The 125,973-nt window shown below is 58.7% G+C and overlaps 3 protein-coding genes across 3 annotated transcripts; 2 read left to right on the forward strand and 1 right to left on the reverse strand.

Moving 5' to 3' along the window:
- Positions 1 to 8,630: 8,630 nt before the first annotated feature.
- Positions 8,631 to 29,911, forward strand: IP6K3 (inositol hexakisphosphate kinase 3). Its single transcript, XM_080666347.1, has 6 exons — positions 8,631 to 8,741; positions 18,100 to 18,418; positions 23,807 to 24,014; positions 25,210 to 25,385; positions 26,287 to 26,462; positions 28,483 to 29,911. The coding sequence occupies exons 2-6, from the start codon at positions 18,223 to 18,225 to the stop codon at positions 28,948 to 28,950; spliced, it is 1,224 nt and encodes a 407-aa protein (XP_080522473.1). The 5' UTR covers positions 8,631 to 8,741; positions 18,100 to 18,222; the 3' UTR covers positions 28,951 to 29,911.
- A 7,265-nt stretch (positions 29,912 to 37,176) lies between these two features.
- UQCC2 (ubiquinol-cytochrome c reductase complex assembly factor 2) lies at positions 37,177 to 53,174 on the forward strand. Its single transcript, XM_080666749.1, has 4 exons — positions 37,177 to 37,346; positions 48,777 to 48,851; positions 49,800 to 49,869; positions 52,387 to 53,174. The coding sequence occupies exons 1-4, from the start codon at positions 37,209 to 37,211 to the stop codon at positions 52,512 to 52,514; spliced, it is 411 nt and encodes a 136-aa protein (XP_080522875.1). The 5' UTR covers positions 37,177 to 37,208; the 3' UTR covers positions 52,515 to 53,174.
- Positions 53,175 to 53,331: 157 nt separating this feature from the next.
- ITPR3 (inositol 1,4,5-trisphosphate receptor type 3) lies at positions 53,332 to 120,398 on the reverse strand. The gene is made up of 58 exons (XM_080666748.1): positions 120,045 to 120,398; positions 103,220 to 103,290; positions 92,933 to 93,054; positions 90,548 to 90,634; positions 89,657 to 89,815; positions 89,352 to 89,450; positions 89,052 to 89,135; positions 86,836 to 86,982; positions 86,496 to 86,591; positions 85,919 to 85,969; positions 85,589 to 85,722; positions 84,696 to 84,795; positions 84,462 to 84,622; positions 83,775 to 83,916; positions 82,418 to 82,579; positions 81,555 to 81,727; positions 78,788 to 78,907; positions 78,162 to 78,344; positions 77,059 to 77,310; positions 76,830 to 76,974; positions 76,173 to 76,314; positions 75,313 to 75,512; positions 74,096 to 74,225; positions 73,599 to 73,656; positions 72,557 to 72,722; positions 71,525 to 71,689; positions 71,377 to 71,451; positions 70,871 to 70,996; positions 69,860 to 69,982; positions 69,572 to 69,772; positions 68,483 to 68,734; positions 68,106 to 68,231; positions 67,889 to 68,014; positions 66,630 to 66,750; positions 66,028 to 66,218; positions 65,423 to 65,571; positions 65,151 to 65,259; positions 64,960 to 65,050; positions 64,676 to 64,845; positions 63,170 to 63,344; positions 62,807 to 62,991; positions 62,500 to 62,700; positions 62,250 to 62,360; positions 61,772 to 61,867; positions 61,566 to 61,667; positions 61,383 to 61,469; positions 60,814 to 60,924; positions 60,544 to 60,736; positions 60,202 to 60,327; positions 59,659 to 59,831; positions 58,888 to 59,052; positions 58,114 to 58,306; positions 57,574 to 57,678; positions 57,363 to 57,490; positions 56,452 to 56,617; positions 55,702 to 55,862; positions 54,702 to 54,863; positions 53,332 to 54,205 (listed from the first exon to the last, which is right to left on the reverse strand). The coding sequence occupies exons 1-58, from the start codon at positions 120,131 to 120,133 to the stop codon at positions 54,137 to 54,139; spliced, it is 8,007 nt and encodes a 2,668-aa protein (XP_080522874.1). The 5' UTR covers positions 120,134 to 120,398; the 3' UTR covers positions 53,332 to 54,136.
- Between the last annotated feature and the right edge of the window lie 5,575 nt (positions 120,399 to 125,973).

Below are 125,973 nucleotides of genomic sequence, written 5' to 3' on the forward strand. Positions count from 1 at the left end.
AAAGGGTCCCACACTCAGAAGGGCCTGCACCTGGTTTAACACTCTGCTGTCTCCATCCTGAAGTTCTTCATCATTTTATTTATTTATTTTAATACTAGAGACTCAGTGCATGAAAATTCATGCACTGGAAGGGGGGTCCCTCAGCCTGATCTGCCCCCTCTCACAGTCCAGGAGCCCTCAGGGGCGGGAGGCAACCTGGTGATCAGGGGAAGGCGACACCCCCATCACACCTCTGCTGCTGCCACTGCTGGGCGGCCCTGGGTGGCTGGGCAGCTGCCATGCAAGGCTTGCCTGCGCCTCAGGCTGGCCCTGAGCAGCTGGGGGGCTGAGGGGACTGGGCACCGCCATCTTTGAGGGCGTGGCACTCAATTAGCATATTCCCTCCTTATTGGCTGTGGGCACTACCATCTTTGCAATAGTGTGAGGGTCAATTAGCATATTCCCTCTTTATAGATAGGATGTATTTATTGATTTCAGAGAGGAAGGGAGAGGGAGAGAGAGAAATATCAATGCTGAGAGGGAATCATTGATTGGCTACCTCCTGCACGCCCCCTACTGGGAATTGAGCCCACAATCCAGGCATGTGCCCTTGACTGGAATCAAACCCAGGACCCTTCAGTCCCCAGGCTGATGCTCTATCCACTGAACCAAACCAGCTAGGGCATATTCATCATTTTAGAACAGGGTCCCACCATTTCATTTTGCACTGGGCTCTGCAAATTATGTAACCAGTCCTGTCCCCAACAGTCAGTTCCCCACTTAGTAACAAAAGTGATCCTGTTAAAATTGAAGTCAGACCACATTCCTCCTGGGATTAGAATTGGCATCTATCCACCCAAAGTAGAAGCCAAAGTCTCTCTCTCTCTCTCTCTCTCTCTCTCTCTCTCTCTCTCTCACACACACACACACACACACACACACACACACACACACTTCTGACCACTAACCACATTTCCTACCACTCTCCCCTCCTCCCTCTGCTTGGCCTCCTCCTTCCTGCCCCAGGGCCTTTGCACTGCCCTGCCTCTCCAGGGCATCCTCTGCCCCACTGTTTCCACTGCTACAATCTTACCTCAAGTCTCTGCTCAAAAGACACCTTCTCAGGGAGGCCTTTCCGAACCTCCTTGTTTAAAATGGGACTCGCCATACCCCCGGCCTTCCCCACCCTGCTTTCGCTCGAGCACTCACCATCTACCTTCTACTTGGTTTAGAAGGTTCTAACTCCGTCCCCCAGGTAACGTGCGGATTCTTGTCGATTGTGTTCCCTGCTGGGGCCCCACCGCCCAGATCTGTGCCTGGCACAAAGGAGCTCAGTAAACTTGTGTGGCATGCACAGCTGATTGAACAAGAACCCCAGGGGCTCCCCGCGAGCCTCTGATGGTGACAGGCACTGAGCACTTAGTGAAGCGCACAGTAGGTGCTCAGAAAAGAGGCATTCCTCGCTGGGGCAGGTGGGGGGCCGGTGGGGGCTCCCAGTGAGTGCGGCAGGGAGCATTCACATCCTGTGTGACACAAAAGTGAGGCCCCGGGCCGAAACCGGTTTGGCTCAGTGGATAGAGCATCGGCCTGCGGACTGAAGGGTCCCGGGTTCGATTCCGGTCAAGGGCATGTACCTGGGTTGCGGGCACATCCCCAGTGGGAGGTGTGCAGGAGGCAGCTGATCGATGTTTCTCTCTCATCGATGTTTCTAACGCTCTATCCCTCTCCCTTCCTCTCTGTGAAATATCAATAAAATATATTAAAAAAAAAAAAAAAAGTGAGGCCCCGGGCGGCAGGCAGGGCGGCAGATGACCTGCAACTCAGTTTAGACCAGCCCCACCCGGCGCGGGCCCCTCCCGTCAGGTCAGCGGGGCTGCCCTTCCCGCATGGTCCTGGGCTGCCCAGTGGGGAGAGTGGCCTGGCTGCTCAGTCCCGGGCCTACTTTTCTCTGCTGCCACAGAAGGGCTGGGAAGGGCACAGAGGAGCCAAGGCTGGAGCCCGGGACTGCGGGGGCCCAGCCTGAACGTGGTCCAGGCCCTGCCCTCTCTGCCTGGAGGGGCAGGCAGTGGTGGCCAGCGAGGCTGAAACAGGGCAAGAGGGGACGGAAAAGCTTGCAGGGCCCTGTGGGGTCCTCGTGGCCAGGTCCTAACTATGTCCTGCTGCTGCAGCCCCCTCCCCCCGGGGGGGCGGGCAGAATCTCAGTGTCCCCAGGGCTTCTCGAAGCCCAGCCTCCGCTTCTTCATCGGTGGAGCCGGGATAACACAGCACTGCTCACAGGTGGCTGGGCCTGCAGCTGGGGGTTCATGGTGGGGCCGCGCCCGGCACACCAGGGCTCCCCACCCCCGGCCCTCTGGCTCCTCCTAGTGCCCTCACTGTTGCAACCCCCGGGGCCCTCAGGGAACAACTCCCTGACCACCGACCTCCCAGGCCCTGCCCATGCTGAAGGCTGTCAGGGACAGGCCGGCAGGCCGAGGATGGACGGCCACTCCAGCCCCGTGGACCCAGCTCAGCAGAACCAGGGCAGCGGTAATGGGCTGGCGGCCCCCAGCTGCAACTAACTTCATTTTCTGCCAAATGAAATGAGCACCTGCATTGGCTCACACACACTTATTCAATTACCTTCTTGGCCCTGAAGGACTCGCAGAGAAACAGGCATAACTAAGAGGCATCAGCAGCCCCGGGCGGTCATCCCTGCCCATCACCCAGGCCCAGCCCTGACCTTCCTGCCGCACAGGCCCGCAGCCCGAGTGTCCCAGTCCCCCGAGTAGATCCTCCCTGGCTCCCACCGCCCACCTCTGACAGTCAGTCTCCAGCAGATCTGGGCCCCACTGGCTCCACCTGTCCGGCTGGGGCTCTCTGGGGAGCTGGCTCTCTGCAGGCCTCTGGTTCCTCATCTGTGAAATGATGGAAACATCGGTGTGAGCTGGCAAGTGTTGCTCTTGCAAGAGGCTGCAGTCCTAGCTCCAGGGTCAAAATGTGAGCATTCCTGAAAGGGAGGAGAGAGGGTCCCCTCCCACCTGCCCCACCACCCTCTGCAGCGCCTGAAGATTTCCAGGAACGCCACGTCGCCTATGCCACGTTTCCTATGCCACGTTTCCTATGCCACGTCGCCTATGCCACGCCTCCTATGCCACATCTACTGTGCTACGTCTCCTGTGCCATGTCTCCTATGCCTCGGTGCCATGAGATGCTATTCCCCTCACTGTTCCCTCCATTCTCTTCTCTGCCTGGGGCTCCGATGCACCTTCAAGGCCCACCCTGGGAGCCCCGCCCCGCCCCTGGGGAGCCTGAAGCCCAGCCCCCTCCCCCCAGGCAGGAGGGTTAACCTCTCCCTCCTCCGCTCCCACAGCACCTCTATGTGCCTCTGTGGTTCCTGAGGGTCCTGCATGGGGGGGGGGGGGAGGGGGGAGAGACAGTCCCAGGCTCAAATACTGTGGGCCACTGTCCCCGTAACCACATGAGGGCCTGGGTCTGAATTCGGGGTTGGAAAGTGTCCCTCCCTGACTAAGGCCATCCCATCACCGAGACCTTGCTACATTTGTAATGATAACAACAGCCAGTACTGGGAGGCCTGTGTCAGGTCGGACGCTGTGCTAAATGCGTTTTACTAGCATTATGTCATTGAAATGCCACAATAACCCTAAGAACATGACCCCCACTTTACAGATGAGGAATAGGATCAGTGAGACTAACATGCTTGTCCAAGGTCACATCACCAGGAAGTGGCAGCATGCAGCTCTGAGTAGGTCCTTTCCCCTCTGCAGCCTCGCCCGGTCTCTCCTCTCCTATCAGATGGAAAGATGGCAGCAGGCGGCCTCTGGGCCTGTCCGCTCAGACGTGCTGGGAGTTCATTTCTTTCTGGTCGCTGTCTAGCCCCCAATCCCACCAGCACCTGGCTAGCGTGCCGGAGGCTCCCGAAGATGCTTCCAGGACTGGTGGGTGACATCGCAGCCTCCTAGTCGAGGGAGCCCCGCTGACGTACAGAGGGCTCACCATCTGCCCCCCGCATAGTCTCCTCAGATTCTGGGGTTCCCTGGGGCAGGTGGAGGCCAAGGAGTAGGAAGTGGCTTCTTGGGGGAAACTGATCATTGTCTCACTAATTAGAAAGGTGTGGACAAGGAACCCGGAAGGCTGGTCAACCTTGAAGTCTGAAAGGTCAGAGCCAACCACTCCCTATCTAATTGAGACAATGGTAACTGAGGCAACTTCCCCACCAAATAATCATGTAAATCCTTACTGATAAAATAATCTGCCTGTTACTGGAATTGCATGCCTAAGGGCAATGGGTGTATCCCAAACCTGAATAAAAGGGCCAAAGCAAGGCGTAGTCCTCCCACTAGAGTTGGGCTTCTGCCTGGCCCCCATTTCCCAAATTAATATTTTTCTAGTCTTTTTTCATTTGTGTGCGGCCTCCTCCAGAACCCGAACCCTGAACCTGAACCCTGAACCACACGGGACGTGAAAGGGGTTCCCCCAGCCTCTGTGCGTGGCCTGGGGACCCTTCTCCCCCAAGGGGAGCCCAGTCAGACCCCGGCCAGGATCCAGGCTAGAAGTTCCCAGGTGGGGTCAGGAACTGGGGACTCTGCTGGGGAGCCGCCAGCCTCCTCTGCCTGTGAGGGGCTGGGCAGCGACACCCCGCAGCTCGCGCTCCATCCTGGCTTTCTAGGGAGGGAGGTGGCTTTCTAGGGAGGGAGGAGTTGGCCGAGCCCCAGATGGCTGAGGGCACTGCCATCCAGGGAGGCTCTGGGCCACTCAGAGGAAACTGGGGGTGCAGGTGAGTGAGTTCAATGCATCAACCATCTCTGGGAACTTGCTGTGGGCACCCAAGGCTTGTGTGAGGTCCGTCAGTTCCCAAGGCTCTGGGCAAAACCCTATATCCTGCCCTCCCCAGAGCCCCCATTCCCAAAGACCCACTAATTAGGACACACCTGTCCAGCCCCAAATGCTCCCCAGTGTTGAGGTGCTCACACCCACACTTGAATGAATACTTGTACAAGTACACACTCACGCTTGTGCAAGCATGTGCACTCACACTCATGCACGCATGCACACTCACACTCATGCACCCATCCACACTCGACGCTGGTGCACGCACTCACGCTCACACTGGTGCACACATGCGCACTCACACTACTCACACATGGCTGGACACAGCAGAATGAGAACAGGGAGTATCAGCAAAAAAAAACAGAAACAGTAACAAGAGAATGTGAGAGAGAAAAGAAAAACCAGAAACAGAAAAGGACAGCAGAAGAAATAAGGACCAGGCAGGAAAGCAGGGAGACAGAGAAGTGTGGGTGCCGCAAGACAGAGTGCGCTCTCCCTCCACCTCGCACCTTCACTCTGCTCTTGGAGGCCCTCGCGGGGCAAGGCCAAGGAAGGCGGTGTGCCCCGCTGGGCCCTGCACAGGGTAGGAGGGCGGCCACGCTGTGTACCAAGGGAAGGGAGTGATGACATAGTGGAAAACTGGGTGTGAGGGCCGCCGGGGAGGGAGCGGCTAAGAAGGGTTTCACGGAGCAATCAGGCCAAGGCTTCCTGTCGGCCTGGAAGAGGGAAGGAACCCGGCCCCCTGCTGGGGGCGGCTCCTGACTCCAGCGCCCTGGTTGCCAAAGCCACAGCAGGGCGAGGGTGGGAGGGGGAGCCGGGAACCCAGGCTGAGTTCACACACTGATTCATCCCCCAACAGTACGGGGAGCCTGGCTGCTGTGCTACGTGCTGGGGATCAGTGAGCAGACTAAGCGGAGCCCGCCCTTGAGGAAGGGAAGCCTGCAAGGAGCAGGCAGTGGCCGTGGGAGTGCCGCTGCGTCTGGGACAGCTGCTGTTGCGCAAGGTGCTGGGCACACATCAGAGACCAGGGATGGCTTCTTGGAGGAGGTGATGTGTGAGCTGGCATCTGAAGGGCGAAGAGGAGTTAGCCAGCTGGAGCGGTGAGGCCAGGCATCTTGGGCAGAAGGGCCCGCACAAGGTGTGGCTGGACCGCGGGGCGGTGGCGGGCTCGCCTGGGAGGGCTTTGGGTTGTATTCTGAGGACAAGGAGGCACTGAAGCGCATTAAGCAGAGAAGTGATGTGACCCTAATTGTTTCAAAGGATCCTCTGGGAGAATGGATTGCAGGAGGGGGGGTGGTGAAGTCCTCGCTGTGGGAGATGGAGGTGGTGGGTGGGGCAGTGGCTGTGCAGATGGATGTGGTGACGAATAAACTGCCCAGAAGGCAGCAGTGAAGGGGAAGGTCCCAGAAGGTCAGTCAGGCTGGGGTGGGAGAGGCGAAGGGGAGCCCCAGGGGGGCTAGCCCACCCCTTCCCCCCAGTGGCTGGCGTGTGCTCATGAGCCACAGCCGTTTCCTGCCTCCAAGTGGTGGCATCTCTGAGCTGGTCTGGAATGTTCTGTCCACAGAAGAGCCAAGCTGGTCAGGGCGATTTCCTGGTGGAGGGACGGGCCAGGCCCAGGTGGGCGGGGAGCTGTCCCGGGGCAGAGGTGGGCCCAAGACAAGGCTGTGGAAAGAGGCTTGACAGCAGGAATCTTGCAGATGATTCTGAGCTTCGGAAAGTGACCATGGAGGGAACTTGGCCATGGTCGGGACAGAAATAAAGTGGCCTTTTTGATTGTGTAACAGGAAATGCCAGGTCACCCCTGGCCCGTGGCAGCAGGGCTGTGTGTTACTTATGTCTCGGATCACATATTAGGGGCCCAAAACTATTGTTAGTGAATGGATAAGAAGTCAGTGTGGTGTCTGGCTCTTTACAACAACAAAACAAAAACAGAAACCAGGTACTGGCACATGGCCTGACCCTCCAGGCCCTGGCTCGGGCTCAGCCCCTCACTGCCACCCAGCTCAGGTAGAGGCCTGTCCCCTCTGCACCCCGAGGGCCGCCGGCTCAGCCAGTGGTGGTTCTAGGGCTCCCAGGACTTTCCCAGCCAGGTGGGGAGGGGAGGTGGGTGAGGGCAGGGGAAGGAGGCCACGCCTTCTTTTCCAGGGCCAGATTGGGCAGTGCCAGGGACCAAGCAGGCAGGAGGCTCCCAGGCACCCTGGTGAAATGCGACCTTCCGCCCTGGCTGGGGAGGGGGGGCATGCATGGGCTCCTCCACACACTTTAAACCAGGCCTCAGGACACCAGGACCCCCTCTCATACCTGCAGGCGCGGCCCTGTTTGGATGTGGGGAGGACTTGAGGTGGGGCGGGATGTCCGCCACAGGAAGGACAGCTGGGCGGTGGGCAGGCAGGTCCCTTGCTGTGGCCGTCCCAGGACACCTTGTACTTTGCTGCTAAGACATCTGTTGAGCAGCTTGTGCTGTTCCAGGCCCGGAGTGGGTGCAGGCACACTGGGCAGACAGGGGCCAGGAGACCTGGGTACTCGCCCTGCGCTCACCACTGGCTCCTCTGCTCCGTGAAGGGCATGGGGCAGAGGCTGCCTGTGGAGCGAGCTCTCCTCGGACACGGACACGGGAGATGCCGAGAGGGGGAGGGGAATGGCAGTGTGGCTCAGAGCTGGAGCGACAGTCCGGGGCCCTGTGAGAGCCAGCAGGCGGAGAAAGGGAGGGCACGGTGTGGCTCAGAGTCAGAGGCTGGACTAGACCAGGGGGCAAAAGGCAGCTGCGCCCCACGGCTGCTGCTGAGCTCTGGGGGCTGAGCGCCACACAGAGAAGCAGGAGGGGACAGCGGGGCCCGGGCCAGGGGCACTGGTGCCAGGGGCCCTGCAGCCACAGGGCAGGGTAGTAGAGTTTCCTGAAGGGCAGACTTCAGACCCTCCAGCATGTGGTCCAGGCTCACCCAGGCCTGAGCTGTCCCTTGACAAACCCCTGTCCTTCGCCTCTGCTCCAGCTGTCCCTGCCCGGGGCACAGACCTCAACTAACCAAGGCTGACTCCTCAGCAGGCCCTTCCACACACTGCCCTTCCCCTCAGACCACAGGCACCTGGAGTCACACCACTGATGCCGCCTCCACCTGCTTCCTCAAAGCAGAGAGAGCTCCCAGCACTCACTGGGCCCCTCTGTCACCCCGCCCCTCGCTGCCTGCACGCTCTAGCTCTAGCCCCAGTCCCCCCACTCTGGGCCTCTGCAGGCTCTCCCTTACCCAGACCACTCTTTCACCCTCCCCCAAAACCCAACGTGCTCCCTCCAGAAAGCCTTGCTGCTCCCGATAAGTAGGTGAGGGGTCCCCCTCAGGCCACCACCCCTCCCGCACCGCCACCCAAGACTGCAGCCCCCTGGCAGCAGGCACTGCCGCTGGCTCCTGGGCCAGCCTGTCTTCAAGCTGATTGGCTGCCTGTCCTGCTGCACCACTTTCCTTCTCCCTGGCCCAGCCGCCTGGGGAAAGCCCCTAGGGAAAACGGCAGTGAGGTAGGGGACGAGGGTGGGGCAGGGAGACTGGGGAAGGGAATGTGACCCCCAGCTAGCCTTGCCTCATCAACTAGGGATCAAAAAATAACCAGGGGCCTTGGCAACTGGCCCTTGGCTGCCAGGACCTGACATCAGCCAGGCAGCGGAGCAGCACTCCCCCCGCGGCCTACTCCCCCTCCGCCTCCGCCTCCGCCCCCTCCCTGCCCAGGGCAGCTAGTACCAGCTGGCAGCGGGGCGTGCCAGGCCTGCCAGCCCAGGGTCAGGTGACCTCCCCGCCCTGGCCACCACAGCCTGGCCCTCTGCGCAGACCTCTCCACGGTGCCACCGTGGGCAGTGACTCCTCCACCCCAGGACCCGGGAAGGCCTTTGACCGCCGCCCTCAGTAGGCGCTGGACCCTCCCTCCACGCTCTCCTGGAAGGAGCCCTGGTGAGTGCGGCCCTGGGGGAGGCATGGGCATGGGCTTGCTGCCCCCTGATGTGCCACCGGTCTGAGGGGTGGGCCTCGCCTCCATCCAGGCTGATTAAGCATCTGCCCCGGGGAGGTGGCTGTGTGTCTGTGTGTCTGTCTGTGTACGTGTGGGGGCAAGTTCCAGCAGTTCAACAACATAGAAATTCTGTCATTTGCTTTTCTCCCATCTTGGTCCCCTCCCCTAGACTAATTCCAACCCTCTGCTTCCTGCGGCCCCTGCAAGAAGGCAGGGTGTGGGGGTACTGGGCTGAGCAGGGGATGCTGGGCTGAGTGGGGGATGCTGGGTTGAGCAGGGGCGGGGGGTGCTGGGCTGAGCGGGGTGGGGGGGGATGCTGGGTTGAGGGGGGTGGTGCTGGGCTGAGAGGGGGGAGGATGCTGGGCTGAGTGGGGGTGCTGGCTGAGCGGGGGCGGCAGAGGAAGCTGTAGGGACAGGTGCAGGGTTGGAGCCAATGATTCACACTCCACACTGGGTTTAACCCTTAGCAGAGGCAGCTGTCCCAGGAGAAGTGGCACTGTCCCCTGGGCCCAGGAATGTCCTGTCCCAGCATGTCCTGTCCCCGCAGCCTCACCCTTCCACTGGGGGGACCACAGGGCTGGGATGACATCAGTGCCGTGGGCCGTGGCCTGGGGACTGAGCAGGCGCGCCCATGGAGCGGGGGCAGGTCGGCCATGGGCATCAGAGACGTGTCGCCACCGGGGCCCCGCCTGGGCAGTGGCAGCGTGGGCTCGTTGGGCTCTCCAGGGAACCTGGCCTGAGCATGAGTCTCCTTGGTCCTCAGGATCTGGGCACCTGGAAACATCCATGCCAGGCCCCTTCCCCAGGGACCGGACCCCAAGGGCCAGGAGCGGTGGCTCCGGCGTTTAGAGCCCCAGGTTATTGTTAACCGTTTTACTGTGAGAGACTTTAAGCCTGCAGGGGAGCTATAAGGAGCACTTGCACATCCCACACCTGGAGGTAAAGCGTAGTTTGAGTTTTGCCGTATTTGCTTCACCAGCCAAGCTCAGGCTGAGTGTTTGAAATAATTTATAGACGTCCCAGCGCCCCACCCCAGCAAGTCATTCCACCACAGGTTAGCGACTCCCCGTGCTCCTCCGGAGCCTCCGGGACCTAGAAACGCCTGCGATGGCCTTTGGCCCCCCGGGCCCTCCCAGGAGCAGCTTCCCCGGCTCTCTCCAGCTCCGAGCAGGCGCGTGAATAACTCCTTCCCAGGCAGAAACCCTTGTTGACCAGCAGCACAGGGACCGCAATCGCATAGGGCTCCTCAGAGCAGTGGCTGGAGGCTCTCCCTGGGGGGGAGGGGGGGGGGCGGGAGGGTAGGGAGGGGCCACACCAGCTCCATAGCGGCAGCCCTCATGCTGGTTACTCTTCCTCCTTCCCCTGTGGGGCCCGCCTGCCCCGGGGGCCTTTTGAGTGGAGGTGCTGATGACCATGGTCCACTCTGCTCAGATGTGTCTCCAGCACCCTCACCCCATTTCTTCCCTCCCCAGCAAGCCCTTCCATGGTTTTGGGGTCCCTCCCCCATGAATTGAGCCAGGCACCCCAATGTGTCTCATCCAGGGCGGGAAGCTTCCAAAGCCAGACAGCCTTTAGAAAAAGCGGGGGAGGGGGCAGTGCCCCGGCAGGCAGCTCAAGGGAGCATCCTGTGCCCAAAAAGTTGGCAGGTTTGACTCCCTGTCAGGGCACATGCCCAGGTCGCAGTTCAATCCTCGGCCGGGGCACGTACAGGAGGAATTGATAGATGTTTTTCTCTCACGTCAATGTTTCTCTCCTCTCCCTTCCTCTCTCTAAAATCAATGAAAACATACCCTTGGGTGAGGATCGAAAACAAACAAAAATAAACACCTTTTAAGAAGGAAGAAAAAGCAGGGGTGGCAAGCAGGGAACCTGAGGTGATCAACCTTGACAACTTCTGAGCTAAAACGGGCGTCCGGGCTGCCTGAGGGCGGCCGCAGAGCCAGGCGGGTCAGGAATGTGCCGGGCGCCAAGCGGGGCCGGCGGTGGTTTTGGCTGAGGTTTTGGCGGCTCCCTCTGGGAGGCCGTGGCGGCGGCTGCCCTCTGCTGGCGAAAGGCTTGCTTGCTCACCCCGTTCTCCCCAGTAGGCTCCCTCTTCCGTTGGCCAGTTCAGCTCTGTGGCCTGAGGACCGCGACCACACACTCACACACTCTCACACACGCACACAGCACCCTTGCTCCCCCCTGTTGTGTCTTGACCTTAAACAGCAGTTTCTCTTGCGGCCATAGTGGCCATGCTCCCCATGGGCCAGACCTTCCACCGTGGCTCCAAGTCTCCTCCACGAGGTGGCAGCTGGTCAGACCCTTAGATCCTAAGAGAAGGGCGAGGTGGGGCGGGTGTCCGGGGTCAGGGAGTGTGAGGTCTGGGTTTGGCAGTGTCCAGGATCTGGGGGTGGCTTCCAGGGGGTGTGCTGGGTCACTGGTCTGGCCCAGGGTGCCTGAGGGCCCTGGGGCTGTCTGAGGTGGAGATATGTTAGGGGGGCAGAGAAGCCCCCCCCCCCCCCGCCGTGGCCCCCCAGAGCGGCCCTCCTGCGCTCTGCGTCTGAGCCAGCTGGGCCCCGTGCTCCGTGACAGTGGGCTCAGAACACTGCCGTGCTGCAGGGGACATTTGCCAGTGCTGAAGGCTCCTAAACCAGCAATAGCCGTATTAAAGGCACATTCGGTCCTCAAGCTGGAGGAACGTAGGGAGGTTTTAAATGTGAAGAGAAAAGGAGAGAAAGAATCTTCTCTCAAAGGATAGAACCAACCTGGACATGAGTAGCTGCCGCTGAGGAACATGAAGACTGGCTCTGCGGTATTGCTGCGTCTCGGCCACGCTGGGAGGCGACGGGGGAGGTCCCCCAGCGTCCGGTACTGACCCCACCGGCCGGGGGCCCCGGGCGAGGACATGGCCCACAGCCCCCAAGTCATTTTCAGAATGGATTAACATGTGACTTTTCCTCCGGAAAATCACCTTGTGCTTTCCCACCGAGACGGCCCCTTCCACCGCAGGAGAAGCGCACAGCCCAGCCCGTCACCACCTGAGCGGCTCTCCATGGCTTCCGGGTCCCCTCCTCCCTCACAGATGGAAGGTGCTCCCAGCATCTCTGGGCGCTGAATGGTGCCTGCGCCAGCCTCTGAATGGTGCCTGAGCAGGCCAGCGGTTGGCTCCGCTGCTGTGAACCCACAGGCCGCACCTGACACATTTCAGATCTTGGTCTATCATCGCTGTGTGCTGTCTCTTCACTGTCTCCTCCCAGAATGCCCCTCCCGGGCTTATTGGGGGCTGGTCCCCAAGGCTCCACCCCGCGATCGCAGCACCCCTCCTCCCTGCAGTGAGCGCACAGACATGCCCCTCTGATCACACAGCAGGTGCCCTCTGTCCCCTCATGATGCCCAGCACAGTGTGGGGCCATGAACCCGGCCAGGCCACGCAGCATCCTGCCTCTTTTCCCCTATCAGCCTCCCTCCTCCCTACGGCTCCCTGCACACATACTCCCCAAAACAGCCCCTCCTCAAGCCCCCTCCCCAGGCCAGGCCAACACCCTTCCCCCTGACCCCCTCCCACCACCACCACCTCAGCCACAGCAGTACCTCTCCTCACTTTTCCAACTAGGGCCCATTTTCAGCATAATGTTTCCCTACGAGTCCCCCTGCGATACTCATTACACTTTTAGTATCTGTTGATTGAGAAAATAGATGATGATAAAAAACACCTAGGAATGCAATAATGCCTTTAAATGAATTTGTATCTTGGTAATCACCAAAGTGCTGGCATACACTTGAGAAATGATGGTGCTCCGTGGCTGTGTGGAGTCTGCAGAGGATGCGGGTGCTGCTGCTGCGGCGCTGGGCAAGGCCTCCACAGGCCTGCGGGCATCCTCACCCGGGCACTGATAGCCCACCTGCCCGCACCTAGGGGAGCATCCACGCGGCACGCTGCCCCGGCTATGGCCCCCGCATGCCCAGCCGGCCAGGCTCCTGGAAGGCTCCCGGGTCTGATGTTGGCCGCCGAGGCACACCGCGTGGAGGGGCCTCGGACAGGACACTGGCCTGAGCGCCTGCTTGGGTCCCAGGACCCAGAGGAAGATGCATGAGGGGCAGGCCAGGCAGGAACCTGAGGAAGATGCACGAGGGGTAGGCCAGGCAGGAGCCTGAGGAAGTCCGGCGCCGTGCTCAGGAGCTCAGGACGCGGGGAAAGCCTCACTTCTCAGCGGGAAGGGTCCACTTGAGAAACCGGCTGCGATTGGAAAGCCAGGTGCAGGCGGACTACAGCCTCCTGAGCTCAGCAGGAGCGGCGACTGTGGAGCTGTCTTTGTGCCGTGAAACATCTGCGTGTCTGACCAAGTGAGGCCTGTCCTGGGCACCAGGCGGTGAGCTGGTGACAGGTGAGCAGTGCTGCCTGCAGCCACCCCAAGCCTCCGTGGCTGATGGGACAGCGTCTGCTTCTCCGTCGTGCTGCGTATGCAACACCTGCTTCCCCACAACTCGGCCAGGGAACTGCTCCCAGTGGGAGTGACCGGTCACTGCTCCTCTACGAGGTCAGCAAGAGCAAGTCATGTGGCCACACTAACCTTCAGAGAGAGAGGAAATGCCATCGCACCGTGTTCCCCACAGAGCACCGGGACATTGGTGAGCAGCCCAACAGTGACGGAGGTCAGCGACTTCTCTTCGGAGCTGACAGGCCGATGAGAACAGCCCATGACCATGTCAGTGCAGGTCTAAACCCTGACCAGTGTGACCTGTGGTCCCGCCTGCCATCTTCCCTACAATGCGAGTGGTGAGTTTGAAGCAGATACCAACACCTTCTGTAGCCCTGGCCAGCGTGGCTCAGTGGTTGGAGCGTTGGCTTGCACACCTAAGGCTCTTGGGTTCGATTCCAGGTCAAGGGCATGTACTTGGGTTGCAGGTTCAATCCCCAGCCCCAGTCAGGATGCATGTGGGAGGCAACCGATCGATGTGTCTCTCACATCAATGTTTCTCTCTCTCCCCACCCCTTCCCACTCTCTGAAAATCAGTGGGAAAAAATATCCTCAGGTGAGGATTTAAACAAAAACCTGTACTGTTTAATGACCTCGAGTTTAGCACGTGGGTCAGGGTTAAGTGCACGGGGGCACTCAGGAAAGGAAGTGCCAGCCGACACTCACACCTCCGCGTGATGGTGGCATCCCTGCTGGTGTCACTTGTCCCCACTCTGGCAGCCAAGCACAGCCGCGGGGCCCTGCAGCCTGCGACCTCCTTTCTGACCAGGCGGACCTTGCCACCCAGGCGGACTGGCTGCCACTCCGTCCCAGGCTCTGCTGGCCCGGCAGCCAGGCCCTTCCACACAGCTCGGTGGCAGCCAGAGAAATTGGCCTGTCTCTCCTGGAGTGAGGCCTGGGATGTCCTTCAGGACGACCCAGTGACAGGGCAGCAGACACTGACCGGGGGCCACCTGTCCACTCCCCCTGGGAGCGGGGCTTTAAGCTGCACTCTCCAGCTGCGGGCATCTCGCCTCCTCCCTCTCTTCCTCCTTTATCCTAACGCCCTCTGGCCCCTCCCAAGCTCTAGGAAGGACGCTGGATGCTGGACACTGGCATGGGAGGGAGAGGGGGACATTTGTCTCCCTCCAAGCACTAAAGGGAGCCCAGGATGTTCGGTCTGTCTCAGAGGGCGTGAGGGCCGCGTCAGAGGGCGTGAGGGCCGCGTCAGAGGGCCGTCTCAGGCGAGCACCTCGCCTGCCCTCCCAGCACCAGGCTGAGACAGCTGAGAGTCACCTACGCAGTGACAAGCGCGTGGTGGGGACGCGGGGAAGAGGCCTCCCAGGAGCATCATGACCAGGCCGAGGCGGTGGGAGGGAACCCAGTGCATCCAGGGACCTCGGCCAGCTGGTGGGACCCTGGACAGACCTGGGCTCCTGCTCCTTACCCAGTGCTGTCAGGACACAGACCCAGGGCCCAGAGGTGCTGAGCCCAGGCCAAGGCCTGTGCCAATGACAAGTGCCTGCACGGCAAAAGGAAGGCCTGGGCCGAGAGGTCTGCGGGGTTGAATTAGTTACTGGGACTCTGAGGAGGAATGGGGAATGGAGGTCTTCCCTGGCTTCGTCCCAGAGCAGGAGGCTGCACACCAAACAGATGGGAAACCTCAGGCTTCTTGGGAACCCTGGCTTCCTGCCACAGGGAGGCCACGGAGCGCCTCCCTGGGCAGCAGAGCCCACCTGCCAGCCCAGCAGGTGCTCCGTGCTGATGCCACGCCCTCTGCCCTCCCACCACCCCTGCTTACCAACCTGTTAGCCGCAGCACACAGCTCGGAGTCTGAGGAGACGTCACCTAGATACACACTAAGAGGACCCTTGAGAGAAAGAGCCTCAGCTTCCCCAGCTGTCCAGCCCAGCTTTTTGAAAAGTACAGGGTGACTGCCCAGCAGACATCCATTGCTACCACCTTGCCCTGCCCAGGACGGGAGAGCCCGGGTCGCAGAGCTGCCTGCGGCTCCTGGCGGCCCGGGGTCGTCCCGGCTCGAAGCAGGCTCAGCCAGGACCCCTGAGGGCGGCTGGGAATGGCAGTGCCTCTCGGGTCTGTTGCAGCCCCAGCTCTAGGTGCACTGACCCTCCTGAAGGTTGAGGCGAGGAGCCCACATGCCACTAGGTCATCAGGGTCGGAGAGACCAGGCCTGGGGACAAGAAAACCTGTCCTATCCCAGCACAGCCAGTGACTTGGGGTGACTGGTCAGGTCCCAGCCTTCTTGGGGCTCCGTTCCTGACTCAGAGGAGATCACAGTAGCCTCAGGCGCCCCACGGCATGGCGGGGAAGCAGGCTCTGGGCTAATGTTCAAATCCCTGCTCTCCCCACAGTAGCTGGGTGCACATGGGCAAGTTACTTAACCTCTCTGTGCCTCATTTTCCTCATCTGTGAAGTGGGCTGATGACACTGCATCCTAGTGGTTGAGATGCTTTAATGGCTCATCTACGTAAAGCACCTGCAACACTGCCCGGCCCACGCAGGGGCTGTGTTACCGCCAGCATCACTTCCTTCCCACGCTGCACTGGGCTTAGAGCCCCTTAGGGAAGCCGGGGTGGGGAAGTCGGCAGTGGCCTGCCCAGCGCGGGAGGGGAGTTTGGGGGGCAGCTGGGGCGCTGCCGGGGAGTGTCAGCGAGCTGGGCTGCTCAGCTGGGCCAGCCTGGTTAGTGCTGGGCCCGGACCAGGAGACAGTGTGAGGGACAGGGCCCAGGTTCCTTCCAGGAGTGGCTATAAATGAATCTTACAACCTGCTGTCCCTCTGGTGACAGAAGAGTCTCTGCCTCCTCTCCCCAGGGACAGGAGAGCTGGCAAAGGATGCCCCCAGGCCAACCTGGCCAGAGGAGGGGTATTGGGCCACCTCAGTTTTTCTCTTCTTCCTCCTGCAAAGTCACAAGCAGGACTGGGTTTGCCAAGCAATTGTGACATCAACTCAGATTTGGGCTGATTTCTTTTTTTTTTTTTTTAATATGTTTTTATTGATTTTAAAGAGAAAGGATGAGAGAAGGAGAGAGAGAAACATCCATGAGAGAGAGAGAGAGAGAGAAACATGGATTGGCTGCCTCCTGCAGGCCCCCTACTGGGGATCGAGCCTACAACCCGGGCATGTGCCCCGACTGGGGATCAAACCAGTGACCCCTCAGGGCATGGGAAGACACTCAGCCAACTGAGCCACACCGGCCAGGGCCTGGGCCGATTTCCGATTTCCCTCTGTATCTCGATGCCTCTCGCCAATTTATTTTCTCAGGTCCCAGAACAGGCTCCCAGGAGGGCTCACCTCTGCGGTCTGAGAGCAGAGCTGGGGAAGGCTTGGGCTGTGGTCTCAGGCACAGCCCCCTCGCCATCAGGCCTGGCCTCCTCACCCCAAGGCCTCCCCAGCAGCCTCACCCTGCACGCGGGAAGCAAATGCACAAACCAGGCAGAACAGAACATGCCTGCTGCTTCCTAAGGGGTGGGCACTCTGCTCAGAGCAGTAGCCAATGGGGGGAGTCCCCTGGGGAAGGAGAGCGGGCTGGGGTTTTCAGGGCCTCCTGGCAGGTGGTGAGGGAGGCCCTCTGGGCCAGGGTCCTGCACACAGCGACAGGCACTGATGTGCTAGGAGCCAGCCGGTCACGCCCCGTCTGGACTGAAGGTCGTTTGGAGGGTCCATCATGCCCAGCGCCGCCCAGCCTGGTCACCTCCTCGGCCGGGAGCCCAGCAGAGGGGAGTATTAATAACTCGCTAGTGACAGGCTCCGCTGTGAGAGCGTCCTCGCAGACACGAGGAGTGTGAGCCTCAGGAAGTGTCTCCTTGGCACACTCCTGAGACAAGGGCAGGACGCTGTAGGAGCTGCATTTGCAGCCAAGTCCCAGCATCTGCCTGAGGCCCAGCAAGCCCACCCTTCGGGAGGAAAGGGGAGCAGCAGGTGGTGGAGGACCAGGCCCAGAGACAAGGAGTCTGCTTTACTTCTGCCTCTGCTCCTGGACCCCAGGCCAGGCGGCTTGGGCCTCGCTTTAGCCTGCCTTCCTCAAGGCAATAATGCCAGAAATACTCATGATTAATCACATTTATTGAGCACTTAGCTCTGGGCCCTGGGCTCACCTGTTATCTCAATTCTGTCCCTAATTCCATGAGGCAGGCACCATTATGATCCCATTCCACAAATGGGAACACTGAGACCAAGAGAGGTTTAAGAGGCCCAAGGTCACAGCAATTTTGTTGTGGAGCCATGATGGAAATCCATGGTGCACGCTATACCTGCCTTGCTGCGCCCCAGGCCCCGTGGATGCTGCGTCCCCGACAGCAGGGACCTGCTCTCTTCCTGGGCCTGGGGTCGTGTCCCCCCAGGGAGGCAGGCAGGATGACGGAGAAGTTAAAACAGTCTCTGAACTCTGGAAGCCTACAGTCATGTGTACTGTTTGATTTTTTTAAAATGTTTGAATATTTAAATGCAAAAAGTACGAAAGTGTATTTACTAGTAGAGAAGTCTCCCTCTCAGCCTGCTCCCCAGGGGCAACCACTGTTCCTAGTTTCTTGTAACAAATTATTCCAGAAGTAATGGATGCCCGTTTACGGTCTTGTTCACTCCCCGGGGACTGGGGGTGGGGCCTCTGTGTCCCTCCCGGTGGGTGGGGGCTGGGGGGTTCTGTGTCCCTCCTGGTGGCTGGTGGGTGGAGGCTGGTGGGCTCTGTGTCCCTCCTGGTGGCTGGTGGGTGGAGGCTGGTGGGCTCTGTGTCCCTCCCGGTGGGTGGGGGCTAGGGGGCTCTGTGTCCCTCCCAGTGGCTGGGGGGTGAGCACTGGAGGGGGTTCTGTGTCGCTCACATCACTTCCACCCTCCTCTGCTTTCCAGGGGCCCGCCGAGTCCACAGCTGGGAAGAAAGCTGTGCTATGACAGCGGCTAAGGCCCAGGAGAAAGGTGAGGACCTCTGACGCCCGGCCTTCTGTCCTGGAGCTTCGACTGCTACCTCAGGACATGGTTGTGCAGGACAGTGGGGACCCCGGGGACGCCGGGCTGGTGCTCCTGGAGCCCTTCCTGCACCAGGTGGGAGGGCACCTGAGTGTGATGAAGTATGACGAGAACACCGTGTGCAAGCCCCTCGTCTCCCGGGAGCAGAGGTTCTATGAGTCTCTGCCACTGGCCATGAAGCGGTTCACCCCACAGTACAGAGGTGAGTGTCCGCGCAGACGCGCTGGGGCCACCACACTGGGCCAGGCCGGTCAGGTGTGTGTGGCGGTTGCCATGGAGACATGCCCCTCTCCCGCAGCCGGTTCACTGTCCTAGTTTCTCTGAACTCTTCAAGTCCCGGCTCTGGAGTATAATAGCACTTGAGTCCTTCCAAATTAGCTCAAGCACCGGCTTCGAGGAATTAGGAACCGAGTGAAGTGGGGCGCGTGGCTGGGCTTGGGAGCACGTGGCTGGGAAACACAGGGCAGGCGGGGACCTCCTGCCCTGGGCCTAGGACAGGGGACCGGACATGGAGGAGCTGGGACACCGCAGGTTTAGGAAGCCTCATCCAGGGCAAAGCAGGGGTGTGGGCTGCCCTCCAGCAGGACCTGGGGAGGCGAGCACGGAGCAGTGTGTATTCTGCTCTGAGCACCAGGGGGGCTCTGGCGGAGAAGGCTGGGGGGGCTGCCCACTCGGGCCCAGGCAGGACCTCTCGGCAGAGCCTCGGCTGTGGTCCACGCCCAGCCTTCTGTACCTGTGGTTCCCGGGCCCAGGCATGCCTGCCAGCCCCAAGCCCAATGGCATGCGTGCTCAGCGAAAAGGCCTCCTTTAGAGGGTCCAGATGTGACAGCGAGCGCTGCCCTCCTTGTCCAGGTGTCCATAGTGCATCGCAGTGATTGAGAACCTGGGGGCGGCCTGTCTACATCGGCGCCCCAGTGCGGCTGATCTCAGACTGCACCCGAGTCGCTGGGGTTTGGGGGGGGGGGGGGGAGAGAGAGAGAGAGAGAGAGAGAGAGAGAGAGAGGGGACATGCAGGTTCCCGGGGCCCACCCCAGACCTGGGAATCAGAATCCTGGGATTAGATTAGGGCCCAGGGATCTGTACTCAGCATACTCCCATTTGAGACCCACTGGTTGGGGGCCGAGGCCTGAGCCCTGGGCACTGCTTTAGTCCGGCCTGCCGGGCCCTCCTGAGAGTCTGAGACCGGACAATGGCATCAGACACTAGACGGGTGCACAGCTGGGGTGCAGCCTGGGCGGGCCTCCCCTGGGGCCTTCTGGGGCTCCGTGGTCACTGCCCATCTTGTCAGACCACCCACTGGAATGAATGTCTGTCCTTTCGAGACTGAACTCAACCCAGAAAGGGGTGGCAGGTCCTTGCTTTGGTGGCCTCCTGCCAGCAGCATCTCACGCTTCCACACAGCTCTGGAGCGCAGGCCCGGGCGAAGCAGGTGAGCGAGCGAGGCTGCCGCCCCCGTCCCGTCTCCATGTGCCCATCCTCCAGGGTGGGACTGCACCACCCTCGGGCACCAGTCTACTGTCCACCCCCGCCCCTGCCCTGATTGCCCCCTTGGATGGGGCCCATCCCAGATCCAGCCGGCTTGGGGCTCTGCTAAGGTGATAATCTGACTGAGGCTCAGAGCTACACCCATCACCAGCCACGGGGACGCTTCTGTCCCCGCCCTGGGCTTCCCTCAGGAGATGGTGTTTCATCTGCTTCAGGGAACCACAGATACCGCCCAGGTGACACCACGCAGCCCTGTGGAGGGGGAGGGGGAGTGGGGGCAGAGCCCCGGGCTGGGGCGACACCCAGTCTGAGGTTCCAATGACGCAGACACGCTGACCCACTCACAAGCACAACTCGGTGCCCACCTAAGGAAACGCACATCTACAGACACTGGAGTAGGCCCCGTGGGGAACCTCCCACTCAGGGCAGGGAGCTGAGGTCGGGGAGAGGGAAAGGGACCTCAGGGCTCTCGGCTGGGCAGGCATCATCTCACACTAAAGTTAGAGTCCCATCAGCTCACCCTTGGTGGTCCCTCAGTGCCCAACACGACTCCCTGTGCGCAGTTTGCGGGTACAGACCCAATCCTCACAGCAGCCCTCTGCGGTGGGGACTAGCAGCCCCATTTCACAGATGAGGGCACTGAGGCAGAGAGGTCACCTGACTTGCCTCAGGGCACAGCAAGTGGGAGGCAGAGCCAGGATCCAAAGCCTCAAGGTCTGACTCCCAAGTGTGGCTCTGGCTCCTTCAGCTACTCTTACTGAAGAAATGGAGTCCCCAGATGCCAGTGCCAGGCCGCCCAGCCCAGGAAGGAAGGGACGGGACGTGCCCGGGGCCACTGAGCTAGCGACCTCCAGTGCCACTCCAGTGCCTACAGACTGCTACGGGGCCTCCCTTTTTCTCCCCAATCGGAAGAGCCCCGGAGTGAGGGGCTGTTTCTGAAGCGGCCACTGCGCACCACGGGGCACGCCTCTCCCTGTCACCGCCGCCCGCACTGTGATGGCCTCGGGGCTGCTGGGACCTCACTCCCAGGCACAGCCTTCCCGTCCAGGTGCTCACCCTGGGCTTTTGCTGGCTCCCAGGTGTGACGGCGTCTTGGGGCTGCGTGCTTCCTCCCAGCCTGCCTGCCGGCTTCGGGTGAGTGAGGACATGCTCCCAGGTCTAGCTGGCTAATGGATGAGCCTGGTTCATATTACAGACAGCGAGCGGCCGACAAAGGCTCTCATGAGCTTAAAAATAAATACGTGACAGAATATTCAAGGCGGAGGAAGCTGCTCAGCTAAACCAAAACTGCTGAGACAGTGGCATGGCGATCGTGGCAGGGGGCACCCGTCTGCCCAGCTGGCACGGCGGCAGGTCGCACTGCTTGGGGAGACTGGTGAGCAGGCAGCCGAGGTTCCCCAGGCAGGGGCAGCATTCTGGGAACCCACAGGCCTCTGAGGCCTCGTCCCGATGGACACACAGGGCAAGAGGGAGGCCAGGCCAGGGCCAGCATAGCTGTTGAGGAAAAGAACGATCCAAGTCTCTAGCAGCCTGGATTCCACCGACACCCTGCTCCCGTCAAGGAGGCCGTCAAGGATGCAGCTCAAGACTGTTCCAGGGCCCGATCTGCGCCGGGCCCCAGGCCTCAGAAGGAAGGGCCGGGCTGAGCCAGGGAGGGGGAGAGGAAGGAGAGCAGGGAGGCAGATGGAGACAGAGCCAGGGGTGCGCAGGAAGACGAGCGAGGAGGCAGGGACACGGAGCCTGGGGTGTAGCTCCGGTAATACGAGAAACAGAAATGCCTTTGGATTTTGTTGGCTTGCATCTCAGACCTGGCTCTCCCATCTATTCAGACACTCAGGACGGATAAGATCAGACAGAGCTGGAGCTGGAGAAGCAGGTGAAGGTCACACTCTTGTCCCTCAGGCCCAGGCTCCAGGGCCAGGTTTCTGGCAGGGCCCTCACCACAGCCTCCTCAGTGGGAAAGGCCAGGGGTCGCCCAATGGTAACTTGACCTTCACGAGACCCGGAAGGGCCTTGCCCTTGGCCGCACACCTCCTGGGCTCCCAGGCAGCCAGCAGGCTCTGAGTACCCCAAGGCCGGTCACGGAGCCAGTGAGCTCACCCCTTCTCACGCGTGGGGAGAGGGTGGGCTCGGGCCCGAGGTGGTGTCCAGGCCAGTGCCCCACCCTAGAACAAGCATGACCCCCACCCAAGGACCCAGGGCTGGCCACATCCCCCAGCCCCGGGCTTCCTGCGGTTCCCAGCGCAGCAGTGCCCTCACAGCACAGCGGGGTCGCAGCCTGTTGGATGACCAGGACGAACGTGACCGGGAGGGCAGCGTGTCCTCGGCCACACATGGGTAGGCAGTATGACTGCACGGCGCCTCCCAGGAAAGCCTCAGCCCCCTGGGACAGCTGTCCTCCTTCCACAGCCAGGTGGGGGCGGCTCCTCAGGGCACCAGGCCTCTGACCTTGGGCAAGATATTCAGTCTCTCGAGCCCCCTGGCCACCGTCAGCCTGCGTAGCACTGGTAACAGATGAAGGCCCACGATGCCGCGCAGGGTGTGGCAGTCACTGCGGGGACAATGGGGTCGCAGTCCTTGCCTGCCGCCGCCCTGCTCTGTGGGCTTGGCCTAGGGTGCACGCCAGTCTCTAGGTAAGCTGAACTGTGGGGTTCAGTACAGTATTACCATTAGGGTCACTGTGGCTTTACAGGACACGGGGCCCGGGGCGAGCTGAGGAGAGCAGAGTATTTTTAGGAGCTGGAGGAAACGAATGTCACTCTTGGGCTACAGAACTAGGGCACCGGGAACCTGAGGTGACAGGACCCCCGGGACGGTGCTGGCTGGGCAGATGGCTCCGAAGAGCGGCTGCTGAGTTAGGGAACAGGGCGAGTGTCCGCTCAACCAGCCTCGGAAGGCCGGGCAGGATGCAAGCAGGAGCTCAGCCGCCTTCACAGCGGCTTCCACAGACGTTACCGCGAATGCTGACAAGGTGACCCTGTGGCCAGGCAGGAAAGAAATATCCAGAAGCCCAGGCAGCCCAGCCTCAGTCAGGGACCAGCAGAGAATGAGAGGCCCCTGCAAAGTGGCTGACGTGAGGAGCACGCTTTAAAGGAACCATTAGCACAAGGTCCCAGGAACCACAGGGACACCGGATAGCTGTCACCCCCAGGCCCGAGGGCCGAGTGTAGGCCGCAGCACTGAGACCTGGCTCTCCCAAAACCACGCGTGGCGGTCTCCTGCGCCACAACCAGGAGGGCTGCTCCCTCTTCGCCAGCACCCGCTGGCCACAAGCCCCAGGCACGGAGGCCGGGACTCCGCCACGGGAGTGAGAAACCCAAAGGGGCGGCGAGCCGTGACCGTCCGGCTGTGCTGATCACCCGCGTGGCCGCCAGCGGAGGAGCCCAGTCAGCACGCACTCGCTGGGTTTGCTCGCCCACCACTCCCAGGGAGGAGGGGATGTCCAGCCTTGGCTACACCGCCAGTGGCTGGGAGGCCCTGTAAGCTGGGGCATCTCTCAGGCCCAAAGCACCACACTCCTCCCACAATCTTCATGGGCCGAGTGTCTACTAGTAACCAGAGGAACCGTGAGCCCCGCTGTCCAGGCCAGAGAAGGGGAGGGTGGATGAGCGTGAGCCCCGCAGGCTTATCTGATACCAATGAGGGAGAGAGAGGACGATGGAGGAGGCAAAGACCAGGGGCAGGAAGGAATGGGCCCACTCCCCTCCCTGCCACTCTGGCAGGGGCCGCTCTTGGCAGACCAGCTCTGACGCCCCAAGGTTAGGTCCAGCTGGGCAGCTGTGGTGTGACTGGGAAGGGGTGGCTGTCACAGAGGGCCTGGGATGCGAGGACAGAACGTACAGGCTGCTTTGTTCAACGCACGAAGGCGCAGACAAGTGCCCAGAGCAGAGGCTGTGCCAAGGTCAGGCCGCGGCCATTTCCGAGGGCTCCGGCTCTGGGCTCCTTCTGGTGCATGTCGGGTTCAGGCCCATGCTCATCGCTCTTCCGTGAGAAAGGAGCTGGGGAAAAGGGAAGGTTGACCACCGCCATTAAACTACTCAGCAAGATGCCGCCTGACACGTGTCATTCCCTCTGGTTCCTCCGCCCCCTCCTGTGTGCTCTGCAGGCACCATCACGGTTCACCTACAGAAAGACAGCCTCGGCCACCTCAGCCTGGTCGCCAACCCCCTGCAGGAGAGCCGGGAGTCCTTCAAGGTCTCCGCGGGGCCGGCGGCGGTGGCGATATGGCAGAAGCTCCAGCAGACCAGCGGAGGTGGCGCGGGGACCCTCTCCCAGTGGCAGCACGCCCAGCTGGCACACGCGCTCCAGGAGAGGTGAGGCCACTTGGCGGATGACAAAGCTGGGAGCTTGTCCCCAGCGGGGACCAGCACTGCTCCCCCCTGTGCCAGGGCCCAGGGCACCCGGGAGGCCGGGCAGAGTGCGAGAGCCCCAGTAAGGCTCTGTCTAGAACAGCCGTGGGCAAACTACGGCCCGCGGGCCAGATCTGGCTGTTCTATCCAGTTCTCTTGCTCTCCCCTCCGCTCCTTTACTTTGAATTTATATTAGTTCACACAAACACTCCATCCATGCTTTTGTTCCGGCCCTCCAGTCCAGTTTAAGAACCCATGTGGCCCTCGAGTCAAAAAGTTTGCCCACCCCTGGTCTAGAAGAACTGTGACAGGAAGGGGCGCCTCTTCTCCATGCCTCTCTAGAGGGAGGGCTGGGGCACTACCGGCGAGCTGGTGAGCATGCAGTGCCCCAGGCAGAGCAGTTTGTTTAATTAAATTCCTGTTTCACGGAGACCGTGAAGCGTCTCTGGGCAGCTGTGCAGAGCAGAAACCCCGGAAGAGCTGATGTGAAGGAAGGGTGGCCAGTCTCGGACACCACCTTTCCTCAGCAGACGAGGCGGAGAGGAGGCCTTGACATGCAGGCGCCTCAGCACCAAGGGCTCTGGAGAGTCTCCAAACCCTGGAAACTCGGGGATCTTTTCCAGATGAGAAGGATCCCTGGGGGTTAACGTTCGTGGGAAAACAAAAGAGCTCATACAAGGAAAGCTCCCTTCCCCAAGGAGCACCGCAGAGCTAAGTCAGGCTCAGTCAGGAAGCCAGGCCCGTTATCTCAGTTCACAGTGAGCCAGGCGCAGCGGGCAGGAGAGGGGCTCAGGACCCACATCCCCCCACCCCCCCCCCCCCCCACAAACACACAACTGCATTTCAAGGGCTCAAGGGTAAGGCCTAAGCCCCGCCTCCTGGCTCATGCGGCTGCTGTCCCAAGGTGCCTGCCTCCAGTGAGACCATCAGAGGGCGGACAAGTGCCTTTACACCCCCTCCGAGGGGAGGCTGCAGCTGGCCAGCCCAGGTGCCCAGGTGGTTGGGCAGGAAGGGCATCTGAGGCCCCGCTGTGTCCTGGAGAGGAGCCAGGGTCCGTTGGGGTCGGAGTCCAGCCCAGGAGGGCCCCGCAGTCACAGGGGAGGGCCCCTCTCCAGACCTCAGGCCCGGCCCTGACTGTCCTGTACTCCCTCTGCGGCAGCCCGGCCACTGCGCTCCTGAGGTCCGAGTTCCACCTCAGCACCCATGTCGCCTTCCTGGTGGAAGATGCTAACGGGAACCAGGCCGAGAGGGGGAGCTTGAACCCGTGGGGTCTGCACTGCCACCAGGCCCACCTGACCCGCCTCTGCACCGAGTACCCAGAGAACAAGCAGCACCATATCCTTCCAGCCTCCCTGCCACACGGTGCCCAGGGCAGGAAGGTGCACCTATGAAGTGGGGGAGGGCGGGAATGAAGGGAGAGTGAGGGAGGCAGGAGCCCTCAAACCTGGGATCTAGGAAAAAATTAGTTCTTTCACAAAAACAAATCAGAGATGATGTGAGAGCCAGACTGGGAATTGAGTGGAGCCTAGTGCCCTGGCGGCCACCGCTGTGTCTGCCCCAGCACTGGGGGCTCTGTGGGCAGATGGGAATGGTGACTGCCATGCTGGGTGGGGATGGTGGGGCCTCAGAGGGTTGGGTGGGTCCCCTGCACCACACCCTCCTTCTACCCCAAATTCTCCCCACAAGCTGATGGGGAGGGAGGGAGGCTCCCCCCTGAGGGAAGGCCATGGTGGACTTTAGGGGAGGCATCCCGCCACCTCAGGCTGCCCTGTCCTCTGTGAGCAAACTTGGGCTCGAAGTGCCCTCTGTACCCCGGCTCCTCCTTGCACTCGGGTGCTGTGTCCCAGGATTCGCTAAGACCCATCTGCAGCCCTAATCCCCAAGAAGCTTAGGCAGGATAATGCCTCCACTAAATTAATATTCCTGCAACTCATCTCCCCACAGGGACTGGCCCATTTGGTGACTAGGGGTTTTAGCCTATGATTTCCTGCCATAAACTAAAGTGGGCAAGGCCTGGCAGGACTGCAGGCCTGCGTTTAAACTCCAACCTCAGCGCAAAGGGAGAAGCGCACCTGCTCACAGCTCCCCGAGAGTGGGCTTGTGAACGCAGCCCGCAAAGCGACCTGCGTCTCTCCCTGGTGCGCATGGCCGCTGGAGAGAAAGCCCCTTCGCAGGAGCTGCCTGCTTCCCGCGGGCCGCCTCCGGCCTCAGGACCTTCCTTAACCAGCGTGACCAGGGTTCCTGCTGCTGGAAAACGTAGTGTCACGGTACAAGCACCCCTGCGTGCTGGACCTGAAGATGGGGACCCGGCAGCACGGGGACGACGCGTCCGAAGAGAAGAAGGCCCGCCACATGACGAAGTGCGCGCAGAGCACCTCGGCCTGCCTGGGCGTGCGCATCTGCGGCATGCAGGTGGGTGGCAGGGGCCCAGCAGGCTGGGCACCCAGCATGTCCAGGTGGGCACCGTGCCGCCACCCAGACACCAGGCTTTGGGGGAGCATCAGGGGAGGCAGCCGGGCGCCCCTCTTCCCCAAGGAAACACATCCTGTCTGATACGCTGGGTCTTTAAAGAGCGCCTCTCAGGACAGTGGTGCCAACAGTCTTGGGCAGCTGAGACCACAGTGGCCACGCGATCCTGCCCGCATGGAGAGCAGAGCTCTGAGGGCAGTGTGTGCGCAGGGGCTGGGAAGACGGGAGGAAGAGTTCTCTGTTGATTCCGCGTTCTCTGCCGATAAAGCTGAACTCCTCCTTCCCAGATACTTACCGTAAGGCAGTCTGTCTCCAAGTTGTGTTTTTGTTTTTTCAATATATTTTTATTGATTTCAGAGAGGAAGGGAGAGGGAGAGAGAGAAACATCAATGATGAGAGAGAATCATTGATCAGCTGCCTCCTGCACGCTCCCCACTGAGGACTGATCCCACAACCTGGGCATGTGCCCTGATAAACTTGACCTTCTGGTTCATAGGTCGATGCTCAACCACTGAGCCACCCTGGTGGGCATGTCTCTGAGTTTTTATTAGACGTTCTCTCTTCTTACGCCACTTTTTCTGCTTCTTGCTACTTGTTCTGGTTAACAAAATGGGAAGGTCACAACCTAAGTCCAGGCAAAGGAACAGTTACTTTTTGCTGCCCCAGACTCCGCACTTTCTTTGTGCTGCTCTGGTGTGGCTCATGCGGAGGCCGCAGACAGGAGGAAATAAAGGTTCTCCATCGGTTTGCTCTTACAATCTATCCACTCAAAGCCAGGCACCGGGTGAGGGGAACGTCACGTGCTCCTTAATTTAAACTGCCGCCTTGAAGCAGAAGCTGAGTCTGTAAATTGGCTGCACAGATGCCCCTTGAAAGGCTTGCAACAGTCTCAGGAGCACGCGTGTGATGAGCTGGGGTGTAAATGGAATCTCTCGGGACCCTCTGAAATGGATCTGACTTATTTAGAAGGTGGTGCCTGGTATGTATTGCTGATGGCTAATTTAGCAGCCGGTCCCCAACCCTCCAAAGGCAACACCATGTCTATCATATCCTTCTGACATCTTTCAACACTGGTTTTCTGTAAACACACCATGTCATCTGAAGGCGGGGAAGGCCTGAGAACTGTGTTGGCCAGGTACGCGCAGCCCTTCCCAGGTGTGCCAAGCAGCCACGTCACTCTCTGGCCCGGCCAGCTACTGGCCTCAGGTCAGCCTCTGCTGCCGCCTGTACCGTCTGCATGAAGTGGGGGCCACTGCCACTGTCCCCCATCAGTGCCTCTCTTCCCTGCTCCCATCTGGTGGCCCAGACATGACAGGGGAGGGGAGAGAAGCTGGTGCCAAGGCGAGAAGCCACAACCCCATAGAGCTGCTGGGCCCCTTCCTCCGCTACCCAGGCTTCCCTCAGCTGCATGGACGCCCCCAAACTCCATCTACACCTGATCTAGCCTGTCTTTTATCTTCAAAATATTCACCCCACTCTACCCCGAGAGCCATTCTTGTTTCCTTAGAATCCCCAGAGAAAGGACTTCATAAACTTCGTTGGGGAAATTTAATCTAGTTGGCTTCCCGAGGCCATTGGCTGTGACTTCAGATTCCTACTAAAGCTTCCTAACTTGGGTTTGCTGATGTTTGAGGAGGGCCGAAGCCAGGGTTTAAGTCATGGTTTGGGGTTGACATTGGAAATTTGCACGAAAGGAGATCCAGCCTTTTCCTCGGGGGTGGGGGTCGCCTTTTAGGGTGAAGGGTCTCTAGCCCTGGATCCCCTGCACAAGTTGGAGCTTGTGCAGGAAGCAGCGCAGATGAAAAGCTGAAGGGCGCGCAGAGGAAGCTCCACGTTCTGTGCGTATCAGCATCCTTGCCCTGCCCCCCGGGACTGTTTATGCCATGTCAGCTTGTGACGCTGAGCTGGGCAGGTGCAATTTTTTGTTTGTAATTTCCACATTTTCTCTTTTTCTTAACATAAGGTTTATCAAACTGATAAGAAGCACTTTCTCTGCAAAGACAAGTACTATGGAAGGAAACTTTCCGTCGACGGGTTCAGACAAGCTCTCTATCAGTTCTTGCACGACGGGACCCGCCTCCGGACAGAGCTGCTGGGGCCCATCCAGCGCCAGCTGCGGGCCCTCCTCTCGGTCATCAGGAGCCAGAGTTCATACCGCTTCTACTCTAGCTCCCTCCTGGTTATCTACGATGGGCAGGAGCCGCCGGAAAGAGCCCCGGGCAGCCCGCACCCTCAGGAGGCTCCACAGCCGGCACCCGGCAGCTGCCCCGGAGGCCTCCCCAAAGTTGACATCCGGATGATCGACTTTGCTCACACAACATACAAGGGCTCCTGGAATGAGCACAGCACCTATGATGGACCAGACCCGGGCTACATTTTCGGCCTGGAAAACCTCATCCAGATCCTGCGGGACATCCAGGAGGGACAGTGAGACGTGGCGGCCACCCAGTTCTGCAGCATAGTATCCAAAGAGGCCTCTTGTAGCCAGGATAGTCTAGACACCCCTTAGACGTCTTCGTAATAATCATAGCTGCATTCAGGAGCCATCACTCCCACGGCAGGCTGAGTGAGGAGCTGCTAAAGAAGGCAGCTCCGGAGATAACTCACATGCCTGGCATCTCGTGCTAATGCTGGTCACCCAGACTGGATGGTCCGGGTGAGATGGCGCATGAGTTAGAGGCAGCATTACAGCGAGACTCTGCAGTGTTTGCATTTAACATGCTTTCTTGTCACGCTGCCATCCTGGCCAGCTGTGAGGCAAATCCTCACTTGAAGAGGGGCTCCCGGAAATGGGTCTGCCTCATGGGCGGCCTGTGCCAACAGCAGGCGGAGGTGAGGAACACCTTTCACCTTCCTAAGAGGCACTGCAGGAGGGGCAGGGTGAGGGGGACAGAGCTGCCCATCTCATCAGCTGCATGCCAGGTTCTGCACGGACAGGACAACCCCCACAGCACTAGCAAACCAGCACCCGGAGTTCCACTTGTGCCTGTGGAGGAAAGGTCTCTTTCCGGACCTTCCAAGTACCTGCTGGAAGCAGCCATTCTGCCAGAACCTGGCGGTGAAATGCAGCTTCCAGGGGAGGTGAGATGTGCATGAGGAGGAGCCACTGGTGTTAAGCTACACGCTCAGCTTTCTGTTTGTTTATGGGAGGGGGCGGGGGGGGGTCAGAAGTGAGGAGCCTGGAGGACTGAGGAAACCAGGCACAATGTTTACAAGACCGGTGGGTGGACGAGTATGAATGCGGAACAAAGAGCAACCGGTTCTAATTAATTCCTTCTTCGGCAGTGTGCAAGCTATTACAATGCCCTTGAGTCGAGCACTGAGATGCGTCACCCAATTAGGGAAATAAATTTGTTAATAAAATTGCTGAGGTCATCAGTGATTATTTGGTGTGCCTTATTACCCTTTCTGTTTATTTATTCTGATCATCACACTGAATGCTGGCTCCAATTTATGGGTGACTAGAGTATTCAGCAAGAACAATTCACCAATTTCCTGCAATCCCTCAGGGACCCGGTGGGAAATGGTAATAAAAGATTTGCATGCATCTACAAGGCAGGCTCCAGGCTTTCCTATGAACCTTATACAATGCAAAACTAAATAATTTCTGGATTCTCCTAGCTAATTACCATCAACTTTCCAAAACCCCATACTATTAGAAAGAGTAGCCTGGCTAACAAAAAAACTTTTGTTTAATTTTGTGATACATTATATGAATTTCAAAGTAAATTAACTTCCCTACTTATGTTTGGCTGAGGTAATGACAATTAATGTGCATGCTCTGTGCTCAAGGCAGCAGAGCTAAGTCAAAGCCTGTTGGGTGGCAAAAGGGAGTCAGCCGGAAACTAAATATTTGCTAATTTCAAAATGGAGCCCTAAATACTGCTTTTTCTGAGCCACTTCGCTACTTGAGAACCTGGTCCCATATCAACCAGCTCCAAAGCTTCCTGGCATAGCTCCCGATTCCTCCGCCATCAGCAGCCTGGGTGTTGTGGGACTTGCCCGAGGACGAGGATGCGGTGGGAAGGGTCAGCTGGAATCTAAGTCTTTCCGGGATGGCGACCCCGTCACTAACTGAGCTCCAACCACTCTCGGAGCTGCCTCCTTATTCCTGCCCACATGATGCCCCCTCTCTTGGCTACTCCTTTAGCCCACAGTGCCCTTCACGTCTGGCCTTCCTCCTCCTCTAGCACTCATTCGAGGCCCAACCCGAATTTCCACCTCCTCCTGAAAAGACCCCCAACAAAAGTATAGTTTGTTGCAAGGGACAAAGCTGGCTCCGGCTTTAGACCATTCTTACTGGACTACACGACTCAGAGGGGTCACCATGGTCCAGAAATCTGGATAAGCTTTGCAGATTCAACAACACAGCTGAATGAGCCCACCCAATTATTGCACATCTGGCCTAAGGGAGAAGAACAGGAAGTTATGGAAAAAAGAGATGGGGGTGTGTATGTATTTGACCTGCAATCTGAGTTTACTTAAAGATGACAGAACCCAGATGCAGCCATCAGCCAGGGTCCTTGTACTGAACATCAGCTCTTCCCTGCTGCCTCTGGTCAGCACTGTGGAGGATCCAGCTCTGGGGAGCTTGTATTCTCGTTGAGGGAACAAGAATCACACACATGAACTGACAACATACCACACAGACATTTCCCATTGGACAGGGTGGATCTGTGCGGTGCAGAGGAGCGATCCTGAAATTTAAAGCTGAAGACATTTGCTGAGAGCAGAGTTGTCCCAGAAACTGCTGGAGGAGGCGAGACTTCATCTAGAGACCCTGAAGGCTGACGGGTGGGGAGGGGCTGGGGGACTGGTGGGGTTGGGGAGTGGAGTGAAGGAAAAGTCCGGCATGTTCATGAGTCTGTGGACAGAGCAACCCATTCAGAATGGGGTTTTGTGACTGGGAGTAGTAGAAATGAACAGTAGAAAAATAGAGTGAGCCTGATGATGGAGGCACTTAAAAATCTGGCCAAGTAGCTCATTCATTTGTGAGTTCTGTAATCTGTCCTTCCTTCCTTTCTTCCATCTATCCATCCAAGAAATATTTTCTGAGTGCCTGGTACATACAGCCTAGTGCTAGGGCCTGAGTAGGAAACAAGGAAGTGTGAGGATCAAGATATCATCCTTACACACCTTAAGACTTAGCGAGAGTAAAGACCCTCATAGGAAAACATCACAGGTGCTCCATAGGGTGTGGGCACCTGCTCAGCTGTGCAAGTGCTACCAGGAGAGCAGAGGCAGAGAGAGCTCGCTGCCACATGGGGTGGTCATGGAGGTGGTGTTTGAGCTGTGCTTTGAAAGGGAGGCAAGTCTGAAAGGTGAAAAAGGGCAGGTGTTCCAGGAATGGATTTAGCACGGGAATGGGGACTCCAGCATGCCGTTCAGGGATGTGGTCTGTGTTGGCCATGGAGGTTGATGTACAGGGGCACCAAGAGAGAGTAAGATAGAAATGGAGAAACCCCAGAACATGAGGACAGAAAAGACCTCAGAACCTTCCCCCTCTACAGCTCCCCCTTGCCTGGAGCACCTAAGAGCCTCCCATACCAGGAGGCTCCCAGACTGGGGAGCTCTCTTCTTTTTTGAACTGAAAAACACACAGGTATTAGGGTAGACTAGCTTTATGACAAACAATCTCCAGATATCAGTAGTTTAACATTACAATCCAATGTAGTTGTCAGAGAGCCTCTGAACACACACAATCATCCAGGGACCCAGGCCCCTTCCATCCTGTGACCCCACCATCTTCACCCACAAGGCCTAAACGTTAGACAGCATGGAGAAGAACATGCCATGGGCAAGAACCAGTCGTGTGGCCTTTCCCAGATGCCAAGGGGCTGAGATGTAGTTTAACTGTGTGCCTATGAAGAGGAAGTGGGTTTGATGAGAATCCAGCCTCTACCATGACCTCTTCCTCCATAATCCTCATGTTAAAGTGATATCTGACTTAAGAAGGGAGAAACACGCCCTAACCGGTTTGGCTCAGTGGATAGAGCGTCGGCCTGTGGACTGAAGGGTCCCAGGTTCTATTCCGGTCAAGGACATGTACCTTGGTTGCGGGCACATCCCCAGTAGGGGGTGTACAGGAGGCAGCTGATCGATGTTTCTCTCTCATTGATGTTTCTAACTCTCTATCCCTCTCCCTTCCCCCCTGTAAAAAAATCAATAAAATATATTTTTTAATAATAAAAAAAAAGGGGGGGAGAAACAGGAACATGAAGAGCCAGAGGGAGCATGGGGGACAGCAGGGCCTGGCAGTACCAGAGAAGCAGTTCTGATCCTCGCCGTGTCCTCATGCGGCGAGTGTGCCCTGAGTCTGGTAGATTTACTAGCATCTCCCCGACCTGCTTCCTTATCTATCCCACAGGAACTCTGATCCTCAAGACAGGTGATATGGAAGAGCAACCTGCTCCTGACCTCCTCACCGGCAGTACAAGACAGCCTGGAGAGTCACCCAGCCCCACCTCTGTGCCCTGGTGTCCCCTGTGCACTGAAGAGGGAGCTAAAGAACAGAATGTTAATTCAGCTTCTCCATAATGCAATGTCGTCGGGAAGCCCTGGGCCTCTGGGCAGCACCCTGGCAGCCCCATCGCTCTTGCCAGCTGCATGGAGCCTTTGAGCCCATGCTGGAAAGGGCAGGAAGCAGTCTCATAAGACACTCATCAACAGCTCTTCAAAATGATCTAAACTCTGACTTGATTTAAATCTGCATCATCTGTGGCCAAACACATAAAACATAAGATGAGGGAAAGATCTAAAATGAAGGTGTGGGTGCCAAGAATTAGAGGGGAGGGAGGGAGGGAGGGAGGGAGGAATGGGGGGAGTGAGGGATGAGGGGAGGGAGGGATGGGGGGAGGGAGGGGGGAGGGAGGGAATGAGAAGCAGCTCTGGGCAATGCCAAGCTGAGCGCACCAGGCAGGCTGTCTGCAGCACCGGCTGGGCCTTCTCATTACCATTGCTCAGAACGGCTCCCTTCCCACTCAGCTGCCCTGAAAAGGGACAGGAAGTTTGACAGCTTATCCAAGAACAAAACTCAGAAGCCTGCTCCTGTTTGCCCTTCGCCTTGCTCCCGCAGCCTCTGAAAATGAGAAGCTTATGGGAGCAGGGGTGAGGGTGGGAACAAGTGGGTGAGGAGACCTGGCTTTCTATTCTCATGTTCTCTCCCAATTCTCTTAGTGAGGGACCACCCTGAGCCAGGGCCCGGGGTTAGAGTGACTGGTGCTGTGAGGCGAAGGGGCCCAAAGGGGTGGGGCTGCGACTTTAGCTGCAGCACAGGGCCCCGGAGGCCTCTCTGGCGTACATGGACCAGAGAGCAGAGTGAAGGGAGGGCAGCAGAGCCAGGGGCAGATGACAAGATACATCAACAGGGCCCGGGGCTCTGGAGATGACAGGGTTTACTTCATGAGCCCCCGAGGCCATCCCAGCACCCCTCAAACCCCTGTGCCTCCTGAAAAGAGCTCTCCTCCACAAAAGGCAGCAGCCACCTTTAAGGGGACGGCTCGGATGCAGGTCCCAGCCCACTTCTTATGGTAACATATCTGGGTGTAGCAGCCAATCATCTCTAGGTGAGTAAGTTGAAAGAAGAAAATCAGGCAATCAGGCCTTACAATACAGCTAAGTATTTAATTCCTTTTAAATGTTTGCATTACTAACAACAGCATCACAAAACATTTTTATTTTCAAGCGATTTACATGTGCAATTTGGCATCTCAATTACTGGGGCCATCATAACTGGAAAACTGAAGCCGGCTCACTCCCTCCCCTCTCCTCCCCTGATGCTGACGGTGCCTTGTTTCTATAACAGGGGTCACAGCTCCAGAAAGCCCAAGTACCCCTCCCAGGGGCTCCACAGGTGAGCCCCGGTGGGATTTTCAAGGAGCCAGGAGGGGGCTGCATTCTGTGTGGAATGAGTGACAGCTGGCACATGCGTGTTAAAAGGGTGATCAACTCCCTGGGGGCTGGCATTGGCCAAGCCACATCCTGGGCAGTGCCTATTAATGTTCCCAGAATGGCACTGGGTCCCACAAGCCAGTGAGCCCAGACTTGGCTCCAACCACCCATGGAGACATGGGGGTATGGGGGTTGGGGACCACATAAAGCAAACCAGAGAGGACCCTCCAGCCGTTCAGGACATCTGACTCACAAAGAAACGCATCATGCATGCAGTTCACAACCAGAACGCTTCAAGGAGGCCGAAGAGGGCAACAGCATGGACTCTGAAGCCCAGGATCTGCCATTTACCAGCTGGCAGCCTTGGCAAGTCCGTGGGCTCTCTGTGCCTCAATGTCCATCTCTGTAAAACGGAGACCGTCATGGTACCTATCTCAGAGCCACCATGCGGACTAAATGAGTCAGTATGTGTAAGGCATCGGGAACAACGCCTGGCTTGTAGCAAACACACAGTGTTAACTGATCACTGTGAGTCCCATTTTAAGATGAAGAACTGAAGCTCAGAGCAGTTAAATAACCCACCCCAAACTGGCTGCCCCTATGCCTGGAAGCCGCTCTTGCCCCTCCGGGGAGTCAGGTCTCTCACACACAAGCCCCTCCACTACCCAGACCCCTCTCCCGACATTCTGACTTGATCTCTCCCTGACACTTATCACATCTGGAATTATCTTGTTCAGTTAGTGAAAGACTTCATACATATAAAGCGCTATTACCATGGTGAGTGTATGCTTGCTGGCTGTCTCCCCCCACTTAAAGGTAAAGCTCCCAGAATAGGGCCGTTGTCAGTCTCACCCACCACACACAGCGCAGGACGGTCTCATGGGTGTGTGACCTGTGAAGGGCCCCAAATTTGGTTTAATGCTCTCTATTACTATCCCGAAATTCTCAATAATTTTTTAACAAGGAGCTTCACGTTTTCATTTTGCATGGAGCCCCCATAAAATACACAGATCAGTCCTAGATGAATGAATGAATGAATGAATGAACAAGCCCACATTCCAACCCAGGTCCAAAGCCTCACTACTAAACCACCAAGACAAAAACACGCCTCTGGCAGGGGGAAGAGAGTTGCACGGGTAAGTCTAAACCAGGGACAACCCTACCCTGACCACAAGACGCTTGCTGGGCTGGGGCGGGGGGGGGGGGGGCCTTCAAAGGAGGCACTGGTTTGGGTTTCCCCTGGCGTCCAGCTCTTCTCCTCAGCCTCTCATTGCACCTGGGCTCAAGGGGGTGAAAAGCATTCACTGCCACCTAATGTTGCTCTTCCTCTTGCTGAAGACAGAGGGACCCCATCCCTGCCTCCCAGGAGCTGTCCTCGGCTAGTCAGGTGCTCTTCAAAGCCACAGCTCTGGTCGGACCTCAGGCAGAACACGGCTCAGGGCACAGCACAGCCCTAGGTGCCGGGAGCTTGACAGTAAATAGATGCAACCCTGGCCCCTTGAGCCATGGGGCAGCCAAGGATGGAGCAGGGGGTACAGTCAGGCTGAACATGGTGGGGGAGCCCTTGCGTGCATTTCCACTCCCCCTGAACTCTCTTTACCTCAGGTGGGCACCCCCTCCCTGAACTCACTTCAAGTGGGTGTTGCACACCCTGGGTCCCCAGAGGTTCTCATTCAATAGATCTTCATTCTTACCACCTCCAGAACAGCGCAAAGCTGTTCCTTGTTAAAACCTCCCATTGATCTCTCTTCAAATCAGCCTCCTCCCTCTTCCTCTCTCTCTGGATCCTGCACCTGTCCTGGCTCTGAGGCTCAGTGTCCTTCCATTCCCACTTCCCAAATCCTAACCATCCTTCAAGGCCCAGCCAAAGGCCATCTCCTTCAGGTGCGCCCCTATCTCTCTCCCCTGCTCCCTGAGCAGCTAGAAGTCTTTCTCCCAGCTTCCCAGCACTCTCTAACGCTTCAGTGTAAGGCCTCGGGCTCTGAACTTAGGGTTTTGACTGTATATTCACCCCCCCCTGCTCAAGGCGGGAGTCTCCTGGACAACCCTGGACAAAGTAGGGGGTGAGAGGAAAGGCTTGGGGGAGCCAGGTGTTGCAGCTTGGGAAGTCCGGCTGAAGCAGGACGGCGGGCGCAGAGGGGCTGAGGCTTTCTCAAGGAAAATATGGAAGGTGCAGGTATCTTTTGAAAAGAAAAATTGGGACATTCCACATGGAGATGTACAGTGAAGGCTTGGTTTTAAAAAACCGTTTTTCCAAGTTTTTTTGCTCCAGCTGGGAGGAAGGGGGCGCTGGGAGGAACAGGCCCAGGAGCACTGAAGGAGGAGTTGTGAGAGAGTACCGAGTGGCAGCTACAGGCACAGGGGCTGCGAGGAGAGAATGCGGCAAGAGGTGGGGTGCGAGCCGCGTGTGCACAATGCGTGATTAAGTTCAAACACATCTTCATCCCGTAACAACCTGTATTTGCATGCAAATATATTCATTTATGCAAATTAGCACGGTTCTCCCAGGAGGGTTTTTAGTCTTGAGCTTGTGCAGTCATTGGAAAAGAGAAGCCAAGCTGTCCCTGGGGTTCTCCACGTCGGACTTGCCCCTGGTTGCTGGGCCGGTTCCAGGAGAACGCGGGCGGGTTAGGTCTGCTCGCAGAGACAGGCCAGTAGCGCCCCTGCCGGAGAGCCGGGGCGCCCCTACGGTGCGCATGCTCACTCCTCCCCCCGCCCCGCCTTCAGGGAGCCTGCGGGCCTCAGTGCGCAAGCGCCGGCTGACTCCTCCCTCAAGGGCGGGAACAAGCGGGGCCCAAAATGGCGGCCAGCCGCTACCGGCGTTTTCTTAAGCTCTGTGAGGAATGGCCAGTGGACGAGACCAAACGGGGCCGGGACTTGGGCGCTTACCTGCGGCAGCGGGTAGCACAGGCGTTTCGGGAGGGAGAGAACACCCAGGTGACCAGACTGTGGGGTCCGCCTTCGGCGGGGAGGCGGTTGGGCGAGGGGAGGAAAGAACGAGGTAGGGGTGGGATCTACCAGTTGGCCGGCGGCGATGGCCGCGCATGCGCACACCTTTCCTCCCTGGCTGCACGTGCGCGCAGACCCTACTATCCCGGGGGAACCTCAGAGAGCGACGACCTACTTCTACTCAGTGCTCTCCTCTGGCTGCACCTGGGAATTACTGGAGAAGCTTTTTAAAAACCCACCAATGTCCGCAGCATTCAGCAATATTAAATCAGCATCTCTGGGATAAAACGCTCTCCAGATGGTTCAAAGTGCAGCCAGGTTGAGACCCACACCACCATTGGTGACAATCGTAGGCTATTTCTCCCCTGACTCGATCCCCTTACCTCGCAGTGTTGTGCACTTACTGAGCGCATCCCCACGGACCTCTGCAGGCCCCCGCTAAGCTTATACATGCTCCCCAGGTCCCTGTAAGTCCGTGCAGCAGGTGTGCACCCTCAGCCATACTCCCGTGTGAGCCCTAGACTTACGGTCTTGCTCTCCTCCGGGTTGCTGCAGCGCGGGGATTCAGTCATTTGTAGATTAGGTATTTATTGAGCACCCACCATGTGTCAGGAACTGTGCTAGGTGCTGGAGAGATAGCAATGAATCAGATGAGGTCTTACCACATGAAAATTAAGTTTACATTTTAGTTCTGGACAAAATAAGCAAGGATACATACATAAGGCAGTCTAGGTAAGTATGACTGACCCTTGAACAACTTGGGGTTAGGGACACCAACACCCACCCCCAATAGTTGAAAATCCACATATAACTTATGACACTCCCACCTGGAAAAAAATAACCTACTATTGACTGGAAGCCTTACTGATAATAGTCAACATATATTCTGTATATTATATGTAATATACACTATATTCTTATAATAAAGTAAGCTAGAGAAAAAATGTTAATGAGAAAATTATAAGGAAGAGAAAATACATTTACAGTACTGTACATATTTATTGAATACTAGAGGACGGGTGCACATGCACCCATGGGGTTCCTCAGCCTGGCCTGCGGGGATCGGGCCGAAGCCGGCTCTCCGACATCCCCTGAGGGGTTCCAGATTTCGAGAGGGCGGTTCTCAGGTGACGCACCCCGGAAACGGGCTCCCTCCTCTCTGGTTCCAGGTGCGTCACCCAAGAACCACAGCTGCCAAGTCACGGCAGCTTCTGTGTTGAGCGTCTGCCCCCTCGTGGTCATTGCGCATCATACCTACTGGCCGGTTGCTTAGGCTTTTATATATATATAGATATGGTCCTGTGTATAAGTGGATCTGTGTAGTTCAGACCTGTGTTGTTCAAGGGTCAACTGTTATGATATAAAATAGAGTAGCAGTCCTGGCCAGTTTGGCTCAGTGGATAGAGCGTCAGCTCACAGACTGAAGGGTCTTGGGTTCAATTCCTAGTCAAGGGCATGTACCTCAGTTACAGGCTCTATCAGCCCTGGTCGGGGTGCATGCAGGAGGCAACCAATCGATGTGTCCCTCTCACATCGACATTTCCTTCTCTCTCCCACTCCACTCTAAAAATCAATGGAAAAGTATCCTCAGGTGAGGATTAAAAAAAATTGAGTAGCATGATGAAGGGATAATATTAGTTATTATAGTCAAATAAGGCCATACTAAGGAGGTGCCACACAGATTAGACCTAAGGGAAGAAAAGCCAACTATAGGGCATTTCAGGCTGTGCAAGGTCCTGATGCAGGAAGCAGATTGACATGTTAGAGGACAGCAATAGTGGCTGGAGGGTAGTGAATGAAATGGAGTTTGCTAAGAACTGAGGTTGGAGAAGCCAGGCATGGTAGGATCTTATAGGCTGTGGTTAAGAGTTGGATTTTATTATAAGGCCAGTGAAAAGCTGTTGTGGGTGGGTGTTTAGTCAGGGGACTGGTGTGACCTAATTTATGTTTTTTAAAAAGACTACTCTGGTTGTATGTGGTGAATGAGTTACGGGGACATGAATAAAACAAGCCTAGAGCAAAGGCCACCGTGGTAGCCCAGGCAAGAAAAGGTGGTGGCTTGGATGAGGGTGGCAGCACAGGGGATGAAGGGGCTTGATTCCAGTTGCAATGTAAAGGCTGCATCAACAGGGCTTGCTGATATAGTGGATGTGGGGGGAAGAGAAAGAAGAACCAAGGATAACACCTAAATATTTTTGGCCTGAGCAACTGGGTGAAAGGTGGTACCATCTACTGAGATGGAAAGGACCAGGTGAGGAATAGGTGGGGTGTGGAAAAAAACATCTCAAGTTTGGTGTAGACATGTTAAACTTGAGATACCAAGTGGACTTACTTCCAAGTGGAAATGTCAAGTAGGCAGTGGGATATCTGAGCCTGGGGCTAAGGCAGAGGTCAGCTATATGAAACGTGATACACACACACGCAGCCTGAAGAGATGACTTTTGCAAAGTTTAGCCATGATCTATCAAAGCAGGAACTTGTTTTTTGTTTGTTTGTTTGTTTGTTTGTTTGTTTGTTTGTTTTGCAACTTAGCCTAATACAGAGCCAAGCCAGTCCACCTACTGGAGCAAGAACATGCCCAGTGGCATCACTGAAACCCATCGCTGTTTGGGTGGTGGGCATGGATGGAGTGGCTCAGAGCTGGGGGAAGGGGGTGCAGGGGTCACACTACACTGAGGGCCCTCATACCTCTTGGTCTTCGCTGTCTCAAAGCATAAAGATCTTGAAGGCAAGGATCATATCAAGTCCCAACTCTGCAAACCCCATAGACTTTCTAGGACTCTGCTCCCTACATAGTTTTAGTGTGAACTTCCTGAGAGTAGAGATATTGCCATTTTTATCTCTGCATTCCCCGTAAAAGACATTGGATAAATGTCTGAATACATAAATGAATGGTTATGGCTGATGAGACCATAACCATTCATTGGAATCTAGTTGCAGATGTAGCATAACTAGATGGAGAGGAAGTGAGGAGTGAGAAGGGAATATTTGTGTGTCCTGTGAAGTTGAGTGGTGAGAATTGAGAGCTTACTGTGTGGGGCACTACAGGAACCACAGATGAGGGACAGAATCTGGCCCTTACCTGTACCCACAGCACCCTCATTCCGCCATCACCAGGATCCTCCTGACCTCTCTGTCTCCTTGTCGTTGTGGGCAAGAGGCCTGTGTCCAAGAAGCTGTCAGTTGGGCAGACATGACTTTCCCTCTAATGAAATTCAAGTGGTAAACACGCCAGCAGAGAGGCCAGTGTAGGCTACATCCTTGGAGAGGTGAGAGAGTGTCACATTCACCTACTTGACTGAGTCTTAAGACAAGCCAGAAAAGGAGGATAGAGCGTTCTCTTCTGGGATTGTCATCTCTGTCTCACCTAGGGAGATAGCTCTGATGAGTGGAAGGCCCACAGATAGGAGTCATGGCCGCAGATGCCAGTCCTGGCTCAGGCCATGGCTCCAGAGCAGCTGACGCATGGCATCCCAGTGCATCATGGTGGCAGCAGGCACTTTCCTCGTGACCACTGACCTGGTACCTTATCCTGATGTCACCTGAGAACTTACTAAGCTTGGGCTTAGTAAGTCTTTGACCACGTTTGAAGGGAGCAGCCCCTTCTGGAATTGCAAACAGCACCTGGAGGCACTCGCGGTGACCCCTTGGGTCAGTTATAAAGACCTTGAGGAGAAAGTGGTCAGGCATTAGACCCGGTTGGCTGATTAGAGTGGAGCTCCCCCTGGTTGGGCCAGAAAGACAGGCCTGAAGGGAGGCAGCTGTGCTCCACAGCCTTTCTGTTCCTTGAGAGGAGAGGGGCGGGCAGCCTCATGGCCTCCTACGCCTTGACCATAACACTAAACACTTTTGCTCGCATGATCTCATTTAACTTAATCCTGTGTGCAGCTGAGTGAAGTAGCCATTGCTATTTCCATTTTACAGGCCAGGAAACAAAACAGAAAATAAAACAACTTACTCAGGGTCCTCTGGGAGCTAAGTGGCAGGACCAGCTGTCCTGGCCTGCTCTGGCGTGGCCTCCGTGGTGCCAAGTGGCTCCTCAGCTGCTGGCCACCTGAGTTATTTCTTCTTATCAGGCCCCTTCTCCCATAAACTTCAGGCCACTCTCCTCCCCTCATTCCCTGCTCACACCTTTTCAGACCATGCAGTTTGGGCAAAGGATGAAACATCTCCCTGTGTTGACCCACCTGCTTTCTTTGGCCCAGCCACTCCTCCCTGGTGAGGGTGGGAAGAAAGCTGGGCCTCGGGTGCGACACAGCATAGAAAAGCCAGATTCACTGGAAAACAAGTTCATTCAGACTCAAAACCAGAGTCTAAAAACCACTGCCGCCATTTATTCCACCTCAGATTGCCCTCTGGGAGTCTTGCGGCCCACCAAACCCCCCCGGAGGGAGGGGTGGTGGAAAGCAGGGACACACCAACACCTCTTACACCATCTACCCTCTTGTGCAGCCCTGTTTGCGGGGTTTGCCCCTTGAATACATTTTCCTGAAGAGAACACGTGTTCCCTGCAGCACCGAGAGCTTAATAAAAGAATCCCAACATGGGGGAGGTGGTAAACACTGTCATTGTTGACTTAAGTGCAGGGAAAGGAGCAAATCCTTCTAATGAGCTCAGTAGGTGACAAGAAGCTTCCTAAAGAGCCCTGCCTGCATCCCAGCACCCACTCCCTGACGTGGGCACAGCTCTGAGGAACTGCCTGGGAAGGGGAACCAGTAAGGGGCTCACCTGCCAGTGGGTTCTGGGTGCTACTCAGGTTCCAGGACTGTCAGCCTGTTGAACGAAGTTGAACTTGATCTTGGGCTTGGAGTAACGTAAATGATATTCCCACTCTCAGAGCGGAATTCAGAGGTTTCACATAGTCTTGTTTTCTCAGTCGCCCAGTTGAGGCCTGGTCTGCAGCATTCTGTAGTGTGGCAGGGACCTGGCAATGGTGGCGCCTTCTCAGCGTTGCTCACCACTGTGTGTGGGCCCCCTGAAGCCAAGTGTTTGAGGAATGGCCCAAGGACAGGTTATGCTCTTTTCAGCTATAATATTGAACCTGCTGCAGGATAGGAGTTGTGAGAGAATGAGTGGAGCTGGAGTGGGGAAGGCAGGTGGGACCAGGCTGGCACTCCTGGGCATGTGCTCCTAGAGCAGGGGCGGGGAACTGCCTTGCCAAGGCATCAGGGGTGAGATAATGAAATGTTTCACGAAATATAGCAGGCTAGTTTTTTATTTTATTTTAAGTTGATTATTTTGTACTAGAGGCCTGATGCATGAAGATTCGTGCAAGAATGGGCCTTCCTTCCCCTGGCTGCTGGCACCGCCTTCATTCCAGCCCAGAGCCGCCTTTCCGCTCTGGCCTGGAGCCACCTTTCCACCTGTCCACGCTGCCCAGAGGCCCAGAGCGGCTGGGGTAGTGCGGAACACCTGCGTCGTCACCATGGCGACAACGCAAGCGTCCTGCCCCACCCCAGGCTACTCGGTGCCTGCATATGCAAATTAACCCGTCGCCTTTGTTGGGTTAATTTGCATACTCACTACTGATTGGCTGGTGGGCATCACGAAGGTGCAGTCAATTAGCATGTTACTCTTTTATTAGGTAGATGGCTGGTGAATGATGTTATATCCAAATGGCCCTTGGCCTAGAGGGTAAACTCACTTTCAGCGAGTCTCCACCTTACTCAGAAATCTTGGGCTCTGCCCACTGCCTCCTGGATCAGTGGCAGGCAGCTCTGTGAGGCCTTCATTGCCCTCTGGTCCCCGTTTCCAGCCTGTGTTTCACCTCTCACCATACCCAGCACGTGCCCTGCCTCAGCAAGGGTGTCTTCTCATTGCCTCCCGAATCGGCCATAAAATAAGTGGTCCTTAGCCTGTGAGAATCTAGTGTACTGTGAGTACCACCGTCCTCCCCGCAGACTCACGGCTTGCCAAGATTGCGATGGCTTCCCAGGTCCTTGAAGCACTGCTTGGCTCAAGACCCTGCCTGCCAGAAATAGCCTTGTGCCTTTTCATACCTCCTCCTCCCAGTCACTCCTCTGACCCCGTTCCACCCATGCCCAGGTCTAGCTCTGAAGTCTACTCCCCTCAAAGTGACAGACTCGCTGCCCCTCACTCTGCACTGTCACTGCAGTGGAACGTAAGGCCTCCCAGCCATGGCTGCCCATTGGTCAGGCCTGGCAACCCGCTCCACACTCTGATCTGTACCCGGCACTCAGTTACAGGCCGCCAGGCCATGTTTGATTTCTTAATTGGAGCCGATCTTGTCTCCTCAGTGATTGCAGTTTCTCCAGAGCTGAGGCTGGGTCTCATGTCCTCCCACAGCCTCCTAGCGGAGCACTGCATAATAGGTGCTCAAAGGGAGTCGGCTCCCATAACAGAATGAGCTCATTTCAGAAGTTCATTACCAAGTCATGAAAACCATTATTTGTAGATTCTTCTGGACTGGATCCAGCTCTGTCTTAACTAACAAAGCAGTTTGTATCACCCTTTCTCAAAAGTGCTTATGAGTCCCTTTGTGTGACTAGAATAGAGGCCGATGTACCAATTGCTGTCACCACCCAAAATTCAATTTTGAAAATCAGAGTCCATGCCTGCGGTGCCGACGTATTTGTTAAGTATAAAAGTTTAATATGGTAAAGAGAAATCTACTGATGGCTGAGCAGGCGAAATGCAAAGGAGCAAAAATAGAGCCGTGGAGGGCACGTCGTCAGTTGGACATGTATTTTATTCACATTTCGGGAGCTGAACTGACTTTTTCTTAATGTGCCACTTGCCTTTCTCAGCAGCTATGCTCTTCGTCCCAAGATGCCCGCAATCTCATTAGGTGTGAATGCAAAATTGGGTCATTTAAAGCTTGTACACAAGGACGTTTCCAAAAGTGCACGTACATGTCATCCGGCAAATGTATATCCAAACTCAGAAGTGCTTGTGCTGGAGTCTGTGGGTAAGTGTAGGGTGTAGGTGTGTGGTGAGCCTTCTGGCATTAGACAAGTGTTTCCACGGATGGCCTTTTAAGTAGTAAACAAGACTGTTCTTTAATTGCTGAGCTTGGCTTGGGTGTGACGGAACTGGAGTGGCTGTGGGCCGTCTCCTTAGGCCGGGGCCGTAATAACTTGGCTAGACGTTGGCTAGTGCAAACTCATCACCTCCACGAAGCACTTCCACAGCCTCGTAGACACACCTCTGACCCCACCTGGGTGACAAGTTCATTTTTGGTGATTGATTATGGTGTTTGAAGTGTTTGGCTCCTACTGTGATTGTTAGTGAGCTCCAGGCATTATGTGACATATCTAACAAACTCTGTATTGCTGAAGGGATGTTAAGAGGTCAGGGGAGCCCAGAGGGTCACTGTTTTTTCACTCAGACCCTCTGCTCTTTGCCCTCATGGGAGCAGTGCTCTGGAAGAGTCTGTCTTCTCTGGCCCTGCTGCCCTGCTCGCCCTCTGAGGGTACAGAGGAGGTGGCTGAGCCCACCCTTAGGAAGTTAGAGAAGCAGGAGAGGAACTTGTGTTGGCAAGATTTCTGAGGGCAAGGATCTGGTGGGAACATGGGTTTGACGAGGATGCCCTGTCTCGGTGGACCCACAAGCAGTGGCAGGATCCCCAAGAGAGGCGCTGGGAGGAAGGCAAGTCAGCAGTGCCGCCTTTCCTAAGAGCATGTTTGGGGTGGCGGGGGGTGGGGCCTGGAAGGCGCAGGAGGGCGATCCAAAGAGCAGGCGCGGCAGAGAACTGGCCAGTGTCGGAGCCCCGCTGAGCCGACCACCAGGTACGATGCCACTGAGTCTCAGGGTCAGGGCCCCGGGTGTGGGCAGGTACACAGTGACATCTGATTTCTGGTCCCTTCGTCACTTCCATTTCTAGCCACACCCCAGCAGTCACACAGGCAGCATGATCCTCTGATCATGTCCTAACTGCCACTCCCTGGGCGCCCTGGACGCGTGCTCCCTGGTCCTGTGCCTGGAGAGCCCGCGTCCTTCAGGTAACTCCGCTCACTCCCCACTGGCATCCTCTGCCAGGTCTCCCTGGCCCCCTGGGCAGCGTCCGCACCTCCCTGTACCCACAGCACCCTCATTCCACCGTCACCAGGATCCTCCTGGCCTCCTCTCTGTCTCCTTGTCGTTGTGGGCAAGAGGCCTGTGTTCACACAGCTGTTGGCTACTAATAATAACAAGACTAACCCCTCACTCCATGAGTGTGCAGGTCCGAGTCAGTGGTGGCATTGCCTCCGCCACCCTCACGCCGCTCTCAGAAGCAGGCTATTATTATCCTTCCTGTTAGAAAGGATAAAGTTAAGTTGGCCAGTCACTTCAAAAATGTCAGTACTTAAAAGACAAAGACAGGCCGAGGAGCTGACCCCGCTGAGAGGAGACATGCGTGTGACAGGTAAAGGCAGTAGGCGAGCCTGGGCCAAAAGGGCTTTTCCTATAAAGATTATTACTGAGCCCTGGACAGTCTGGCGCAGTGGTTGGAGTGTCAGCCCACAGACCGATGGGTCTCGGGTTCAATTCCGGGTCAAGGGCACGTACCTCGGTTACAGGTTCCCCAGCCCCAGTTGGGGCACATGTGGGAGGCAACCAAATGATGAGTCTCTCTTACCTCAATGTTTCTCTCTTCCCACCCTCCCTCCCTTCCACTCTCTCTAGAAATCAATGGGAAAAAATATCCTCGGGTGAGGATTAAAAAATTATTACTGAGACAAAATTTTACCTATATATGTACTAGATAAAATGCTGTATCGATGTGAAGTATCCTGGATTTGATCACTGAACTGTGGTTATATAAGAGAAGGCCTTTGTTCTTTGGAAACATACTGAAATCTTACAGTGTGAAGGGGCATTATGTTTCACTTTATTCTCAAATGGATCAGAAGAAAAATACATGTATGCAGGCACACAGAATGATAAAGCAAATGTGGGGAAATTTTGAAGAGTCGGGGACAGGAAGAAATGAGGGATTTGCCCAACATCCCAGAGCTGGTTGGCGATGATGCCAAGATTCAGGCCAGGCGGTTTGGGTCCACTGTTGTCAGTAGCCACGCAGACCCGCTCATACTCAGCCCAGCGCACTGTAGGTTCCAAGGCATGTCTTTGAAACTTAAAAGCAAACACATCTCTACAGGTATGAAGAGAGCAAGCAAAAGGTGAAATGCTCAATTATCTTTAGTAATCTCTATAATATTTTTTATTTTTAATAAGAGAACGAACATTTATTTAGAAAGTCACAGATGTAGAAGTGAGCCGTAGATAAAAGAAGGGCCCTTGGAGAATCGGAGAAAGAGACCGGGGAGGGGTGCGGAAAGGCACGGCGTGCCCCATGGAGAGCTGCTACCTCATGTGCTTTATTGTGGTCTCCCGTGCCTCTGTTTCTGCATTAACTCTTGGCTGTGCACACCCTGCCAGAGACCCAGGCTCCCACTCCCCTCCCGGTGGGTGCTGCAGAGTTCCGGGCTTTCCCTGGAAATGCCGCCCCCCACCCCCACACCCCTTCCCACCCCCACTCCCATCCTCCCACCCCCCACCCACATCCAGCTGGGACTCAGCTGTCACAGTCTCCCATCAGTTCCTTCTTTCCAGCCCTGAGCCCCAATCCACTCAGATAATGCCTTTGATTATCACCCAACAAACACTACCTCCTCAGCCCATAATCCTTTCTCTTCTGATGTGCTTCCTGGCCGTTCTCGAGATGAGGGGCTGAACCCCAGCGCGGATCAGGTGGAACTAAATGGATGACCATCTTGTTGGCCCTAAAGTGGGGACCTCATTGGACACGCACAGAGGCAGAAGCGAGTGGCCTTATTAAAACACTTAACTACTGATTTATTTGTGCTCTGCCTTCTTCGAGAAAGGATTTAAGTTGGAAAAATCCATCATTTGAATTCTGGCAAAAAACAAAAGAGAAAGTTTTGTTTTGGGTAGTTCTCAGAAGTCTTGGCTGAATAACGTAAGGAACAATAGATAATAGCAAGGGCAGGGGGAAGGGGACGTTAAAAATAGGTGTCGATGGTGAATAACCACCTCTCATCTGTGTCTTTCCTGGTTTCCAGCAAGGGCAGCGCTGTCTTGGGCATCCAGAATATTTCTTTGTTTTTAATATATTTTTATTGATTTCAGAGAGGGAGAGGGAGAGAAACATCAATGATGGGAGAGAATCGTTGATTGGCTGCCTCCTGCACACCCCCAGCCATCTCCTGCACAGAGCCTTAGGCATGTGCCCTTGACTGGAAATGAACCCAGGACCCTTACATCCTTAGGGGGATGTTCTATCCACTGAGCCAAACCAGCCAGGGCCAGAATATTTCTCTACTTTCCCCTTTCTACCCTCAGGGCCTCCGTGTCCAGGCCTTGCCCTTCCTAGCAGGACCTAACTGCACTCTTCCTCTTAGTTGCCCTCCGTGCAGCCATCTCCACTCAACACACTTGTTTCTCATGTTCTTCCCATGCAGATTTCAACAGCTCCCCACTCTCCACAGTTGAAGGCTCAGATGAGTTTTTTTGCATTTCATAAAAGAATCTTTATGTGATACATTTCACGTTGAAGGTTTAACTCCAAGAGCTCTTTCTTTTCCTCCACCCAGGTTCTTTACCTGCATACTCAGACCCTCCGCCAGAGGGCTGGGCTAATGCAGACAGCATTCCTGCCTCCTCTGCCTGGCTCACCTACCCCTCCACCAGCAAGGCTACCGCTTGTGTATCCTTCAGAGCCAGCTTAGTCACACTCTGCCATACACTGACCACTGACACCTGGGACACATCCTCCTCCAGCTTCCCAGAGCCCACACTGCCCCTAGCACCCCCTTATGAGGTGCGTCCTTCCTGTGTTATATGTTTACTAAAGGCCCGATGTACGAAATTCCCTCTGCTGCCAGCACCTGCTTCCCTCCGGCACCTGCAACCTGGGCTTCCCTCTGGCTGCTGGCACCCAGGACCTGGGCTTCCCTCAAAGAGGGTGGCCCCGCCACCTGCCACAGCCCGCTGGTTGGTGGCCTGGGCCTCCCTCTGCAGGGCGATCATGGGGCGATAGCCAGGCCCCTGACCAATCGCATTGCACCTGCCTTGGCTGGCCTGGTGCCAGTGGGTGTCATAGCGTGGTCCTGGATGGTCGTTCCACTGTTCGGCCGTTCAGTCGGTCAATTTGCATATTACGCTTTTATTATAGAGGATGTGGCATCTCCCACTGCAGCTGGGGTGGTGGTTCACAAGGCACAGATGCTTAAATGTTTCTTTGCCAGCTGGTGGAAGTTTTTCTGCCGGTTGGGGAGTGGATGAGGTGGAGCCATTACTCCATGAAGGTGATTTCTAATAGCGGGGAGTGAGGGGAGTTGGGCCAGATGAGCTGCTGGCCTGCCTCAGGGGAGTGCCTCCTGGAGGGTCCTGCGGAGGGATGGGCTGGCAGTCAGGGCTTGTTGGCTCACTGCCTTGGGGTTCTTTGTGTTTCAGGTGGCAGAGCCTGAGGCCTGCGACGAGATGTACGAGAGCTTAGCACGGCTCCATTCAAACTATTACAAGCACAAGGTAAGTGGGCAGTCTTTCCTGTCCCCAGCCCCTGACCCAGAAGATCAAGTGAAAATCTGATTATGCAGTGTTTTGTAAAGAATGTCAGTTTTGCTTTCAAATGTAACCAGTAATTTCAAGCAAGCCAACCAAGGCACCTCATAGAGGCTTTTAGGTCACTTAACTAAAAGCTATTTATAATCTTGAATAAAAGCCGTGTGATTTACATGCCAGTGTGGGCTTCGGGGTAGTCTGGTAACTTAGATCTTAGCTTCTCCTTGTCCGCTGGTGGAAGTGCGTCCCCTGCACTTGCTGACAGAGATGGGGTGATGGGGCACGTCCTGGCAGACAAACTGACATCCTCGGCCTTTCATGATTTCTGCCAAATCCCACAGAGTGTGGTTTTCACAGGCTTGAAAACTGTGCCAGTAATTCCCCAGATACGCAGGGTGGGGCCAAGTAGGTTTAGAGTTGTGAGTACACGAAACACAGAGATTACTCTTGTGTTATTACTTATTAATTATTGTGTTATCTTCCATATGAGCAACTAACCCTACCCGTCCCCACCCTGTGCATGGCCAGTGCCTCACCTGCGTGGAAGAGGTTTCTTCTAAATCCTCACAGCTGTGTGTGTGGCTCAAGAGCAGCACCACCCCCTGGGAGCTGATTAGAAAGGAGACAAGTGGGCCCAGCCAGGCTGAGTGACAGCCTGCACTTGCCCAGAGGATTCCCCTGCATGTTCAAGTGGGAGCCGCCCGCCTGCCTGCCGCAGATGATGCCCGTACTTTCGAGGCCACATCTCGGGCTCCAGGTGGCGCTGCTCTTCCGCCTGCCGGGCCTCTGGTCTCTAGACACTCCCTCGGCCCAGTGCGTGCAGTTAGAGCCAGGCTTCTCCCAGGATCGCAGGTCCCAGGTGGTGCTGCGCAACTAACCCTCCCTCCCTTCTCTCCCCCTCTACCCTGCGACCAGTACCCTCGCCCCCAGGACACGAGCTTCAGCGGCCTGACCTTGGAAGAGTACAAGCTGATCCTCTCCACAGGTACTGGCACAGCTGCCCTCTGGTTTGTTTGCAGATGATTCTAGTTAGACCGCCTTGCCTGTGGAAAGTGTGCGGGATACCCAGAGGAGATTCTGAAGCGACAACCCTTATACTTTGGCCATAGAATATGGAGAAAATCAGCAGCATTGTTTTAAAGAGAAACTCCATCCTTAGAGCATTTAAAGTCAAGGCTGAGCAGCAGGGACAGGGGAATGCGTATTCGCCAAACGGAAGTAGTTGACATCAGGAAAATAATGGATGGAAGGAAAATAATCTTATTTGTATGGTCCTAAGAGGGCTTTCTAAACAATGAGGGTTCTAATTAAAACAAAAAGCCATTCAACACACATGGATGGAGATATCCACTACGCCTTATCTGGCCCAGGGGACATGGGCTGTGGGTTAGAAGTGGGTTTAACTGGGCATGTTTTGGAGTCGTTGATTGGCTGTGATTAGCAAGAAAGGAAATACCCAGGCCAGCCCAGCCCTCAGCACTTCCGCATCTCCATTGTCACTGATGGGGAACCCTGGGTTGAAGTAGGCAGGTTCTGGAAAATTACTATTTTTATTTGCAAGGATATCATATACAAAAATAGGCTACCCTTTTCTGAGAGGGCCTGGCCCTGAAACATTCACCTTCTGTGGTACTCAAGAAATTTCTTTCCTGTTCTTCTGGCAGTCTTCAACTACTACGTTTTAGGGATTTGGCATTCCAGAAAACTTACCTTCCGAGTCACCTGCTATTGTATCAACTCTGATCCTGTTTTCATTACAGTGCCCTGGGAAACTGGGTGAAGATTTTTTTGCCAGGCAGAATCATGAAATTACCGCATTGATGCCCAAGGTCATTGTGAGGACTTGGAGAGTTTGAACTTGAAACTAAAAAGGAAATAAGTTCTCAGCCTCTGCCCTTTGTTGACCTCAGGCCGCAGTGCAGAGGTGCAGGCTCCCCTCCCTCGGCCTGCGCGCCTGCTCTGCACGGGCGGCCAGCCTCAGGAAGCCTGCTGACCGTTTCCCTTCACAGCAGTCCTCAGGGCTTTGTTGTGACTGTAGATCAGCGTTCCTGATGTCTCCTGAGGGGCTGAGAAGACACCTTGCCGTGTCTGTAGTGAGAGGGTTTGAGGCCTGGCCACTGGCCTTGGCCTGGATCCCAAGTGTGTCTCTCTTGGGCTTGGGATCCTGAGAGACTATGAGGCCTGTAAGTGGGCAGGGATTCAGCCCTCAGCATCCCGCTTTGTGCCCCACAAAGGGGCCTGGACTTCTGGGCTGAGGGGCAGTGTGTCCTAATTGTCAAGAGACCACTGACAGTCAATGTTAATAAGTAATGTGTTACCTTTTGTTCCAAAAAGCTATTGTATTAACAGTTAAAAACCCAGGCTGTGAAATTTAGACATTATGGGGAAATCTAAATTTAACATACAGATAAGATTAGGTATAGAATCTTAGCCCTGGAGAAACTTTAAACCAGTGGTTCTTGACCGGGCAGTTTTTGTCCCTGGGGGACAGGTGGCAATGTCTGGAGACATTTTAGTGGTCAGAGCTGGGAGTGGGGGTGGAGCCAGGGGTTGCTACTGGCATCTAGTGGGTAGAAGCTGAGATGCTGCTAAACATCCTGCAGTGCACAGGTCAGCCCCCCAACAAAGAATTATTGTGCTCCAACCCAAACGTCGATAGTACCAAGACTGAGAAACCCAGCTTTGGTTCCTTGGGGGCTGTGTGCACCTGTGTGTGTGTGTGTGCGTGTGTGTGCGTGTGTGTGTGTGTGTGTGTGCGCGCGCGTGCGCGCACTCACGCTTAAACAAGGGCCCATGGCCTCCCACCAGCCCCCTGCTGCCATGCAGATGGCCCCTCTTCTTGGGTGCAGGTCGGGTGCCAGGCAAGTTACCTCCATGATTGCCTTTCATCCTCACAACTTTTGAGGCAGGTATTTTCTCTACTTTGCAGATGAGGAACCTGAGGCTAAAGGGTGAAGGAGTTTGTTGGAGGGGACCCAGTGGGGAAATGATGGGCAGGGATCCTGTGCAGGTCCATCTCCCTCCCTGGTGCCTGCTCAGCTCCACAGCACGTGGCCGCACCGCGCCCAGGTTCAGATCCCCACTCTACCTCTTCCTGGCTGTGCGACCTGAGCAACTTGCTTAACCTCCCTCTACCTGTTTCTACATCTGAAAAATGGAGATAGTCAAGTGTGTGGCATAGACCAAGCTTTGCCCATGCCACACACACCTTACTCTCTCCATCTGCCCACCCACATGTAGCCCAGGCATCGAGGGCGTGGCTTAGGTGCTGAGTGGGAGGACGCAGTGTGCTTAGCCTGGCCCTGGTACACGAGTGCTCAGTCCACACTGGCGGTTATTTTCCTGTGCCCTAGCTGATTTGCTTTTGAGAAGTTGGGTTTACACGTCCCTTTTTCGGGGACAGACTGTGTGAAAAGAAGGCCTGCTCATGCAAGGGCCTGTGGGGCCAACATCCATCCTCAGATGTTAGGCGTCAGCCTCCTTTCTGTCTTGCCCTTTGCAGACACCCAGGGGGAGTTGAAGGACATGAATAAAGGCTTATGGAAGAAACTGCAGAAGAAGTTCGCCGCCAGGAGTCCCGAGGAGAAGCAGAAGGTCTGGGCTCAGTCCTTATCTCGCCCGCGGACCTAGTGGAGTCTGTGTGTTGCCGTCATAAATAAAGCTCCCTGACCCCCGCACCCGCTGCTTGGGACCTCAGCCAGCCTCCACAGAGGATGCCGCACTGTTCCAGGGAAAGCTGTGTGCCCAGCAGCCGCCCGTGGTCAGGGTGGGACATCTCCAGAGGAGAGGAGGCTGGGGCTCCAGCCCGGCATGGGAAGCTGGGAAGGGAAGGGTCGGGCCTCCAGGCCAGGGCTTCCTGTGCGGCCATAGGAGCCCCTGTCGGCAGGGGTCTGGCTGGGAGCTCCTGGGAAATGGCCAAAACTAGTCAGCCTGGAAGAAGGCAGGTGGTCGGCAGAGAGAAAAGCCTGCTTGGCCCCATGCCCAGGCCTCAGGACGGAGCTGGTCCTCTGCCCTGACCTTGCAGAAAACCTGTGTTCTAGTTGGTTTAAGGGGCAGAGTGGAGCTACAGACAGCCTTGGCCCGGGGCCTTGGGCTATGGTGGCTTCTGTGGGAGGCCAGGACACACACGGGCCACCTTTTTGCTCCATGGAACCGTAGCTCTTACTGGGGCCTTCACATTTCGGACCTGAGCTGAGAAGGGTGGACAGGGATCCACAGCACTCATGGGGAAGAAGCGAAGTGGGCTCCAGTGCGTGCTGGAGTGCACACAACACGCATAGGGCTATGACCAAAACCGGTGACACCAGTACCACTCTAGTCTGTCTAGGGACCCTGTATGCAGTCACCAACAGCGTCTTAGCATCTTCCAGAGCCAAGGTAAGGCCGGGCCAGTGGGCCATGTTAGCCCCCACAGCCCCAAGGGCCAGAGGAAACAGCAGCCCTTTCTAATGGACTATATTTCTATTAATTTATTTAAGGTAATTAACATATTAGTTCTCAGGCCAAAGGATTTGTAAAACATTACACCAAAAGGAGAAAAAACAAGCGGTCAAAAACCAGCCACTGTCACACACCCAGCCCTGCCCCTTCAGCCTGTGACCACCACCACCACCCCCACCGCAGAGGCCCAGGAAGAGGCAGGGCCCAGGAGCAGGGCCTCCTCCCTCGGCTGGCAGTCTCCCTGGGGCTGGGGCTGGGGTTGTGCCAAGGTGCACCCTGGACACAGGTCCACACTGTCTACGGCAGGTCTGAGGCACAGGAGGCGTGCGGGGCTGAGCACCCGGGAATAAGTTAAGTAACAAAGTCCCAGCGTCCCTAGCAACAGCATCACTGCACCTCCCCGGAGGTGGGCAGCAACCAAAATGTAGTGCTTGTAATAAAGAGGTGACCCCACTCCTAACCACCCACCAGGAGGAAAGAGGAATGTCAGTTACTGCTTCAAGGGACAAAGCAGTCCTCTAAGGGGAAATCTTTCTTTAAGGCAATAAGGTAAACAGTCCCAGTGAGTTTCTGAGTCCTCCGGGCTCCAGGCAGGGCTGGCAGCTCTGAGGCGACCCCAACCCCCTCTGACCCCGTGCTGGCCAGCGCCCGGGTTGGCTTGGGGGAGTCTGGCAGAGCAGGAGCTGGAGGCTGGGTGGGCACCTGGCCTCGAGCTGGTGGGCTGGCTGGGCCACCCGACCCGAGGGAAGGGGAGTTCCCGGTCACAGCTCAGTACCAGTGCCCGGCCCAGGCCTTCGGCGGGTCTTGCAGGCTCAGCGGCTCATGCAGTTCTGGACGTCCACAAAGCCCAGGCGCTGCCTGCGTTTCCGCTGCTCCGTCATCTGTGGTTAAACGATGCCGACAGGTCAGGCCCCCAGCGCCCTCTGCACAGACATTGCCTAGGGGCTGGCGCCCACCCTCCCGCCGTAGACCCCGCTGCTGCTCAGCACTGGCAGCAGGCCAAGGCCCTCGGGGCAGCAAGGATGTAGCCCCAGACCCTTGGTCGCAGTTCACTTGTCACAGCTCCTGCTTTGTGCAGCTGGGAAGCCGCCCCACACAAAAGAGGCTGCCTCGCCTTTCTGCCGCTGCCTGATGGAGGGGTGCACCGGATCCACCTGGCTGTGCCTCAGGGGCTCAGGATGGGCTGCCACCTCCAGTCTAGCTTTCCACAGAGGGGAGTGTGTTTGGGACCCGTCTTCTACCCCACACCCAAAGACGGGGCATGCAGGACCCAGCACCTACTCCCTCCCCGCCAGGGCAGGCTGGGCTGTGAGCTCAGGGTGGCCTGAGGCTGCCCAGTGCAGGCTGAGGGCGGTGCCGGGGGAGCTGGGCGCACACCTGCTCCTTGAGCTCGTTGAGCTGGGCAGTGAGGTAGGACACCAGCTTCATGGTGGAGCTCAGCTTGTCCTGAAGAATCCGGATCTCGTTCTGCTCCCCCTCCCCTTCGTTGCTCACAAGGGACATGGCCCTCATCCGGGGAAACCAGTCCAGGTTCTTGTTCTGAAAAAGATGGCCAGCGGGTGAGCAAGCAGTGCCGCCACGCCCTGGCGACACACTCCCAGGACGTGTCGGGGAAGCCGGTGCACCCTCTGCGGTTAGGCCCAGCACTGAGACAGGCTGACTTCCGTTAGCCGCTCGGCCTTTCCCGCTATCAGCACCATCTGTTCACTCACAGCCCCTCCGAGGTGGAGGGGAGGCCTCCGCACCAGACCCCGCATCTCCTTCCTTCCCTTCTCCCCTCCCCTCGACACGCACGCTACAGGAAGATGCAAGTGGGACGGATGGAGCAGGAGCAGGAGGCCCGCATCTGCCACGTTTCCCACAACAGGAGGAGGGAGGGCACTGAGCTGTGAGCCCTCAAAGCAGCTGATAAACCTGCATGCCAATCAGCTCACATGACAGATGCACAAGCAAATAGGACTCTTTCCCTTGAATGGGTCTTTCCTTGCAGCCTGCGAGGTCTCTGCTGTGCGGCCACGGAAGATGCACCCTTGTTGGAACTGATGTTCTCCTTGACCCCCAACGCGATAGTGCATTCCCTCCGAACGTCCAGAGCAGCAGCCGCACGGTGCCTGCTCCCATGCGCAGTCAGGCAGCCATGGCCCGGGGACGGCACACCAGCTGCTGCGGCTGACGGGTTTGCTGCAGCTCTCTCGACAGCAGAGCCCAAGCAGGACCATGCGGCACAGGCAGTGGCCGGCGCCGCATCCCCAGGGCTGGCTCCAGCCGCGCCTCAGCTCCCTGCTGGCCTTTCACCAAGTGTCCACGGCTGTCCCGCCCCTTCCCCAGGCCTCCGCGGTCAGTGCAGGCGGCCACGGCCACCCTCCCAGGACCACACCTTGATCATCTGGGCCACGTAGCTCTCGGGCCCCGTGTAGTCCGTCTTGTTTTTCACGCGGACCAGCACGATGAAGTACAGGTAGTTCCACATGTTGTGCTCGAACTTGATGTGCTCCTCAAAGGACACCGTCTTGTTATCAAACTTGTCCCTCTCCAGACCTGAGGGTGCAGAGCGTGAGGGTGAAACCCCACCTCCGTCCGGGAGCCCTGTGGGGCCACCTCTGTTCTCAGGCCCGGTCTGGTGAGTGCAGGCACTGCCCACTCGCGGATAATCGGGTCGCCTCTACTAAAGAAGCAGCCACTTGGCGTGGATATCCGCCCTGCCCCAGCAGCAGCCTCACCAGGCACCCAAGGAACCCGGAGAAGCAGGACTGTCCTACAGGTGACACCTGTTCCTCAGCCTGCGGTGGCCACAGGAGAGACTAGCACTTCATACCAGGGACGGGAGAGCCCTGGATGAGACCAGAGGCTCGAGGCTGCTGACTGGCCTTTGGGGGCCTCTATACGTTGCATGAGTTTAAAGAAATGCTTTGAGGCCCTTTCCCGCTCCTTCTTACTCCAAGTTGAGGCAGGGCCTGTTGTCCCCAATTCTGAGATGAGCAAACAGCCATCAAACCATCAGCCCTAGGGCAGGGTTCCCCAGGGGCTCAGGACCCAGGGAATGGCCAAACTGAGGCTGCCCCAGATCATGCCCCAGCCAGGGACTGCCCGGTCCCCGAGGCCTGTGCGGACGGGAAGCAGGCCTCACCGCAGATGAAGCACGTGGTCTTGAGAATCTCCTCCTTCTTCTGCTTCTCGCTGCGCAGGTCAGCAAAGGTGTCGATGATCACCCCAAAGATGAGGTTCAGCACAATGATGATGACGATGAAGAAGAACAGGAGGTCGTAGACCACGCGGGCCGGGAAGAGAGACTCCTGCAGGGCAAGGAGGGAGGTAGGCCCTGCAGTCCCGGTCCACTGGGCAGGGGGCTCTGGCAGGTCAGGGCTGTGATGGAGGGGCCCAGCCACGGCAGAAGGAAGATGGCAGAGTGGCTCCACCCTCACTCCAGGGGGCGAGAATTGCACCCCAAGTGCGGGCTGGGAAACAGCGGGCTCAGAAGGGAGGCCAGCGGGGCAAAGCCCTGGCCTGGGAGTGGGGCTCTGGGCCAGGCTTGTCCTGCCCCTAACCTCAGTGTTGAACTCCTCTGCCCCGCCCTCAGCACACCAGGCCTCACAAGTTCTAGAAACCCTCTGTCTGGCTAGGGAGAGGGCTTCTCACCCCCTCGGGACCGGGGACTGACTGCTGTTCTGGGAAAGCTGGCCGCCCCAGCCAATCCTGAGGCCTCCATGAAGCTGAGTCAGCTCCCTGCTGGGGGCTGGGGCCCGCCTTCCACTGACTCACGCCTTCCCCGGCCTCTGCCAGGCTGGGCTGCCCAGGTCTCTCCTTAGAACATCCGCAGGGAGCCGGTAGGGTGTCTGAGCAGATGGGGCCGGGTGGCTCAGTGACAACGTAACTCACTTTGACGGACCGGGAAGTCAGGGAAAAGGGGTGTAAAGGGGGCTAACACTGAGATTTAAGGACCAAGCTGCTCGACCTGGCCGTGACCTGAGGGCAGGACCCTCGCAGCTGCTGCCCGGGCCAGGGCTTGGGCCCGTGGATGCGGAGTGGGCGGGTGCTCACGTCTTTGGAGGGCTTGCGGAGAATGTCGCCCACGCCGCCGCCGTTGCGCAGCCCGTGGTTCATGACCGTGACGATGCACATGAGCAGGGTGTCACAGGCCCGCTCCGCGCTGTCCAGCTCCTCGTCCTCTACAAGCGCAGTGTGTGCTCAGACCCGAACAGGCACCTGCCTCCCCCGCACCCCACCCGACTCCCGAGACACCCTGCCTCACCTTCCAGGACCTCGGGCACCGAGACCCCTGAGCCACAGTCTATCCTGTCCCCTCTGCACGTGCCCATGAACGTGGCCGCTCCATGTGGCATCCCCAGGGGGCTGGCTGGAGGGGACATGAACGAGGCCACAGGAGGTTCAAACGCCTGCCTCGTCTTCCCCTTGGTTGTCCCAGCATCACACCCTCCAGGAAGCCTGCCCCGGTCCTGCCAAGTCCCCCTCTGTCTGCCTACAGAAGGGTCTTCACGCCCCTGCCCGCCGTGTGGTGCACGCCCAGGCCTGGCCAGGCAGCCCCTGCACATACTGAGTCTGACGTGAATGACAAGGTCTGCGAGCAGTGGCTCCTCAGGGAGCCGGAGACCACGTCTCTCCCACCCCTCAGTCTGTCCCAGGGACGAGGACGGTGTGAGCTACCCCTCCCCAGAGCACAGTACAAGAACTGAGGCAGGGGCCTGGGAGGCTAAGCAGGCTCAGCCCTGGCCTGGCCCAGTCCCCGGTGCAGCCCCCGCCCCTCCCCTCCCCCCGCCAGAGGGCCCCAGACCTCGGGAGTGGTTGCTGGGCAGCCGGTCCACCTCGAGGATGAAGTCATCCTTGAGGAAGAGGAAGCCCACGATGGAGAAGAGGTAAACGAGGATGAGGGCCAGCAGGGCGGTCAGCAGGATGGAGCGGCCGTTGCGGGTCACGCTCTTGATGACGTTGAACAGCGTCTCCTCACGGTAAATGAGGTCGAAGAGCTGCAGGGCAGGAATGGGGCCTTGAGGGGGGTGCGCTGGGCCCGAGGGCTGCGGCTGCCAGTGCTTCCCACAGCCTCCTCCGCAGGGTCTGTGCTTAGGCAGGCGGAGCCCGCTGGGGCCTGGAGGCTTCTTGGAGGCTCTGGACTTCTAAGTCCAAGAAAAGGGAGGGCCAGGGGCAGGCTGTCCACACAGAGGGAGAGGGGCGGCCAGCTCTGATGGTGCGCTCGCTCTGATTTATGTGCAAGAGCTCACTTCAGCCTCACAATTATTCTAGAAGGCAGGCACTGTTAATCATTCCTGTTTTACAGACAGGGAAACTGAGGCGCGGGGCAGTCACCCAGCTAGGATGGTCTGATGCCAGAGTCCAGGCTTAAACGAGCACCATACAGGGCCAATGGGTCAGACGGGGCCAGGAGTGGCCATCAGGGCCTTGAAGGCCAGGATGGGATCAAGCCGAGGAGGATGGAGATCCACTCCCCCCACCCAGCAGCAGGACTGGACAGAGGACTGAGCAGAGCCGCGAGCACTCGCCCTGTACTGCCCCGGCCCTGCCCCCACCCGCCGGGCCCACAGAGTCTCACCAGGATGCTATAGAAGAGCTCGTGGGCAAAGAGGCCCAGGACACTCGTCAGGATGTAGCCCACGTGGTAGAGGAACTCCATGTCCATGACCATGGCCTTATAGCCCCGGATGAAGGTGCCACGGTTGCCCACGAAGCTCACCACGAACACGATCTTGTTGGTCAGCTGGGGGCGAGTGCAGGGCATGGGGTCAGGGTCCCACTGCCCACCCTGAATCTCTACCCCAGCCACCCTGCTCACGCGTGCCCAGCTCAGAAGCCACGCCTTCCATGGTCTGAGCATTTTAATGAAAATGCTTCCAGAACGCATCTGGGCTCCTGGGACTAGAACAGAGGAGCCCCCGGGTGCCCCAGTCCCAGGAAGAAAGGGAAGTATAAGAAAAGGAGGGTGGGTCGGAGAAGACCATCCTTAGCCTTTACAGTGACTAAGTCAGGAAAAGACAGCCCTGCTCAAGGCACTTCATTTCCACCCGTCAGGAAAGTACCAGAATATACAAAGCTTTGCTGTCTCCAGCAGAACAGTGCGTCTGGGCCGTGCTCAGCTGACACAGTACGCACAGCAGCCCTGAAGCCGGGGCTTCAAAGCTGGGGCTCCTGGCTGGCCATCTCATGCCAGCGTCCCAGTTGTCCAGGAAGACGGAAAGGCACAGAGGGGTCCCCACTGCAGGTGCATAATGCGCCTGGAATTCCAACCCAGGGACGAGGGGGTGGGGCGGAGCAGTGGCCGCTGGGAGGTAGCAGGGTGGTCGGGTGGGCTCCCTCTGGTGCTCACGTTGAGGGCACCCAGGATGTTGAGCGTGGGCCCGATGCCCAGGTAGTAGATGGAGCGCAGGATGAGCGCCACGATGAGTGGGCGGACGCTGTAGCGCTTGGTGAACAGGGCGGCGATGGAGAAGCAGATGAGGATCCAGAAGAGCAGCGAGATGAGAGGGGAGTCCAGCACTCCTGGGCCGGGAGCAGGACGAAGCGAGGCGTGCTCAGGCCCCACATCCCAACGAACCCCAAGGAGCACCCCTTCCTGGAAGCCTTCCCTGTTAAGCTCCTGGTCACCTGGTTTTAGGGCCCCCATCACACCCCCATCTCTAGGCCAAAGGCAGGAGACCCACCACAGCTGGTCTCTGGCTCGTGTGTGTGCATGTGTGAGCTGTCCCCAGAGGTCTAAGGCCCTGTCCCACTGGACCACACCTGTGTCTCCCCATGATGGGGTGTGTAGCTGAGGGCAATGCAGGGGTGATTCTCCCCACTCTGCAACTGACCCCCCCAGGCTCTGCCCAAATGAGCCCCGAAGCCCCTGCCTGCCGGCTCCCGTCCTGACCTGTGGACGCGCCCTCTACGTAGGGGTAGAAGAAGGCGATGATGATGTTGATAAACACAGCCAGGTTGAAGGAGATGCTGCCCCACAGGGTCATGCGGCGGGAGAACCAGTAGATGAGCGGCATGCCTGTGGGAGGCTGGTGTCAGGGAGCCGATCCACACTGTGCTCACCCCACGCGGGCCCACTGCCCGCACAAGTCCAGGCTCCACTTCAGAGAAAAGCACTGGAGCCCTCCTAGGGGTGGCGTGGGGTGGGGTGGGGCAGCACCAGCAGGCCAGGAGCCTCAGGAGCTCCAGGCCCAGCCCTGTCTCCCACGGGCGGGCGGGGGAGGGGGGGGCTTACTGCGGAGCTTGCGCTGCCACTCCATCTCGTTGTGCAGGAAGGAGGACTGGTCAAAGAAGTCGCTCACTTTGCTGCCCTGCTCGTCCTGCTCGGTGGTGGTGAAGAGCCGGTGCTTGGTCTCCTCCGTCAGGAACTGGCAGATGCCAGGCACCGGGAACACGATCTGCTCCATGCTGCGGTCCTGCCGCACGATCTGGGCGCACACAGGCGGCTGGTGACACGGGGCCCAGCTCCGGGCCCTCCCCCGTGCCCACCACCCTCAGGCCCCACCTCGATCTGGGACGTGTGGTTCTCGTAGTAGGCCAGGGGGTCCTCCTCCTCCTGCTGCGCAGGCGCTGAGGACTTGAGCATCTGCGACAGCTGCTTGTTGTTGAGGCTCAGCTGGGGGTGGCAAGGGTGCTGAGGTCAGGCCAGGCAGCGCCCCCAAGTCCTGAGCCCAGCTCTGAACTACAACCCAGCGAGTGACCCCCCAGCCAGACCAGACCCGGCCCCAAAAGGTTAGGAGGGGGTGGAGAGCCATGCCCAGACGGTCGGTGACAGGCAGTGCCCTCCGCAGCCTGGCCCACGGACACCAGAGGCCCTGCTCTGGCTGGACCAGCTTTGCTCCCACTTCAAGCCCCAGTTTCACCCCTGGAGCTCAGCCCCCCCAGTTCTAGCTCCACTCACAGATTCTTGCTTTTTACAGGTCCAGGCCCCGCCCTGAGTTCCTGGCCCCGCCCCACCTCATCCCCTAGCAGGGGCCCCCCCCTCGGGTCATGGCCCCGCCCCCAAATCCCAGCCTCACCCCTGTAAGTGCCCACCCACTCTCCCGCCCCCTCCAGCCCCGCCGTGGCCCCCACCATGGAAGAGATGCCCTCAGCCTCCTCCTCCTGGATGCGCTTCACGGGCTTCAGCAGGTGCTGCAGCTGTTTGTTGTGCCTGGATAGCTGAGCGAGAGGCAGTGCCCATCACCAAGGCGTGGTCGTGGGGATAGGGGCGCGCGGGTGGGGGGTGGAGGGGGGAAGAGGGGGGGGTGCTGGTACCTGCAGCGCCAGGATGTAGATGTTATGGCCCACTTCACGCGGGCTCACCTCCGAGTTCTCACGCTCCTCCTCCTGCAGGTAGGCCTTCTTGATGACGTCCACCTGGCGGGGCAGTGCCTGCTCGAATGCCCTCTTCCTGGGGTGTGGGGGCCCTAATACCCATGCCCACACACCCTAACCTTCCCACCTGTCCACACCCAGCCTACCAGCTCCTGCGGCCGCAGGCTGATGAGGATGCGCTCCGCGTTCTCACTGTCATGCCGGCTTTCCATCAGACCCAGGAGCAGCTTGGAGGCGTTGTCCTGGGAGGGGGAAACAGCCTCAGTCCAAGGGGTCCCCTCCTTCCCCCCACCAGTACTCCATAACAGTCCCTCCCAACCTCCCCATCCCCCACAGACTCGGGGGCTTGCTGAGAAGTGCTTGTCCAGGCCACCCACAGCCTTCACCCCCACGTTGTGGCAGGCACACGACCCCCAGACAGGAGGCCCTCAGATAAACCCAGAATATGTGTGCTTCTAGAGTAAGTGTACATCCAGCATGTCTGCTCACACATTCACTCGTGTGTACAAACAAACATACACATATTACACACATGCAACCTGCACACATCACCCCTTGCTTGCACATGCACACATCATATGCACACATCACATGCACATGCATGAGGGCTGCCACGCACCCCACCTTGAGCTGCAGCACCAGATCCATCCGGTACTTGCACAGGGGGCTGATGTCGTTGAGAATCAGCGCGGTGATGATGTCTATGCCGTTGGACTCGTGCGTCACGATGCAGGTCTGGCGGAAGCAGGTGGGACGTGGCGCCCAGGCCCTCAGTATTATGGTGGCTCAGGAGGCTCAGACTCTTCCTGGCCCAGCCTGCTCCCTCCCCCCAGGGCCACGCTCACCCGGCTGCTGCTGGCGCCCTGCTGCTCACCTGGTTCTCATGGCAGGGGCCCTGGCAGTACTCGGTGAGGGTCTCCAGGGTCTGGATGACGAGCCCCACGTTGTCCTCGTTGATGTAGAGCCCCAGCAGCCCCAGGCCGCCCGTGGTGCTGCCGCACATGATGTCCAGGAACTGCAGCGTCTCGCACACCAAGTTGTAGTTGGTCTTGTTGTTCTGACAGCGCAGGAAGTTCTGCAGAGCACAGGTGAGGGGGTGTGGCGCGTAGGGGGCGGGGGAGGCTGGGGGACTGCTCCTGCTGGCTGGGGGCAGGGAAGGGGCGGGCATGGCGGGCGCTCACCTGCAGGTCCCGGTTGTGGTTCTCACACAGCAGCTGCAGGAAGCGCAGGATGGGCTGCATGATGAGCACGGACGTGCCCATCTCGTTGCTCTGCACACGCTCGCCCACCTCGTGCCCCCGGCGCAGGCTGGGGACCAGCGAGTAGCGGGAGGAGGAGCTAGGCATGGAGAAGGAGGCCACACGGCCTGCAGGGCGAGGCCTGGTGAGGCTGGGCTGCTGGCGGGCGGCCCGCACCCTGTGCTCCCACCCTGAGCCCCTGCTGCGCATCCTGAGCCTTTATCCCTGTTGCGTGCCGCCCTCCCCCTGAACCCTCTGACCCCACCAGCCAGCATCCCCACCCGTGTCCCTGGCCCCCACCCTGACCTTTGGTGGTGGGGTCTGCTGGCTCCCGGTCCTCGCAGGGCTGGCTGCCCAGGTCGCTCATGTTGACGGCCACCGTGGACTTGGTCTCCTGCTGGGCCCGCTTCATGCGGTCGTGCAGCACCTTAAAGAAGCGCTCGGACTTCTTGTCGCTCGTCATCAGGTTGTAGAAGGATTTCTGGGGGTGGATGGTTAGGCGGGGAGGCAGCCTCAGCACTGGGCCTGGCCCTAAGCAACCCTGGGGAGGCCCCGGAGTCCTCTGTCCTGTGCTGCAGGGACAGGGATGGGGCACAGAGAAGCCCCCAGACACGCCCAAACCAGATTGAGGCTGGGGAGCCAGAGCCAGCCCTGCACGCTGTCACTGATGCTGGAGGCTGGCGCTGCCTCCTGACCACCATCTGCGTCTGCCCTTGGCCTTCATCTGTGCCCACAGCAGCCAGGGGGTCCCTCGAACATCTAAGTCACTTCCCTCCTCTGCTCGAAACCCTGCAGTGGCCCCTCTCGCCCAGAGGAAAAGCCATGCCTCACAGCATCAGGAGGCCAGGCAACAGCCTACCACCTCTGACCCCAGGCCCCGCCACTCACACCTCCTCCACCTCTTCCAGCCACATCCTATTCACGACCTGCATGCCAGCTGCCTGCTCTGCCCGGGGCACCCTGCCCACTGTCCAGAGCTCACCTCCGGGCCTTCCCGGACACTCCATCCAAGATACCCTGCCTGCATGATCCCCGCCCAGCATGCCCTGCATGTCACGTAGAGATTAGTCATTGGCTGTGCCTCACTGGGGTGTAAGTGCCAAGAGCACGTGGCTTTGTCTCTTGCTCACTGCTGCACACTCAGTGCCTGGAGCACTGCTGGCACAGAGGGCCCTCTGTGCACTCACTGACAGAATGAAAGAACAAGTGGGGATACAGCAACCAGAGAGGGCTTTTGGGAGGAGGCAGGCCTCTAGCTGGGCACCAAAGGCTGAGGAGGATGTAGGAGAGGAAGAGAGGCCTGAGCTGAGGCTGAGAGGCAAGAAAGGTGGGCCTAACGCAGGGCAGGGTGTGGGACACAGGCTCAGGCCTGGCTGGAGCAGAGCAAGGTGGGTGTGGATAGAAACGTGGCCACGTGGCCGGCCGGCGTGGCTCAGTGGCTGAGTGTTGACCTATGGACCAGGAGGTCATGGTTCGATTCCCAGTCAGGGCACAAGCCTGGGTTGTGAGTTCGATTCCCAGTGTCGGGCATGCAGGAGGCAGCCGATCCATGATTCTCATCATTGATGTTTCTAACTCTCTCTCCCTCTCCCTTCCTCTCAGAAATCAATGAAAATACCGTATACTTTAAAAAAGAAAAGTGGCCACGTGACACATGACACAGGGGCGGGTGTGGGAGGTGGAGCTGCCCGCCGGCGCCCAGCCCGGCAGCAAGGCCCCCGTGGCCTCAGCATCTTGGCACACTGTCCCCTTCTGCGTGGGAGGCCCCGCCCACAGGCGGTGAAGGCCAGGCCCCGCACCCCCACGCCGCACCTGGATCTCGGTGTTGCCGCCGTCCAGCAGGCGGATGGCCAGGCCGATGCTCTCCTGGAAGATCTTCTCGTTCTTGGTGCTGGTGATGAGGTCACACACCAGCTTGGTGGCCCCCTCCTTGTCCAGCCGGCACTGGGTGGTCGCGATGGCTGACCAGTCTTGGTCCAGGCCTGGAGTTGGGGGACTCACTTGAGGGGGAGCGAATGGGGTGGGAGCGCGGGAGGGAGGGCCCAGGGCCTGGGCAGACGGGCCACCCGGAGGCACCGCGAGGAGGCAATACTGACCGATGCCCATGGGATCCGGAAGGTCCCCTCGTGAGCTGGACTTCCGGTTCTGGAGGTAGTTTTGCAGCAGCATCTTGCGTAGCTGGTTGCCCTGGGGGAAGGAGCGAGGCCCACAGTGCACTTCGCACCCTTTCATCGGTGGCCCCACAGTCCCAGCCCTGCTGCCCGGTGCCGCCGGCCCGGGCACTCACCCGGTCCCCGTACTTGGCCTTCTTGAGCAGCATCTGCTGCAGAGTCCGCAGCACCTTGACGCACAGCTTCTCCTCCGACTGCATGAGGTCCTTGGTGTGCTGGATCAGCCTGCGGCGGGAGGAGGGCACACTGGGGCAGCCCCGCTGTCTTCCTCCGGACACCGCCCGACCCCATCCCGGGCAGGAACACCCCAGCCTCCAACCAGTGGGCCCTCTAGTCCCTGCTGGGCCCCTCCCTGCCTCGGCTGCTGCCCCCGACCCGCGCCCCTCACTTGGACAGGAAGCCCCCGCTCTCGCAGCGCTGGTAGGCCTCACTGCCCTCCAGGAAGAGCAGCTCGGGCCAGTGCAGGACGTCCACCAGCACGGACAGCTCGGCCTGCACCAGGGGCTTCAGGCGCTCCTCCAGGGCTGTGATGATGTCCTGGGTGGGCAGGAGGATCGATCACGGGAGATGCAGGAGGCCCAGGCCCAAGAGGTGACAGAAGCTTGACTGCCGTCCCCACCCCACACCAAGCAGCCCACGGTTGCCCCACACTGGCCCTGCACAAAGCATGCCGTCTGCCTGCTCAGAGCCCCAGCTGCGAGCTGCGGGCCTCCTCTAGCTCTGTGACCTTCGGCCAACCCCCTGCCCTCTCTGGGCCTGTCTCCTGCAGTGGGGATAATCACAGGCCAGCGAGACTGTGGGCAGGGATGCACGGCCTGAACGGACAGGTGCTGCCAGGGCTGTGCAGCGTCCTGACCCCGCGTGAGCACCAACCCCACTGGCGGGCCCCGGGTTCTCCTGCAATGTGCAGCCCGAGGAGGGCGTGGGCAGCACAGAAAGGGGTGCTCCTCCGGCATCCGCCCTCCCCCAATTCCCGTGGCCGCCCCACCCCACCTGCAGTTTCTCGATGATGTTCTTGTAGTCCCACTGGTTGGCAGTGGGGATGACGCGCGGGAAGGCCCGTGTGGCCGCCTTGTAGTTGGAAGCGTTCCGCTGGGCGGCAGCCACACAGCTGGCACCACTGCTGAGCAGCAAGCTGATGTGGGCATCCAGGTCCATGGGCAGCGAGATGCCCCGGCCCTTGGCTGAGGGGAGAGGAGGGAGCTGAGCCAGCCGGAGGGGCCAGAGCCAGGGCTGCCTGCTGGGGACAAGGTGAACTGCACCGAGGCTCTGGGTGCAGGGACCCCCACCCTGGCCCCACTTGGATGAGGTGCCCTCTTCTGGTTGGGTAAAAGAGGGGGTTTCTGCCTCTTTAATTTCACCCTGGATCCCTGCCCCTCTCCTGCCCCACTCCCCCCCCAACCCTGCCATGAGGACGGCCACCCAGCCTTCTCCTCCGGGACAGACTCGGGGGAGAACACCTTCTCCCACTGCCAACGTGGCAGTTAGACACCAAGAAGGACTTACTGAGAAGCGCCTGGGAGCAGGGGATGGGGGCGCTTAGGGACAAACGTGTCTACTGTGGGCAGGCACCCTGGGGCGCCGAGGGCACTCACCCACCATGGCCAGGGTCCGGATGCAGGCCTCCACTGAGCCCTTGTGCTGCTGCTGCAGCCACGGGCACTCGAGCAGCCGAGTGGTGGACTGCAGCAGCTGCACCACAATCGTCTGGTGTGTCTGCGAGAAGCAATGCTCGCTGCAGCCGGCCTGCCTCCTCCCTGGGCAGCCCCGCCCGGGCACCAGAGCCCCTGAGACCGGCACGGCCTGTGTCTGTGCCAGTTGGGAGAAGGCACCCCTTTCTCGCAGTGCACAGCCTGCCCACTGCCCACAGCAGCCCTGGAGAACGCCCCAGGTCCAGGTCTGGCCTTGTAGCCCGTTGCTGACCCTTTTCTTCCTTTAGGAAGCTTTTTAAATAAAATAATGCTGGGCAAAGCTGACATGTTTGCCTGGTTTAAAGGTAATAAAAAGGCATACACTGAGAAGTCTCTCCCTCCCTCTGACCCCACGCCTCCACTCACCCCACTCTCCCTCCGTCTGACCCCACGCCTCCACTCGCCCACTCTGCCAGGGGCCGGTAAGGGGCAGGGGACACTGATACTAATGACCAGAGTCCCCCAGCCCAGAGAGGTCCTGGGGCCCAGACACGGTGTCCAAGTACACCCACTCTTGCTGTGAGGGGACCAGCAGTTTTCTGGCCACCCTCCGCGGCCCTGCCCACTGCGCCGCCCCTCTCCCCCCCCCCCCCCCCCATGGGCAGGCCCTTTCACTGGCTTCCTTCCGGGATTCCTATGTGACTTGGGTGTGGTGGCACCTTCCTCCGGGAAGCCCGGCCCTTCCATTCCAGGGCTCTGGGCTATGAAGTCGGCATGGGCTGGGGCTGGGGCTCAGTGGAAGCTTGCGCACTGGCCGGTCTACCTATCCCGTCAGGGACACCATGGTCCACGCCAGCTCACTGTCACTCTCCCACCCCCGGCTCTGGCTCTGCTGTCCACTGTGGGAAGCGTGCCACCTGCCTCCAGTGGGTGAGGCAGCGCAGCCAGGTGTCCCTGGCACCAGCACCCACCATCCCGAGTGAGCGAGGAAGTACTGCTCTGCGGAGAGGTCCCACTTCAGCCCTGAGCACAGTCCTGAGGCCAAAGTGTTCCTTGTAGAACGTGACCACAGTAACATAAGTGTTTGCTGTCTGAAACAGGGAACTTGGGGGGAATGTGTTACCAGCGTAGATTCTTGTATAGCCTTTACGCATGACAAGCAAATGTAAACACGGATGCTGAGCCCCTCCCCACGCAGGGCTGCGGTGGGCGGTGACGCTCACCTGCAGGGAGGTGCTGTTCTCGGAGAACGGGGAGCTGAAGAAGGCGCTGATGGTGTCCAGCACGACGCTCAGCACGTACTTTTCCAGTGTGGGGTCGGCCAGGCGCTTCTCCCGCTTGCTGCACACCTGGGCGCAGAGATGCCCGTGTCCCACACGGCCCTCCATGCCACCCGGAAGGCCGGGCCCAACCACCGCAGGCCGCGCCCCAGGGACAGACCCGAGCCATGTCCAGGGTGAAGTTCTCGAAGAGCGTCCAGATGTGGTTGCTGGTGTAGATCTCCTTCATCTCCACCTCGGTGTCCACGTAGCAGTGGTTCACGAAGTTCACATAGGCCATCTTCACCTGGCGGTGGGCGGCGGGCGGAGGTCAGGCGCGCAGGCCACCCGCCCGGGCGCTCATCTGCACTTCATCCACCCCCGACACCCCACTTTCTGCCCACATCCCCACCACTCTCCCACACTTCCCATCCTGTCCGCTGCCCACTTCCTTCACCTCCCGGGGCTGAAAGGCTGCTCGGCCCGGTGCCAGCACCAGTCCCTGCGGCCTCCCTGCCCCAGCGCCCTCCCTGTCAGTTCCCGCGTGGACACAGCCACCTCCGTGATGCAGTCCTCGTGTGTCACCACAGACACCACGTCCTCCAGGGGCAGCAGGGAGGTGCACTTGATCTCCGTGTAGACGTTCTTGCCCTCAGCGCAGGCGGCCAGCAGGTCCACCAGGGAGATGTGGTACATGAGTGGGCTGTGGTCCTCCACGCCGTCCCGGGCGGCCTTCATCATGTCCAGCAGGTGGGCCAGCGAGGCCTTGTCGTTGTAGAACACGACCACGTCATCTCCCGCGTTGGTCAGCTGCAGGCAGGAGGGGCGCGTCGGAACCCTCGGTCCAACGGGCCCTGAGCCACCCCTCCTGCACTTACTCGACACTCAGGAAACCTTCCCTGGCCATCAGGGACACTGAACCCTGGGCCCAGAAAGCTCCCCCTCTTCCGCTGGGAAAAGGCGCCCCACTTGGGCTGGTCTCAGAGGCGCCTCCTCCAGGAAGCCCTTTCTAATCCCAGCCCCGCCCAGATCACCGCCTCCCTGCCGTGTTCCCACGGCGTGTGAGGTAAACCGTCCAGGGCACATGCCGCATCTGCTCATGTGAGCGATTACGTTACCCACAGTAATGCACCAGCAATGGATGATGGCACGACACAGCACACGCATGTCCTTCGCAAGTTCCCTGAGCGCACACCAGTGTGGCTCCTTTCCCCTGCCCGCCCCGCGCTGGATGAAGCCCGATGGAGACAGCCCCCACCCTGCATGCCTTCAGCCATCAGGTGTTTACTGAGTACCTACTATGTGCCACATGCTGGGGCCCTGGCAACGAGCACAAAGAATATGGACCGAGCCCCCCACCCCAGAGTCCACGTCCCCACTCCCAAACTTATACTCCACTGACTCCCCAGGGACACAAGGTCCTCGGCACGGGTGCGTGAGGACTGGTAAGTCAGTGATAATACATGACAGTGTTTGCGTTCAGGCCCGTTGTCTGAGTTCTACTGGCCCCACCTGACCTCTGCTCCGCCTGCCTCTGCGGCCCCTCCCAGCACCCAGAGCCCCTTCCGTGGCCACCCACGTCTGTGTGTCACCATCTGAGCCCCTCTCCATGGCCACCCGAGTCCCATGAGCCCCGGGCCCCCTCACCTCAGTCATGATCATGTCCTGGCACTTCTTGACGTACTTGCCCTCGGCCTTGATGACGGTGTGCAGGAAGTCCAGGTATTGCACGTGGCGCCCGTGGGTGGCCAGCAGGTGCACAAAGTGCTGCAGCACCGGCTCGCTGACCTCTGAGCACAGCTGGTAGTTGTTCAGGAAGATGTGCTGCATGGTCTCTGCCTCCAGGAGCTGGGTGTAGGTGTCCGACAGAAGTCAGAGGGGTCCAGGCCGCCTGCCCGCCTGCCCGCGCCCACCCCACCCTGGCCCGCCCCTCACCCCCGGAGTGAGGAAGAGATGCAGGTGCTTGTGCAGCAGGGCCTGGTTGCCGGGGTTCCCTGCACAGAACTTCTGCAGGAACTGGTGTGTGTAACGCAGGATCTCCATCATCTTGGCATCGCCCTGGGCACAGAGGGAAGAGGGTGCTGGGCGCTCACAGGAGGACAGGTGGGGGTGGGTCAGGGCTTGGGTTCAAGGTGAAAGCTGGGGCTGCAGGTCAGCATATGGCAATGTGAGGGGCAGAGAGGCAGAGGAGGCTGGAGTCGGGGAGCAAGGCTAAGGGGTCAAGGTCAGGTGAACACCAGGATGATGTCAGAGTCAAGAGTCAGAGGCTTGAGACATATCAACACCAAGGCCAGCCCGGCTGGTGTGGCTCAGTGGTTGAGTATCGACCTATGAACCAGGAGGTCATGGTTCGACTCCTGGTCAGGGCACATGCCTGGGTTGTGGGCTAGATCCCCAGTGTGGGGCGTGCAGGAGGCAGCCGATCAATTATTCTCTCATCATTGATGTTTCTCTCTTTCTCTCTCTCTCTCTCTCTCTCCCCCTTCTTCTCTGAAATCAATAAGTATACATATATTTTTTAAAAGATCAAGGTCAGCCAAGGTGAGGGTGGAAAGGTCAAAGACTGAGATAGGGCTAAGTTTGGAATCAGGGGCCAGGAGGAGGGTTAGGGTGAGGCGCCAAAGTCAGGAGCCAGGCTGAGGCCTGAGTTGACATTATGGGTCAGGGAGAGGCTGAGAGTCAAAAGTTAAGATGAAGCTGAAATGATCAGGATTAGACCAAAGAAGAAGATAGAAGCTGGGTCAGGGTCAAGAATCAGAGTGAGGCTGGGGTCAAATCAAGGTCAAAGTGGATCAGGATGAGGACAGAGGGTCAAAGGTTGAAATGCTATGAGGGGTCAGGTGTGTTGGGGACAGGTCAGGATGAATACAGTGAGGTCAGCACTGGGGATTAGTGGTTTGGGCTGGGTCGGGGTTAAGGGTGAAGCTGGGCAGAAGTTGGGGTCACCTTGTCATAGGGGATCTGCAGCAAGTCCAGCATGACCTTGTGGGCATCCATGTTCTTGAGCAGCCGCTGCTGCTTCTTCCTCATCTGCTCCCCAACGCCGCACATCTTGTTCAGCCGCTCCAGGATCTGGGGGGAGCGGTGTGAGCCAGGGCCCCTCCCTCCTCCGCCGGCCTCCCCTCCCCCAGCCCACCACAGCAGTCCCAGTGCATGTCGGGGACAGGAAGGGGAAGGAGCCGTAGCCACTGACTCAGGTCATGAAAACAAGGCAGGGGACTCACACCCAACCCCACCCGTGAAGTACAGAGAAGGATGTGACTGCAGGGGAATTTCATTCCATTCCTCCAGCTCCCAGCAGTCCCATCTGGACCTCGGCGGTTGTTTTAACATGAGAGGAAAGCTGGAAGACGTCTACTGTGAGGGCCGGTGGCCAGCAGAGCTGGGAGGCAGGAGAGCCGGCCCCCGGAGCTCCAGGGCCGCCGACCCTTCCCCGGGGACCTCGCACTCACGCCCTTGACGATCTGGTAGTTCTCACTGCTCTTCTCCCCCGGCGGGGGTGCGAAGCCTTCCTCGTCCGTGGGCCGCTAGGGGCACAAGGGCAGGGTCAGCCCGGCCCAGCCTCCCAGGGCCCTGGCATGCTCTCCGCACCCCACACACCTCCTTCTTGTCTTTGGCGGTGCCCGCTTCCACCTCCTCGCCCTTGCCGCTGCCCTTCTTGTCCACCCACAGCTCCGACTTCTCCACCATGGTCCGCAGCCGGTCCAGCTCCGCCTTGATCACCTTGTAGTTCTCCACGTCCTGGGCGGAGATCAGCAGCTGCACCTGCAGGTGGGGGGCTCTGCCTGTGAGACGGCGGCCCAGGCCCACCGCCTCACAGACACCCTGTCCTGTCCTGTTCAGGCTTCTGCTCCTGGCGTCTCCGCTCCACCATCATTCCCCTCCACGTTTATAAGCCCACCGCCTCCAAGAAGCCTCCCCGATGGCTGCAGCCTCCTTGCAGTCCCTGCCGTGAGCTGCCTCATCCCTGGCTTCAGTCACTCACTGCCTCGCATCCCTCGGCTGTGGCCTGCCACTTGTTCACTTGTTCACTAGGACCCTGACCGGGGCGGGGCAGAGCGTACTGGCATCACTGAGTGCTGCTCCCTCCCACCTTCCCCACTCGGGGTCAGTGGGTGAGGGAGGAAGGCCCCTGGCCCCGACCACCCCCTCGGTAAAACAGGAGCGGACAGTGACCACGTTGCCAGGGCTGCTGCCAGAATTCCATAAACGCAAGTCCAACACCCAGGGCTGGTACACAGCAAGCACCTGTTAAATGCCAGCCGCATTCCACAGGGAGCCACAGAGACCACACCACCTCACAGTAATGAAGCCCTGCTGAGGGCTGACTGCGCACCAGCCCTGATGTGAAGCACTTAGCAAAGACGCGCAAGATAGAGCTTGCCAGCTATCAAGCTCTGTCCACAGCATCAGAAATGACAGGCCGTGAGCCAGGCTGAGATGAAAGTACCCAAGACTTACGGAGCACAGCAAGGCCAAGAACCCAAACGTGCTGTGAGCTCCTCCTCCATCACCCCTAACCCCCAGTGCCCCACGCAGGCGGCGTGTGGCCAGGGCAGCCTGCCTGCTCGGTGCAGGCGGTCCTCGGGCCCTCCCCCCGCCCCCTGAGGGCCGGGCTGAGCGGGCCAGCACCTGCTTGAAGGTGTGCATGGCCTCCTGGCGCTGGCTGAAGTGCTTGAAGAGCAGCTGCAGGGCCCCTGAGACGAGCGGCGGGTAGTCGTGCATGGTGAGGTGGATGAGCACGCGCAGGAACGTGCGGCCGCCCTCGTCGTCCACCTCCAGCATGCTGCTGGTCTTCCTGCGGAGCGTGGGCACGACTGGCTCGCTCCTGGCCACCCGTCAGGCAGACCCGGCGCCCAGTGCAGTATTTGTTAGAACTACTGATGTTTTCTCACCGCAGGACCCCCCGCCCACCCAGGTCCCACGGGGCTCCCCTTGATTGAGCCGGAAGCAGAGCTTCGTGGGCATTTGTGGACAGAAGCTGGGGCCCTGAACACAGACGGGGGAAACGTCTTTATCAACCTCTAACCTAATGCAGCACTTCCTTCAATGAGAAAAGATGGTGGTACTTGTGACGCTGGCATCAATAAAGCCCCAGATGTTTCCCGTCACCTTGGAGTGTGACAGATCGCGGAGTATCGCCGGCACCACTGCTGCTGGGGGACGGTGCCAGTCCCCGCAGGGCTTGTTACTTAATGCTGCTTAGTGCGCTCAGAGCCAGGCCGAGGGAGCTGGCACGCAAATGTGTTCTCCTCCGTGTTTTGATGACTGTATCTCATGCCACTAGTCATTTCATGTGCTTTACATGATGAATTTAAAAATGCCACCTCAGAGGGCGCAAAGGCTTCGCGAGACACAAGGGCGTGGCACGGAAATGGGCGAGCCCACTCCTGGGCAACCCTCCCACCCCAGCCTCTGCAGCGGCGGGGGGAACACGTCCCTCCTGGCCACGTCCTGGTGCAGAGGCGCACATGCCCTCGGGGAGCAGGGCCATGACCACACTCGCCTGTCACCGGGTTGGGCAGACAAGGGAGGGTCAGAGCAGAAAGCCAGGGGATGGCGGGGGGGGCCCAGCCCAGCCTTGGGAAATGCAGCCCACCCCAGGGGTCTCAGGCCTGCATTGCTCTTACCTAGCCTACCCACACCCAACCCCCCATTTCACCCCTGGCCTCACCCCACTCCAAACATGGCCTCCGCCTGCTCCCCGATGCGATCCAGGTTCATGTTGGCAGCTGTGGGGAGTAAGAGGGGCGGACGGGGCAGGTGGAGCCAGGTGCAGGAAAGATGGAGAACAGGGTGAGGGAGAGGGAGACACCCAAACCACCCCTTCTACACCTGGTTGGGCGGCAGTCCCTCTGCCTGCCCTCCCTGTGTCGGGGGGACCATCCAGGGAACGGGCTGCGCAGCCCTGTCCTGCGAGGATGAGCAGAGCCTGGGCTGGGGTCTGGGTCTGGCTCAGGTCCTAGCTGGCTATGATTTAGGGCAAATTCCTGCCCCTCTGTGGCCTCATTTAAGGAATGAAGGGACTGGTTCCTGACCTCTCCCCTCACTGTGGCAATTAAGTGAGACTATGGGGACGGAGGCCTTTGCAGGTTGGGAAACAGGCAGGTCTGGGAGCTGACCCCAGGCTCCACCCACAGCTGTGTGGATGGGGGAGGCGGGTGGGCTCACTGGTGGAGTCGAAGGCAGGGGCTGTGCCGTCGGCCCCACTGTCCTGCATGGGAAACACCTCCACAAACTCCTTCTTGAAGACGGACAGCAGGTAGGAGATGCGGTAATCCAGGCGGACGTTGAGGATGAACTGGAGAAGGGGAGAGGGTGGGGTGAGGACTGGGCTGAGACAGGAAGCCAGTCCTGCTCCTGGGGCCCTGGGGGGTGACAGGCACCCCGAATGAGCTCCAGCATTCGGGGTCTCAGCACAGCTCTTTGGGGGTATCATGGGACATCACAACCAAAACAATCAAGACCCTTCTCCCCAGGGAGGCTCAGGGCGCCCTCTCCCCAGTTCCTATACCTCCTCTCAGAATGAGGCAAGACCCCCCGAAACCACTTAGCCTCTTTCCCTAGCCGGATGCTGACAGGAGAGGGAATGGAGCTCCCCGGGTCTGAAGGCCAGCTCGTGTCCTTCCAGCCTGCCCTGCCAAGTGGGCCTAAGTTCCCCGGGGCAGGTGGGGAAACCGGGGACTGTGAGGAGGCCAGAGGTCACTGTGGGGTGGGAGTGAGGACACAGTTTGCACACACCCCGACTGACTGCATCCTCATGGGGCACAGAGCGTCTGGCCACACCCAGGACTCAGGCCTGGAAGCCCAGGCCTGGGAGTCAGAGCCCCTCCTCTGACTCCCCTGAGCAGGTCCTGCCCACTGGGTTGCCCTGAAGGTCACTGCATTTCTCTTCCCATCCTCTGGGGGCAGCAAGGTAAAAGCAAGGGTCCTAATCCTCCTCAAGGCCCTACCAGCCCCCTCCCCAGTGTTGCTGGGGCATCTCAGAGGAGACCCAAGGAGGGAAGACTGTCTGCCCGCCAGGACGCTGGCTCTCCAATCTCTGGCTCCACTTCAAAACCTGTGTGACTGGGAAAAGCCCCTCCCCCTATACTTTCCCCTCCTGTACAGTGGGGTGGAGCCAGAATCGCGGGAGGACTTGTCACAGCCCAGACTGTGTTCTGGTCCCTAAGTCTGGGGCAGCACCCGCAAACCTGCATTTATAAGTCCCCTGGGGGTTTGGGGGGCTGATACTGCTGGACCCAGGACCGCACTGTGAGGACCCTGGCTGCACAGCGACCCTCATGCGACACTGTGATCTAAGGGGATTCACCCACCCACCTCCCCAGACCCACGCACCCTCCTGCCCATTCCCGACACCTCCCACCGCGCTCCCGCCCGCCTGGCACCTGCAGGATCTCCAGGATCTTCAGCTTGGTCTCCATCACCACAATGTCCTCATTCTCCTCGAACTTGCTTCTGTCCAGTGGCTCAGCAGCCCCGGCCCCGGCAGGCAGGCTGGGGGCTCCAAAGACAGACTGCTTGCGGTTCAGCACCATGGTGGACATCATGTGGCCCACGCCCTGGATGGACCGCCGCACGTTCTTGCCTGAGGCGTGGAGAACAGAGGGGGTCACGGAGGGTGCACAGCAGCCACCCCCACACACCCCACCCGTCTGACTCCGTCCCCATCAGCTGCAGGGCAAAGCCCCGCAAGGAAGGGGCCAGGCTGACCCAGGAAGGCTCCCTGGGAGGTGAGCTTGGAGCCAAATCTGGAAAAGGGAGGGCCCGGGAAGGTGAGGTGTGGGGAGGCCAGTGAGAACTCTCATGTGGCATCATGAGAGCTGCTACAGGGCAGGGGCTGCGGCCGCAGAGAGGAGAGCACTAAGGGCCAGGTGCCCGTCGCTGTGCACTGTTTGTTTACACCGCCTGGGGGTGTCTCTAAGGGCAGGGCTGTGGCTCGTCCCTCAGGCTGCCCCTTGCTCCTCACACTCCCCAATGGCAGGACTGTGTCTCCCTCTTCGGACCAGGAGCTCCCTAGGCAGGGCCAGTGTCTCCCCTCCTCCCTCAAGACAAAGCTGCACCAGGGTCTCCACAGCACCTGAGCAGGGGGCCCTGCTGGTGAAGGGATTGGGCTGAAAGACCCCCCTCACAGCAGAGCCAGGAGGCAGGCTGCACGGGGAGGGAGGGTTGATCGGAGAGGACTTCTGGTGCTAAGAGGAGAAGGAGGCACTGAGGTGGGCACAGGTGCCTGTGTGGGCAGGCTCACCGCCCGAGTCCTCATAGGCCTGCAGGATGGCCGGCGGGCCCTGCACACAGTCGATGATGCTGAGCAGTGTACGTGTGAGCCGCAGCAGCTCGCTGAAGCTGTAGAAGCCGAAGTAGATGAGATTGTGCGCCAGGCTGACCACCTGCAAAGAGGGACGGGCGGGGGCGGGGGGGGGGGGTGAGTGTGGGCGGGGCCTGAGCGCGATGGGCGTGTCTGGGCATGATAGGCGGGGCCTCGGGACAGGTGGTCCAGCTCCGGGAAGCCAGGGCTCTGGTGGTGTAATGGGGTCAGGTTCCTTTGCAGCTGTGGGGCTGCATGAACATGGAACCGAGGGTCCCAGACAAGGGCTGCCCAACCCCAGTGGGTTACTGAGGAAGAGAGGCCTGCAAAAGAGGCTACTGTGGGGGAGATAGGGCAGAAATGCAGGACGTGGGGGGTAGCTCCTGGCAGTGGCCTGTGACCCAGCCCAGGCTTATGAGGGGAGGGGACTAGGGGGAAGCACCCTTCTCCCAGGCCAGGAGAAGCCTCTCTTCTGGGGAGCCTCGCAGTCTGCGCCCCTGCACTGCTGGGCTGCTGAGGGAAGTGAAGGTAGGGACCCCACCGCCCACCCCTGGGCACATCAAGGCCTAGAGCCGAGCAAGCAGGAGTCCCGCCCACCTCGAAGGTGAGCTTGTTCTTGTCCTCATTGGCAAAGGGCACGGCCTCGCTGACCACATTGTTGAGGTAGTCCTCCACGAACTCCATGGTGCTGGCGAACTTGTTCTTCTTGTCATCTCGGGCGGCGTTGAGGTTGGAATCATAGCTGAGGGTGGGGGCAGTGAGGCTGAGGGTCCCTGAGGCCCGCCCATCCCAGCCGTGCCCGGCCCGCTCTCCCCACCCCTCTCACTCCTTGATGGTGATGGCCGTGGGGATCTCAGTCCAGAGGCGGGCAAACTTGACAGGCGTGACCAGCTCCTGGGGGTCGCGGTCCACATGCACGTGCAGCATCAGGTGGCAGAAGGAGGCGCGCAGGTCGAAGGGCAGCATCTCGTCGGCCATGCACAGGAAGATCAGGTCGACGCCCAGCTGCTGAGAGATCTCGTGGATGGCCAGGTACTGCCGGTCCAGGCACATGCGGGCAAAGAGCTTCAGCTGGTACCTGCGTGCAGGGGGCATGGTGAGGGCCTGGCAGCGGGGCTAGCAAGGGCTGCTGGCAGGGCCTGGGCTTGAGGGACGGTTGAGAAAGTGGCAAAGGGGCTTGGGCTACACCAGGCACCAGCCACTGTCACAGACAGAGCACAATCCTGAGCGAGAGGTGATGGAAAATGCCTGGACTTATGGGTGTTTGCAAATCTCTCCCAACTTGCTAAGGATGCAAGCGCTTTCTGGCTCAGCCAAGACAGGCGTTTGTAGGAAGAGGACGGCTGAGAGCAAGGCTGGGATGTGCAAGGAGAGAGTGCGTGAGGAACCAGCCTCGGGCAGGGTGAGGGCAGGCCTGGGAGGGGGGTGGGTATAGGAAGCTGTTGGGCAGGGGTGACGTCACGCCCTCTTCTTGGTCCTCAGCCCTGCCTTCCCTACCAGGGGCTCCGTGCTCACTGCTCACAGCTCTGTGCCCTCAGGTAAGTTCCTTTACCTCTCTGTGCCTGTCTCCTGAACTTCGCTGAGGGTGAGGACAGTCCCTGCCTCACAGGGGCCTGAGGTTTGGGTGAATGATGGGTGACGGGCTGGGAGCATGCCTGGTAGACAGCGAACGTCTGATACGTGTTATGAACTATCCTTGTTTTAAAACGTGTGTGTGGAGGCAGGTTTGGGTTTCTTCCAGGCCTGTCTCTGAGCTGAGCCTGGCCTCGGGGTCACCCAGTGCTCCTCGGGGAGCCTCCCTGGTGAGGCTGTGCTGCGGGCAGGTGCAGGCAGGAGGCCCCGCGGAGGCTGGGGAGCTCTCCCCAGCAGGGCGGCTGCGCCCTCCTGAGGCAGCCCCAGGGCACAGACCACTGGGGGGAGGGCGGGCACCTGTAGTAGCTGAGCACGTTCTCGTCGTGGGCATTGCCGGCCCGCGCCTCCTGGGCCAGCTGCCTCACGCTCTTCTCGTGGTGCTCGTTGTTCTTGTCGGTCCAGGTGAGCCACACTTCCTCCTCAGAGTACTCGATGGTCAGGTACTCGTGGGCCTGGGCCATCTCCTTCACGGGCCGAAGCCTGCAGACCACGGCCGGCCATCACCGGGAGCCGGCCATCACCGGGAGCCGGCCATCACCGGGAGCGGGGCCAGGGTGGGACTCCACGCCAGAGCCCACCTGGAGCAGCCCGGCCGCATTGTCTTCTCCCCCTGGGGCTTGGCCCAGAGCCAGCCCGGCTCCCATGCTGCCTGCCATGGGGACCCACCTCCCGCTGGGACCCCAAGCAAACCGTGAGCTTCTTGAGGGCAGGGCCTTGGCTCCTTCTCCTGTGCCCCTTTACCCTCCCCCCGTGCCAGCATAGAGCTGGGCACACAGCAGGCACTAGGTACATGTCTGCAGAGAGCGTTGGGTGCCAATTACAGCCTGAACCCAGACGGGCTCCAAGCTCTGAGGCGGCCGGGAGCCAGGCAGGGTGCTGGCTGGGGTGGGACGCCACGGACGGGGGACATCGTGCCTGCTCACTCGGTCTGGATGAGAATGTCGCTGTTCTTGGGGTCCAGCACACACTTGCAGATGAGCTCCTGGGTGACGGGGATGGCGATGTGGTTGGACACACATAGGTCGGAGAGGTAGTCCAGGAACCTGGGGTGACGACAGGGGTGGGGAGGGGCTCAGAGCAGCTCCCCTTCCCCAGTGGCTGCACAGGCTCCCTCCCCAAACTGGGCAGGGGTGAGGGTTGGAGGGGGGGGCAGTGGGGAGGGCGACTGACCTGGGCTGAACAAGGGTGGGGGTGGAGGGGGGGCAGCAGGGAGGGCGACTGACCTGGGCTGAACAAGGGTGGGGGTGGAGGGGGGGCAGCAGGGAGGGCGGCTGATCTGGGCTGGGCAGGGGTGAGGGTTGGAGGGAAGGAGGGGCAGCAGGGAGGGCGGCTGAGCTGGGCTGGGCAGGGGTGAGGGTTGGAGGGAAGGAGGGGCAGCAGGGAGGGCGGCTGAGCTGGGCTGGGCAGGGGTGAGGGTTGGAGGGAAGGAGGGGCAGCGGGGAGGGAGGCTGAGCTGGGCTGAACAAGGGTGGGGGTGGAGGGGGGGCAGCAGGGAGGGCGACTGACCTGGGCTGAACAAGGGTGGGGGTGGAGGGGGGCAGCAGGGAGGGCGGCTGAGCTGGGCTGGGCAGGGGTGAGGGTTGGAGGGGGGGGCAGTGGGTAGGGCGGCTGATCTGGGCTGGGCAGGGGTAAGGGATGGGGGGGTGCAGTGGGGAGGGCGGCTGACCTGGGCTGGGCAGGGGTGAGGGTTGAAGGGAGGGGGGGTAGTGGGGAGGGCGGCTGACCTGGGCTGGGCAGGGGTGAGGGTTGGAGGGAGGGGGGCAGCGGGGAGGGCGGCTGAGCTGGGCTAGGCAGGGATGAGGGTTGGAGGGAGGGGGGCAGCGGGGAGGGCGGCTGAGCTGGGCTGGGCAGGGATGAGGGTTGGAGGGAGGGGGGCAGCGGGGAGGGCGGCTGAGCTGGGCTGGGCAGGGGTGAGGGTTGGAGGGAGGGGGGGCAGCGGGGAGGGCGGCTGACCTGGGCTGGGCAGGGGTGAGGGTTGGAGGGAGGGGGGCAGCGGGGAGGGCGGCTGATCTGGGCTGGGCAGGGATGAGGGTTGGAGGGAGGGGGGCAGCGGGGAGGGCGGCTGAGCTGGGCTGGGCAGGGATGAGGGTTGGAGGGGGGGGCAGCGGGGAGGGCGGCTGATCTGGGCTGGGCAGGGGTGAGGGTTGGAGGGAGGGGGGGCAGCGGGGAGGGCGGCTGAGCTGGGCTGGGCAGGGGTGAGGGTTGGAGGGAGGGGGGCAGCGGGGAGGGCGGCTGAGCTGGGCTGGGCAGGGATGAGGGTTGGAGGGGGGGCAGCGGGGAGGGCGGCTGATCTGGGCTGGGCAGGGGTGAGGGTTGGAGGGAGGGGGGGCAGCGGGGAGGGCGGCTGGGCTGGGCAGGGATGAGGGTTGGAGGGAGGGGGGCAGCGGGGAGGGTGGCTGAGCTGGGCTGGGCAGGGATGAGGGTTGGAGGGGGGGCAGCGGGGAGGGCGGCTGACCTGGGCTGGGCAGGGGTGAGGGTTGGAGGGAGGGGGGGTAGCGGGGAGGGCGGCTGAGCTGGGCTGGGCAGGGGTGAGGGTTGGAGGGAGGGGGGCAGCGGGGAGGGCGGCTGAGCTGGGCTGGGCAGGGGTGAGGGTTGGAGGGAGGGGGGCAGCGGGGAGGGCGGCTGAGCTGGGCTGGGCATGGGTGAGGGTTGGAGGGAGGGGGGCAGCGGGGAGGGCGGCTGAGCTGGGCTGGGCAGGGATGAGGGTTGGAGGGGGGGCAGCGGGGAGGGCGGCTGATCTGGGATGGGCAGGGGTGAGGGTTGGAGGGGGGGCAGCGGGGAGGGCGGCTGAGCTGGGCTGGGCAGGGGTGAGGGTTGGAGGGGGGGCAGCGGGGAGGGCGGCTGAGCTGGGCTGGGCAGGGATGAGGGTTGGAGGGAGGGGGGGTAGCGGGGAGGGCGGCTGACCTGGGCTGGGCAGGGATGAGGGTTGGAGGGGGGGCAGCGGGGAGGGCGGCTGAGCTGGGCTGGGCAGGGATGAGGGTTGGAGGGATGGGGGCAGCGGGGAGGGCGGCTGAGCTGGGCTGGGCAGGGATGAGGGTTGGAGGGGGGGCAGCGGGGAGGGCGGCTGATCTGGGCTGGGCAGGGGTGAGGGTTGGAGGGGGGGCAGCGGGGAGGGCGGCTGAGCTGGGCTGGGCAGGGGTGAGGGTTGGAGGGGGGGCAGCGGGGAGGGCGGCTGAGCTGGGCTGGGCAGGGATGAGGGTTGGAGGGAGGGGGGGTAGCGGGGAGGGCGGCTGACCTGGGCTGGGCAGGGGTGAGGGTTGGAGGGGGGGCAGCGGGGAGGGCGGCTGAGCTGGGCTGGGCAGGGATGAGGGTTGGAGGGAGGGGGGCAGCGGGGAGGGCGGCTGATCTGGGCTGGGCAGGGGTGAGGGTTGGAGGGGGGGCAGCGGGGAGGGCGGCTGATCTGGGCTGGGCAGGGATGAGGGTTGGAGGGGGGGCAGCGGGGAGGGCGGCTGACCTGGGCTGGGCAGGGGTGAGGGTTGGAGGGAGGGGGGGCAGCGGGGAGGGCGGCTGACCTGGGCTGGGCAGGGGTGAGGGTTGGAGGGAGGGGGGGCAGCGGGGAGGGCGGCTGAGCTGGGCTGGGCAGGGATGAGGGTTGGAGGGAGGGGGGCAGCGGGGAGGGCGGCTGAGCTGGGCTGGGCAGGGGTGGGGGTGGAGGGGAGCAGCGGGGGGGGGGGGGGGGGCAGTGCTGACCTGGGCTCCCGGTTCTTGCGCACCAGGCTGACGAAGGTCTCCACCTCGGTCTTGGTGATGTGCTTCTCCAGGAGCTTGCGGTTGTTGTGCAGCAGGGCGGTGATGGTGTCCTCAGCCAGGATGTCGTAGCCGATCTGGGACTGCATCATCCCAAACTGCTTGGCAATGTGCTCCTGCGGGGCGGATGGGTTGGGGTCACGGGGTGCAGCTCTGCTCCAGAGCACTGCCCTGACGCCGAGACAGGGCCCGGCACTGGCAGGGACCCCGACCCCAGGACAGCGGCACCCAGGAGAGGAAGCCCACAATGGGCAGAAGAGGGGGTTGTACAATACTAGAGGCCAGCGTGCGATTAAGGTGCCCCGCCTCCCGCTGTGGGAGAAGGCACCCCGTGGGGGGCCGGGACCTGTGCCTGACCCGCAGCGTCCCCCGGCCTCCCTGCCTGTATCCGCTCTGGGGCTGCCCGAGCCACCGCGCCGGCTGGGTCAGGCCCCCCGCCTCTGTCTCCATCTCCACTCTGGGCCTCACCTGAACGCACAACCTCCTCCTGTCTGGTCGTGACCCGTTATGGAGTCCCAGCCTAATTTTCATGTTATTTCTTTATAATATAGGTAGTTATCGGGTGTGCGGTCTGTCTCCCTCCCGGGGTCAAGCCTCCGCAAGGGAGGGGCCTTGTCTGGCAGGACCAGCTACATAATTTGTGGGTCCGGTGCAAAGTGAAACAGCAGGACCCCTGTTCAAACTTAAGAATCTGAAGATGGCAACGGAGCATTAAACCCAGCCCAAGGCCCTTCTGAACAGAGCCAGGTCACAGGAAGTATTTGCTGGGGGGGGGGGGGGGGGGGCGTGGGGCAGGCCAGCAGCACCTGGTTCTTGCGGTAGTCTTCCTGGGAGTGCCGCAGCACCCGGTAGCAGAGGCGGAACATGTGCTGGTAGGGGGCGTTCTTCTGGTCTGACAGCTCCTCCAGCCGCACCAGGGGGCCCTCACCCCCCTTGTCCCGGAAGGGAGCCTTCAGAATGCCAAAGATCTGGGGGAGAAGAGAGCGTGAGGAGGGATCTCCCACATGTGCCTGTACCCCTAATTATCCAGGAACCCTAAGCCCCAAACTGCCCCTCCCCCAAAGCCACCCCACATTCACCCACAACTGATTCTAAGCTGAACTAAAACATTTTTTTTTAATTTATTTTAGAGAGGAAGGGAGAGGGAGAGAGAGATAGAGACATCGATGGTGAGAGAGAATCATTGATCGGCTGCCTCCTGCACACCCCCCAGTGGGGATCGAGCCCAAAACCCAGGCATGTGCCCTGACCAGGAATTGAAACCATGACCTCCTGGTTCGTAGGTCAAACCTCAACTGCTGAGCCACACCAGCCAGGCAAATTTGAGGCAGATTGGGTATCATTGTTAATTTTCTTAGGCGTGATAACAGTCCTGGGACCTTATTCTTAGGAGGTGCATGCTGAAAACTTTAGGGGGGAGGTGCACCGCTTTGGGAATGCGAGCGTGGGATGGATGCTGGGACGCAGAGCTGCCTGCAGCCCAGCTGGCGATGGGCGGGCCATGTTCACGTCACTATTCTTGCAATACTGTCTCAATATTTGAAAACTTGCATAATAAAAGTTTAGGGGGAAAAAAGTTAAGCACAAGTTCTGGACCCCACATCCTGAGTCCCACTCTGCCCTGCTGCCTGCTGGCGAGCTGCTCCATGTGCCTGAGTCTTCCTGGGAAATGGGTAGTAACGGGCCCTCGGGTTGAGAGGATCACGTGAGCCAATGCACGCAGGGCCCTCGGGCAGTGCCTGGCACACGCTAAGTGCTCAATAAGTAGACTTTGCAGCTCAACTGGAGGTGGGAAAAGGCAAACAAGAGGCCCAGCCCTGGCCGGTGTGCTCAATGGTTAGTGTCAACCTGGGAACCAAAGGCTCTAGGGTTCGATTCCGGGTCAAAGGCATGTATCTGGGTTGCAGGTTCCATGCCTGGTCCTGGTCGGGGCACATGCAGGAGGCAGCCATCCATGTATATCTCTCACATTGACTTCGATGTTTCTCTTTCCCCCCACCCCCACCTCTCTCCCCTCTTCCCTACCTCCTTTCCACTCTCTCAAAAAATCAATGGGAAAAAATACCCTCAGATGAGGATTAACAAAACAAAACAAAAAACAAAAAGGCTCCCGGTCCCCGGCCCTTCCCAGGTCTGTGCTGCAGGTCGTGGTGGTCACAGCACCTGCTTGAGGATGTTCTGCTCCCTCATCAGCTTCTGCCGTTCCCGGTTGGGCTTGGTGACCATGATGTCCAGGACGTTCTGCCCGTTGTTGGGGACGTCGCTGACAAAGAACACCAGGTCCTCCAGCAGCTGGATGACAAACCTTCACAAAGGGCATGAGAGACGGCACGAGTGAGGTGCCCACCCTGGGAAAGCTCCCAGGACCCGCCCAGCCCGTGCTCCCTGCCCCCCTCCGTGGGCAGCCAGCACGTCCCCACACACAGCTCTCCAAAGCACAAAGCCCATCCACTTCCCTCCCGCTTCACCCTGACCTGCTCTCAAACACACCCTACACCTGCCCAACGGCCCCAGGACTGAGACTCGCCGTCCACACCAATCCGAAAGGGAACAGCAGGGCACAGGCGGGCGTCTGGCGCCAGGGGCTCTGCGTTTCCATTCTTCCACCTACGAGCTGGGTGACCGTGCAGTCTCTCCACCTGACCCTCAGTCCCTCATCAAACCAGGGCCCGTTCCGGGAGTACATGAGCAGCGAGGCAGGGCCAGCCGGCCAGTGCCGCGGGACAGTCCTCCCCGCTGCCTCCCCCGCCCAGCCCGCCTGCCGGCTTCTGCTCCGTGGCTCCTTGGTTCACGAACAGCAGACCTGGGAAGACGGCCCCGGGGGAACCTCAGGAGCCTCCCTGCGCCCACCTGCGGTCGTTCTGGCTGATGAAGCCCTCGTTCAGCTTCTCCACGGCGCTGGCCAGCATGGAGCTGGCATCGTTGGCAAAGTCCAGGTCTCGGATCTCAGACACGGGAACCGACACGATGGCAAAGGCCTCCTTGTCCTCCTTGGTGGGGCAGGTGCCCAGCTGCAGGGACAGAAGTCAGCCAGGGCACTCAGGGGCAAGCCTGAGCCCCAGCCCCAGCCCCAGGCGGCCCCACCATGAGCCGGATGGGCCGCTCCTCCTCCACGTCAATGGGCACGTTGGTGCTCTGGATCCATGTGTTGGTGCAGAGGTGCCGCAGTCGCACATACGAGTTCCTGCAGGAAGGACCCAGAGTGTACACAGCACGCCCCGGCAGTCTGCCCCCCAACGCTTCTCATCTCCCCCTGGACCACACGGGCCTGGGTAGGTCCCCTCCAGGTGAGAAGCCAGAGGGGTGACAGCAAACACGCAGGCCTGCGCTAACTGTTGCACTGGCCCAGGCCCCCGCGCCTCACCCCACGCCCACGCCCAAAGCTCTCCAAGCCAAGGCTTGTCCACTTGGGACTGAAAGTCACTGGACAAATGGGGGTGTAGGCCATGCAGTCCCCGTGGTGTCGACGTGCATGCTTTCACAGCGGAAAGCGCGGGGCTGTGGTTATGAAATGTAATGGCCTTTCTGCAATAAAAAGCAATCTGAGCCCCAAAAGCACCTGCCCCGAGAGCTGCAGCCAAGGGGGCCTGGCCTTTAGTGCCTCAGTGTGTCCTCTCATCCACGCTGGTGAGGGGTACACGAGAGTCCCACTGGACAGGGCATGTGCTTCAGTGCCCTACGAGGGCTAACGCCTGATTGACACCAGGAGCCTCCTGATGTGACTTATGTCCTAGAATCTCAGGGTTGGGGGCCTTACAGTCAGGCCGCTGCGCCCCCCCCTACCCCCCCCCGGCCCAGACCCACTGGGGCAAGCAGCCGTCAAGAACACTGGAGAGAAGGCATTTTGACGGAGCACCATCCAGGGCCGGCACACGACAAGCGTCCAAGGGTGGTGAGCTGCCTACTCGGCTCAGAGCTCAGTCCCAGAGGGACAGCCCTGCAGGTCCTGAGGCCACAGGCACGGGGCGCCTACCCACCGGGGCACGAAGGAGTCGGTTTTTTGCAGCGTGGTGGGGTCCAGCTCAAAGAGTGAGGCGATGTCATTGCCGTGCGGCACAGCCACAAGGCGGTACTTGATTTTCTCCCCCGCGTTCCGACGACCTGGGCGGCCCTGCACACCGTGGGTGAAGACCCCAACTCAGGCAGGAGCCCCTCCCTCCTCTCAGGCCCCCTGGAACCACTGCATCCCACTGAGAGGCTTTCCCTCTCCAGCCCACCTCCCGGGGTTCACGGGCCCCCTGCCCGCCCACCCCCAGAGCGATGCACACCGCTCTTACCCCGGCCCGGCGCCCCACACCCATCCTCACCACTCCTGCCGCCTTGCTGTCAGAGGCATCACCCTTGTAGCTGGGGTTCTCCTAGAGAGAGAAACAAATCGGGGAGCTCTTAGACACCAAGCTATACCACGTGACACCTCCCCACACACACCCCGAGACAAAGTTCAGATATGTCCCCCAGGGGTGCCCACCTCAGCCCCGAAACCCATGTGACTCCTGGAGAAGCCACCAATGAGAGCCCCCTGAGCCTGCCCTCCATGGCCCCTCCGGAGCCCCACAGGTGAACACACACTCACACACACACTCACACGCACAATGCCAGTCCACACAAGCCTGTGCAACACGGACAGACGTGGATGCTGGGAAGCTCGCTCACTATTGTATCCCAGTGCCTATAACAGCTCCTGGCACAGGGTAAGGCACAGTAATTCTTACAGGCTTATTTACAGTCATGCAGTCACTTGATATGTGCTAAATAAACGCATGAGTGCAGAGAAGCAGAGTCCACAGACACGTGTCTGCGTGTGGCATGCACCAGGCACACAAGCGCGTGCGTGCCCGCAAGCACACAGCCTGAGCTCCCAGGATGCCGCTGCCTCCCACTCACCTCAGCAGCCAGGTAGTTGCCCGTGGCCAAGTGCTTGAAGCGGTACAGGCCATTCCAGTGGCCAGCGCCTCCACGGCAGGGGTCATGGTGGACTACCTGGGGGTGCGGGGTGAGGCGGGGTGAGGCTACCCGGGGGAGGCATGGACAGGCAGGGCCCTGGAGGCCTGCAGAGCTCTGGGCAGGGGCTCCTGGGCCTCTCCTGGCCCCTGGGCCCTGGAGGGGCTCACAGGAGGGGCAGGGACCACCTTCCCCCTCCCCCCCAGCGATGGAGGAAGAGGGAGGGGTGGAGCCAGAGCTGGAGAGAAGGGCTGGGCCTGGGCGCCAGGAGCAGGGCTCTGACCTCCACCTCCCAGAGGGCGTTGGAGCTGGTGGCCGAGGTGGCGGACTGGCGCAGCGTGGTGCGCAGAAACACCTGCAGCTTGCCCTTGTACTCGTCACACGTCAGGAACTTCTCCTGCTCCGCGTGGAACAGCCGCACCACATCCCCCTGCAGGCGGCAGGGTGCGGCTCAGGAGGGACCTGGGCCTCCGGGGCCAGCACTACCTGCCTCCCACGCAGGTCTGCTGGCTGGGCCCCATGTGCTCCTTCCAGAGCCGGCAGCAGGGGGCGGCCAGCACCTCAGCCAGACCCCAGATTCAGAGCCCCTCTCAGCGGGCAGACACGCTCTTACCCAGCGCCCTCACAGCCTTCCGTGTTCACACCTGCCTGGATCGCCTCCTTCCAGTCAGTACCTCTGGAAAGGCCCGCTGGCTCCACAGGCCAATCCCAAGTCTCCCTTTCGTGAAGGCAGGAGGGGTGGCCCGCCTGGCGGCATCGCTCCCCGGCCTTTCCGCCCAGCTCTTGGTGCCTCGTGCCCACCTCTCCGCTCCCCGCTGGACTGAGTGGCTGCGATGCAGGGACCGGGGCCTGGTCATCGCCACAGCTTTGGACACTGAGACCAAGCTTGGATCCTGGCTCCTCTTTATGAGCTGTGTGACCTGGGTAAGTCCCTAACATCTCTGAGCCTCACTTTCCTCTGTAAAATGGGAACGCTGTGACCTCCTTGCAGAATCTGGATCCTAGTTTGTATGACCAGGTAACACTACACTCTTACCACGTGCCAGCTGCTATGTGAGCGCTTTGCATGAACTGCTCACCACTCCACGCCCTAGCCCTCCAGCACGCACAGCATTATCCCCATTTTACAGGTGCAGAAACTCGGGCACAGTGGTGGTACATGTCCTGTTGATGGTCATGTATCTAGTGACAAATGGGGCATGAATCCGTGCCCTCACCTCTCCACCACACTCCCCACACGTGCATGCCACCCAGCAGGCCCTCAGGGCACGGCTGCCACTCCCGTTACAGTCACTGATGGCATATCCGTCCCCCCTACACTGCGCTGGACACAAGCTCTCAGCCAACATCTGTGGAGTGAACGCCTCAGTGGGCGAATGAAGGAATGAAGGGATACACACAGGTTGGCTCAGTTACTATGGCAGAACCTGGTGCCTCTGTATCCAGGCAGTGCAGGGTGACAGCAAACACGGGGTGGCTTTGTTAGCTCACATCTCACTTCCGAGCCACCTGGAGTCTACCGTCGGAGCGATGAGCCACGACAGGTTCACCCAACCACGTGGGCAGCACCTTGGGGATCAGCCCAGTGAAGTGTCCTTTTCCAAGCACTACACAGATTTGGAGCTGGAGTGTGTAATCAGGGAAGGCTACTGGGAGGAGGTGGCACATGGGCTGAGCCTTGATTGATGTGTGGATGACGTGCAGGTTTAAGAGAGGGATAGGCACAGAGCAAGGGTAGGTGGGAAACAGCCTGGGAGATGGGTGGGAGGGGGAGGGTGCGGTGGCCTGAGGGGGACAGGAAGGTCTGACAGAGCAGCCTGGCTGGCAGAGAGGGGCAAAGAGAGCATGCAGCGAACACAGGCGGCCTCCCCATGTAGCTGCTCCAGGGCCTGTCACCTGTCTCTTTAATAGGTATCACAGCCAGGTGTACCGGCTGGTTCCCCTAGCTGGGGAGCCCCGCACTCTCTGCTAGCCTTAACTCTGCCCTCCCCACACTGCCTGCTCCCCTGGAGGCTGCTCTGTGCCCTGCAGCCCCTGAGGCGCCTCTGAACCCTCCCCCTTCCTCCCTGCTCTGGTTGTCAGGGATTCTCCAATGGCCTCCCCACCCTCCTCCACCCTCTGCTCTGGTCCTCCCAGTCTTTCCTGTGGTATTTCCCAGTCCATTGCCCCCCAACCAAGGCTCGCCCCCTTCCGGCCTGTCAACCCCTGATGTCCTAGCGCCCACACCAGCTGGTCTAGAACCACGGCAGGGGGCAGGGTCCTGACCCAGATCCACGGAGCAGGCGTCGGGGGCAGGGCAGAGGCTCAAAGGATCTGGCCCACCCCAATGTAGGGGAACCCCAGGCTACTGACACCCCCTTAGCAAGGGAGGAAACTGGGGCAGCCAGGACTTGGAGAGTGGAGAGGGGGTTGTAAGGCCAGAGATGAGAGGGGAGGGTCAGGCGGGGAGCAGCTGGTACAGGGGGGAGGGGGGACCTGTGGGGCAGCGGCCGTCCTTACCCCTTTCAACACCTCATCCAGGTGGTCTCGGAACTGCATGAACAGGTTGATCTTCCAGCTGGTGTTGCAGTTCACAGAGTTGACCTGGGGAAGGGTGGAGACGGTGACGGCAGGCAGACCCCAGCCTCTGGGGAGAGGGCCAGCACTGAGGGCCGAGAGCGTGAGGGGAGGGCCAGCCCCACATGGGCCCCCAGCCCCACTGCCCTGGGGCTGCCAGCCTGTGCAGTGGGTAACGGGGGCCATGCTGGGAGACAGGCAGGGAGGGGTCACCTCTCCCCGAGTGGCCCCACCGCCACTCACCTCCTTGCAGCCAGCATTGTCGCTGAGCTCGTAATTGCTGGCATGCAGGGGCTGCCCAGCGTTGACGGGGTTCAGGATCACCTTGTCCCCCACGACCACCTGTGGGGAAGGTGGAGCGGGTGAGGGAGGGAAGGGGGCCTCCTGGCCTCTGGCCTGTTTGCCCCTCTAAGAACGGGATAGGCCCTCACCCGGTCACCTGAGCTGTGGCCTGCGCCTCCCCCCGCCCCGAGCTGCCCTCCTCACGTCCCCGTTGCTCCCCGCAGCTGTGGCCTGAGCCTCCCCCCGCCCCGAGCCGCCCTCCTCACGTTGTCCCCGTTGCTCCGCAGCTTCCAGAAGGGCTGGATGAAGAGCCAGGAGCCCTCGTTGCCCGTGGCGTCCAGCGTCACCCGCATGGCATTCTTCTCCAGCAGCGCCGGCAGCCGCTTGTTCACCGTCAGGTACTTGTTGCTCTTCATGTGGAGGAGCTGGGGCAGGCGGGGGTGGGTGAGGGGCCCGAGGCCAGCCCACGGGGGAGCAAAGGGGGCCCACTGGACCCTTGGTCACAGCTGGATGCACAGTGTTAGACACACAGACACAAACACACAGACACAAACACACAGACACACACACGCAGTCACACACACAAACACACGCCCTAGCCGGTTTGGCTCAGTAAATAGTGTTGGCCTGCGGACTGAAGGGTCCCAGGCTCGATTCTGGTCAAGGGCACATGCCCGGGTTGGGGGCTCAATCCCCAGTCGGGGACAGCCGATCAATGGTTCTTTCTCATCACTGCTATTTCTCTCTCTACCTCTCCCTTCTTGTCTGAAATCAATAAAAATATTTTTTTTAAAAAAATAGAAGCTAGCACTGTTCTAAATTCCTTACACGCATCATCGCACGCAATCTGACGGCAACCCAGAGGGGACACTGCCACCGGCCTGGTTGTACAGATGGGGAAGCGGAGGCACCAGGAAGTTAAGGAACCTGCCCACGTCCCAGGGCCACGATGCGAACCCAGCCCACGAGGCTGCATCTGTGCTGGTGGCCCCGTGCGGGAGACACGCCCCAGACCTGGGGCTCGACCACCCACAGAAGCAGATGCACAGTCACATTGCCGGCCCGGAGCCGCCCACTGGGGACACCCCAGGGGCGTGCTGGCGGCACCCCCCGCCCCCGCCCCGCCAGAGCAGCCGGGCGCCCGGGAGGCGGCTCACCTGGATCACACTACCGTACTTGACGATGTCCCCGTGCACCTTCTTGTTCTCCGTGTCGTTCTGCTTCTGCTCCATCTGCGCCGCATGCTGCAGACACATACAAGGTGGACACACGCACGCAGCTCCGGGCACCATGCCCAGGGCGACCTCAGAGGCCGTCTAGTCCGCTCCCTCCACTACTGAGAGGGACTGAGCGGGTGTGAAGGGCAGGCCCAGGTCACTTCCCTCGGAGGGCGCATGCCAGCCAGCCCGTGAGCCCCCGATGCCCACACACCCTGGCAGACACCTAAGCTGAGCCTCACTACCCCATCTCACCAGACTCCTCATGCCCCAACCGGGCGCCTGCCCCAGCCCAAATGCTGGCCAGCGTGCTTGGTGTCCCTGCCTCCTCCTCCTCCCCACCCCTCTGTGGCCCTCCCTCCCAAAACTGTGTGTGCTCCCGGCCCACTGCCTCCTGGGAGCCTTCCCTGACTGGTCACATCCACCTCTGATGGGTCCACCTGGTCCTGGGGGGTTGGTTTGCATCCCGTGAAGGACAGCCTCTCAGGCACTTCGGTCGCATTAAACTGGAAGCTGCCTGAGGGTAGGCTCTGTCCCCTCCATCAGATTGGGGTTCCTGGAGGCTGGGGCTCTGTCCCCTCCATCAGACTGGGGGTTCCTGGAGGCTGGGGCTCTGTCCCCTCCATCAGACTGGGGGTTCCTGAGGCTGGGGCTCTGTCCCCTCCATCAGACTGGGGGTTCCTGAGGCTGGGGCTCTGTCCCCTCCATCAGACTGGGGGTTCCTGAGGCTGGGGCTCTGTCCCCTCCATCAGACTGGCACTTCCTGAGAGCCTGGGCCCTCTGCCCCTTTCCTCTCTTTGGTCCCATTATCCAGGTCTCCTGACTGAGGCTGGGGGGAGGGAGCTTCTGGGGAGCCTTGCTGTGTACACGTGCCTCTCACAGGCCTACAGCGTGTGGCTGTGCGACACATGTGGCTCTGAGTGTGTGTTGGTGCACATGTGAGGGCCCCACACCCAGGCCAGATCCCGTTCAGCCCCGGCCTGGGTCCGGCAGGGAGGAAGCCTGTGAGCGCCCCCAGCTCAGCAAGAGTGATGGGGTATTTAAAACAAAGCTCAGGCCTCACCTCAGCCCCGCCTCAGCCCAGGTCACAGCTGTGGGGTGGGGCCACCCTTCCCCCCACCCCACACCCACTCCTCAGAGCAAGGGACACAAAGAAGCAAGGCCTGCGTGGGGTGGGGCACCAGGGCCAAGGGAGGGTCTCAGAAGCAGGCTGCAGACAGGCCTGGCCCAGACAAGCCCCCTGCTCTCCTCTGCACAGCCAGGCTCTGGCCCTGAGCTGTCCAGAGAGGTCTGCCCAGGATGTAAACTGGCCACTGCCCCCGAGAGGCCAAGCCACCACCAGCCCTCGCACCGTGCACCGTCCGTGCCCAGGCCCCACTACAAACCACAGAGTGACCACAGACAGCCCGGCCCCAACCCTTCAAAACAAGGGAGATGTGACGACTAGTTTTCAAATGCGGTTCCTGGAGCTGGCGGGAACCCCATGGGCAGCTGGGCAGGCTGTTCACGGCACCGTGGGGTCCAGCTGAAGGGCTGGTGGGAGCTGAACCCCCTTCCACCCTCCACTCACTGAGCCATGTGCCCTGGCATAGGCCGTGCAGCCTGGCAGAGGACACCTTCTTCCGAGTGGCACAAAGGGGTCCTGTAGCCGAGCGGGCTGCTGGGAGGACACTTCTCGCCCCACCTCACCTCCACAGCAGCCAACGCCAACCTCTGCATATTGGGGTTTTAAAACCACTGGACTCCCCATGGGCCCCATCAACTCTGGTGAGCAGTGGCCCTGCGTGCTGACGTACACAAAATGCACACCTGCACACACACGGTGCACACCTGCACGCACAGTGCACACCCGCACGCACACCTGCACACACACAGTGCACGCCTGCACGTACAGTACACACCTGCGCACACACCTGCACGCACATGGTGCACACCTGCGCGCACCCGGTGCACACCTGCACTCACACGTTGCACACCTGCACACACACGGTGCACACATGTGCGCACGGTGCACACCTGCACGCACACTGCACACCTGCACGCACACTGCACACCTGCGTGCACACTGCACACCTGCGCACACAGTGCACGCCTGCACGTACAATACACACCTGCGCACACACCTGCGCGCACCCGGTGCACACCTGCACTCACACGTTGCACACCTGCGCGCACGGTGCACACACACGGTGCACACCTGCACGCACACTGCACACCTGCATGCACACTGCACACCTGAGCACATATAGTGCACACCTGAGCACACAGTGCACACCTGCACACACACTGCACACCTGCGCACACACTGCACACCTGCGCACACACCTGCAGCTTCTGCAGCAGCACCACGTCAGAGATCTTCTCCTTGTCCTGCTTGGTCTGCTTGGCCTTCCAGTACTGCTTCTGGGCCGAGTAGCGGTTCATGGGGCACACCTTGAAGAGGCAGTCTGCGGTGGGCGGAGAAGGACACGGCTCGTCGGGGGCTCAGGGCCTCCCTGCGCCAAACCCCAGCCTGCGCCCTGCCCTCCAATCCCACTCGGCCCCAGGGACAGGCAGAGGAGCAGGCCCGGGGACGTGGAGCATCCTGGACTGAGTGGAGTGGAGAGTCCCAGACACAGGTTTGAGAGCAGGATCTCAGCTGGAGACTTATCAGAGGCTCCTGGCCCACCCCTGGCCCTGCCCGTGCCCGGCTTCTGTGGACACTGGCTGCCGGCAGCTGACACCTGCATGCTTCTCTGGCCAACTGCCATCCTGCCCACGGAGGGCTGAGAAGTTGCATCCTCCGGCCCCGGAGACAGAGGCCTCCCGGAGACTGCCGGTCACTCCCCTCTCCCGGAGGGACCAGGCCGAGGCCCCTCTTCCCTCCTCCGCTCTCCCCACCTGTGTGAGCGAGGGTCTCTTGCTCTCCCGAGACCTCTCCTCAGGAATTCTCCCATCAGAGGGAAGCTGACCTAAGACAGGGCCGACCAAAATCCCAGGGACAAAGTCACTATAACAATTTTTATTTGGGGAAGCACACAAAACACTCATGAGTTTCCTAAGCCTAGACCCCAGAAGGTGTCAGCCTTCTGTGTATAAAGGAGGCATGAGCTGGAAGCTCCTGTTCTGGGTGTGGCGGGTGGGGGAGTGGGGGTCGGGTCCTGGTGAGATGCTGGCACAGGAGGCTGGGCCTCTCGGACCAGAGCAGGGGCTGCGCGGTGAGGCAGTGAGCTCCCCGTCACCGGAGGGACTCACACCCTGAGCCGAGGTGGGCTCACGGCCTCTGAGAGTCATCTTGTGCTCCGGGAGCATGGAACACACCAGAAAGACGGGTGCTGGGCCCTGGAAGGGGGCCGCTGGGGGAGCAGATCAGAGACGGGGAGCCCTCTCCTTCAGCTCCTCTCACCTCCCTCTAAGGAAGGCCACGGCCCTGCTCTGGTGAAAGCTGGCCATCCAGCCCCTGGAACTAAAAGTGAAACTAGCCCCAGAACAGGCAGAAGCCGCTGGTACCATCGAGAGAAACGAGTGAGTACAAGTTCAGAGGAGACAGGACGCCCTTGAAGGGAGGGGAAGGCATTCCATGAGCAGTGGAGCCAGGGCTGCCCTGCCGGCCCACCTGGGCACCACCGGCACGAATGGGCATCGCTCCCAGAACAAACTCAGTTTGTTAAGGAGAGTGTGTCTTTATGGGATTCTGCTTGGCCCCAAGAAGCAGCTGGTGTCACCCCTCCAGGAAGTCCTGCTTCTTCAGGCTGATGGGAGCTCCCAGGGCCCTGCAGGGACCCCACTGCCTGGGTAGAGCCACTGGCTCCCCGCAGGAGTCGGGGAAGTGGGGTCACACCAGGGGAGTTTTGGAAATGGGGGGCAATTTTGATGAAGGTCACAGTGGCATTTAGAGGGCAGGACAGAGACGCTGGCCCCGGCAGCACAAGGACTGTCCAGTGCGACACCGGCCGCACGCCTGCAGGTGGACAGCCGTGGCCTGCTCAGGGCTGTCTGCATGGGTCTAGGAAACACTGACTTTTCCGGGGTGCCACTTCAACAGACACTGGGGGACACTGTCCTCTGTACTGTTCAAACTTTCCCAGGAGGTTTTTGCTGTTTCAGAAAAGGCGTCCCTCATGGCCCCGCCAAGTGCCTGGTGCCTGCGAGCTCCTGCCTCCGAGGCCGGCCTGGCTGCTTCCCTGGGCCTTCTGGCTGGGCCCAACGTGTACTTCTAAAGCGCATATTGTCTTATTTATTTTATTACACACACACACACATTTACATATATGGGGGGAAGGAGGCGGGGGGAGGGAGGCTGTGTCATATACTGCTTTCCTTTTATTTCTTTTTTTTTGTCACACTTAGAGCATATTGGCCTCATCACCTCCGCCAGCTCCAGGCTCCCTCAGACCTGGTCCCCTCCACACTGCGTACTATATAAATATGGACATGGGTCAGTTACACTGCTTTTGGATTCCCCTTCCTAACATTAAAGGGGCCGTGGCTGCCAGGCTGCTGGCTTGCCTCCGCTGCCCTCACCAGCTCTGCGGGCAGGGCCGCATGGGGCTCACGCTGTGTCCCCAGCCCCTAGACCGGGATCAGGGACTGGACTGTCTGCCACATGAACACATGAATCTAGAACAACTCCCTCATGTAAGATGAGGATCTTGAATTTAGCCTCAAAGGAGGAAAAGGGTGAGGCGTGGCAGGGAAGTCAAGAGAAAGTGGAGGCCGAGTGAGACCAGTCACACAGCAGGCCTGCGAGCTGAGACAGGAGGGCGATTGGGCCCTGAGACCCAGGAGCCTGGAGACAGAGCGGCAGCGAGGCCAGCGGCCACGGGCCTGGGCCAGCTGAGCTCCTTGGTCTCCCACAGCCACCTCCCCCGACTCCCAGTCCAGACAGGCCACTGGCTCACCTGGGACTCCTGTCCCTGGCGAGGGCAGGCTCTGGGCCCCAGGGCTGAGCCGTGGTCACACTCCACTATGGAGCAACCCAAGCAGAAAACTCAGCAATTGAATTTTTCAAAGGGATGTTATTTAAGACTTAAAGAACTGAGAGACAGTGTGGAATCCTACAGCAGACAGATCGAAAGAAACCAGGGAGATACAGAAACAGGCAAGCTCCTCTCACCCGAGGCATGTGCTGACTCCAGAAGATATGACCTTTCATTAGGACCGCTTCACCAGGCAACAGGGGCAGGAATTCGAGCCCAGACCCCTCAGAACAGGCCCTCCCGGCAGCCAGCCCTGCTGGAGTCCCCTGGGAGGTGCACACCCCTGACTCGAGTTTGGCTTGGCGCCCTGGGCAGGCAGCCTGGCACACCCAGAGCTGGTGAGGGCTGGCGGCACACCCTCTCCGACGAGGGTACTCCCTCCTGCTCTACCACCACTCAGACCAATTCTGCTAATGCAATAGCCAGCAGGCACTCAGAGATCAGCAGGAGCTCTTAGGAACAAGATGCCACAGGAGAGAACAAACCCACAGACCCCAGGACCAAACCTGAGGAGACTTCAGACAGGCATCCTCTAAACCAGAAGAGCCCACTCTGCTTACGTCAATAAAAGAGGGTCCTGCAGCCGAAACCGGTTTGGCTCAGTGGATAGAGCGTCGGCCTGCGGACTGAAAGGTCCCGGGTTCGATTCCGGTCAAGGGCACGTACCTTGGTTGCAGGCACATCCCCAGTGGGAGGTGTGCAGGAGGCAGCTGATTGATATTTCTCTCTCATCGATGTTTCTAACTCTCTATCCCTCTCCCTTCCTCTCTGTAAAATACCAATAAAATATATTTTTTTTAAAAAAGAGGGTCCTGCAGAGAACAGACCCTCTAACAAGGGCACAGCAGCCCTGGCCGGTGTGGCTCAGGTGGTTGGAGCACTGGCCCATACACCAGGTTTGATTCCGGGTCAGGGCACATGCCCAGGTTTCGAGTTCAGGATGTGGTTGGGGCACGATCAGGGTGTGGTCGGGCACCTGTGGGAGGCAACTATTCGATATTTCTCTCTCACATCTCTCTCTCTCTCTCTCTCTCTCTCTCTCTCTACCTGTGGGAGGCAACTATTCGATATTTCTCTCTCACATCTCTCTTTCTCTCTCTCTCTCTCCCTCCCTCCCCTCCCCTCCCCTCTCCAAATACGAATTTTTTAAAAATGTTTTTAAGTGACACAACTGAATGAAAAATAACCAAGTGGAATTTCTAGAAATAAAAAGGCTTCAACAAACAAGTGTTAAAACTCACTGAATTTACTTAACAGGAGAATAGACGGAGCTGAAAAAAATTAATGAAATACTAGCAACCCTTGCGATGGTTGGTGCGTTCCAATCTACTCCGCCCAATTCTTTCAAGGATGACTGGGCCCCATTAGAGAGGGTCAGAAGCTGTGTCTGAGTGAAACACATCGCAAGGGGACCCCAGGCCAGGGATGAGCCCAGAGTGGTCCTCCCGCTCCCGACTCCTCTCTAGTTTTTCTGGGAACTTACTGGCCTGTAAAGTCGTCTTCACACGGACCCTCCCTTGGAACCCTGCCCACAGCCTGCAGAAAGTGCCTGCTGAACCAGCAAGTGCTCAGAGCCCTGCCATGTCTGGGGCCCAGGCACCTCTCCGTCTCTTCCTGGCCAAGCTCTTTGCCCAAAGGCAGCGCTGTCAGAACTCCAACGGAGCCAGCGCCTTCCTTCTCGCCAAACTGCGGGGCAGAGGAGGGTCAGGCAGCCAGAAGGCTAAGCCCACACAGGAGCAGCAGCATCAGGGCCAGGAGGAAAGTCCGGATCCAGGGGGCTCCCACAGGAAGGATGTGTGCTGGGGGGCATGTACCTGTGGGTGAGGGGGGCCCGGACTCGTAAGGCTGCAGACAACAAGGTCTTCGTTGACTAAAGAAAATCAATTGTCCTTCCCTGAAACTAACTATGGTGTGCTTAACACTCCAAAGCCACTGCTGCTGCCTAAATCACCAGGGGGACTCTCAGGGCCCCCACAGATCTTGGCAGGTCTGGGTGAGGCCTGGAATGTGCATTTTAAACACACACACACACACACACACACACACACAGACTCCCCAAATGGGTCAATGTTCAGAAAAGTTTGAAAAGCACCAGTGGGGACTTTCAAGACAAAAACATCACACAGGAAATAAAGCTCTCCAGTCACAATAATGTGCAAGTTCTGTACAAATCATGCAAACAGTGGCTTTTAATTTTTTTTCACCATTTAGATTCAACCTATAGAAAACACCCAAGACTCCGGGTGTTCAGAAGAGAATGGAAAGCGTCTTCCGTCTGGACGCTGTACACTGAACGTGTGCCTGGCAGTGATGGGAGGCAGTGTGCGCCAGGGGCCAAATAAGGGCAGGTGCAGCTATGATGCTCAGGTCTACAAGGTGACGAGGGAGGAGCTACAACAGCGCAGGACGCCGGCGGGAGGACAGGGGAGAGCCAGTGGGGGGCGGGCCAAGGCAGCTAAATTCTGGAATAGGCCCAGCATGTGGAGACCTGGGAGGAGCGGCAGAAGAGAGAGTGATGAGAGCTCAGGGGACTGCTTTCTCCTGCCGCGCTGCCCGAGCTGCAAACTGGGCTATGCCGGGCGACCCCAGAGGAGGCAGCTGGCACCCCGCTCAGCAGCACAGGCCCCGGCCCCGCCGCGGACTCCACAGTCGCACCGCCCGTCGTTTGTCCTAAGAGCACACCTGTATCTGTACAAAATGATGAGGGACAAGGGCCCTCCCTGCAGCACTAGCAGGAATGGTACAGAGCAGCAACAGGCCCTGGCAGGGTGGCTCAGGGGGTGGGGGTACAGGAGTCAAATGATGAACATTCTCTCTCACATCAACATGTCTCTCCCCTTCCTCTCTCTAAAATCCATAAAAACATATCCTCAGGTGAGGACTAAAAAAAAGATTAGCAACAGCCCAAGTGTCCATCAGCGGGACCGGTCAATAGTACCACAGAGCCAATGCCCTGTGGCTGGGAGGGTGGAACGCAGACACGGCTGCAGCACGTGTACACCCACCATGCGGGTGAGAGCCCAGTCACGAAGGACAGTACTGCATGAGTGCGCTCACAGGAGGTACTAAGAATAGTCAGATTCGTGGAGATGAGCCCAGCCGGCATGGCTCAGTGGTTGAGCATCGACCTGTGAACCAGGGGGTCAAGGTTCGATTCCCGGTCAGGGCACATGCCCGGGTTGTGGGCTTGATCCCCAGTGTGGGACATGCAGGAGGCAATCAATGATTCTCTCTCATCATTGATGTTTCTATCTCTCGCTCCCTCTTCCTTCCTCTCTGAAATCCATAAAAACATTTTTTTAAATAATTCGTGGAGATAAAAAGTAAAATGGTGGGTGCCGGGTTGGGGGTGGGAGCCGCAGATGGGGAGTTATTATTTCATGGGTATAGAGGAAGAGAGTTCAAAATTTCTATATGCAAACATGGAAAGATCTCCAGTAGGATCGCTCCACAGTAACATGTATGAAGTAAAAACAGCAAAGCATAGCACAGGGTACATAGGATGCTATCTCTGTGTAAGGAAAGAGTGGTCATGTGAACACATGTCTGTATTTGCATGAAGGACCACCGGGACCAGGAGAAACGAAGGGAGGGGTGACCTGGAGGGACAGTCGTGGGAGGGAGGCTCTGTGTATTTTGCACGATGCTTTGAGGTTTGACCTGGATGAATAAATTACCTCCCAGGTTTTCTAACATGGTTGTCCCTGGAAAAGGGCTGGGGCAGGGATGAGGGCAGCGAGGGCGAGTGAGGATGGGGTGGGGCACTGCTTCCATCTCATCCTGGAGCTCGTCTTTGTATTACTTTTTTTTAAACATGTTTTTATTGATTTCACCAGCTCCCTACTGGGGACCGAGCTGGCGACTTGGGCATGTGCCTTGGCTGGGAATCGAACCTGTGACCTCCTGCTTCATAGGTCAACACTCAACCAATAAGCTGGCTGGTCTGTATTACTTTTATAAAAAGAACAAAATTAAGAACAAATTTTTAAGTGGCAAGTCAACATATGAAAAGATGCTGAATCTCACTAGTAGTCAGAGGAATAGAAATTAAGCCACAGTGAGATGCCATTTCACACCCAGCCGGACACCACCAAGGGAGCAGGGCCGGGTGGAGCGAAGGCGCACCCACAGGCTATGGGGTGAGGGGGGTGTGCGCAGGGCGAGGGGGTGACAGGCACAGCCCCACGGAGGGCAGCAGGGCCTTTCCCCCACACAGAATCCCTCCTCGGGACACACCCAGAGGCTCGTGCGCAAGCACTCAGCAGCGCTGGCAGTTACCACAGCTGGGAATGAGCTGAGTGGCTGTCAACAGGGAACCTATGCGGCTGGCAGCTGGCTCTCTGGTAGAGTATTATTACACAGCAATTAAACAGATGAGCTAGAGCCACAGGCGTCATCACGGATAACTCTCAAAAACAGTGCAGCCGGAGAAAGAGCAGGTGTGCAGGGAGGCGACCTTTAACAGGCGGGGAAAGGGGCACGCAGTCCCTGTATCACTCCTGCGACAGCCTAGGTATTCATAGCAGGACGCAGGCCCGAATGACCCACACCAGTTTCTGTGTGTTCTGAGACCATTTGCCCAAGGGGGGGGGGGTGGTGGCAGTGGGGGAAAGGGGGGAGACTGGGAGGCTTCTCTTTAAAGATGAGAAGATCTGAAACCAACATGGTGGAAAGATCTGGTAGAGTGCAGCAGTGGGTACATGGGTGTGCACTCTTGTGTAGAGCTGATGTCTTAATAATAAAAATAACAATAAACTGAGCTTAGAAAATGGAAGGTAGAGGAGAGGCACAGGGTGGGGGAGGGGGGACCCAGCCTGCCAGCACCTCATCACCCTCTCCAGCACCTGCCCCCAGCAGTGCTGGAGGGTCAGGCCCCACACACTTTCCTGGGCTCCCTGTAGCTGGGCTGTGAGCTCCGAGCTTCCCTGAGGTGGGGAGGTGGGGGTGAGGGTCACGGGGCCCCAGCTGCAGGAGGAGGAGAGAAAGGGCTCGGGGAGGGAGCAGCAGCACACAACTCCGAGCACCCACAACCCCAAGACCTGGAGCACAGCAGAGGGCATGGGGCGCCCTGCACGCTGGGCAGCAGCAGCCCGGCCTCCCAAGGCCCTGCAGACTCCGGAAAGAATTCACAGAACATGCTGGGACATGGCATGGCTCTGGAAGATGGCTAACGGTGAACCCACAAACAAGGCGCATCAGGCACCGATGGAGCCAGGGTGGGGCCTCTCGGGAAAGGCAGGCCCAGCCTGGGGTCTCCAGCAGCAGGTGAAGGGAGTCGGCTCTGGAGGAAGAGGGAGAGCTCACGGTCCCAGGGTGGCCTTGGGAAGCAGCCACCCCCACCCACCTCTAGCCACAGCCCCACGCCCTCGCTGGGACCTCCCCAGGGCCAGGGCATTTGCCGGAGGCGGGGGACAGAGAGCCAGACTTCAGGTTGGAGGCCAAGCTCCACGCTTCTCTTCTCTGGGCTTCAGCCTCAGACCTGAAGAGGTTGGAGACCTTCTCTTGCCTAAGCTCTAACGCTCCACCTTGGGCCCGCCAGCCACGAGGGACCCCTGCCTACCGCCCCGCGACACCACAGGCCGGGACCTGGGCGCAGAGGGTGGGGGGATGAGTCCCCAATTCCATCGCAGTGAGCTGGCTGGGCGCAGAGGCGGCAGCCCGAAGCTGGGGACCCTGGGGAGGGCCTGCGCACAGGCTTGGGGAAAAGGGGGAGGAAGAGAGGGGAGAAGCGGGAAGGAGTGAGGGGAGGAGGACAGCGAGTCAAAGGAGCATTTGTTCTGCTAAGTGGCCCCAAATTCTGTCCACTGAAACACTGGCAAATCTTCCTCTGCCACACCCACTCTGACAGCGCCTGTCCCAGCACAAAGCTGCGCATACACCTCTCCTCTCCCTCCAGGCCCCCTCTGCCTGCACAGCCACCCTGGGACCCTCACCGCTCTCTCTCCTACTCAGTTCTGCCCAGCATTTGCCTAAACCCCTCGCTTGGCAAGTAAGTCCGCCCTCCTGCAGCTGCTTCAAAGCCTCCTGATTTGGGCTGAGGAGCAACCATGTTCCTTTCCCTCCCCCCTCAGCACCCCAGGACCCAGGGCAGGCGTGCTCAGAGCTGCACCTCACACAGGAGGCCCGCACCAATCCCCAAAGTCCCCAGAACCCGGACCCAGGGCCCTCGAGGCTGGGCTCAACCTGGGACTCCGGTGGGCCTCGCCAACAAGACCCAGAGCGGCCGGGCCTGAGAGAGGAGGCAGGGGTAGGGGCAGGGGCAGGGGCAGGGCAGGGGCAGGGGCAGGGGCAGGGGCAGGAGCGGCCAGTGCATGAATAACTGAACACATGGAGCAGTAGGTCAGATACACGCTATGGAGAAAAGAAAGCAGGGAAGGGAGATGGCGGGGAGGTCAGGGAATGTCCCACTGAGGATATGAACCCTGAAGCCGCGGAGAGCGTGAGCCGTATAGATACTGGGAAGAACCTTGTGGGCAGAGGGAACAGCAGGTGCAAAGGTGCAGGGTGGGGGCGTGGCTGACACCTGTGAGGAACCGCAGGAGGCTGGTGCAGCTGGAAGGAAGGCTGAAAGGGATACGAGCCCAGGGGAAGGGCATGAGCGAGAGGGTGAAGGGCACAGGGGTCTGTGGTGGTGAGGAAAGACCAGTGCCACAGGCCGCTCCCCCAGACCCAGGCGTGTCCCCTAAGACTCCCAAGCAAAGCCCCCACTCAGGCCCATGATGGAAGCAAGAGCTCAACAGTAGACATGGGGACCCTCTGTGGGCTGTGAGGAACCCCCTCTTCTCTGCACTCCATGGATGGCCAAGGCCCAGGCAGACAGGCAAGGCTGCCACAGGGTCATCTTAAATCCCGCTCCCCTCCCAGCACCCCTCTCGGGGACAACTGAGCTCATCTCCTTGGGAGGAGCAGCTCATGGGCAGAAGAGGGGCAAGGCCTGGCCAGGCGTGTTCCTGCCTGCGCCCACCCTGCGCCGCCCAGGAGCCAGGAGCCAGGAGCCAGGAGCCGTCTGGCTGGCTCAGCCTCACGGGTGATCACAATAACACCTTCCCTGGCTGGCGCAGTGACAGCTGGGCATCTCCCATCCTCACCAGGGCCCTGCGGCCGTCGGGGCAAAGCTGAGGAGCCCTTCGACCACGACCTTGGAGGACACGGAGGCCGAGAGGGAAGGCCCTTGCCCAGGGTGACTCAGCAGAGCCAGGACTGCGCTCCACCAGCTCCTGAGGGCAGGAGTCCTCCGGGAAGCCAGGGCTGAGGACACAGCCCGGGCAGGAGGGGGGCCTGGAGCCCATCAGGTCCAATGTGATGAGAGACTTGCACAGAGAAGGGCTCTCATCCTGGGCCTCCTGCCGCCTGGGGAAATTCTCTTCCTCCCCAGTTCCCCCAAAAAAACGCCCAGTCACAGACAAAGAAAGCCCTGTGGCTGGTGGGGAGCCGGGGCGGGCCAGGAGTGGGAGTGCCGGAGAGGTGGGCGTGGCCCCGGGAACCGGCAGGGATGAAGGTCTGAGCCAGGGGGGCTCTCCAGGCAGTAGGAGGGCTCCGAGCAGCCTTGTCTGACCCGCAGGCCTCTGGGACTGAATGGGGATGAAAGACTCCGTCCCAGGTCCAGGACTCAGCAGCCTGGGAGGGGAGCTTGCAGTGGGAGTGGAGGTCTTACCTCGGAACTTCTTGGGGGGGTTGTCCAGGTCCCCAGCCGCTGGCTCCACCACACAGCGGTCATCCACCAGCCTGGGGACAAGGCAGCTGGGTCAGCGGGAGGAGAGAGACCCATCTTCCCACAGCCCTCCCGCAGGCGGGATTCCAGGACACCAGGGAGGCCTGCAATGAACCCACCGCACGACAGCCCTCACCATCGAGTCATCCCCTTTCCTGGTGAAAGGCAAGATCTCTTGGAGTAGAGATGGGGGAGTCCCCAGGAAAAGCACGAAGATGTACCCCCTCTCCCGCCCCCACTGGAGCCTGGGCTGTCACACACTGTGGACGTAACTCCTGTCACAAGCCAACCCCTGTGCACAGACCTGAAAGGGCGGTGGGTGATGGAGGAGGGAGAGAGAGGGACCAAGAGAGACAAACTCAGCAAGAGAAACAAAAAGCAAGGGAGGGAGAGAGAGGGAGCAAGGGAGGGAGAGAGAGGGAGCAAGGGAGGGAGAGAGAGGGAGCAAGGGAGGGAGAGAGATGGAGCAAGGGAGGGACAGAGAGGGAGCAAGGGAGGGAGAGAGAGGGAAGAGGGAGGGAGAGAGAGGGAGCAAGGGAGGGAGAGAGAGGGAAGAGGGAGGGAGAGAGAGGGAGCAAGGGAGGGAGAGAGAGGGAAGAGGGAGGGAGAGAGATGGGAAAGACAAAAAGGGTAGAAAAGACACACAGGGAAGAAACAGGCCTAGAGGACTGGGGACAGATGCACAGAGAAGCTCATGAGACACCAACCAGAGGAACAAGCCTTTGGGCCTCACAGACAGAACAATACATCTGCGCCTTCCAACCTCAGTCAGGCCCATCTCATCCCCTCCTCTTCGGCCTCCCGTGTGCCTAAAGCTCCCCCTCAACCACGGCTGGGTTAGCCCTAAATCTCTGTAGGACATCCCCCCCACCCACCCATCCACCCACCACCCACCATCCATCCATCCATCCACCCACAACTCATCCACCCACCATCCATCCATCCATCCCACCCACCACCCATCCATCCATCCACCCACAATTCATCCACCCACCATCCACCCATCCATCCATCTACCCACGACTCATCCACCCACCACCCATCCATCCATCCACCCACGACTCATCCACCCACCATCCATCCATCCCACCCACCACCCATCCATCCACCCACCCACAATTCATCCACCCACCCACCATCCATCCACCCACAATTCATCCACCCACCCACCATCCATCCATCCCACCCACCACCCGTCCATCCATCCACCCACAACTCATCCACCCACCATCCATCCATCCATCCCACCCACCACCCATCCATCCATCCACCCACAACTCATCCACCCACCATCCATCCATCCATCCCACCCACCACCCATCCATCCATCCACCCACGACTCATCCACCCACCACCCATCCATCCATCCACCCACGACTCATCTACCCACCATCCATCCATCCCACCCACCACCCGTCCATCCATCCACCCACAATTCATCCACCCACCCACCATCCATCCATCCCACCCACCACCCGTCCATCCATCCACCCACAACTCATCCACCCACCATCCATCCATCCATCCCACCCACCACCCATCCATCCATCCACCCACAACTCATCCACCCACCATCCATCCATCCATCCCACCCACCACCCATCCATCCATCCACCCACAACTCATCCACCCACCATCCATCCATCCATCCCACCCACCACCCATCCATCCATCCACCCACGACTCATCCACCCACCACCCATCCATCCATCCACCCACAACTCATCTACCCACCATCCATCCATCCCACCCACCACCCGTCCATCCATCCACCCACAATTCATCCACCCACCCACCATCCATCCATCCCACCCACCACCCGTCCATCAATCCACCTACAACTCATCCACCCACCACCCATCCATCCATCCACCCACGACTCATCCACCCACCATCCATCCATCCCACCTACCACCCGTCCATCCATCCACCCACGACTCATCCACCCACCATCCATCCATCCATCCCACCCACCCACAACTCATCTACCCACCATCCATCCATCCACCCACCACCCATCCATCCATCCACCCACAATTCATCCACCCACCATCCATCCATCCATCCACCCACCACACATCCATCCACCCACCACACACAACTCATCCCCCACCACCCACCACCCATCCACCCACCACCCATCCATCCACCCACCTACCACCATCCACCTACCACCCACCCATCCATCCATCTACCCACTCATCCACCCATCCATCCATCCACCCACTCATCCACCCATCCACCCACCCACCATCCATCCATCCCACCCACCCATCTACCCATCCATCCATCCATCCACCACCCACCCACCCACCCATCTACCCACCCATCCACCCACCACCCATCCCCCATCCATCCACCCATCCACCCACCACCCATTTATCCATCCATCTATCCACCACTCATTCATCCATCCATCCATCTACCCACCGATCACCCATCATCACCCATCCATCTATCCACCCATCCACCCACCACCCATCCATCCATCCATCCATCCACCACTCATTCATCCACCCACCCACCCACCCATGCATCCATCCATTCCTATATTTAAAAGTCTTCAAAGCCACCCCAACCTCTAGAATAAAGCAATGATGATAACCCAACATTTCAGAGACCGACTGCATCTCAGCACTTCACAATTCTTACTTCTGAATTCTCACCCACTTCCCCACAAGGGCTAGTCATTAGTACCAGTTTACATATGAGAAAACTGGGTTTGGAAGTTAAATATGCAGAATAGGCAAGGTATAACCTTTTGTGTATATTAGTGCCAGAAATATATACTATAAATCTCGTTGATTTGTCTGGATAATGTTTAAGAAATTTACCTTTAGTCTTCTGTTAGCCTAATTTTTTTTTTCCAAAATAAAAGAGTGAATTTTTTGTTGTAGTTAATCTTCACCCAAGGATATTTTTTCCATTGACTTTTAGAGAGAGTGGAAGGAAGGGAGGGAAGAAAGGATGGAGAGAAGAAAAAAGAGGGGGAGAGAGAGAGAAACATTGACATGAGAGAGACACATCCATTGGTTGCCTCCTGCAAGTGCCCAAGCAGGGCAGGAGAACCATTCTGCAGTCCAGGGATGTGCCCTTGACTGGGAATTGAACCTGTGACCTTTCAGTGCTCGGGTCAACGCTCTAACCACTGAGTAACAGTGGCCAGAGCAAAAGAGTGAATTTTTCATGTCAAAAAAAAAGTTAAATAATTTGCCTGAAGTCACACAGCTGATTCTAAAGCCTCCCTCTGCTCCTCCCCTCCTTAGTTTGGCTAACAAGGCCTTTTGTGATCTGACCTCCCTGGCTAACCTCACAACCTCCTTGCTCCAGCCGTACTAAACCTACAGTTGATCCCACAGTCCCTGGAGCTCTCATCTCTACAGAGATGGTCTTGGCAGCCTGCACTGCCCTTCCCTCGCAGCCCACCCTGGCTCCCCTCCACGCCCTGGGCGTACCAAGCTCTGTTCATTCTCCCACACTCAGCTCTCTTCACCTACTCTGTGAGGACTCCTTGGCCAGTGCCTCCATCCCTCTGGGCCTCCCTCCCCAGTGTCCCCACTGCACCCGGTCCTGGCCACTCCTGCTGCATGCCTCTTTCTATGGCAGCTACTTCCTGTGTCCACACGGAGTTCCTTGAAGACAGGACCCTGTGTTTTCCCCTTTGGCATCACCAGCAGTGTGGTCCACGGTAATAATAATAGCAAGCAGGATTTTATTCCCGATGTTTCCATATATCACTTTTTAATTTTCTAAATCGGCTTTGCTATTATTTGCATTTTGCAGGCAAAGAAACCAGAGCACGGAGATGTTAGACCAGGGGTGGGCAAACTTTTTGACTCGAGGGCCACAATGGGTTCTTAAACTGGACCGGAGGGCCAGAACAAAAGCATGGATGGAGTGTTTGTGTGAACTAATATAAATTCAAAGTAAAGGAGCAGAGGGGAGAGCAAGAGAACCCTCCGCTCTTTCGGCTCCGCGGGCCGGATAGAACAGCCGAACGGGCCGGATCCGGCCCTCGGGCCGTAGTTTGCCCACAGCTGTGTTAGACCATCTGGCGAGGGACACAAGGCCCGCAAGCAGCAGAGCTGGGCTCTGCAGCCAGCCGGGCGGATCTGAGCAGGTACTGGGCAGGGTACTGTGTGGGACGTCACAGTGAGAGGGTGGCTCTGTCTCCCTCCCCTCCCCAGCTGCCAGCAGGGGCTGTCCTCGGCTCTCTCCCCTTCTCCATCTGCTCTCACGCCCTTGGTCACTTCAGCCACTCTCATGCTTCAAAGCACCCCTTACACTCACTGATGATCCTGTGCCCCCTCCGCCGGTCCTCTTCCCCAAAGGCCAGGCTCAGAGGTCTCCCTGCCTACTCTGAGGTTCAAAACTGAGCTCCTGGTCTGTCTGCTGCCTAAATGGGCTCCTCATGAAGTTCTCCCCATCCCAGGCCATCCCTCCTGGGGCCAAACACCTTGGGCCAGTCCTGGCTCCCCTCTTCCACTCACCCGTCACACCTACTCTGTCGGGGAACCCTGAGGGCTCCACAAGACACGTACAGAACCCGACCTCATCCCTGTCACCACTGCCACATTCGGCCCCACCAGCCCTCACTGGATTTCTGTAACTACCTCTTCCCTGGTCTCTTGCCAGTCCCCTCCCTACCCCCTCCACACAGCAGCAGAGGCGGGTGGGGGAGGGAGAAACACAGACTTGTTGTTCCACTCATCCATGCACTGATTGGTTGATTCTTGTACATGCCCTGACCGGGATGAAACCTGCAACCTGGTGTATCCAGAGGCTGCTCTAACCAACGGCGCTGCCAGGCCAGGGCTGAGGGATCTCTTTAAAAATTACTAGTAAGTCAAGCCCGGCTGGCGTGGCTCAGTGGTTGAGTGTCGACCTATGAACCAGGAGGTCATGGTTTGATTCCCCGGTCAGAGCACGTGCCGGAGTTGTGGGCTCCATCCCCAGTGTGAAGCCTGCAGGAGGCAGGCAAATCAATGATTCTCTCTCATCATGGATGTTTCTATCTCTCTTTCCCCACCTCTCTGAAATCAATAAAAATATATTTAAAAAAATAAAAAACAAAAGGTAAGTCAAATCAGGGCAGTCCTCTGCTCAGAACTCTAGAACCATTCATCTTAGAGCACAAAACCAAACACAAATGGCCTGAAAGACCCCTCGCCTCTCGGACTTCGTCTCCTCTCTCTACCCCTCGCCCCTCTGCTCCAGCCACAGCCCTCCCCCGGGCCCCACAAACCTTCCTGGGCATCTGGCACTGCCTCTTCCCTCTGCCTGAACCCTCTGCCCCCACGTGCCCTCAGGGCTCCCTCCCTCACCTCCTTCAGACCTTGGTTCAAATCCCCCCCCCCCCATTCCCTTGGACACCCTCTCTAACCCCCTTTTCAAAATTGTAGACTGCTTTCCCACGCTCCCTCCACTTCCCTGCCTCACTGTTCTCCACCGCACCCACCGCCACCCGGCCTGCTGTATGTTGTACTATTTATTTGGGGTACTGTCACCCCAACCTCACGGGATGGAAGGTGCATGAGGACAAGGATGTGTCTGTGTTGCTCCCTCTGTGTCCCCGGCATCCAGACCACCGCCTGGCACAGCACAGGCACCGGGAACCACGTATTGAATTCATTCATTCATTTACCAGCTGCTGAGGGAAGTACATAAGAAGCCAAAGATAAGGTCCCTGCCTCGGGGAGTTTAAATCTTGTTGGGAAGGCAGTCACATACTCAGAAAGGTTAATGATATAAGGAATATGCATTGGTGCCAACTGGAGGCACCAGCTGTGGATTTCGTGGGCATCAGGGAAGGGAGAGGTCAGAGTTTGGCCAATCGTCAAAGGTGTGAAAGAACAGGCAGGGCTGTGCAGAGCCTTGAATAATTCATAGAATTTCCTGTAAGACACTCGTGAATCAGATTAGCTGGTCGCCTCTTAGCAAAGCCCTTATCTAGGAGGAGAAGTTTTGGTGGGGGAGGGGAGAGAGCCTTGGCCAGGTCCTGGGACGTGGCACACAGGGCAGCGCCCAGCCCCCATCTTGACATGCACAAGGCCTTGTGGAGGCCCCTCCTCAGAGAGTCCCTGGCAGAGGAGAGCCCCACCCCCATGGCAGACCCCCACCCCTGGGAATGCCCTGACTGGCTCACACGTGCAGGAAGCCATGCAAATGCAGGTGCCCGCTGGCTGTGTGCAATCCTCCTGGACAAGCCCACCTGGCCCCACCCGCTTCTGAAGCCCCTCCCAGCACCCAGGGGTCTGGAAAGCATTTCGCAAGCGAAGGCCACTTAGAAAGGGGGGGCGACTGGGCAGAGGAGAATTTCAGAGGTTGGGATTCCAGACTCACAGCCCAGAGGGGACAGAAATGGCCTGTAGGAGGGGCCGAACAGAGAAGCAGTGTGGGGCTCCCCAGGCATCAGGAGAACAAGGTCAGTAGTGGGACTTGCAGAGGTTCCTCGGGCTCCGAACCTTCACACCCCGTCCTCCCCGGGCCGGACTAGCAGCATCAACATCGCCTGGGAACTCTGGGCTGCGTCTGCACCCCTTCCCAGGGACCTCTAGGGGTGGCACCTTGCACCTTTGTCTTTTTATTTCCCACTTGGTGCTAGGGCAACCCCCAACCTAGCCTGTAGGCAAAGAAGGCAGCCATCTGCAACAGGTTGAGAGAGCCCGAATGTCCCTCCGCAAGCCCAAGGCCTCCTCCCCTCCATCCCTCCTTGCTCCCTCAGGGCTGGGGCTTCCCACGAAGGTGCTATGGGGCAGGGGTGGAGCGGGCGGGAGGGGCGTTGCATGGAGCCTTTAACTGGTAAGCAGGAAAGTCCTTATCAGATGGGCAATCCAGGGAGCTGAGAGCAGAGGACACCAGACTGGTAAGTTTTTTTGTTGTGTCTGTTTTTTTAAATACATTTTTATTGATTTCAGAGAGGAAGGGAGAGGGAGAGAGAGACAGAAACATCAATGATGAAAGAATCATTGATCGGCTGCCTCCTGCACGCCCCCTACTGAGGATCGAGCCAGCAACCCAGGCATGTGCCCTTGACCAGAATCGAACCCAGGACCCTTCAGTCCGCAGGCTGACACTCTATCCACTGAGCCAAACCAGCCAGGGCCAGATGGGTAAGTTTTTTGGGTTTTTTTGTGGGTTTTTTTAAATATATTTTATTGATTTTTGACAGAGAGGAAGGGAGAGGGAGAGTTAGAAACATCAATGAGAGAGAAACATTGCTCAGCTGCCTCCTACACACCCCCTACTGGGGATGTGCCCGCAACCAAGGTACATGCCCTTGACCGGAATCGAACCTGGGACCTTTCAGTCCGAAGGCTGACACTCTATCCACTGAGCCAAACCGGTCAGGGCCAGGTGGGTAAGTTTTGATGAAGGGGAGCCTCAGAGGGCAAGGCCAGGACTTCTGTCCCAGGTGGACCCAGGTTAGGGGATCAGCATTGTGGTCACCTAGCACGCCAACCTCACCCAGATCCCGCCCCCCGCTCACACACACATACTCACAGTCACACACACATACTCACAGTCACACACACTCTCTCTCTCACACACACACACACACACACTCACACACACACACACCCCACCCAGTGCCCCAACGACCGCCTCCCCACACGCGACGCCCAGTACAGCCGTGGCCAGGCCTGCCTGGACTGCCAGTCGCAGACCAGATGCTGGGCCTTGGCCAGGCGCGCACATGACCTGGGTGGGCACCATGTCGCCTGCAGAGGGTCGCCCGGGGGACCCCTCCCCACCTGGTGGCACCCGTGTCCCGGGCAGTAGCTCCCTGCTCACGAGGCATCTGTGTTTATTAAACTAGCTCGTCCCAGGTGCTCGGCCTCGGCTTCTGGCGCTGTAACCAGAGCCGAGTTCTCCATCCAGGGGGAGGTGGCCCCACTTCAACCCCCTCCAGAGCACCTCCCTCCGCCCAAGGTCCTGGGAAGGCTCCGCCAGTCCACGGACCTCGCAGTCCCACCTCTGCTGATGCCCGTCCTGCCTAACCACCTTCAAGGCTGGCTTAGCTCCTATAGAGACCCCCCACCCCCACCTCCTCTAACCCCAGCCTCGGTCACAGGAAAGCTGCTTCTCCAATGTGGGGAGCACGTTCTACTTTATGGATCGTTTTTGCATCCATTCTCACCACCTCCGGGGTGAGGCTCACAGAGCAGAGGGCACCAGCCCATCCACTCACCAACCTCACTGGGAGCAGGTGATGTGCCAGGCGTGGTCCCTACCCTCGAGAAGCTCCTACCCACCGCGCCAAGTGCCCGCGGACAGCAGCCTGGCCTACACCCTTGCACCCGCCCCTTGAGGACCCTCAGAGGAGCTGGTGGACAACTCTACTCTAGAAGGGCATGAAGGAGGGCGCTGTGCCCGACTACCCATGGGGTCTGCACCTGGGTCTGAGGGAGAGAGAACGGTAGCTGTGTGGCCCATTCTGCCCAGGGTGGACTTTGAGACCCAGAAGGAGCCAAGGCATGGGGCGGGCCAGTGCTGTCTGGAAGATTAGATAAGGAAGGGGGAGGAGTTGGGAGGAGGGTGGGTGACCATCAGATCAGAGGGGCCTGAAGCAAAGCCTGCCCTGCCAGGCCCCCAGCTGGAGCAGGAATTACACATTGGGCAAATGCCCAAGGGACCCTAGACATCCCGTCCCCCCAATCCAGCTCAGAACCTGAGGCACAGAAGGCGGGGGGGGGGGGGGGGGGGGGGCGGGGAGGAGAAGAGCAGCCAGCTCCAGACCCCAGTCTCCTGACCTCACCCAGGGCACTGGCCACCACCCTCTCAGGCACTCCCTCCCCGGCACTGTCAGAACACTGGGATTGGCTGGTGGCGGGTGGGGCCCTTGGAGTCCCCTTCTCCAAATACCCCAAGGCACACCCACTAGGTGGGATGGGGAGGAATGTAGAGACAGGAACCCAGCTTTGTGGCTGGGGTCCCAGGCTCTTCAGAGAAAAGAAATGGACTTCAGCAGTCCTGCGCAGACATCCATGCACTGGACCTCCCATGTTTCTTACCAAGGACCCACCCTGGGCCACCCGGGCCGCCAGGCTGTATGAGCTTACACCTGAAAAGACCGAAAGCCACCACTCAGAGACCCCAGAAGGTTCGCCCGTGAGGAATAAAGGGAGCAAAGAACTAACCTTGGCCCAACAGAAATAAAGGTCCCTGACAGTGAGCCAGGCCTCAGGCCTGCATTTCTGACTCTCGGGACTGGGTGGCCTCTGGCGAGTCCAGGGATGGGAAGATGCATCTGTCAGGCCAACGAGGAGCAGGACAGGGAGCAGGAGAGACAGAGAGGAAGCTGAGGCAGAGAAGGGGTGCAACCAGGGGCTACCCAGCCAGCCCTGGCCTCACACAATCCTCTCTCCTGCCCTCCATAACCAGGAGCCGGACCCAGCCCGCCCGGCCAACAGAGGTGCGCCCTGCCCGCTCCAGGCCTCTGCAGAGCTCCAGGCAAAGCAGCCCTGACAAACCCAGAAAGTGACCCGGTCTGCAGCACACCCAGCCTGTCTGGGAACGCAGTGTCATGGTGTGGGCAGGGCGGGGCGCAGGGCACTGTTTTAGAGGAAAGGGCATTTAAGAGGCGTAAGAATTAAATTCACACGTGTACGTTGATGGGGTCCGGAATTAAAGAAACCAGTGGTCACAGACAGAGGACAAAGGGGCACTTCTGGCACTTCTGGCTGTGACTGGGCATTGATGCTGCTGGGAATTATGAATTGGTGTGATAACAGCATCATGGAAACACAGGAACACATCCTTACTTCTTAGATATGTTATTTTTATTTTATTTTTTTTGTTGTTAATCCTCACCCGAGGGTATTTTTCCATTGGTTTTTAGAGCATGTGGAAGGGAAGGGAGAGACAGAGAGAGAGAGAAACATCGACTGGTTGCCTCCCACACAGGGATCGAGCCCGCAACGAGGGTACATGCCCTTGACTGGAATTGAACCTGGTACCCTTCAGTCCTTGGGCCAATGCTCTAGCCACTGAGCTAAACCAGATAGGGCTTCTTAGAGATGTATAATGAAGTATTTAGAGGTGAAAACATACAATGTGTGTAATACCAGAAAATACTTCTGTAAAAAGGAGGTGCAGAAAATATACCAAATTGTAGACAATTATTAAGTCTAAGATGTGGGCATATGGTGTTCTAAATAGCTCTCTACTTTCCCCGAATCAGATTCATGCCTCAGGCTGGTGGTGAGGGGCCAAAGTGGCAGTCAAAGCCAGAGCCAGTTGGAAAAGCGCTGTGAATGCTCCCATCGCCAGCGCTCCGGGACCAGACTGACTCTCCCTCCTGGGCCCCATATCACCCACTTCTAGGCCCACACCCTAGGGAGCAAGGCTCTCCTGCAGGCTGGGGGAGGGGTGCTGGTTGGCTGGCTGACAGTGATTTGTGAACCAAATGTGCACAGGTGTCCCCAAGCACCTGCAGCTGCCCCCAGGCTGAGATTTAGGGTCCCCACCTCTCCTGGCTCTGCCCACCTGCCAGCCCCACACAGCTTCACCCGCCACTGTGATCATTCTCCTCCCCACCCCCCAGCCCCTCAAGGAGTCCCTCCAGCCTGTTGTCCAAGTGTAAACCGCTCTGCACTGTGCCCCCGCCCCCAGCCCCAGCCCCAGCATGGCTCACTGTGTGGTCAAGGCCCAGGTTCACTTCTGTGCCCACGGTCCCTGGTGTGAAAGGCCCCGCAGCCCCCAGTCTGAAGACCCTGCTCTGTGGCCCTGCTCACCAGCCTCCCTAAGCCAGGGCCCTCATTGCAAATACTGGTACCACTGCCACTCCTGGAAGGACCAGAGTGACCCTCGGGGCTCAGGGCTCACCTGTGATGGACATACCAGAGATTGCTCCTCCCCTCCCCAGGCCTCCTTCCAGGGAGGAAACCCCAGCCCCACATGGGGTGAAGCAGGGCGATCAGGCCTGGGGGTGGACCCAGGAACACCAGACCTGTGCTCAGGGGTTAATCGAAACCGGGAAACCTCCCCCTAGGCCGAGAGCAGAAAGCTGGTGGCCCCACCCTAAAATTCAGCACATCACTCCACCCCCAACCCCAGCCACTGCCCCACCCGCCCCAGGAGGGGACGTGGGGTCAGGAATGCAGGGCAGGGCAGAGCGAGCAAGTGGCTACAGCAGGATTCTTCAGGCAGAGGAGCCAGGAGTGCACAGCCTGGATCCCAGAGCCCACAGTGGAACCTGGGGACTGAATCTGCCCCCACCAGGCCCCTCTCCCCACTCCCCCCTCCTCTGATCGCACACCCAACCTCAGAGCAGAGGCTGGTCTTACTCCCCACACCCCCTAGTATGAGACTCCACTGTGCGTGAAGGAGGTCATGCCCCCTGGGCACAGGGTCCCCATTCCCACCGCCTCCACCGCCAGAGAAACACTGAGGATTAGAGAGCCTGTGGGGTACAAGTGTGCCTTCCCTTTGGCCTCGGAATTCCACTTCCAGGAATTGATCCTGAGAGAATAACTGGGCGAGTGTTTGGGCATGTCCCGAATGGGATGTTCAGTGCTATCTGTAATGGCAAAACCTAAGGAACAACCTGAATGCCCAGCACTAGACAAATCTAGGTGCTCACACCACGGGACGCTATGCAGCCCTGGCCACGGGGTGCTGGCACGGGAATACATGTACCCCCAACAGACAGGACACGAAGACCTGTGGGCAGTAAATGCCTATTTGTGTAGGTGAAAAGGCCAAAGGGTCCACATACAGGATGCGACGGTACGTCGCAGTGGTGTTACAGGTAATTTTTGAGTTTTTCAGATTTACTCCATCAAGTATACACTGAGTGGCCAGATTATGATGATCTCTGAACACATAATAATCTGGCCACTCAGTGTATATCCTATATAATAAAAGGCTAATATGCAAATTGTCCCTTCGACCAGGAGTTGGAACAGCAGGCAGGCCGGCCAACCACCCATGTCCCCTTCCCCTGGCGCCAGGCTGGCTGGACCCCACCCATGCACGAATTCATGCACCGGGCCTCTAATACACACACACACACACACACACACACTGAGTGGCCGATTATTATGCATTCAGAGATCATAATAATCTGGCCACTCAGTGTATATTAGTTGCATGGGTTGGCCCAGCTGAGGCCAAGCCCCTGCCTCGGGGCACAGGCCAGGGAAATCACAATTAAATGAAAGCCAAGGGCAGGTCTGCAATCTGCCAGGAGGGATGCGGGCTGCAGGGGAGGGCGGTGCCCCCTCTTGGAATCGTAAGGCTCACAGGCTCTTACAGACCATCTCTCCCGCTCCCCACTGTGCGGACTAGAACAGTCTGTACCTGTCTCAGTTACTACTGAGTGCCGGACAGATGGTAGGTGTTCAATAAATGTTTGTTGAATGACTTAATGAAGTCTGACAAAGGCTAAGAGATGGACTCTCTGGACCAAGAGGCAAGCAGACTCTACAGGTAGACTTCCTCCCAGCCTGTCAGCCTATGGGCTCTCAGATTGGGGATCCCGGTCCCGGGTACCCATTAAAATCACTCGAGGTGCCGAAACCAGTTTGGCTCAGTGGATAGAGGGTCGGCCTTCGGACTGAAGGGTCCCGGGTTCGATTCCGGTCAAGGGCATGTACCTTGGTTGCGGGCACATCCCCAGTGGGAGGTGTGCAGGAGGCAGCTGATCGATGTTTCTCTCTCATCGATGTTTCTAGCTCTCTATCCCTCTCCCTTCCTCTCTGTAAAATATCAATAAAATATACTAAAAAAAAATTTAAAAAAAAAAAAAAAATCACTCGAGGAGCTTTAAAGCAATCCAACCCTCAGACCCCAGCCCTAGAAATGTTGATACAGTTGGCCTGACATGGGACTTGGGAGCTGGACTTTTTTAATATCCCCAGGGAATTCTCAGGCACAAACTACGCACCGTGGAGAGCATCGGGCTGAAGGAAAGCAGGGCCTTGCCAAAGTCACCCCTAGTTAGTGAAAGAGCAGGCGAGCCATGCCCCGGCTCCTGGCCCCAGGGCCCACACCTGCTGACCTGGGCCTCTTCCACACGTGATGCTCCATGCCACTGAGTCCACTCCGACCACTGACAACGGTGTAAGGGAGTGATGTTCACACAGTCCTGTCCTCGGCAGCCCTGCTCAGCCCAGGCAGGCTCCGCACATGGCTTGTAGGAGTCAACCATCGCATATTTGGTCTTCCTCATTTCCTGTGGCTTCTACTTTTCCCCACGTTCTTATCTTTTCCAACGAACCCTGCCTCCGCCACATGTTCTGCTCCTGACCTCCAGTGCCAGCCTTCCTGGGGAGGTGGATCCGGCTACGAGGTGGGCAGGGAACCCCGAGTGGGGAGCCCTTACGACCCTGCTCCCTGTGCTCACCTAGGCCTGGGTAATAATTAGGGTTCCCACTGAAGATCGTACATTAACTTTCAGGAGGAAGGCTGGGAAGGGTCTGGGAGCAGATGGCCCCAACGCCCAGAAGTGGGTGGGCAGAAGCACCCTGACCAGTGTTGGAAGCTCAGTTTCAAGACCAGTTCACCTGCATCCGCTGCGGCCTGGGGGCCACCTTTCGGAGCACTCAAAAGGGACTGGATGTGAGACGCGGAGGGGCCCACGCTGCACACTCAGGGCCGGTTCCCCGCGGCCTCACGGAAGCCACATCAAATCCCCCACCTCTCACTAGCCCCGATCAGCCGCTCCAGCCCTGGCCTCTGCCGCCTCCACCTGGCTGAGGGGCGAGGCAGGGGCCCTGGCCACTCTCCGGCCAAGAACAGGCGGCCTGCTTTCCCAGGTCTCGAGCTGCTCCAGCAGCTGCTCCCAGACCCTCCCCAGCCTCCCTCCCGAAAGTTCATGTACAACCTTCAGTGGGAACCCTAATTATCCAGGCAGACCCAACCGTCTCTGCCTGGCCCTACAGAGCTGGCTGCAATCTGAAAGCTGCCCAGACTCCCTCCGCTACCACTGGCCCCTCCCGCCTGCCAGCGGAGCCAGCCCCTCTGCCCTCAAGGCCACTCCTGTCTCCAGCACATTCGTTTCATCCAGCCTGGGCTAGCCTGGGAACTCAGTCAAATCAGCCTCCTGGGCTCCCAGACCTGGGCACCAACAGCCAGGCTGGGGGAAAGGCGCCAGAATTGAGGAGAGCCAGAAAGGCCTGGTGAGGACGGAGCAGAGAATCAGAGAGAAAGGCTTTCACACTGCAAGGCAGCGGCCGCCAACCTTTCGGACCTCAGGGACCACCTGTGCTGTAAGGCACCCAATCCCCTGGGACCAGCGTGCAGCTTCCGACTCAGCGGGACAGGCGGGGTCTGAGATCTGTTTTCTAACAAGCTTCCAGGTGTGCTGATGAGGCTCCACCAAGCACTAGACGTTGAGTAGCAATGACTTGGTGCTTAGAAACATTCTTTCACTGACTCCAAGTTCTGAGAAGCTGAGACACTCAACCCCTCATCCGACACCGAGTGCCCAGTGCCCAGCACAGTGCTGTGGACATGCTGAGTGGACGAATGGTGTAAGTAAGCAGTTAATCCTGGCCAAGTGCCCAGCATTAGGTGGCCATACAAAGAAACCTCCAACTAATTGTAAAACACAATTAACACCAGAAAGGAGTTTGTACAGAGCAGTGCAAAGCAGAAGAAAAGGGGATAATTTTGCTGGGTTGGGGGCGGGGGTGGGTCTCTCAAAAAGAGGCCGTTTTGCAGTAGGTCTTAGAGGATGGGTCAGGGCTACCCAGGTGGAGACTGGCTGATGGGCGGGCAACGCAGGGGCAGAGGTGAAGAGACCTGTGAGTGTGGCGTAGGTTCCAGGAACTGGGAGCAGTGTGGTTCAGCTGGAGGGTGGTTTGAGGGGGAGGTGAAAAAGCCCCAAAATTAAAAAGTTGGTGTCAGCAAGTGCTGGTGCTAGAATGCCAGGCGGGAAGGGTGGGTGCCCACTAGTGGGGAGTCGGAACTGCAGGCGGTTTGCACAGGGTACTCACGGCCTGAGAATAGGGGCTCTCAGGAGTCACCTGTCCTGCCCGGCTCAGCATGAACTGAGGAAGCAGCCCCCTGGGCCGGAAGGGCCCAGGAGAGAGGCAGCAACAGAGAGAATCCCTGCGAGGGGCTGAGGCCTGTGGGGAGGCAGGTGTTTCCCTTGATTTGCTAGATCTCACGGGCCACTGTGTGCGTGGCCCACTGTGTGCTTGGCCTACTGTGTGCTTGACCCACTGTGTGCTTGGCCCACTGTGTGCTTGGCCTGCTGTGTGCGTGGCCCACTGTGTGCTTGGCCTAGTGTGTGCTTGACCCACTGTGTGCTTGGCCTGCTGTGTGCTTGGCCCACTATGTGCTTGACCCACTGTGTGCTTGGCTGGAGCAGGCACAAGGCATCAGAGAAGACGGTCATTTCCCTAAAACCTCCAGTGCTGTTAGACAGGAGGCCAGGGCTGCCACCATCTGCCCCCACAGCCCACCCTCTTTCCTCCCCCTCAGCCTGTCAGAGGTGTCTACTGTGCGCCTGACCTGAGGGGCAGCCAGAGCCTGGTCATTGCTTGGGGGTGCAGCTCAGATATGCCTTTATCCCATCCTCAGGGGGCCTGAGCAAAAGAAGTCAGATGGGGAGTGGGGTGGGAGTCCTAGAGGATGCTGCGGTAAGAGAGCAGGGTCTGTTGGAACTCCCAGTCAGCCCCCCCGCCCCCCCACACACACACACACAGACGTCCAGTTAGATTCCCTTCGCTACCAAATGAAAGCTAAACTCCCAATAGCCCAGGGAGACAGCAAGGGGGCAGGTGACCCCCTCTCCCAGCTCAGGGTGAGCCAGGCCAGGTGAGAGCCGCGGGGGCTGAGGGGCTGCAGCTGTCCTCCAAAACCCAGCGAGGAGGCGCCTGGTGGCTGGCTCGCCTGCGGAGGAGGAGGGTCAACAGAGGACGTGGGTTTATCCTAAAGGAGAGGGTGGCAAACCTAACAGGTCCCCATCCTGAAAATGGGGCAAAGGGAGCAGGCCCTGCCCAGGCCTGGCTGGAGAGGTGGGGAATCCACTCCACCCCACCCCACCCCACCCCCAACTCACCCAACTGCTCCCTGAAGAGAACCCTTCCCTCTGCCTCCTCCTCTCCCGCCCTGTGCCAGCCTCAGGCCTGGCCTCTCCAGTGACTTGAATTGATTCCCTGCTTATCCAGCCCACACCCTGGGGGGTGGCGGCCAGAATTAATTAATATTTGTAAAGCGCTTCAGAGATCCTGGGACCAGAGATCCAGGGGCGCCAGATGAGCTGCGCAGGAAATTGACAGGGAGAGACGGGGAGAAGGGGGGCAGCAGGCCAGGGTCCGGGACGCCTGGAAGGGAAGACGCCCCTACTGACCAGGGCAAGTCAGGAGAGAGCTGCGAGGAAAGGTGCGACCTCTCACAGGTGCCCCAGGTCCCCAACTGGAGGATTCCCGCTCAGGCGGAGCCGGCCCACCCCCCTCAGCTCCGCCCCACCTCCAGAGCCGGTCCGGTCCGGCCCGAACGCCTTTCCCCAACTCAGGCCCCAGGCACACACCGGCCCCGCCCGGGACCACCTGCAGAGGAAGTCTCTCCGCCTGTCGGAGGAGAGGCGCGCGCCGGGGTGGAGGCTGCGCGGAGGAGGGTGCCTCCTGCCAACTCAGGCAGGGCACCGGCTCCTACCTGGGCAAACACTGAACTTCCTTTCTCAGCAGAGGCGAGCCGCTCCCCTGCCCTAGAAGCGGGGGGACGCCCAGGTCCTCTGTTGGGGGCCGGAGGCAGGACCCACGCACCTGGCCCCAGGCCCCACCTCCCCACCCGCGCCCCCCTCGAATTCACTCACCCCAAAGTGCTGATGAAGCCGTTGACGGAGCCCTCGGCGTACAGGGAGACGATGTCTCCGATGTGTAGGAAGCTAGACATCTCGCTCATGGCTTCGGCCCTCGGGGGAGCCCGGGCGGCGGGAGTGCGCGGGGGCTCCAGGCGGGGCTCTGTGCCGAGGACCGAGGTGACCGCGAGGGCGGGCAGGGGCGCGTCCCCACCTCGGAGCAGGGCGCTCGGCGCGGCCGGGGAGGGCTAGTGGCCCCCGGAGCGGAAGGCGGCGCGGCGTGGCCGGGAGCCGGCGGTGGCGTCCGGGTGAGGAGGTGACCGCGTCTTGGCGCGCCCGCCGCCCGCCAGCCCGCCAGCCCGCCAGCCCGCCGACCCAGCCGGCGCGTACCTGCCGCGTAGAAGGAGCAGGAAGTCTGGGGCTGCCACACACACATGCAAATCCCGCCCGGGAGGCGGGGAAACCACACCCGCCCCCCCCCTCCCCGCGCTGCCCGCCCCCGGCACCCACGTGCGCCGGCCCGCCTCCTGTGCCCTGCGCCCCCCGAGCGTCCGGGCTCGGCCTCCGGACGCCGAGCGAGACGCCCGCCCGGGGAAACTCGGAGGAGAGCCGGGTTCCAGCAGCCTCCAGGGACGGAGTTCCAGCTCCAAAAAGTCCCCAGCACACTCGCGGAACCGCCACTCCGGGAGGCCCAGCCTCGGTGGGGCTGCCCGCCTCCGGGTTCCCTGCATCATCTACTTTTCCGTCCTCAGGTCACGGAGAGCCGGTGCGGCACCGCGAGAGGGACAGCTCGTCGCCCCGCAGCGCTACGTGGAGCCGCGCAGAGGACCCGGGAGCCGTCGGGCCACCGCCGCCCTCCGGCCGCCGCGCCGCCTTCGCTCCCAGCTGAGGGCGGTCTCGTTCCTGCGCGGCGCAAATGGGGCTTCATTTTTCTCCACGTGGAAAGCCTTTTCATTGCACAATAGAAAGTGCTGGGGCTTGGAGGGGAAATGAAGCAATGGGGTGGGTTTTGTTTTTTTCTCCGCATTCCTGTGTACAGAGAGATCCAACTTCCGAATCAGTTCAGCCGCTCCCTCTCCAGAAGTTGGCTCCAAAATTCTTGGTTCTTTCGGTCTTCCTTTTTCAAAAGGGAGGAGGGGCGGGAGAAAGCTACCTTCACTGGTTAATAGTGCTCCTTGCCAACAGGGACAAGGCCGGGGCCGGCCTCTGAGGGTTTGTCACCGCCAAGCTCTCGCTCACGAAGTCCTGCCCCGCTCGCCTACTTTCTGTTCTGTGCCCGGGTGCTCGGGTGTTTGCTTCCTGGTACTTTTATTTGAAGTCCTGGCAGAGAGCGCTCAGTGCCACCCGCATTTGATCACATTTACTTCCTTCGGAACCCCCCATCCCGACTTCCTGGGAAGCAGGAGGCTTGTCCCTGGGAGAAAGGGAGGAGGGACAAAAGACTCAAGCAGGAAGAGGCGAGGCGGCCAAGAGCGCGAGGCAGCTGCTGACTCGGGGTGGAAGAGGAGTCCCTGGGTGTGTGACCTCGGGGTGCCAGAGGAGTCCCTGGGTGTGTGACCTCGGGAAAACCCCCAAAATGTGGGAGGGAAGGACCCCTCCAGGATCACTGGCTCAGTGGCTTACAGCTTTTCACCAGCACCACAGTATCAAATAAGTTTTACATCAGACAGCCCACACTCCATCTATGTATAAGCAAAACAATAGTTGCTCAAAACAATACTTACCCTTATGACCTGCGATGCACTGATATTTTCTGTTCTTGTTCAGGGATTTGTTTTGTTTTTTAATACCGATTGCTTTTTCAAATGTGCCAAATGGGTTGCAAACGGCAGTTTGATAAACCCCATCCAGACCACTCTGCCAAAAAGAAATGGCCAAAGCCCACAGAAGGCGCACCAACCTCAAGGTCACAGGGTGGGTTCATGGCCACTGGAGCCCTAAGCCCAGCTCCCAACTCCCAACCCCCGAGTCTCCTCTCCAGGACCCCACTGGGCCCTGGACTGCTGCTGTCCACCCCTGGGCCCTGCTGGGAAGGGCCAGCCCCTGGCACAGGCTCACTGGCTCCCAGAAGTCAGGCCTCCACTGGCTTCCTCAAGGAGCATATGCATTCATTCCATAAGCATACATTGAGGGCCTACTATGTGCCAGGCCTCTGCGGGGCACCGGACTGTGATCAAGACATAGAGGATGAAGAGGGAGATTCTGGAAACACTCTCTCCCAGGGCTGCACGCAGGACACGTGCTGTCCTAGTCCCAGCCGCATCCAGGCCCCATTGTCCTTCCTCCCGAGTCTCAAAAGATGGTTCCAGAACCAGCCAAGGTCTCTCAGCCAGTAGGCCTACCAGCTGTGGCCTATCTCACCCACAGCTCACGCCAGGGCTTCTCCCTCCACCCCCGCCTGGGAGTGCCCTGACCCTCCATCCTTCCACTCACCACAGGAGCCAGAGGGGGAGCACAACTCCCACATGACCGAGCAGCCACAGCAGGGCCTCGCTGCCAGCCTCCCCCACTGCTCCTGGGTATCTTTCTGGAACATGACGTCCGTGCTGTGTTCCCAGAGGAGCCACCCCTCAGCTCTAGGCCCTGGTCACCTGCTTCTGCCAAATCAACTTCACTGTAAGCTCCTTTGTATATCTGGGTTCTGAGAGAGATTTTGTTTAAAGAAAGGTTCTTTAAAAAAAAAAAAAAAAAGCAGCAGCCCTAGCCAGTTTGGCAGAGTGGATAGAGCGTCAGCCTATGGACTTAGGGGTCCCGGGTTCGATTCTGGTCAAGGGCACATGCCGAGGTCGCTGGTTGGATACCCAGTAGGTGGCGTGCAGGAGACAGCCAATCAATGATTCTCTCTCTTCATGGATGTTTCTATCTCTCTCCCTCTCCCTTCCTCTCTGAAATCAATAAAAATATATTTAAAAAAGAAAGAAAATAAAGAAAGGTTCAGTGGGTTTAAAAAATTAAGAAACAGATGACACAGTTCCAAATAGTTCACTCCCTGCTCCCCTGCTTGAAACACTCCTGTACCTCCTCATCCCCCGCAGAATAGCCTGCATGCCCTGGCTCTGCACTCCAGGCCCCATCCATCCCACCTTCTCCACCCCTGCACCCTCTGCAGACATGTTAACCTAAAAATAAAGGCTTCCAAGTGAGAGGCAGCAGCATGTCGTTGAGGTCAGTAAGAAGAGCTATTCAGGATGCAGTGACTCAGGCAGAAGCCCAAGTAGTGTTCTGATTAGGAGACCAAGGCATTTACGAAAAAGGGAAAGGGCCCTGGCTGGTGTGGCTCAGTGGCTAGAGTGTCGGCCTGCAGACTGAAGGGTCCTGGGTTTGATTCTGGTCAAGGGCACATTGCCCAGGTTGTGGGCTTGATCCCCAGTAAGGGGTGGGCAGGAGGCAGCCTATCAATTCTCTCTCATCATTGGTGTTTCTATCTCTCCCTCTCCCTTCATCTCTGAAATCAATAAAAAAATCTATAATAATAAAAAGGTAATATGCTAATTAGACCAGACAGCCGAACGACCTTCTGGACATCATTCTGGATGTCCTTCCAGACAAAGCCACGGTGACAGGGGCCGAGGCAGAGGCAGTTAGGGGTGATCAGGCAGGCAGGTGAACAGTTAGGATCAATCAGGCAGGCAGGCAAGTGGTTAGGGGTGATGAAGCAGGCAGGCAGAGTGGTTGGGGGCAATCAGGCAGGCAGGCAGGTGAGCGGTTAGGAGCCAACGACCCCGGATTGCAAGAAGGATGTCCGACTACCAGGATCGGGCCTAAACTGGCAGTCGGACATCCCCCAAGGGGTCCTCAATTGTGAGAGGGTGCAAGCCGGGCTGAGGGACCCCCTTCCCCTGCACGAATTTCGTGCACCAGGTCTCTAGTACATATTTTAAAAAAGAAAAAGGGAATAATTACATCCATAGAAGAAGGCATTTCTATTGGTTTAGATAAGCTAACATAGGGACATTAATCCTAAACAATGTTTTTAAGTTTCAGTCCAGGAGTCATATTTGCTTTCTTGTTATCTTTGCAAGGTTCTTTGGGAAACAAAGTTGCTCAGGCGCAGTGCAAAGGCTGTTATGCCCTGCTTTAACACTCCAAGGCTCCAGGTCTAGGATGCATAATGCAGTTCCTCTGGAATGGCAGCTCCGGCTCCATTTTACAGTGACTTCGTTTATAAATAAATAAATTAATTAATTAATTAATTAATTAAAGTGGCTTGGTTTATACTATTGTTTACACCGTCAACAGCTCAAAAACGCAGGCGCTGACTCTCATAGGTCTGGGGTCAAGTCCCAGCCCTGCGACTTTTCAGCGACAGTCCTCAGTCTGTTTCCTCATATGTTAAAGGAGGAGAGTGTGGTACCAACATGTGAGGGAAGTGGACAAAGCCATCAGCACAGCATCACAGACAGGAAGGACTGGGTGTGTTCATCCATTTCCCCAGGCGCTCAGCCACTCCTGTCCCTGTCCTGGGCTCATGTGGTGCCCTCCCCGCTTCCCCCACTAGTTCCCATGGTCAGGATAAAGTCTCCTTCCCTGATGTAATGGATTTACACCAACTTTGTAAATCTTGATGAAGTATTTCAACAAGTAATAATATTAAATAAAAATAATATATTTATAATATAGTGAGTGCCCTGTATCTTCCCTCCAGTTTTGTCAAATCTTAATATTTTTCAAATTTTGTTTCAACATATTTTTAAAATATATTTTTATTTATTTCAGGGAGGAATAGAGAGGGAGCGAGAGATAGAAACATCAATGATGAGAGAGAATTGATGCAAACTGCAGTTTGATAAACCTCCAGCATGTCTCGCCTCCTGCTCCTTGACACTCACACACTTACTCACCCCCAAGCTCCTGCCTCCTGCACGCCCCTTACTAGGGATCAAGCCTGCAACCCAGGCATGTGCCCTTGACCAGATTCGAACCTGGGACCCTTCAGTCTGCAAGCTGAGCCAAACTGGCTAAGGCTCAACATATTTTTAAGAAATGAAACCTTAAAATTCAGTTGAAGTTCCTTACGCCCTCCTCCCTAACTGCCCCAGCGCTAACCACTGCCCTGACTTGGGTGGGGTCATTCATGCAGTGGTGTGTACCCCTAGCAGTGTGTGCTATCACCCTCAGGGCTCTCCATTTCACATGCATGGCACCACTCTGCATGTAGCCTTCCAGACATGCGCTGCCCTGCGATAGTCCACTTCCTGACCACATCACGATTTGTTTACCCATTTTGTTGGTAACCATCAAAGCCCTAAGTTTTTGCTCTCACAGCAATGTTGCAGTAAACATTCTTGCCTCTTCATTCCTACACATGAGTATCTCTAGGGCAGCATTGTTCAAACTATGGATTGAGATGCACTAATGAGTCATGAAATTAAGTTAGTGGGTGAAGATCAGCTTTTTTTAAATATATTTTTTATTGATTTCAGAGAGGAAGGGAGAGGGAGAGAGAAAAACATCAACAATGAGAGAATCATCGACCCGACCGGCTGGCTCCCGCACACTGGGGACTGAGCCTGCAACCCATGCCCTGACCGAGAATCGAACCATGACTTCCTGGACCTCCTGGTTCATAGATTGATACTCGACCACTGAGCTCTGCTGGCTGGGCAAGATCAGCATTTTTAATACTCGGAATTGATTAGAAAATATCAGCATGCATCACGCATCATGAGGGTAATATTAAAGGAGAAAGTGGTGTGTGTATTCTGGAACAGTGTGTGCTACTGAGGGTACCTCTCAACAGTTTGAAAACCTCTCTTCTACAGTGAGAACTTAGAGAGCAGAATTGCTGGCTCAACTTCCTAGAATCAACAAATTCTCTTCCAGTGGCCCTTCTAACTCCCCGTGGCCCTTCTAACCCCCGCTCAGGCCAGCCTCTAGGAGTGTGCCCCTGAGCCACGCCCTTAACGTGGGATGTCCCACCCCCCACGAGCAGAGGCTGTAGCAT

Source organism: Plecotus auritus (assembly GCF_963455305.1).
Source record: "Plecotus auritus genome assembly, chromosome: 4".
NCBI classification, from domain to species: Eukaryota; Metazoa; Chordata; class Mammalia; order Chiroptera; family Vespertilionidae; genus Plecotus; species Plecotus auritus.

Coding starts and splice junctions, on each gene's coding strand:
- UQCC2 (XM_080666749.1), top strand. CDS start 37,209: ATGGCGGCCAGCCGCTACCGGCGTTTTCTTAAGCTCTGTGAGGAATGG. Junction 37,347..48,776: donor GGGAGGGAGAGAACACCCAG/GTGACCAGACTG, acceptor TTTGTGTTTCAG/GTGGCAGAGCCTGAGGCCTG. Junction 48,852..49,799: donor CAAACTATTACAAGCACAAG/GTAAGTGGGCAG, acceptor CCCTGCGACCAG/TACCCTCGCCCCCAGGACAC.
- IP6K3 (XM_080666347.1), top strand. CDS start 18,223: ATGGTTGTGCAGGACAGTGGGGACCCCGGGGACGCCGGGCTGGTGCTC. Junction 18,419..23,806: donor GTTCACCCCACAGTACAGAG/GTGAGTGTCCGC, acceptor TGTGCTCTGCAG/GCACCATCACGGTTCACCTA. Junction 24,015..25,209: donor GCACACGCGCTCCAGGAGAG/GTGAGGCCACTT, acceptor CCTCTGCGGCAG/CCCGGCCACTGCGCTCCTGA.
- ITPR3 (XM_080666748.1), bottom strand. CDS start 120,133: ATGAGCGAGATGTCTAGCTTCCTACACATCGGAGACATCGTCTCCCTG. Junction 62,701..62,806: donor ACCACAACCGGGACCTGCAG/GTGAGCGCCCGC, acceptor TGTGCTCTGCAG/AACTTCCTGCGCTGTCAGAA. Junction 61,668..61,771: donor GCCTGCGGCCGCAGGAGCTG/GTAGGCTGGGTG, acceptor CTGCCCCGCCAG/GTGGACGTCATCAAGAAGGC.